Genomic DNA, 144179 nt, shown 5'->3' with positions numbered 1-144179 from the left:
CACACTCACACACACACAACACTTTGCAGAATCTCTGGAGGGTTCTAAATTCATGTCATTTTTTATACACACACACACACAGATCTTTCCAGAATCTCTAGAGGGATCTGACTTTGTGTCCTTTTTACACACACATACGCACCCTTGCACAATCTCTGGAGGTCTCCTTACTTCGTTTCCTTTTTACACACACACACATTCACACACACACATATGCAGAAGCTCTGGAGAGGGTTTGAATTCATGTTCTTTTTACACAAGCACACACAAATACACACACCCTTGCAGAATCTCTGGAGGGCTTCTGTTCGTGTCCTTACACACTCACACACTCATACCCTTGCAGATTCTCTGCAGGACTACTGACTTCATCTCATTTTACACACATATACACACACTCACACTCATACCCTTGCCGAATTTCTGGAGGGCTTCTGACTTCATGTCCTTTTTACACACACACACACACAGACACACACACATTCACACTCACACCTTTGCCAAATCTCTACAGGGCTTCTGATTTCAAGGTCTTTTTATATACACACATACATTCACACCATTACAGAATCTCTGGGTGGATTCTGATGTCGTGTTCTTTTTACACACACACACACACACACAAACACATACACACACCCTTGCAGAACATCTGGAGGGCTTCTGACTTCGTGTCCTTTTTACACACTCACTTAGACACATACACACAGGCATGGACCCTTGCAGAATCTCTGGAGGACTTTTGATTTCATGTCCTTTTTAGACACACACACACACACACACACACACCCTTGCAGAACATCTGGAGAGCTTCTGACTTCGTGTCCTTTTACACACACACACACACACACCCTTTAAGAACATCTGGAGGGCTTCATATTCGTGTACTTTTTACACACTCACACACACACATACACACATGCACACACCCTTGCAGAATGTCTGGAGGGCTTCTGATTTCGTGTCCTTTTTAGACACACACACATGCCTTGGCAGAACCTCTGGAGGATTTCAGAACTTTGTGCTTTTTAAATACTCTCACCAGCACACACTGTTGAAGAATATCTAGAGGGATTCTGACACTGTGTCCTTTTTACACACTCACACACACACACCCCTACAGAATTTCTAGCGCTTTACATTGTGTCTTTTTACACACAAACACACACACCCTTGCAGAATCACTAGAGGGCTTCTGATTTTGTTTCCTGTTTACAGACACACACACACGCACGCACACTCTTGAGAATATTTGGAGGGCTTCTGACCTCATGTCCTTTGTACACACACAAGCACACACACACTTGCAGAATATCTGCAGGTCTTCTGACTTCGTTATCCTTATTTATTTATTTATTTTTATTTCGTGTCTTTTTTCACACACACACACACACACAATCACACTCATACATTTGCAGAATCTCTGGAGGGCTTCTGAATTCATGTCCTTTTTTGACACACACACACACACACACACAAACACTCACACCTTTGAAGAATCTCTGGAGGGCTTCTTACTTCCTGCCATTTTGACACACACTCATACACTTGCAGAATCCCTTGAGAGCTTTTGACTTTGTGTCCTTTACACTCACACCACACACATCCTTGCAAATCTCTAGAAGGCTACTGATTTGGTTTCCTTTTTAAACAAACACACACACAATCTTGCAGAATCTCTGGTGGGCTTCTGACTTCGTGTCCTTTTTACACACACACACACTCACACTCATACACTTGCAGAATCTCTGGAGGGCTTCTGAATTCCTGTCCTTTTTACACACACACACACACCGTTGCAGAATATCTGGAGGGCTTCTGACCTCGTGTCCTTTGTACACACACACGCACACACACCCTTGCAGAATATCTGCAGGTCTTCTGACTTCTCCTTTTTACACATACACATACACACCATTGCAGAATCTCTAGAAGGCTTCTGATTTACTATCCTTTTTGCACACACACACACACACACTATCACGCACCCTTGCTGAATCTCTTGAGGGCTCCTGAATTCATGTCCTATTTTGACACACACACACAAACACTCATACCTTTGAAGAATCTCTGGAGGGCGTCTTACTTCGTGCCCTTTTGACACACACTCATACACTTGCAGAATCCCTTGAGAGCTTCTGACTTCGTGTCCTTTACACTCTCTCACACACACATCCTTGCAAATCTCTAGAAGGCTACTGATTTGGTTTCCTTTTTACACAAACACACACAATTTTGCAGAATCTCTGGAGGGCTTCTGACTTCGTGTCCTTTTTACACACACACACACACACACACACAAACACACACACACTCAGACCCCTGCAGAAACTCTAGAGGGCTTTTGACTCCGTGTCCTTCTTACACACACACACACACATTCACACTCATACCCTTCCAGATTCTCTGGAGAGCTTCTGATTTCATGTACATTATACACACTCACACACACACAGATCTTTCAAGAATCTCTAGAGGGCTTCTGACTTTGTGTCCTTTTTACACACACACACGCACCCTTGCACAATCTCTGGAGGTCCTCTTACTTCGTTTCCTTTTTACACACACACACACACACATTCACACACACACATGCAGAAGCTCTGGAGAGGGTTTGAATTCATGTCCTTTTTACACAATCACACACAAATACACACACCCTTGCAGAATCTCTGGAGGGCTTCTGTTCATGTCCTTCTTACACACTCACACACTCATACCCTTGCAGATTCTCTGCAGGACTACTGACTTCGTCTCATTTTACAAACACACACACTCACACTCATACCCTTGCCGAATCTGTGGAGGGCTTCTGAATTCCTGTCCTGTTTACACACACACACAAACACCGTTGCAGAATATCTGGAGGGCTTCTGACCTCGTGTCCTTTGTACACACACACGCACACACACCCTTGCAGAATATCTGCAGGTCTTCTGACTTCTCCTTTTTACACATACACATACACATCATTGCAGAATCTCTAGAAGGCTTCTGATTTACTATCCTTTTTGCACACACACACACACACACACACACACTATCACGCATCCTTGCTGAATCTCTTGAGGGCTCCTGAATTCATGTCCTATTTTGACACACACACACAAACACTCATACCTTTGAAGAATCTCTGGAGGGCGTCTTACTTCGTGCCCTTTTGACACACACTCATACACTTGCAGAATCCCTTGAGAGCTTCTGACTTCGTGTCCTTTACACTCTCTCACACACACATCCTTGCAAATCTCTAGAAGGCTACTGATTTGGTTTCCTTTTTACACAAACACACACAATTTTGCAGAATCTCTGGAGGGCTTCTGACTTCGTGTCCTTTTTACACACACACACACACACACACACAAACACACACACACTCAGACCCCTGCAGAAACTCTAGAGGGCTTTTGACTTCGTGTCCTTCTTACACACACACACACACACACATTCACACTCATACCCTTCCAGATTCTCTGGAGAGCTTCTGATTTCATGTACATTATACACACTCACACACACACACACACACACCGTTTCAGAATCTCTAGAGGGCTTCTGATTAGTGTCTTTTTTACACACACACATAAACACACTCACACTCAACACTTGCCGAAACTCTGGAGGGCTTCTGACTTCGTGTCCTTTTTACACACACACACACACACACACACTCACAATTGCAGAACATCAGGAGGGCTTCTGACTTCGTTTCCTTTTTACATACACACACACACACACACACCCTTGCAGAATCTCTAGAGGGCTTCTGACTTCATGTCCTTTTTACACACACACACACACACTCACATCCTTGCAGAATATCTGGAGGGCTTCTGACTTCTTGTCCTTTTTACACACATACACGCACCCTTGCACAATCTCTGTAGGTCTTCTTACTTTGTGTCCTTTTTACACACACCGACACACACACACATACACACACATTCACACACATACCCTTGCAGAATCTCTGGATGTCTTCTGACTTCGTGTCCTTTTTACACACTCACACACACACAACACTTTGCAGAATCTCTGGAGGGTTCTAAATTCATGTCATTTTTTATACACACACACACACACACACACAGATCTTTCCAGAATCTCTAGAGGGATCTGACTTTGTGTCCTTTTTACACACACATACGCACCCTTGCACAATCTCTGGAGGTCTTCTTACTTCGTTTCCTTTTTACACACACACACACACACATGCAGAAGTTCTGGAGAGGGTTTGAATTCATGTTCTTTTTACACAAGCACACACAAATACACACACCCTTGCAGAATCTCTGGAGGGCTTCTGTTCGTGTCCTTCTTACACACTCACACACTCATACCCTTGCAGATTCTCTGCAGGACTACTGACTTCATCTCATTTTACACACACATACACACACTCACACTCATACGCTTGCCGAATCTCTGGAGGGCTTCTGACTTCATGTCCTTTTTACACACACACACACACACACACAGACACACACACATTCACACTCACACCTTTGCCAAATCTCTACAGGGCTTCTGATTTCAAGGTCTTTTTATATACACACATACATTCACACAATTGCAGAATCTCTGGGTGGATTCTGATGTCGTGTTCTTTTTACACACACACACACACACACACACACAAACACATACACACACCCTTGCAGAACATCTGGAAGGCTTCTGACTTCGTTTCCTTTTTACACACTCACTTAGACACATACACACAGGCATGGACCCTTGCAGAATCTCTGGAGGACTTTTGATTTCATGTCCTTTTTAGACACACACACACACACACACACACCCTTGCAGAACATCTGGAGGGCTTCTGACTTCGTGTCCTTTTACACACACACACACACACACACACCCTTTAAGAACATCTAGATGGCTTCATATTCATGTACTTTTTACACACTCACACACACACATACACACATGCACACACCCTTGCAGAATGTCTGGAGGGCTTCTGATTTCGTGTCCTTTTTAGACACACACACATGCCTTGGCAGAACCTCTGGAGGATTTCCGACCATTGTGCTTTTTAAATACTCTCACCCGCACACACTGTTGAAGAATATCTAGAGGGATTCTGACTTTGTGTCCTTTTTACACACTCACACACACACCCCTACAGAATTTCTAGCGCTTTACATTGTGTCTTTTTACACACAAACACACACACCCTTGCAGAATCACTAGAGGGCTTCTGATTTTGTTTCCTGTTTACTGACACACACACACGCACGCACACTCTTGAGAATATTTGGAGGGCTTCGGACCTCATGTCCTTTGTACACACACAAGCACACACACACTTGCAGAATATCTGCAGGTCTTCTGACTTCGTTATCCTTATTTATTTATTTATTTTTATTTCGTGTCTTTTTCACACACACACACACACACACACAATCACACTCATACATTTGCAGAATCTCTGGAGGGCTTCTGAATTGATGTCCTTTTTTGACACACACACACAAACACTCACACCTTTGAAGACTCTCTGGATGGCTTCTTACTTCCTGCCATTTTGACACACACTCATACACTTGCAGAATCCCTTGAGAGCTTTTGACTTTGTGTGCTTTACACTCACACCACACACATCCTTGCAAATCTCTAGAAGCCTACTGATTTGGTTTCCTTTTTAAACAAACACACACACAATCTTGCAGAATCTCTGGTGGGCTTCTGACTTCGTGTCCTTTTTACACACACACACACACACTCACACTCATACACTTGCAGAATCTCTGGAGGGCTTCTGAATTCCTGTCCTTTTTACACACACACACATACACACACATACACACACAAACACCGTTGCAGAATATCTGGAGGGCTCCTGACCTCGTGTCCTTTGTACACACACACGCACACACACCCTTGCAGAATATCTGCAGGTCTTCTGACTTCTCCTTTTTATACATACACATACACACCATTGCAGAATCTCTAGAAGGCTTCTGATTTACTATCCTTTTTACACACACACACACACACACACACACACTATCATGCACCCTTGCTGAATCTCTTGAGATCTCCTGAATTCATGTCCTATTTTGACACACACACACAAACACTCATACCTTTGAAGAATCTCTGGAAGGCGATTACTTCGTGCCCTTTTGACACACACTCATACACTTGCAGAATCCCTTGAGAGCTTCTGACTTCGTGTCCTTTACACTCTCACACACACACATCCTTGCAAATCTCTAGAAGGCTACTGATTTGGTTTCCTTTTTACACAAACACACACAATTTTGCAGAATCTCTGGAGGGCTTCTGACTTCATGTCCTTTTTACACACACACACACACACAAACACACACACACTCAGACCCCTGCAGAAACTCTAGAGGGCTTTTGACTCCGTGTCCTTCTTACACACACACACACACATTCACACTCATACCTTCCAGATTCTCTGGAGAGCTTCTGATTTCATGTACATTATACACACTCACACACACACAGATCTTTCAAGAATCTCTAGAGGGCTTCTGACTTTGTGTCCTTTTTACACACACACACGCACCCTTGCACAATCTCTGGAGGTCCTCTTACTTCGTTTCCTTTTTACACACACACACACATTCACACACACACATGCAGAAGCTCTGGAGAGGGTTTGAATTCATGTCCTTTTTACACAATCACACACAAATACACACACCCTTGCAGAATCTCTGGAGGGCTTCTGTTCATGTCCTTCTTACACACTCACACACTCATACCCTTGCAGATTCTCTGCAGGACTACTGACTTCGTCTCATTTTACAAACACACACACTCACACTCATACCCTTGCCGAATCTGTGGAGGGCTTCTGAATTCCTGTCCTGTTTACACACACACACAAACACCGTTGCAGAATATCTGGAGGGCTTCTGACCTCGTGTCCTTTGTACACACACACGCACACACACCCTTGCAGAATATCTGCAGGTCTTCTGACTTCTCCTTTTTACACATACACATACACACCATTGCAGAATCTCTAGAAGGCTTCTGATTTACTATCCTTTTTGCACACACACACACACACACACACACTATCACGCACCCTTGCTGAATCTCTTGAGGGCTCCTGAATTCATGTCCTATTTTGACACACACACACAAACACTCATACCTTTGAAGAATCTCTGGAGGGCGTCTTACTTCGTGCCCTTTTGACACACACTCATACACTTGCAGAATCCCTTGAGAGCTTCTGACTTCGTGTCCTTTACACTCTCTCACACACACATCCTTGCAAATCTCTAGAAGGCTACTGATTTGGTTTCCTTTTTACACAAACACACACAATTTTGCAGAATCTCTGGAGGGCTTCTGACTTCGTGTCCTTTTTACACACACACACACACAAACACACACACACACTCAGACCCCTGCAGAAACTCTAGAGGGCTTTTGACTTCGTGTCCTTCTTACACACACACACACACATTCACACTCATACCCTTCCAGATTCTCTGGAGAGCTTCTGATTTCATGTACATTATACAAACTCACACACACACACACACACACACACCGTTTCAGAATCTCTAGAGGGCTTCTGATTAGTGCCTTTTTTACACACACACATAAACACACTCACACTCAACACTTGCCGAAACTCTGGAGGGCTTCTGACTTCGTGTCCTTTTTACACACACACACACACACACACACACACACTCACAATTGCAGAACATCAGGAGGGCTTCTGTCTTCGTTTCTTTTTTACACACACACACACACACACACACCCTTGCAGAATCTCTAGAGGGCTTCTGACTTCATGTCCTTTTTACACACACACACACACACACACACACTCACATCCTTGCAGAATATCTGGAGGGCTTCTGACTTCTTGTCCTTTTTACACACATACACGCACCCTTGCACAATCTCTGTAGGTCTTCTTACTTTGTGTCCTTTTTACACACACAGACACACACACACACACACACATTCACACACATACCCTTGCAGAATCTCTGGATGTCTTCTGACTTCGTGTCCTTTTTACACACTCACACACACACAACACTTTGCAGAATCTCTGGAGGGTTCTAAATTCATGTCATTTTTTATACACACACACACACACACACACAGATCTTTCCAGAATCTCTAGAGGGATCTGACTTTGTGTCCTTTTTACACACACATACGCACCCTTGCACAATCTCTGGAGGTCTTCTTACTTCGTTTCCTTTTTACACACACACACACACATGCAGAAGTTCTGGAGAGGGTTTGAATTCATGTTCTTTTTACACAAGCACACACAAATACACACACCCTTGCAGAATCTCTGGAGGGCTTCTGTTCGTGTCCTTCTTACACACTCACACACTCATACCCTTGCAGATTCTCTGCAGGACTACTGACTTCATCTCATTTTACACACACATACACACACTCACACTCATACGCTTGCCGAATCTCTGGAGGGCTTCTGACTTCATGTCCTTTTTACACACACACACACACACAGACACACACACATTCACACTCACACCTTTGCCAAATCTCTACAGGGCTTCTGATTTCAAGGTCTTTTTATATACACACATACATTCACACAATTGCAGAATCTCTGGGTGGATTCTGATGTCGTGTTCTTTTTACACACACACACACACACACAAACACATACACACACCCTTGCAGAACATCTGGAAGGCTTCTGACTTCGTTTCCTTTTTACACACTCACTTAGACACATACACACAGGCATGGACCCTTGCAGAATCTCTGGAGGACTTTTGATTTCATGTCCTTTTTAGACACACACACACACACACACACACACACACCCTTGCAGAACATCTGGAGGGCTTCTGACTTCGTGTCCTTTTACACACACACACACACACACACACACACACACACCCTTTAAGAACATCTAGAGGGCTTCATATTCATGTACTTTTTACACACTCACACACACACATACACACATGCACACACCCTTGCAGAATGTCTGGAGGGCTTCTGATTTCGTGTCCTTTTTAGACACACACACATGCCTTGGCAGAACCTCTGGAGGATTTCCGACCATTGTGCTTTTTAAATACTCTCACCCGCACACACTGTTGAAGAATATCTAGAGGGATTCTGACTTTGTGTCCTTTTTACACACTCACACACACACCCCTACAGAATTTCTAGCGCTTTACATTGTGTCTTTTTACACACAAACACACACACCCTTGCAGAATCACTAGAGGGCTTCTGATTTTGTTTCCTGTTTACAGACACACACACACGCACGCACACTCTTGAGAATATTTGGAGGGCTTCGGACCTCATGTCCTTTGTACACACACAAGCACACACACACTTGCAGAATATCTGCAGGTCTTCTGACTTCGTTATCCTTATTTATTTATTTATTTTTATTTCGTGTCTTTTTCACACACACACACACACAATCACACTCATACATTTGCAGAATCTCTGGAGGGCTTCTGAATTCATGTCCTTTTTTGACACACACACACACACACAAACACTCACACCTTTGAAGACTCTCTGGAGGGCTTCTTACTTCCTGCCATTTTGACACACACTCATACACTTGCAGAATCCCTTGAGAGCTTTTGACTTTGTGTGCTTTACACTCACACCACACACATCCTTGCAAATCTCTAGAAGCCTACTGATTTGGTTTCCTTTTTAAACAAACACACACACAATCTTGCAGAATCTCTGGTGGGCTTCTGACTTCGTGTCCTTTTTACACACACACACACACACTCACACTCATACACTTGCAGAATCTCTGGAGGGCTTCTGAATTCCTGTCCTTTTTACACACACACACATACACACACATACACACACAAACACCGTTGCAGAATATCTGGAGGGCTCCTGACCTCGTGTCCTTTGTACACACACACGCACACACACCCTTGCAGAATATCTGCAGGTCTTCTGACTTCTCCTTTTTATACATACACATACACACCATTGCAGAATCTCTAGAAGGCTTCTGATTTACTATCCTTTTTACACACACACACACACACACACTATCATGCACCCTTGCTGAATCTCTTGAGATCTCCTGAATTCATGTCCTATTTTGACACACACACACAAACACTCATACCTTTGAAGAATCTCTGGAAGGCGATTACTTCGTGCCCTTTTGACACACACTCATACACTTGCAGAATCCCTTGAGAGCTTCTGACTTCGTGTCCTTTACACTCTCACACACACACATCCTTGCAAATCTCTAGAAGGCTACTGATTTGGTTTCCTTTTTACACAAACACACACAATTTTGCAGAATCTCTGGAGGGCTTCTGACTTCGTGTCCTTTTTACACACACACACACACACACACACACTCAGACCCCTGCAGAAACTCTAGAGGGCTTTTGACTCCGTGTCCTTCTTACACACACACACACACACACATTCACACTCATACCCTTCCAGATTCTCTGGAGAGCTTCTGATTTCATGTACATTATACACACTCACACACACACAGATCTTTCAAGAATCTCTAGAGGGCTTCTGACTTTGTGTCCTTTTTACACACACACACGCACCCTTGCACAATCTCTGGAGGTCCTCTTACTTCGTTTCCTTTTTACATACACACACACACACATTCACACACACACATGCAGAAGCTCTGGAGAGGGTTTGAATTCATGTCCTTTTTACACAATCACACACAAATACACACACCCTTGCAGAATCTCTGGAGGGCTTCTGTTCATGTCCTTCTTACACACTCACACACTCATACCCTTGCAGATTCTCTGCAGGACTACTGACTTCGTCTCATTTTACAAACACACACACTCACACTCATACCCTTGCCGAATCTGTGGAGGGCTTCTGACTTCATGTCTTTTTTACACACACACACACACACACAGACACACACACATTCACACTCACACCTTTGCCAAATCTCTACAAGGCTTCTGATTTCAAGGTCTTTTTACATACACACATACATTCACACCATAGCAGAATCTCTGGATGGATGATGATGTCGTGTTCTTTTTACACACACACACACACACACACACAAACACATACACACACCCTTGCAGAACATCTGTAGGGCTTCTGACTTCGTGTCCTTTTTACACACTCACTTAGACACATACACACAGGCATGGACCCTTGCAGAATCTCTGGAGGACTTTTGATTTCATGTCCTTTTTAGACACTCACACACACACACACACACACCCTTGCAGAACATCTGGAGGGCTTCTGACTTCGTGTCCTTTTACACACACACACACACACACACCCTTTAAGAACATCTGGAGGGCTTCAAATTCGTGTACTTTTTACACACTCATACACACATGCACACACCCTTGCAGAATGCCTGGAGGGCTTCTGATTTCGTGTGGTTTTTAGACACACACACATGCCCTGGCAGAACCTCTGGAGGACTTCGACCTTTGTGCTTTTTAAATACTCTCACCCGCACACACTGTTGAAGAATATCTAGAGGGATTCTGACTTTGTGTCCTTTTTACACACTCACACAAACACCCTTACAGAATTTCTAGGCGCTTTACATTGTGTCTTTTTACACACAAACACACACACCCTTGCAGAATCACTAGAGGGCTTCTGATTTTGTTTCCTGTTTACACACACACGCACACACACACACGCACGCAAACTCTTGAGAATATCTGGAGGTCTTCTGACCTCATGCCCTTTGTACACACACAAGCACATACACACTTGCAGAATATCTGCAGGTCTTCTGACTTCGTTATCCTTATTTATTTATTTATTTTTTACTTCGTGTCCTTTTTCACACACACACACACACACACAATCACACTCATACATTTGCAGAATCTTTGGAGGGCTTCTGAATTCATGTCCTTTTTTGACACACACACACAAACACTCACACCTTTGAAGAATCTCTGGAGGGCTTCTTACTTCCTGCCATTTTGACACACACTCATACACTTGCAGAATCCCTTGAGAGCTTTTGACTTTGTGTCCTTCAAACTCACACCACACAAATCCTTGCAAATCTCTAGAAGGCTACTGATTTGGTTTCCTTTTTAAACAAACACACACACAATCTTGCAGAATCTCTGGTGGGCTTCTGACTTCGTGTCCTTTTTACACACACACACTCACACTCATACACTTACAGAATTTCTGGAGGGCTTCTGAATTCCTGTCCTTTTTACACACACACACACACACACATACACACACAAACACCGTTGTAGAATATCTGGAGGGCTTCTGACCTCGTGTCCTTTGTACACACACATGCACACACACCCTTGCAGAATATCTGCAGGTCTTCTGACTTCACCTTTTTACACATACACATACACACCATTGCAGAATCTCTAGAAGGCTTCTGATTTACTATCCTTTTTACACACACACACACACACACCAACACACACACTATCATGCACCCTTGCTGAATCTCTTGAGGGCTCCTGAATTCATGTCCTATTTTGACACACACACACACAAACACTCGTACCTTTGAAGAATCTCTGGAGGGCGTCTTACTTCGTGCCCTTTTGACACACACTCATACACTTGCAGAATCCCTTGAGAGTTTCTGACTTCGTGTCCTTTACACTCTCTCACACACACATCCTTGCAAATTTCTAGAAGGCTACTGATTTGGTTTCCTTTTTACACAAACACACACAATTTTGCAGAATCTCTGGAGGGCTTCTGACTTCGTGTCCATTTTACACACACACACACACACACAAACACACACACACTCAGACCCCTGCAGAAACTCTAGAGGGCTTTTGACTCCGTGTCCTTCTTACACACACACACACATACACACACATTCACACTCATACCCTTCCAGATTCTCTGGAGAGCTTCTGATTTCATGTACATTTTACACACTCACACACACACACACACACACCCCGTTTCAGAATCTCTAGAGGGCTTCTGATTAGTGTCTTTTTTACACACACACATAAACACACTCAACACTTGCCGAAACTCTGGAGGGCTTCTGACTTCGTGTCCTTTTTACACACTCACACAGACACATACACACAGGCATGGACCCTTGCAGAATCTCTGGAGGACTTCTAATTTCATGTCCTTTTTAGACAAACACACACACTCACACGCTTGCCGAATCTCTACAGGGCTTCTGATTTCAAGGTCTTTTTACATATACACATACATTCACACCACTGCAGAACATCTGGAGGGCTTCTGACTTCGTGTCCTTTTACACACACACACTTGCAGAACATCTGGAGGGCTTCTGACTTCGTGTCCTTTTACACACACACACACAACCTTTAAGAACATCTGGAGGGCTTCATATTCGTGTACTTTTTACACACTCATACACACACATACACACATGCACACACCCTTGCAGAATGTCTGGAGGGCTTCTGATTTCGTGTCCTTTTTAGGCACCCACACATGCCCTGGCAGAACCTCTGGAGGACTTCTGACCTTTGTGCTTTTTAAATACTCTCACCCGCACACACTGTTGAAGAATATCTAGAGGGATTCTGACTTTGTGTCCTTTTTACACACTCACACACACACACCCCTACAGAATTTCTAGCGCTTTACATTGTGTCTTTTTACACACAAACACACACACCCTTGCAGAATCACTAGAGGGCTTCTGATTTTGTTTCCTGTTTACAGACACACACACACGCACGCACACTCTTGAGAATATCTGGAGGGCTTCTGACCTTGTGCCCTTTGTACACACACAAGCACACACACACTTGCAGAATATCTGCAGTTCTTCTGACTTCTTTATCCTTATTTATTTATTTATTTTTTACTTCGTGTCCTTTTTCACACACACACACACACACAATAACACTCATACATTTGCAGAATCTCTGGAGGGCTTCTGAATTCATGTCCTTTTTTGATACACACACAAACACTCACACCTTTGAAGAATCTCTGGAGGGCTTCTTACTTCCTGCCATTTTGACACACACTCATACACTTGCAGAATCCCTTGAGAGCTTTTGACTTTGTGTGCTTTACACTCACACCACACACATCCTTGCAAATCTCTAGAAGGCTACTGATTTGGTTTCCTTTTTAAACAAACACACACACAATCTTGCAGAATCTCTGGTGGGCTTCTGACTTCGTGTCCTTTTTACACACACACACACACACTCACACTCATACACTTACAGAATCTCTGGAGGGCTTCTGAATTCCTGTCCTTTTTACACACACACACACACACACACACACACAAACACCGTTGCAGAATATCTGGAGGGCTTCTGACCTCGTGTCCTTTGTACACACACACGCACACACACCCTTGCAGAATATCTGCAGGTCTTCTGACTTCTCCTTTTTACACATACACATACACACCATTGCAGAATCTCTAGAAGGCTTCTGATTTACTATCCTTTTTACACACACACACACTATCACGCACCCTTTAATCTCTTGAGGGTTCCTGAATTCATGTCCTATTTTGACACACACACACAAACACTCATACCTTTGAAGAATCTCTGGAGGGCGTCTTACTTCGTGCCCTTTTGACACACACTCATACACTTGCAGAATCCCCTGAGAGCTTCTGACTTCGTGTCCTTTACACTCTCTCACACACACATCCTTGCAAATCTCTAGAAGGCTACTGATTTGGTTTCCTTTTTACACAAACACAATTTTGCAGAATCTCTGGAGGGCTTCTGACTTCGTGTCCTTTTTACACACACACACACACACACAAACACAAACACACACACACTCAGACCCCTGCAGAAACTCTAGAGGGCTTTTGACCTCGTGTCCTCCTTACACACACACACATACACACACATTCACACTCATACCCTTCCAGATTCTCTGGAGAACTTCTGATTTCATGTACATTATACACACTCACACACACACACACGGTTTCAGAATCTCTAGAGGGCTTCTGATTAGTGTCTTTTTTACACTCAAACATAAACACTCTCACACGCAACACTTGCCGAAACTCTGGAGGGCTTCTGACTTCGTGTCCTTTTTACACACACACACACACACACACACACACACACACTCACAATTACAGAACATCAGGAGGGCTTCTGACTTCGTTTCCTTTTTACAAACACACACACACACACACACACACACCTTTGCAGAATCTCTAGAGGGCTTCTGACTTCATGTCCTTTTTACACACACACACTCACAACCTTGCAGAATATCTGGAGGGCTTCTGACATTGTGTCCTTTTTACACACACACACACACACACACACACCCTTGCAGAATATCAACGGGGCTTCTGACTTTGTGTCCTTTTTACACACATACACGCACCCTTGCACAATCTCTGTAGGTCTTCTTACTTTGTGTCCTTTTTACACACACAGACACACACACACACACATTCACACACATACCCTTGCAGAATCTCTGGATGTCTTCTGACTTCGTGTCCTTTTTACACACTCACACACACACACAACACTTTGCAGAATCTCTGGAGGGTTCTAAATTCATGTCATTTTTTATGCACACAAACACAGACCTTTCCAGAATCTCTAGAGGGCTTCTGACTTTGTGTCCTTTTTACACACACACACGCACCCTTGTACAATATCTGGAGGTCTTCTTACTTCGTTTCCTTTTTACACACACACACACATTCACACACACACACATGCAGAAGCTCTGGAGAGGGTTTGAATTCATGTCCTTTTTACACAAGCACACACAAATACACACACCCTTGCCGAATCTCTGGAGGGCTTCTGACTTCATGTCCTTTTTACACACACACACAGACACACACACATTCACACTCACACCTTTGCCAAATCTCTACAGGGTTTCTGATTTCAAGGTCTTTTTACATACACACATACATTCACACCATTGCAGAATATCTGGATGGATTCTGATGTCGTGTTCTTTTTACACACACACAAACACATACACACACCCTTGCAGAACATCTGGAGGGCTTCTGACTTCGTGTCGTTTTTACACAATCACTTAGACACATAACACAGGCATGGACCCTTGCAGAATCTCTGGAGGACTTTTGATTTCATGTCCTTTTTAGACACAGAAACACACACACACACACACCCTTTCAGAACATCTGGACGGCTTCTGATTTCGCGTCCTTTTACACACACACACACAACCTTTAAGAACATCTGGAGGGCTTCATATTCGTGTACTTTTTACACACTCACACACACGCATACACACATGCACACACCCTTGCAGAATGTCTGGAGGGCTTCTGATTTCGTGTCTTTTTAGACATACACACATGCTCTGGCAGAACCTTTGGAGGACATCCGACCTTTGTGCTTTTTAAATACTCTCACCCGCACACACAGTTGAAGAATATCTAGAGGGATTCGGATTTTGTGTCCTTTTTACACACTCACACACACACACACCCTTACAGAATTTCTAGGCGCTTTACATTGTGTCTTTTTACACACAAACACACACACCCTTGCAGAATCACTAGAGGGCTTCTGATTTTGTTTCCTGTTTACACACACACACACGCACACACACTCTTGAGAATATCTGGAGGGCTTCTGACCTCTTGTCCTTTGTACACACACAAGCACACACACACTTGCAGAATATCTGCAGGTCTTCTGACTTCGTTATCCTTATTTATTTATTTATTTTTTACGTCGTGTCCTTTTTCACACACACAAACAATCACACTCATACATTTGCAGAATCTCTGCAGGGCTTCTGAATTCATGTCCTTTTTTGACACACACACACAAACACTCACACCTTTGAAGAATCTCTGGAGGGCTTCTTACTTCCTGCCATTTTGACACACACTCATACACTTGCAGAATCCCTTGAGAGCTTTTGACTTTGTGTGCTTTACACTCACACCACACACATCCTTGCAAATCTCTAGAAGGCTACTGATTTGGTTTCCTTTTTAAACAAACACACACACAATCTTGCAGAATCTCTGGTGGGCTTCTGACTTCGTGTCCTTTTTACACACACACACACACACTCACATTCATACACTTGCAGAATCTCTGGAGGGCTTCTGAATTCCTGTCCTTTTTACACACACACACACACACACACACACAAACACCGTTGCAGAATATCTGGAGGGCTTCTGACCTCGTGTCCTTTGTACACACACACGCACACACACCCTTGCAGAATATCTGCAGGTCTTCTGACTTCTCCTTTTTACACATACGCATACACACCATTGCAGAATTTCTAGAAGGCTTCTGATTTACTATCCTTTTTGCACACACACACACACACACTATCACGCACCCTTGCTGAATCTCTTGAGGGCTCCTGAATTCATGTCCTATTTTGACACACACACACAAACACTCATACCTTTGAAGAATCTCTGGAGGGCGTCTTACTTCGTGCCCTTTTGACACACACTCATACACTTGCAGAATCCCTTGAGAGCTTCTGACTTCGTGTCCTTTACACTCACACCCACACACATCCTTTCAAATCTCTAGAAGTCTACTGATTTGGTTTCCTTTTTACACACACACACACACACACACACACACACACACAATCTTGCAGAATCTCTGGAGGGCTTCTGAATTTGTGTCCTTTTTACACACACACACACTCACACTCATACCCCTGCAGAAACTCTAGAGGACTTTTGACTTTGTGTCCTTCTTACACACACAAACACATACACACACATTCACACTCATACCCTTCCAGATTATCTGGAGAGCTTCTGTTATCGTGTTCATTTTACACACTCACATACACACACACACACTCAGACCCCTGCAGAAACTCTAGAGGGCTTTTGACTTCGTGTCCTTCTTACAAGCACACACATACACACACATTCACACTCATAGCCTTCCATATACCCTGGAGAGTTCTGATTTTGTGTCCATTTTACACACTCACACACACAAACCATTTCAGAATCTCTAGAGGGCTTCTGATTAGTGTGCTTTTTACACACTCATAAGCACACTCACACCCAAAACTTGCCGGAACTCTGGAGGGCTTCTGAATTCGTGTCCTTTTTGCACACAAACACACACACACTCACACTCTTGCAGAATCTCTGGAGGGCTTCGGACGTCGTGTCATATTTACACACACACACACACACACAGACACACACCCTTGCATGATATTTGGAAGGCTTGTGACTTCGTGTCTTTTTACACACACACATGCACCTACCCTTGCAGATTATCTGGAGGGATTCTGACTTCGTGTCCTTTTTACACACACACATAAACACACTCACACTCATACACTTGCAGAATCTCTGGAGGGCTTCTGACTTCGTGTCCTTTTTAGACACACACACACACACGCACACTCTTGAGAATATGTGGAGGGCTTCTGACCTCATGTCCTTTGTACACACACAAGCACACACACACACTTGCAGAATATCTGCAGGTCTTCTGACTTCGTGTCCTTTTTTATTTATTTATTTTTTACTTCCTGTCCTTTTTCACACACACACACACACACACAATCACACTCATACACTTGCAGAATCTCTGGAGGGCTTCTGAATTCCTGTCCTTTTTACACACACACACACACACACCGTTGCAGAATATCTGGAGGGCTTCTGACCTCATGTCCTTTGTACACACACACGCACACACACCCTTGCAGAATATCTGCAGGTCTTCTGACTTCTCCTTTTTACACATACACATATACACCATTGCAGAATCTCTAGAAGGCTTCTGATTTACTATCCTTTTTACACACACACACACTATCACGCACCCTTGCTGAATCTCTTGAGGGCTCCTGAATTCATGTCCTATTTTGACACACACACACAAACACTCATACCTTTGAAGAATCTCTGGAGGGCGTCTTACTTCGTGCCCTTTTGACACACACTCATACACTTGCAGAATCCCTTGAGAGCTTCTGACTTGGTGTCCTTTACACTCACACCCACACACATCCTTTCAAATCTCTAGAAGGCTACTGATTTGGTTTCCTTTTTACACACACACACACACACACACACACACAAAATCTTGCAGAATCTCTGGAGGGCTTCTGAATTTGTGTCCTTTTTACACACACACACACACTCACACTCAGACCCCTGCAGAAACTCTAGAGGGCTTTTGACTTTGTGTCCTTCTTACACACACAAACACATACACACACATTCACACTCATACCCTTCCAGATTCTCTGGAGAGCTTCTGTTATCGTGTTCATTTTACACACTCACATACACACACACACACTCAGACCCCTGCAGAAACTCTAGAGGGCTTTTGACTTCGTGTCCTTCTTACAAACACACACATACACACACATTCACACTCATAGCCTTCCATATACCCTGGAGAGTTCTGATTTTGTGTCCATTTTACACACTCTCACACACAAACCATTTCAGAATCTCTAGAGGGCTTCTGATTAGTGTGCTTTTTACACACTCATAAGCACACTCACACCCAAAACTTGCCGGAACACTGGAGGGCTTCTGAATTCGTGTCCTTTTTGCACACAAACACACACACACACACTCACACTCTTGCAGAATCTCTGGAGGACTTCGGACGTCGTGTCATATTTACACACACACACACACACACAGACACACACCCTTGCATGATATTTGGAAGGCTTGTGACTTCGTGTCTTTTTACACACACACATGCACCTACCCTTGCAGATTATCTGGAGGGATTCTGACTTCGTGACCTTTTTACACACACACATAAACACACTCACACTCATACACTTGCAGAATCTCTGGAGGGCTTCTGACTTCCTGTCCTTTTTCTACACACACACACACACAATCACACTCATACACTTGGAGAATCTCTGGAAGGCTTTTGAATTCACGTCCTTTTTTGACACACAAACACTCACACCTTTGAAAATCTCTGGAGGGCTTCATACTTCCTGCCCTTTTGACACACACTCATACACTTGCAGAATCCCTTGAGAGCTTTTGACTTTGTGTCCTTTACACTCACACCACACACATCCTTGCAAATCTCTAGAAGCCTACTGATTTGGTTTCCTTTTTAAACAAACACACACACAATCTTGCAGAATCTCTGGTGGGCTTCTGACTTCGTGTCCTTTTTACACACACACACTCACACTCATACACTTTCAGAATCTCTGGAGGGCTTCTGAATTCCTGTCCTTTTTACACACACAAACACCGTTGCAGAATATCTGGAGGGCTTCTGACCTCGTGTCCTTTGTACACACACACGCACACACACCCTTGCAGAATATCTGCAGGTCTTCTGACTTCTCCTTTTTACACATACACATACACACCATTGCAGAATCTCTAGAAGGCTTCTGATTTACTATCCTTTTTACACACACACACACACACACACACACACTATCACGCACCCTTGCTGAATCTCTTGAGGGCTCCTGAATTCATGTCCTATTTTGACATACACACACAAACACTCATACCTTTGAAGAATCTCTGGAGGGCGTCTTACTTCGTGCCCTTTTGACACACACTCATACACTTGCAGAATCCCTTGAGAGCTTCTGACTTCGTGTCCTTTACACTCACACACACACACACACACACATCCTTGCAAATCTCTAGAAGTCTACTGATTTGGTTTCCTTTTTACACAAACACACACAATTTTGCAGAATCTCTGGAGGGCTTCTGACTTCGTGTCCATTTTACACACACACACACACACACAAACACACACACACTCAGACCCCTGCAGAAACTCTAGAGGGCTTTTGACTCCGTGTCCTTCTTACACACACACACACACACACACACACACACATTCACACTCATACCCTTCCAGATTCTCTGGAGAGCTTCTGATTTCATGTACATTTTACACACTCACACACACACACACACACACACCCCGTTTCAGAATCTCTAGAGGGCTTCTGATTAGTGTCTTTTTTACACACACACATAAACACACTCAACACTTGCCGAAACTCTGGAGGGCTTCTGACTTCGTGTCCTTTTTACACACTCACACAGACACATACACACAGGCATGGACCCTTGCAGAATCTCTGGAGGACTTCTAATTTCATGTCCTTTTTAGACAAACACACACACACACACTCACAAGCTTGCCGAATCTCTACAGGGCTTCTGATTTCAAGGTCTTTTTACATATACACATACATTCACACCACTGCAGGACATCTGGAGGGATTCTGACTTCGTGTCCTTTTACACACACACACACCCTTGCAGAACATTTGGAGTGCTTCAGACTTCATGTTCTTTTTACACACTCATACACACACATACACACACGCACACACCCTTGCAGAATGTCTAGAGGGCTTTTGATTACGTGTCCTTTTTAGACACACACACACACACACACAAACACACACATACCCTGGCTGAACCTCTGGAGGACTTCCGACCTTTGTCCTTTTTTAAACACTCTCACCCGCACACACTGTTGAATAATATCTAGAGGGCTTCTGACTTTGTGTCCTTTTTACACATTCACACACACACCCTTACAGAATCACTAGAGGGCTTCTGATTTTGTTTCCTTTTTACACACACACACACACACACACACTCACACTCATACACTTGCAGAAACTCTGGAGGGCTCCTGAATTCATATCCTATTTTGACACACACACACAAACACTCATACCTTTGAAGAATCTCTGGAGGGCTCTTACTTCGTGCCCTTTTGACACACACTCATACACTTGCAGAATCCCTTGAGAGCTTCTGACTTCGTGTCCTTTACACTCACACCCACACACATCCTTTCAAATCTCTAGAAGGCTACTGATTTGGTTTCCTTTTTACACACACACACACACACACACACAATCTTGCAGAATCTCTGGAGGGCTTCTGAATTTGTGTCCTTTTTACACACACACACACACACTCACACTCATACCCCTGCAGAAACTCTAGAGGGCTTTTGACTTTGTGTCCTTCTTACACACACAAACACATACACACACATTCACACTCATACCCTTCCAGATTATCTGGAGAGCTTCTGTTATCGTGTTCATTTTACACACTCACATACACACACACACACACTCAGACCCCTGCAGAAACTCTAGAGGGCTTTTGACTTCGTGTCCTTTTTACAAGCACACACATACACACACATTCACACTCATAGCCTTCCATATACCCTGGAGAGTTCTGATTTTGTGTCCATTTTACACACTCTCACACACAAACCATTTCAGAATCTCTAGAGGGCTTCTGATTAGTGTGCTTTTTACACACTCATAAGCACACTCACACCCAAAACTTGCCGGAACTCTGGAGGGCTTCTGAATTCGTGTCCTTTTTGCACACAAACACACACACACTCACACTCTTGCAGAATCTCTGGAGGGCTTCGGACGTCGTGTCATATTTACACACACACACACACACACACAGACACACACCCTTGCATGATATTTGGAAGGCTTGTGACTTCGTGTCTTTTTACACACACACATGCACCTACCCTTGCAGATTATCTGGAGGGATTCTGACTTCGTGTCCTTTTTACACACACACATAAACACACTCACACTCATACACTTGCAGAATCTCTGGAGGGCTTCTGACTTCGTGTCCTTTTTAGACACACACACACACACACGCACACTCTTGAGAATATGTGGAGGGCTTCTGACCTCATGTCCTTTGTACACACACAAGCACACACACACACTTGCAGAATATCTGCAGGTCTTCTGACTTCGTGTCCTTTTTTATTTATTTATTTTTTACTTCCTGTCCTTTTTCACACACACACACACACACAATCACACTCATACACTTGGAGAATCTCTGGAAGGCTTTTGAATTCACGTCCGTTTTGACACACACACACACACACAAACACTCACACCTTTGAAGAATCTCTGGAGGGCTTCATACTTCCTGCCCTTTTGACACACACTCATACACTTGCAGAATCCCTTGAGAGCTTTTGACTTTGTGTCCTTTACACTCACACCACACACATCCTTGCAAATCTCTAGAAGCCTACTGATTTGGTTTCCTTTTTAAACAAACACACACACAATCTTGCAGAATCTCTGGTGGGCTTCTGACTTCGTGTCCTTTTTACACACACACACTCACACTCATACACTTTCAGAATCTCTGGAGGGCTTCTGAATTCCTGTCCTTTACACACACACACACACACACACACACACACACACACCGTTGCAGAATATCTGGAGGGCTTCTGACCTCGTGTCCTTTGTACACACAAACGCACACACACCCTTGCAGAATATCTGCAGGTCTTCTGACTTCTCCTTTTTACACATACACATACACACCATTGCAGATTCTCTAGAAGGCTTCTGATTTACTATCCTTTTTACACACACACACACTATCACGCACCCTTGCTGAATCTCTTGAGGGCTCCTGAATTCATGTCCTATTTTGACACACACACACAAACACTCATACCTTTGAAGAATCTCTGGAGGGCGTCTTACTTCGTGCCCTTTTGACACACACTCATACACTTGCAGAATCCCTTGAGAGCTTCTGACTTCGTGTCCTTTACACTCACACCCACACACATCCTTTCAAATCTCTAGAAGTCTACTGATTTGGTTTCCTTTTTACACACACACACACACACAAAATCTTGCAGAATCTCTGGAGGGCTTCTGAATTTGTGTCCTTTTTACACACACACACACACACACTCACACTCATACCCCTGCAGAAACTCTAGAGGGCTTTTGACTTTGTGTCCTTCTTACACACACAAACACATACACACACATTCACACTCATACCCTTCCAGATTCTCTGGAGAGCTTCTGTTATCGTGTTCATTTTACACACTCACATACACACACACACACTCAGACCCCTGCAGAAACTCTAGAGGGCTTTTGACTTCGTGTCCTTCTTACAAACACACACATTCACACTCATAGCCTTCCATATACCCTGGAGAGTTCTGATTTTGTGTCCATTTTACACACTCGCACACACAAACCATTTCAGAATCTCTAGAGGGCTTCTGATTAGTGTGCTTTTTACACACTCATAAGCACACTCACACCCAAAACTTGCCGGAACTCTGGAGGGCTTCTGAATTCGTGTCCTTTTTGCACACAAACACACACACACTCACACTCTTGCAGAATCTCTGGAGGGCTTCGGACGTCGTGTCATATTTACACACACACACACACACAGACACACACCCTTGCATGATATTTGGAAGGCTTGTGACTTCATGTCTTTTTACACACACACATGCACCTACCCTTGCAGATTATCTGGAGGGATTCTGACTTCGTGTCCTTTTTACACACACACATAAACACACTCACACTCATACACTTGCAGAATCTCTGGAGGGCTTCTGACTTCGTGTCCTTTTTAAACACACACACACACACGCACACTCTTGAGAATATGTGGAGGGCTTCTGACCTCATGTCCTTTGTACACACACAAGCACACACACACACTTGCAGAATATCTACAGGTCTTCTGACTTCGTGTCCTTTTTTATTTATTTATTTTTTACTTCCTGTCCTTTTTCACACACACACACACACAATCACACTCATACACTTGGAGAATCTCTGGAAGGCTTTTGAATTCACATCCTTTTTTGACACACACACACACAAACACTCACACCTTTGAAGAATCTCTGGAGGGCTTCATACTTCCTGCCCTTTTGACACACACTCATACACTTGCAGAATCCCTTGAGAGCTTTTGACTTTGTGTCCTTTACACTCACACCACACACATCCTTGCAAATCTCTAGAAGCCTACTGATTTGGTTTCCTTTTTAAACAAACACACACACAATCTTGCAAAATCTCTGGTGGGCTTCTGACTTCGTGTCCTTTTTACACACACACACACACTCACACTCATACACTTTCAGAATCTCTGGAGGGCTTCTGAATTCCTGTCCTTTTTACACACACACACACACACACACACACACACACACACCGTTGCAGAATATCTGGAGGGCTTCTGACCTCGTATCCTTTGTACACACACACGCACACACACCCTTGCAGAATATCTGCAGGTCTTCTGACTTCTCCTTTTTACACATACACATACACACCATTGCAGAATCTCTAGAAGGCTTCTGATTTACTATCCTTTTTACACACACACACACACACACACACACACACACTATCACGCACCCTTGCTGAATCTCTTGAGGGCTCCTGAATTCATGTCCTATTTTGACATACACACACAAACACTCATACCTTTGAAGAATCTCTGGAGGGCGTCTTACTTCGTGCCCTTTTGACACACACTCATACACTTGCAGAATCCCTTGAGAGCTTCTGACTTCGTGTCCTTTACACTCACACACACACACACACACATCCTTGCAAATCTCTAGAAGTCTACTGATTTGGTTTCCTTTTTACACAAACACACACAATTTTGCAGAATCTCTGGAGGGCTTCTGACTTCGTGTCCATTTTACACACACACACACACACACACAAACACACACACACTCAGACCCCTGCAGAAACTCTAGAGGGCTTTTGACTCCGTGTCCTTCTTACACACACACACACACATACACACACATTCACACTCATACCCTTCCAGATTCTCTGGAGAACTTCTGATTTCATGTACATTTTACACACTCACACACACACACACACACACACACCGTTTCAGAATCTCTAGAGGGCTTCTGATTAGTGTCTTTTTTACACACACACATAAACACACTCAACACTTGCCGAAACTCTGGAGGGCTTCTGACTTCGTGTCCTTTTTACACACTCACACAGACACATACACACAGGCATGGACCCTTGCAGAATCTCTGGAGGACTTCTAATTTCATGTCCTTTTTAGACAAACACACACACACACACTCACAAGCTTGCCGAATCTCTACAGGGCTTCTGATTTCAAGGTCTTTTTACATATACACATACATTCACACCACTGCAGGACATCTGGAGGGATTCTGACTTCGTGTCCTTTTACACACACACACACCCTTGCAGAACATTTGGAGTGCTTCAGACTTCATGTTCTTTTTACACACTCATACACACACATACACACACGCACACACCCTTGCAGAATGTCTAGAGGGCTTTTGATTACGTGTCCTTTTTAGACACACACACACACACACACACACATACCCTGGCTGAACCTCTGGAGGACTTCCGACCTTTGTCCTTTTTTAAACACTCTCACCCGCACACACTGTTGAATAATATCTAGAGGGCTTCTGACTTTGTGTCCTTTTTACACATTCACACACACACCCTTACAGAATCACTAGAGGGCTTCTGATTTTGTTTCCTTTTTACACACACACACACACACACTCACACTCATACACTTGCAGAAACTCTGGAGGGCTCCTGAATTCATATCCTATTTTGACACACACACACAAACACTCATACCTTTGAAGAATCTCTGGAGGGCGTCTTACTTCGTGCCCTTTTGACACACACTCATACACTTGCAGAATCCCTTGAGAGCTTCTGACTTCGTGTCCTTTACACTCACACCCACACACATCCTTTCAAATGTCTAGAAGGCTACTGATTTGGTTTCCTTTTTACACACACACACACACACAATCTTGCAGAATCTCTGGAGGGCTTCTGAATTTGTGTCCTTTTTACACACACACACACACTCACACTCATACCCCTGCAGAAACTCTAGAGGGCTTTTGACTTTGTGTCCTTCTTACACACACAAACACATACACACACATTCACACTCATACCCTTCCAGATTATCTGGAGAGCTTCTGTTATCGTGTTCATTTTACACACTCACATACACACACACACACACTCAGACCCCTGCAGAAACTCTAGAGGGCTTTTGACTTCGTGTCCTTTTTACAAGCACACACATACACACACATTCACACTCATAGCCTTCCATATACCCTGGAGAGTTCTGATTTTGTGTCCATTTTACACACTCTCACACACAAACCATTTCAGAATCTCTAGAGGGCTTCTGATTAGTGTGCTTTTTACACACTCATAAGCACACTCACACCCAAAATTTGCCGGAACTCTGGAGGGCTTCTGAATTCGTGTCCTTTTTGCACACAAGCACACACACACTCACACTCTTGCAGAATCTCTGGAGGGCTTCGGACGTCGTGTCATATTTACACACACACACACACACACAGACACACACCCTTGCATGATATCTGGAAGGCTTGTGACTTCGTGTCTTTTTACACACACACATGCACCTACCCTTGCAGATTATCTGGAGGGCTTCTGACTTCGTGTCCTTTTTGGACACACACACACACACACACGCACACTCTTGAGAATATGTGGAGGGCTTCTGACCTCATGTCCTTTGTACACACACAAGCACACACACACACTTGCAGAATATCTGCAGGTCTTCTGACTTCGTGTCCTTTTTTATTTATTTATTTTTTACTTCCTGTCCTTTTTCACACACACACACACACACAATCACACTCATACACTTGGAGAATCTCTGGAAGGCTTTTGAATTCACGTCCTTTTTGACACACACACAAACACTCACACCTTTGAAGAATCTCTGGAGGGCTTCATACTTCCTGCCCTTTTGACACACACTCATACACTTGCAGAATCCCTTGAGAGCTTTTGACTTTGTGTCCTTTACACTCACACCACACACATCCTTGCAAATCTCTAGAAGCCTACTGATTTGGTTTCCTTTTTAAACAAACACACACACAATCTTGCAGAATCTCTGGTGGGCTTCTGACTTCGTGTCCTTTTTACACACACACACTCACACTCATACACTTTCAGAATCTCTGGAGGGCTTCTGAATTCCTGTCCTTTACACACATACACACACACACACACACACACACACACACACCGTTGCAGAATATCTGGAGGGCTTCTGACCTCGTGTCCTTTGTACACACAAACGCACACACACCCTTGCAGAATATCTGCAGGTCTTCTGACTTCTCCTTTTTACACATACACAGACACACCATTGCAGATTCTCTAGAAGGCTTCTGATTTACTATCCTTTTTACACACACACACACTATCACGCACCCTTGCAGAATCTCTTGAGGGCTCCTGAATTCATGTCCTATTTTGACACACACACACAAACACTCATAACTTTGAAGAATCTCTGGAGGGCGTCTTACTTCGTGCCCTTTTGACACACACTCATACACTTGCAGAATCCCTTGAGAGCTTCTGACTTCGTGTCCTTTACACTCACACCCACACACATCCTTTCAAATCTCTAGAAGGCTACTGATTTGGTTTCCTTTTTACACACACACACACACACAATTTTGCAGAATCTCTGGAGGGCTTCTGAATTTGTGTCCTTTTTACACACACACACACACTCACACTCATACCCCTGCAGAAACTCTAGAGGGCTTTTGACTTTGTGTCCTTCTTACACACACAAACACATACACACACATTCACACTCATACCCTTCCAGATTATCTGGAGAGCTTCTGTTATCGTGTTCATTTTACACACTCACATACACACACACACACACTCAGACCCCTGCAGAAACTCTAGAGGGCTTTTGACTTCGTGTCCTTCTTACAAACACACACATTCACACTCATAGCCTTCCATATACCCTGGAGAGTTCTGATTTTGTGTCCATTTTACACACTCGCACACACAAACCATTTCAGAATCTCTAGAGGGCTTCTGATTAGTGTGCTTTTTACACACTCATAAGCACACTCACACCCAAAACTTGCCGGAACTCTGGAGGGCTTCTGAATTCGTGTCCTTTTTGCACACAAACACACACACACTCACACTCTTGCAGAATCTCTGGAGGGCTTCGGACGTCGTGTCATATTTACACACACACACACACACACACAGACACACACCCTTGCATGATATTTGGAAGGCTTGTGACTTCATGTCTTTTTACACACACACATGCACCTACCCTTGCAGATTATCTGGAGGGATTCTGACTTCGTGTCCTTTTTACACACACACATAAACACACTCACACTCATACACTTGCAGAATCTCTGGAGGGCTTCTGACTTCGTGTCCTTTTTAAACACACACACACACACACACGCACACTCTTGAGAATATGTGGAGGGCTTCTGACCTCATGTCCTTTGTACACACACAAGCACACACACACACTTGCAGAATATCTACAGGTCTTCTGACTTCGTGTCCTTTTTTATTTATTTATTTTTTACTTCCTGTCCTTTTTCACACACACACACACACACACAATCACACTCATACACTTGGAGAATCTCTGGAAGGCTTTTGAATTCACGTCCTTTTTTGACACACACACACACAAACACTCACACCTTTGAAGAATCTCTGGAGGGCTTCATACTTCCTGCCCTTTTGACACACACTCATACACTTGCAGAATCCCTTGAGAGCTTTTGACTTTGTGTCCTTTACACTCACACCACACACATCCTTGCAAATCTCTAGAAGCCTACTGATTTGGTTTCCTTTTTAAACAAACACACACACAATCTTGCAAAATCTCTGGTGGGCTTCTGACTTCGTGTCCTTTTTACACACACACACACACTCACACTCATACACTTGCAGAATCTCTGGAGGGCTTCTGAATTCCTGTCCTTTTTACACACACACACACACACACACACACCGTTGCAGAATATCTGGAGGGCTTCTGACCTCGTGTCCTTTGTACACACACACGCACACACACCCTTGCAGAATATCTGCAGGTCTTCTGACTTCTCCTTTTTACACATACACATACACACCATTGCAGAATCTCTAGAAGGCTTCTGATTTACTATCCTTTTTACACACACACACACACACACACACACACACACACTATCACGCACCCTTGCTGAATCTCTTGAGGGCTCCTGAATTCATGTCCTATTTTGACATACACACACAAACACTCATACCTTTGAAGAATCTCTGGAGGGCGTCTTACTTCGTGCCCTTTTGACACACACTCATACACTTGCAGAATCCCTTGAGAGCTTCTGACTTCGTGTCCTTTACACTCACACACACACACACATCCTTGCAAATCTCTAGAAGTCTACTGATTTGGTTTCCTTTTTACACAAACACACACAATTTTGCAGAATCTCTGGAGGGCTTCTGACTTCGTGTCCATTTTACACACACACACACACACACACACACAAACACACACACACTCAGACCCCTGCAGAAACTCTAGAGGGCTTTTGACTCCGTGTCCTTCTTACACACACACACACACACACACACATTCACACTCATACCCTTCCAGATTCTCTGGAGAACTTCTGATTTCATGTACATTTTACACACTCACACACACACACACACACACACACACACCCCGTTTCAGAATCTCTAGAGGGCTTCTGATTAGTGTCTTTTTTACACACACACATAAACACACTCAACACTTGCCGAAACTCTGGAGGGCTTCTGACTTCGTGTCCTTTTTACACACTCACACAGACACATACACACAGGCATGGACCCTTGCAGAATCTCTGGAGGACTTCTAATTTCATGTCCTTTTTAGACAAACACACACACACACACTCACAAGCTTGCCGAATCTCTACAGGGCTTCTGATTTCAAGGTCTTTTTACATATACACATACATTCACACCACTGCAGGACATCTGGAGGGATTCTGACTTCGTGTCCTTTTACACACACACACACCCTTGCAGAACATTTGGAGTGCTTCAGACTTCATGTTCTTTTTACACACTCATACACACACATACACACACGCACACACCCTTGCAGAATGTCTAGAGGGCTTTTGATTACGTGTCCTTTTTAGACACACACACACACACACACACATACCCTGGCTGAACCTCTGGAGGACTTCCGACCTTTGTCCTTTTTTAAACACTCTCACCCGCACACACTGTTGAATAATATCTAGAGGGCTTCTGACTTTGTGTCCTTTTTACACATTCACACACACACCCTTACAGAATCACTAGAGGGCTTCTGATTTTGTTTCCTTTTTACACACACACACACACACACTCACACTCATACACTTGCAGAAACTCTGGAGGGCTCCTGAATTCATATCCTATTTTGACACACACACACAAACACTCATACCTTTGAAGAATCTCTGGAGGGCGTCTTACTTCGTGCCCTTTTGACACACACTCATACACTTGCAGAATCCCTTGAGAGCTTCTGACTTCGTGTCCTTTACACTCACACCCACACACATCCTTTCAAATGTCTAGAAGGCTACTGATTTGGTTTCCTTTTTACACACACACACACACACAATCTTGCAGAATCTCTGGAGGGCTTCTGAATTTGTGTCCTTTTTACACACACACACACACTCACACTCATACCCCTGCAGAAACTCTAGAGGGCTTTTGACTTTGTGTCCTTCTTACACACACAAACACATACACACACATTCACACTCATACCCTTCCAGATTATCTGGAGAGCTTCTGTTATCGTGTTCATTTTACACACTCACATACACACACACACACACTCAGACCCCTGCAGAAACTCTAGAGGGCTTTTGACTTCGTGTCCTTCTTACAAGCACACACATACACACACATTCACACTCATAGCCTTCCATATACCCTGGAGAGTTCTGATTTTGTGTCCATTTTACACACTCTCACACACAAACCATTTCAGAATCTCTAGAGGGCTTCTGATTAGTGTGCTTTTTACACACTCATAAGCACACTCACACCCAAAACTTGCCGGAACTCTGGAGGGCTTCTGAATTCGTGTCCCTTTTGCACACAAATACACACACACTCACACTCTTGCAGAATCTCTGGAGGGCTTCGGACGTCGTGTCATATTTACACACACACACACACACACAGACACACACCCTTGCATGATATTTGGAAGGCTTGTGACTTCGTGTCTTTTTACACACACACATGCACCTACCCTTGCAGATTATCTGGAGGGCTTCAGACTTCGTGTCCTTTTTAGACACACACACACACACACACACGCACACTCTTGAGAATATGTGGAGGGCTTCTGACCTCATGTCCTTTGTACACACACAAGCACACACACACACTTGCAGAATATCTGCAGGTCTTCTGACTTCGTGTCCTTTTTTATTTATTTATTTTTTACTTCCTGTCCTTTTTCACACACACACACACACAATCACACTCATACACTTGGAGAATCTCTGGAAGGCTTTTGAATTCACGTCCTTTTTGACACACACACACACACAAACACTCACACCTTTGAAGAATCTCTGGAGGGCTTCATACTTCCTGCCCTTTTGACACACACTCATACACTTGCAGAATCCCTTGAGAGCTTTTGACTTTGTGTCCTTTACACTCACACCACACACATCCTTGCAAATCTCTAGAAGCCTACTGATTTGGTTTCCTTTTTAAACAAACACACACACAATCTTGCAGAATCTCTGGTGGGCTTCTGACTTCGTGTCCTTTTTACACACACACACTCACACTCATACACTTTCAGAATCTCTGGAGGGCTTCTGAATTCCTGTCCTTTACACACATACACACACACACACACACACACACACACACACCGTTGCAGAATATCTGGAGGGCTTCTGACCTCGTGTCCTTTGTACACACAAACGCACACACACCCTTGCAGAATATCTGCAGGTCTTCTGACTTCTCCTTTTTACACATACACATACACACCATTGCAGATTCTCTAGAAGGCTTCTGATTTACTATCCTTTTTACACACACACACACTATCACGCACCCTTGCTGAATCTCTTGAGGGCTCCTGAATTCATATCCTATTTTGACACACACACACAAACACTCATACCTTTGAAGAATCTCTGGAGGGCGTCTTACTTCGTGCCCTTTTGACACACACTCATACACTTGCAGAATCCCTTGAGAGCTTCTGACTTCGTGTCCTTTACACTCACACCCACACACATCCTTTCAAATCTCTAGAAGGCTACTGATTTGGTTTCCTTTTTACACACACACACACACACAAAATCTTGCAGAATCTCTGGAGGGCTTCTGAATTTGTGTCCTTTTTACACACACACACACACTCACACTCATACCCCTGCAGAAACTCTAGAGGGCTTTTGACTTTGTGTCCTTCTTACACACACAAACACATACACACACATTCACACTCATACCCTTCCAGATTCTCTGGAGAGCTTCTGTTATCGTGTTCATTTTACACACTCACATACACACACACACACACTCAGACCCCTGCAGAAACTCTAGAGGGCTTTTGACTTCGTGTCCTTCTTACAAACACACACATTCACACTCATAGCCTTCCATATACCCTGGAGAGTTCTGATTTTGTGTCCATTTTACACACTCACACACACAAACCATTTCAGAATCTCTAGAGGGCTTCTGATTAGTGTGCTTTTTACACACTCATAAGCACACTCACACCCAAAACTTGCCGGAACTCTGGAGGGCTTCTGAATTCGTGTCCTTTTTGCACACAAACACACTCACACTCTTGCAGAATCTCTGGAGGACTTCGGACGTCGTGTCATATTTACACACACACACACACACACACAGACACACACCCTTGCATGATATTTGGAAGGCTTGTGACTTCGTGTCTTTTTACACACACACATGCACCTACCCTTGCAGATTATCTGGAGGGATTCTGACTTCGTGTCCTTTTTACATAAACACACTCACACTCATACACTTGCAGAATCTCTGGAGGGCTTCTGACTTCGTGTCCTTTTTAAACACACACACACACACACACACACTCTTGAGAATATGTGGAGGGCTTCTGACCTCATGTCCTTTGTACACACACAAGCACACACACACACTTGCAGAATATCTGCAGGTCTTCTGACTTCGTGTCCTTTTTTATTTATTTATTTTTTACTTCCTGTCCTTTTTCACACACACACACACACACACACAATCACACTCATACACTTGGAGAATCTCTGGAAGGCTTTTGAATTCACGTCCTTTTTGACACACACAGACACACAAACACTCACACCTTTGAAGAATCTCTGGAGGGCTTCATACTTCCTGCCCTTTTGACACACACTCATACACTTGCAGAATCCCTTGAGAGCTTTTGACTTTGTGTCCTTTACACTCACACCACACACATCCTTGCAAATCTCTAGAAGCCTACTGATTTGGTTTCCTTTTTAAACAAACACACACACAATCTTGCAGAATCTCTGGTGGGCTTCTGACTTCGTGTCCTTTTTACACACACACACTCACACTCATACACTTTCAGAATCTCTGGAGGGCTTCTGAATTCCTGTCCTTTTTACACACACACACACACACACACACAAACACCGTTGCAGAATATCTGGAGGGCTTCTGACCTCGTGTCCTTTGTACACACACACGCACACACACCCTTGCAGAATATCTGCAGGTCTTCTGACTTCTCCTTTTTACACATACACATACACACCATTGCAGAATCTCTAGAAGGCTTCTGATTTACTATCCTTTTTACACACACACACACACACACTATCACGCACCCTTGCTGAATCTCTTGAGGGCTCCTGAATTCATGTCCTATTTTGACACACACACACAAACACTCATACCTTTGAAGAATCTCTGGAGGGCGTCTTACTTCGTGCCCTTTTGACACACACTCATACACTTGCAGAATCCCTTGAGAGCTTCTGACTTCGTGTCTTTTACACTCTCACACACACACACACATCCTTGCAAATCTCTAGAAGTCTACTGATTTGGTTTCCTTTTTACACAAACACACACAATTTTGCAGAATCTCTGGAGGGCTTCTGACTTCGTGTCCATTTTACACACACACACACACACACACACACACATACCCTGGCTGAACCTCTGGAGGACTTCCGACCTTTGTCCTTTTTTAAACACTCTAACCCGCACACACTGTTGAATAATATCTAGAGGGCTTCTGACTTTGTGTCCTTTTTACACATTCACACACACACCCTTACAGAATCATTAGAGGGCTTCTGATTTTGTTTCCTTTTTACACACACACACACTCACACTCATCCACTTGCAGAAACTCTGGAGGGCTCCTGAATTCATATCCTATTTTGACACACACACACAAACACTCATACCTTTGAAGAATCTCTGGAGGGCGTCTTACTTCGTGCCCTTTTGACACACACTCATACACTTGCAGAATCCCTTGAGAGCTTCTGACTTCGTGTCCTTTACACTCTCACACACACACACACACATCCTTGCAAATCTCTAGAAGTCTACTGATTTGGTTTCCTTTTTACACAAACACACACAATTTTGCAGAATCTCTGGATGGCTTCTGACTTCGTGTCCATTTTACACACACACACACACACACAAACACACACACACTCAGACCCCTGCAGAAACTCTAGAGGGCTTTTGACTCCGTGTCCTTCTTACACACACACACACACACACACACATTCACACTCATACCCTTCCAGATTCTCTGGAGAGCTTCTGATTTCATGTACATTTTACACACTCTCACACACACACACACCCCGTTTCAGAATCTCTAGAGGGCTTCTGATTAGTGTCTTTTTTACACACACACATAAACACACTCAACACTTGCCGAAACTCTGGAGGGCTTCTGACTTTGTGTCCTTTTTACACACTCACACAGACACATACACACAGGCATGGACCCTTGCAGAATCTCTGGAGGACTTCTAATTTCATGTCCTTTTTAGACAAACAAACACACACACACACACTCACAAGCTTGCCGAATCTCTACAGGGCTTCTGATTTCAAGGTCTTTTTACATATACACATACATTCACACCACTGCAGGACATCTGGAGGGATTCTGACTTCGTGTCCTTTTACACACACACACACCCTTGCAGAACATTTGGAGTGCTTCAGACTTCATGTTCTTTTTACACACTCATACACACACATACACACACGCACACACCCTTGCAGAATGTCTAGAGGGCTTTTGATTACGTGTCCTTTTTAGACACACACACACACACACATACCCTGGCTGAACCTCTGGAGGACTTCCGACCTTTGTCCTTTTTTAAACACTCTCACCCGCACACACTGTTGAATAATATCTAGAGGGCTTCTGACTTTGTGTCCTTTTTACACATTCACACACACACCCTTACAGAATCACTAGAGGGCTTCTGATTTTGTTTCCTTTTTACACACACACACACACACACTCACACTCATACACTTGCAGAAACGCTGGAGGGCTCCTGAATTCATATCCTATTTTGACACACACACACAAACACTCATACCTTTGAAGAATCTCTGGAGAGCGTCTTACTTCGTGCCCTTTTGACACACACTCATATACTTGCAGAATCCCTTGAGAGCTTCTGACTTCGTGTCCTTTACACTCACACCCACACACATCCTTTCAAATCTCTAGAAGGCTACTGATTTGGTTTCCTTTTTACACACACACACACACACACACACAAAATCTTGCAGAATCTCTGGAGGGCTTCTGAATTTGTGTCCTTTTTACACACACACACACACACACACACACACTCACACTCATACCCCTGCAGAAACTCTAGAGGGCTTTTGACTTTGTGTCCTTCTTACACACACAAACACATACACACACATTCACACTCATACCCTTCCAGATTCTCTGGAGAGCTTCTGTTATCGTGTTCATTTTACACACTCACATACACACACACACACTCAGACCCCTGCAGAAACTCTAGAGGGCTTTTGACTTCGTGTCCTTCTTACAAGCACACACATACACACACATTCACACTCATAGCCTTCCATATACCCTGGAGAGTTCTGATTTTGTGTCCATTTTACACACTCACACACACAAACCATTTCAGAATCTCTAGAGGGCTTCTGATTAGTGTGCTTTTTACACACTCATAAGCACACTCACACCCAAAACTTGCCGGAACTCTGGAGGGCTTCTGAATTCGTGTCCTTTTTGCACACAAACACACACACACTCACATTCTTGCAGAATCTCTGGAGGGCTTCGGACGTCGTGTCATATTTACACACACACACACACACAGACACACACCCTTGCATGATATTTGGAAGGCTTGTGACTTCATGTCTTTTTACACACACACATGCACCTACCCTTGCAGATTATCTGGAGGGATTCTGACTTCGTGTCCTTTTTACACACACACATAAACACACTCACACTCATACACTTGCAGAATCTCTGGAGGGCTTCTGACTTCGTGTCCTTTTTAAACACACACACACACACACACGCACACTCTTGAGAATATGTGGAGGGCTTCTGACCTCATGTCCTTTGTACACACACAAGCACACACACACACTTGCAGAATATCTACAGGTCTTCTGACTTCGTGTCCTTTTTTATTTATTTATTTTTTACTTCCTGTCCTTTTTCACACACACACACACACACAATCACACTCATACACTTGGAGAATCTCTGGAAGGCTTTTGAATTCACGTCCTTTTTTGACACACACACACACAAACACTCACACCTTTGAAGAATCTCTGGAGGGCTTCATACTTCCTGCCCTTTTGACACACACTCATACACTTGCAGAATCCCTTGAGAGCTTTTGACTTTGTGTCCTTTACACTCACACCACACACATACTTGCAAATCTCTAGAAGCCTACTGATTTGGTTTCCTTTTTAAACAAACACACACACAATCTTGCAGAATCTCTGGTGGGCTTCTGACTTCGTGTCCTTTTTACACACACACACACACTCACACTCATACACTTGCAGAATCTCTGGAGGGCTTCTGAATTCCTGTCCTTTTTACACACACACACACACACACACACACACACACACACCGTTGCAGAATATCTGGAGGGCTTCTGACCTCGTGTCCTTTGTACACACACACGCACACACACCCTTGCAGAATATCTGCAGGTCTTCTGACTTCTCCTTTTTACACATACACATACACACCATTGCAGAATCTCTAGAAGGCTTCTGATTTACTATCCTTTTTACACACACACACACACACACTATCACGCACCCTTGCTGAATCTCTTGAGGGCTCCTGAATTCATGTCCTATTTTGACATACACACACAAACACTCATACCTTTGAAGAATCTCTGGAGGGCGTCTTACTTCGTGCCCTTTTGACACACACTCATACACTTGCAGAATCCCTTGAGAGCTTCTGACTTCGTGTCCTTTACACTCACACCCACACACATCCTTTCAAATCTCTAGAAGGCTACTGATTTGGTTTCCTTTTTACACAAACACACACAATTTTGCAGAATCTCTGGAGGGCTTCTGACTTCGTGTCCATTTTACACACACACACACACACACACACACATACCCTGGCTGAAACTCTGGAGGACTTCCGACCTTTGTCCTTTTTTAAACACTCTAACCCGCACACACTGTTGAATAATATCTAGAGGGCTTCTGACTTTGTGTCCTTTTTACACATTCACACACACACCCTTACAGAATCATTAGAGGGCTTCTGATTTTGTTTCCTTTTTACACACACACACACTCACACTCATCCACTTGCAGAAACTCTGGAGGGCTCCTGAATTCATATCCTATTTTGACACACACACACAAACACTCATACCTTTGAAGAATCTCTGGAGGGCGTCTTACTTCGTGCCCTTTTGACACACACTCATACACTTGCAGAATCCCTTGAGAGCTTCTGACTTCGTGTCCTTTACACTCTCACACACACACACACATCCTTGCAAATCTCTAGAAGTCTACTGATTTGGTTTCCTTTTTACACAAACACACACAATTTTGCAGAATCTCTGGATGGCTTCTGACTTCGTGTCCATTTTACACACACACACACACACACACACACAAACACACACACACTCAGACCCCTGCAGAAACTCTAGAGGGCTTTTGACTCCGTGTCCTTCTTACACACACACACACACACACACATTCACACTCATACCCTTCCAGATTCTCTGGAGAGCTTCTGATTTCATGTACATTTTACACACTCTCACACACACACACACCCCGTTTCAGAATCTCTAGAGGGCTTCTGATTAGTGTCTTTTTTACACACACACATAAACACACTCAACACTTGCCGAAACTCTGGAGGGCTTCTGACTTTGTGTCCTTTTTACACACTCACACAGACACATACACACAGGCATGGACCCTTGCAGAATCTCTGGAGGACTTCTAATTTCATGTCCTTTTTAGACAAACAAACACACACACACACACTCACAAGCTTGCCGAATCTCTACAGGGCTTCTGATTTCAAGGTCTTTTTACATATACACATACATTCACACCACTGCAGGACATCTGGAGGGATTCTGACTTCGTGTCCTTTTACACACACACACACCCTTGCAGAACATTTGGAGTGCTTCAGACTTCATGTTCTTTTTACACACTCATACACACACATACACACACGCACACACCCTTGCAGAATGTCTAGAGGGCTTTTGATTACGTGTCCTTTTTAGACACACACACACACACACATACCCTGGCTGAACCTCTGGAGGACTTCCGACCTTTGTCCTTTTTTAAACACTCTCACCCGCACACACTGTTGAATAATATCTAGAGGGCTTCTGACTTTGTGTCCTTTTTACACATTCACACACACACCCTTACAGAATCACTAGAGGGCTTCTGATTTTGTTTCCTTTTTACACACACACACACACACACTCACACTCATACACTTGCAGAAACTCTGGAGGGCTCCTGAATTCATATCCTATTTTGACACACACACACAAACACTCATACCTTTGAAGAATCTCTGGAGGGCGTCTTACTTCGTGCCCTTTTGACACACACTCATACACTTGCAGAATCCCTTGAGAGCTTCTGACTTCGTGTCCTTTACACTCACACCCACACACATCCTTTCAAATCTCTAGAAGGCTACTGATTTGGTTTCCTTTTTACACACACACACACACACAAAATCTTGCAGAATCTCTGGAGGGCTTCTGAATTTGTGTCCTTTTTACACACACACACACACTCACACTCATACCCCTGCAGAAACTCTAGAGGGCTTTTGACTTTGTGTCCTTCTTACACACACAAACACATACACACACATTCACACTCATACCCTTCCAGATTATCTGGAGAGCTTCTGTTATCGTGTTCATTTTACACACTCACATACACACACACACACACTCAGACCCCTGCAGAAACTCTAGAGGGCTTTTGACTTCGTGTCCTTCTTACAAGCACACACATACACACACATTCACACTCATAGCCTTCCATATACCCTGGAGAGTTCTGATTTTGTGTCCATTTTACACACTCTCACACACAAACCATTTCAGAATCTCTAGAGGGCTTCTGATTAGTGTGCTTTTTACACACTCATAAGCACACTCACACGCAAAACTTGCCGGAACTCTGGAGGGCTTCTGAATTCGTGTCCCTTTTGCACACAAATACACACACACTCACACTCTTGCAGAATCTCTGGAGGGCTTCGGACGTCGTGTCATATTTACACACACACACACACACACAGACACACACCCTTGCATGATATTTGGAAGGCTGGTGACTTCGTGTCTTTTTACACACACACATGCACCTACCCTTGCAGATTATCTGGAGGGCTTCAGACTTCGTGTCCTTTTTAGACACACACACACACACACGCACACTCTTGAGAATATGTGGAGGGCTTCTGACCTCATGTCCTTTGTACACACACAAGCACACACACACACTTGCAGAATATCTGCAGGTCTTCTGACTTCGTGTCCTTTTTTATTTATTTATTTTTTACTTCCTGTCCTTTTTCACACACACACACACACAATCACACTCATACACTTGGAGAATCTCTGGAAGGCTTTTGAATTCACGTCCTTTTTGACACACACACACACACAAACACTCACACCTTTGAAGAATCTCTGGAGGGCTTCATACTTCCTGCCCTTTTGACACACACTCATACACTTGCAGAATCCCTTGAGAGCTTTTGACTTTGTGTCCTTTACACTCACACCACACACATCCTTGCAAATCTCTAGAAGCCTACTGATTTGGTTTCCTTTTTAAACAAACACACACACAATCTTGCAGAATCTCTGGTGGGCTTCTGACTTCGTGTCCTTTTTACACACACACACTCACACTCATACACTTTCAGAATCTCTGGAGGGCTTCTGAATTCCTGTCCTTTACACACATACACACACACACACACACACACACACACCGTTGCAGAATATCTGGAGGGCTTCTGACCTCGTGTCCTTTGTACACACAAACGCACACACACCCTTGCAGAATATCTGCAGGTCTTCTGACTTCTCCTTTTTACACATACACATACACACCATTGCAGATTCTCTAGAAGGCTTCTGATTTACTATCCTTTTTACACACACACACACTATCACGCACCCTTGCTGAATCTCTTGAGGGCTCCTGAATTCATATCCTATTTTGACACACACACACAAACACTCATACCTTTGAAGAATCTCTGGAGGGCGTCTTACTTCGTGCCCTTTTGACACACACTCATACACTTGCAGAATCCCTTGAGAGCTTCTGACTTCGTGTCCTTTACACTCACACCCACACACATCCTTTCAAATCTCTAGAAGGCTACTGATTTGGTTTCCTTTTTACACACACACACACACACAAAATCTTGCAGAATCTCTGGAGGGCTTCTGAATTTGTGTCCTTTTTACACACACACACACACTCACACTCATACCCCTGCAGAAACTCTAGAGGGCTTTTGACTTTGTGTCCTTCTTACACACACAAACACATACACACACATTCACACTCATACCCTTCCAGATTCTCTGGAGAGCTTCTGTTATCGTGTTCATTTTACACACTCACATACACACACACACACACTCAGACCCCTGCAGAAACTCTAGAGGGCTTTTGACTTCGTGTCCTTCTTACAAACACACACATTCACACTCATAGCCTTCCATATACCCTGGAGAGTTCTGATTTTGTGTCCATTTTACACACTCACACACACAAACCATTTCAGAATCTCTAGAGGGCTTCTGATTAGTGTGCTTTTTACACACTCATAAGCACACTCACACCCAAAACTTGCCGGAACTCTGGAGGGCTTCTGATTTCGTGTCCTTTTTGCACACAAACACACTCACACTCTTGCAGAATCTCTGGAGGACTTCGGACGTCGTGTCATATTTACACACACACACACACACACACAGACACACACCCTTGCATGATATTTGGAAGGCTTGTGACTTCGTGTCTTTTTACACACACACATGCACCTACCCTTGCAGATTATCTGGAGGGATTCTGACTTCGTGTCCTTTTTACATAAACACACTCACACTCATACACTTGCAGAATCTCTGGAGGGCTTCTGACTTCGTGTCCTTTTTAAACACACACACACACACACACGCACACTCTTGAGAATATGTGGAGGGCTTCTGACCTCATGTCCTTTGTACACACACAAGCACACACACACACTTGCAGAATATCTGCAGGTCTTCTGACTTCGTGTCCTTTTTTATTTATTTATTTTTTACTTCCTGTCCTTTTTCACACACACACACACACACACACAATCACACTCATACACTTGGAGAATCTCTGGAAGGCTTTTGAATTCACGTCCTTTTTGACACACACAGACACACAAACACTCACACCTTTGAAGAATCTCTGGAGGGCTTCATACTTCCTGCCCTTTTGACACACACTCATACACTTGCAGAATCCCTTGAGAGCTTTTGACTTTGTGTCCTTTACACTCACACCACACACATCCTTGCAAATCTCTAGAAGCCTACTGATTTGGTTTCCTTTTTAAACAAACACACACACAATCTTGCAGAATCTCTGGTGGGCTTCTGACTTCGTGTCCTTTTTACACACACACACTCACACTCATACACTTTCAGAATCTCTGGAGGGCTTCTGAATTCCTGTCCTTTTTACACACACACACACACACACACACAAACACCGTTGCAGAATATCTGGAGGGCTTCTGACCTCGTGTCCTTTGTACACACACACGCACACACACCCTTGCAGAATATCTGCAGGTCTTCTGACTTCTCCTTTTTACACATACACATACACACCATTGCAGAATCTCTAGAAGGCTTCTGATTTACTATCCTTTTTACACACACACACACACACACACTATCACGCACCCTTGCTGAATCTCTTGAGGGCTCCTGAATTCATGTCCTATTTTGACACACACACACAAACACTCATACCTTTGAAGAATCTCTGGAGGGCGTCTTACTTCGTGCCCTTTTGACACACACTCATACACTTGCAGAATCCCTTGAGAGCTTCTGACTTCGTGTCTTTTACACTCTCACACACACACACACATCCTTGCAAATCTCTAGAAGTCTACTGATTTGGTTTCCTTTTTACACAAACACACACAATTTTGCAGAATCTCTGGAGGGCTTCTGACTTCGTGTCCATTTTACACACACACACACACACACACACACACATACCCTGGCTGAACCTCTGGAGGACTTCCGACCTTTGTCCTTTTTTAAACACTCTAACCCGCACACACTGTTGAATAATATCTAGAGGGCTTCTGACTTTGTGTCCTTTTTACACATTCACACACACACCCTTACAGAATCATTAGAGGGCTTCTGATTTTGTTTCCTTTTTACACACACACACACTCACACTCATCCACTTGCAGAAACTCTGGAGGGCTCCTGAATTCATATCCTATTTTGACACACACACACAAACACTCATACCTTTGAAGAATCTCTGGAGGGCGTCTTACTTCGTGCCCTTTTGACACACACTCATACACTTGCAGAATCCCTTGAGAGCTTCTGACTTCGTGTCCTTTACACTCTCACACACACACACACATCCTTGCAAATCTCTAGAAGTCTACTGATTTGGTTTCCTTTTTACACAAACACACACAATTTTGCAGAATCTCTGGATGGCTTCTGACTTCGTGTCCATTTTACACACACACACACACACACAAACACACACACACTCAGACCCCTGCAGAAACTCTAGAGGGCTTTTGACTCCGTGTCCTTCTTACACACACACACACACACACACACATTCACACTCATACCCTTCCAGATTCTCTGGAGAGCTTCTGATTTCATGTACATTTTACACACTCTCACACACACACACACCCCGTTTCAGAATCTCTAGAGGGCTTCTGATTAGTGTCTTTTTTACACACACACATAAACACACTCAACACTTGCCGAAACTCTGGAGGGCTTCTGACTTTGTGTCCTTTTTACACACTCACACAGACACATACACACAGGCATGGACCCTTGCAGAATCTCTGGAGGACTTCTAATTTCATGTCCTTTTTAGACAAACAAACACACACACACACACTCACAAGCTTGCCGAATCTCTACAGGGCTTCTGATTTCAAGGTCTTTTTACATATACACATACATTCACACCACTGCAGGACATCTGGAGGGATTCTGACTTCGTGTCCTTTTACACACACACACACCCTTGCAGAACATTTGGAGTGCTTCAGACTTCATGTTCTTTTTACACACTCATACACACACATACACACACGCACACACCCTTGCAGAATGTCTAGAGGGCTTTTGATTACGTGTCCTTTTTAGACACACACACACACACACATACCCTGGCTGAACCTCTGGAGGACTTCCGACCTTTGTCCTTTTTTAAACACTCTCACCCGCACACACTGTTGAATAATATCTAGAGGGCTTCTGACTTTGTGTCCTTTTTACACATTCACACACACACCCTTACAGAATCACTAGAGGGCTTCTGATTTTGTTTCCTTTTTACACACACACACACACACACTCACACTCATACACTTGCAGAAACTCTGGAGGGCTCCTGAATTCATATCCTATTTTGACACACACACACAAACACTCATACCTTTGAAGAATCTCTGGAGAGCGTCTTACTTCGTGCCCTTTTGACACACACTCATATACTTGCAGAATCCCTTGAGAGCTTCTGACTTCGTGTCCTTTACACTCACACCCACACACATCCTTTCAAATCTCTAGAAGGCTACTGATTTGGTTTCCTTTTTACACACACACACACACACACACAAAATCTTGCAGAATCTCTGGAGGGCTTCTGAATTTGTGTCCTTTTTACACACACACACACACACACACACTCACACTCATACCCCTGCAGAAACTCTAGAGGGCTTTTGACTTTGTGTCCTTCTTACACACACAAACACATACACACACATTCACACTCATACCCTTCCAGATTCTCTGGAGAGCTTCTGTTATCGTGTTCATTTTACACACTCACATACACACACACACACTCAGACCCCTGCAGAAACTCTAGAGGGCTTTTGACTTCGTGTCCTTCTTACAAGCACACACATACACACACATTCACACTCATAGCCTTCCATATACCCTGGAGAGTTCTGATTTTGTGTCCATTTTACACACTCACACACACAAACCATTTCAGAATCTCTAGAGGGCTTCTGATTAGTGTGCTTTTTACACACTCATAAGCACACTCACACCCAAAACTTGCCGGAACTCTGGAGGGCTTCTGAATTCGTGTCCTTTTTGCACACAAACACACACACACTCACATTCTTGCAGAATCTCTGGAGGGCTTCGGACGTCGTGTCATATTTACACACACACACACACACAGACACACACCCTTGCATGATATTTGGAAGGCTTGTGACTTCATGTCTTTTTACACACACACATGCACCTACCCTTGCAGATTATCTGGAGGGATTCTGACTTCGTGTCCTTTTTACACACACACATAAACACACTCACACTCATACACTTGCAGAATCTCTGGAGGGCTTCTGACTTCGTGTCCTTTTTAAACACACACACACACACACACGCACACTCTTGAGAATATGTGGAGGGCTTCTGACCTCATGTCCTTTGTACACACACAAGCACACACACACACTTGCAGAATATCTACAGGTCTTCTGACTTCGTGTCCTTTTTTATTTATTTATTTTTTACTTCCTGTCCTTTTTCACACACACACACACACACAATCACACTCATACACTTGGAGAATCTCTGGAAGGCTTTTGAATTCACGTCCTTTTTTGACACACACACACACAAACACTCACACCTTTGAAGAATCTCTGGAGGGCTTCATACTTCCTGCCCTTTTGACACACACTCATACACTTGCAGAATCCCTTGAGAGCTTTTGACTTTGTGTCCTTTACACTCACACCACACACATCCTTGCAAATCTCTAGAAGCCTACTGATTTGGTTTCCTTTTTAAACAAACACACACACAATCTTGCAGAATCTCTGGTGGGCTTCTGACTTCGTGTCCTTTTTACACACACACACACACTCACACTCATACACTTGCAGAATCTCTGGAGGGCTTCTGAATTCCTGTCCTTTTTACACACACACACACACACACACACACACCGTTGCAGAATATCTGGAGGGCTTCTGACCTCGTGTCCTTTGTACACACACACGCACACACACCCTTGCAGAATATCTGCAGGTCTTCTGACTTCTCCTTTTTACACATACACATACACACCATTGCAGAATCTCTAGAAGGCTTCTGATTTACTATCCTTTTTACACACACACACACACACACTATCACGCACCCTTGCTGAATCTCTTGAGGGCTCCTGAATTCATGTCCTATTTTGACATACACACACAAACACTCATACCTTTGAAGAATCTCTGGAGGGCGTCTTACTTCGTGCCCTTTTGACACACACTCATACACTTGCAGAATCCCTTGAGAGCTTCTGACTTCGTGTCCTTTACACTCTCACACACACACACACATCCTTGCAAATCTCTAGAAGTCTACTGATTTGGTTTCCTTTTTACACAAACACACACAATTTTGCAGAATCTCTGGAGGGCTTCTGACTTCGTGTCCATTTTACACACACACACACACACACACACACATACCCTGGCTGAAACTCTGGAGGACTTCCGACCTTTGTCCTTTTTTAAACACTCTAACCCGCACACACTGTTGAATAATATCTAGAGGGCTTCTGACTTTGTGTCCTTTTTACACATTCACACACACACCCTTACAGAATCATTAGAGGGCTTCTGATTTTGTTTCCTTTTTACACACACACACACTCACACTCATCCACTTGCAGAAACTCTGGAGGGCTCCTGAATTCATATCCTATTTTGACACACACACACAAACACTCATACCTTTGAAGAATCTCTGGAGGGCGTCTTACTTCGTGCCCTTTTGACACACACTCATACACTTGCAGAATCCCTTGAGAGCTTCTGACTTCGTGTCCTTTACACTCTCACACACACACACACATCCTTGCAAATCTCTAGAAGTCTACTGATTTGGTTTCCTTTTTACACAAACACACACAATTTTGCAGAATCTCTGGATGGCTTCTGACTTCGTGTCCATTTTACACACACACACACACACACACAAACACACACACACTCAGACCCCTGCAGAAACTCTAGAGGGCTTTTGACTCCGTGTCCTTCTTACACACACACACACACACACACACATTCACACTCATACCCTTCCAGATTCTCTGGAGAGCTTCTGATTTCATGTACATTTTACACACTCTCACACACACACACACCCCGTTTCAGAATCTCTAGAGGGCTTCTGATTAGTGTCTTTTTTACACACACACATAAACACACTCAACACTTGCCGAAACTCTGGAGGGCTTCTGACTTTGTGTCCTTTTTACACACTCACACAGACACATACACACAGGCATGGACCCTTGCAGAATCTCTGGAGGACTTCTAATTTCATGTCCTTTTTAGACAAACAAACACACACACACACACACTCACAAGCTTGCCGAATCTCTACAGGGCTTCTGATTTCAAGGTCTTTTTACATATACACATACATTCACACCACTGCAGGACATCTGGAGGGATTCTGACTTCGTGTCCTTTTACACACACACACACCCTTGCAGAACATTTGGAGTGCTTCAGACTTCATGTTCTTTTTACACACTCATACACACACATACACACACGCACACACCCTTGCAGAATGTCTAGAGGGCTTTTGATTACGTGTCCTTTTTAGACACACACACACACACACATACCCTGGCTGAACCTCTGGAGGACTTCCGACCTTTGTCCTTTTTTAAACACTCTCACCCGCACACACTGTTGAATAATATCTAGAGGGCTTCTGACTTTGTGTCCTTTTTACACATTCACACACACACCCTTACAGAATCACTAGAGGGCTTCTGATTTTGTTTCCTTTTTACACACACACACACACACACTCACACTCATACACTTGCAGAAACTCTGGAGGGCTCCTGAATTCATATCCTATTTTGACACACACACACAAACACTCATACCTTTGAAGAATCTCTGGAGAGCGTCTTACTTCGTGCCCTTTTGACACACACTCATATACTTGCAGAATCCCTTGAGAGCTTCTGACTTCGTGTCCTTTACACTCACACCCACACACATCCTTTCAAATCTCTAGAAGGCTACTGATTTGGTTTCCTTTTTACACACACACACACACACACACACACACAAAATCTTGCAGAATCTCTGGAGGGCTTCTGAATTTGTGTCCTTTTTACACACACACACACACACACACACACACTCACACTCATACCCCTGCAGAAACTCTAGAGGGCTTTTGACTTTGTGTCCTTCTTACACACACAAACACATACACACACATTCACACTCATACCCTTCCAGATTCTCTGGAGAGCTTCTGTTATCGTGTTCATTTTACACACTCACATACACACACACACACTCAGACCCCTGCAGAAACTCTAGAGGGCTTTTGACTTCGTGTCCTTCTTACAAGCACACACATACACACACATTCACACTCATAGCCTTCCATATACCCTGGAGAGTTCTGATTTTGTGTCCATTTTACACACTCACACACACAAACCATTTCAGAATCTCTAGAGGGCTTCTGATTAGTGTGCTTTTTACACACTCATAAGCACACTCACACCCAAAACTTGCCGGAACTCTGGAGGGCTTCTGAATTCGTGTCCTTTTTGCACACAAACACACACACACTCACACTCTTGCAGAATCTCTGGAGGGCTTCGGACGTCGTGTCATATTTACACACACACACACACAGACACACACCCTTGCATGATATTTGGAAGGCTTGTGACTTCATGTCTTTTTACACACACACATGCACCTACCCTTGCAGATTATCTGGAGGGATTCTGACTTCGTGTCCTTTTTACACACACACATAAACACACTCACACTCATACACTTGCAGAATCTCTGGAGGGCTTCTGACTTCGTGTCCTTTTTAAACACACACACACACACACACGCACACTCTTGAGAATATGTGGAGGGCTTCTGACCTCATGTCCTTTGTACACACACAAGCACACACACACACTTGCAGAATATCTACAGGTCTTCTGACTTCGTGTCCTTTTTTATTTATTTATTTTTTACTTCCTGTCCTTTTTCACACACACACACACACACAATCACACTCATACACTTGGAGAATCTCTGGAAGGCTTTTGAATTCACGTCCTTTTTTGACACACACACACACAAACACTCACACCTTTGAAGAATCTCTGGAGGGCTTCATACTTCCTGCCCTTTTGACACACACTCATACACTTGCAGAATCCCTTGAGAGCTTTTGACTTTGTGTCCTTTACACTCACACCACACACATCCTTGCAAATCTCTAGAAGCCTACTGATTTGGTTTCCTTTTTAAACAAACACACACACAATCTTGCAGAATCTCTGGTGGGCTTCTGACTTCGTGTCCTTTTTACACACACACACACACTCACACTCATACACTTGCAGAATCTCTGGAGGGCTTCTGAATTCCTGTCCTTTTTACACACACACACACACACACACACACACACCGTTGCAGAATATCTCGAGGGCTTCTGACCTCGTGTCCTTTGTACACACACACGCACACACACCCTTGCAGAATATCTGCAGGTCTTCTGACTTCTCCTTTTTACACATACACATACACACCATTGCAGAATCTCTAGAAGGCTTCTGATTTACTATCCTTTTTACACACACACACACACACACTATCACGCACCCTTGCTGAATCTCTTGAGGGCTCCTGAATTCATGTCCTATTTTGACATACACACACAAACACTCATACCTTTGAAGAATCTCTGGAGGGCGTCTTACTTCGTGCCCTTTTGACACACACTCATACACTTGCAGAATCCCTTGAGAGCTTCTGACTTCGTGTCCTTTACACTCACACACACACACACACATCCTTGCAAATCTCTAGAAGTCTACTGATTTGGTTTCCTTTTTACACAAACACACACAATTTTGCAGAATCTCTGGAGGGCTTCTGACTTCGTGTCCATTTTACACACACACACACACACACAAACACACACACACTCAGACCCCTGCAGAAACTCTAGAGGGCTTTTGACTCCGTGGCCTTCTTACACACACACACACACATACACACACATTCACACTCATACCCTTCCAGATTCTCTGGAGAACTTCTGATTTCATGTACATTTTACACACTCACACACACACACACACACCCCGTTTCAGAATCTCTAGAGGGCTTCTGATTAGTGTCTTTTTTACACACAAACATAAACACACTCAACACTTGCCGAAACTCTGGAGGGCTTCTGACTTCGTGTCCTTTTTACACACTCACACAGACACATACACACAGGCATGGACCCTTGCAGAATCTCTGGAGGACTTCTAATTTCATGTCGTTTTTAGACAAACACACACACACACACTCACAAGCTTGCCGAATCTCTACAGGGCTTCTGATTTCAAGGTCTTTTTACATATACACATACATTCACACCACTGCAGGACATCTGGAGGGATTCTGACTTCGTGTCCTTTTACACACACACACACCCTTGCAGAACATTTGGAGTGCTTCAGACTTCATGTTCTTTTTACACACTCATACACACACATACACACACGCACACACCCTTGCAGAATGTCTAGAGGGCTTTTGATTACGTGTCCTTTTTAGACACACACACACACACACACACACACATACCCTGGCTGAACCTCTGGAGGACTTCCGACCTTTGTCCTTTTTTAAACACTCTCACCCGCACACACTGTTGAATAATATCTAGAGGGCTTCTGACTTTGTGTCCTTTTTACACATTCACACACACACCCTTACAGAATCACTAGAGGGCTTCTGATTTTGTTTCCTTTTTACACACACACACACTCACACTCATACACTTGCAGAAACTCTGGAGGGCTCCTGAATTCATATCCTATTTTGACACACACACACAAACACTCATACCTTTGAAGAATCTCTGGAGGGCGTCTTACTTCGTGCCCTTTTGACACACACTCATACACTTGCAGAATCCCTTGAGAGCTTCTGACTTCGTGTCCTTTACACTCACACCCACACACATCCTTTCAAATGTCTAGAAGGCTACTGATTTGGTTTCCTTTTTACACACACACACACACAATCTTGCAGAATCTCTGGAGGGCTTCTGAATTTGTGTCCTTTTTACACACACACACACACTCACACTCATACCCCTGCAGAAACTCTAGAGGGCTTTTGACTTTGTGTCCTTCTTACACACACAAACACATACACACACATTCACACTCATACCCTTCCAGATTATCTGGAGAGCTTCTGTTATCGTGTTCATTTTACACACTCACATACACACACACACACTCAGACCCCTGCAGAAACTCTAGAGGGCTTTTGACTTCGTGTCCTTTTTACAAGCACACACATACACACACATTCACACTCATAGCCTTCCATATACCCTGGAGAGTTCTGATTTTGTGTCCATTTTACACACTCTCACACACAAACCATTTCAGAATCTCTAGAGGGCTTCTGATTAGTGTGCTTTTTACACACTCATAAGCACACTCACACCCAAAACTTGCCGGAACTCTGGAGGGCTTCTGAATTCGTGTCCTTTTTGCACACAAACACACACACACTCACACTCTTGCAGAATCTCTGGAGGGCTTCGGACGTCGTGTCATATTTACACACACACACACACACACACAGACACACACCCTTGCATGATATTTGGAAGGCTTGTGACTTCGTGTCTTTTTACACACACACATGCACCTACCCTTGCAGATTATCTGGAGGGATTCTGACTTCGTGTCCTTTTTACACACACACATAAACACACTCACACTCATACACTTGCAGAATCTCTGGAGGGCTTCTGACTTCGTGTCCTTTTTAGACACACACACACACACACACGCACACTCTTGAGAATATGTGGAGGGCTTCTGACCTCATGTCCTTTGTACACACACAAGCACACACACACACTTGCAGAATATCTGCAGGTCTTCTGACTTCGTGTCCTTTTTTATTTATTTATTTTTTACTTCCTCTCCTTTTTCACACACACACACACAATCACACTCATACACTTGGAGAATCTCTGGAAGGCTTTTGAATTCACGTCCTTTTTGACACACACACACACACAAACACTCACACCTTTGAAGAATCTCTGGAGGGCTTCATACTTCCTGCCCTTTTGACACACACTCATACACTTGCAGAATCCCTTGAGAGCTTTTGACTTTGTGTCCTTTACACTCACACCACACACATCCTTGCAAATCTCTAGAAGCCTACTGATTTGGTTTCCTTTTTAAACAAACACACACACAATCTTGCAGAATCTCTGGTGGGCTTCTGACTTCGTGTCCTTTTTACACACACACACTCACACTCATACACTTTCAGAATCTCTGGAGGGCTTCTGAATTCCTGTCCTTTACACACATACACACACACACACACACACACACACACACCGTTGCAGAATATCTGGAGGGCTTCTGACCTCGTGTCCTTTGTACACACAAACGCACACACACCCTTGCAGAATATCTGCAGGTCTTCTGACTTCTCCTTTTTACACATACACATACACACCATTGCAGAATCTCTAGAAGGCTTCTGATTTACTATCCTTTTTACACACACACACACACTATCACGCACCCTTGCTGAATCTCTTGAGGGCTCCTGAATTCATGTCCTATTTTGACACACACACACAAACACTCATACCTTTGAAGAATCTCTGGAGGGCGTCTTACTTCGTGCCCTTTTGACACACACTCATACACTTGCAGAATCCCTTGAGAGTTTCTGACTTCGTGTCCTTTACACTCACACACACACACACATCCTTGCAAATCTCTAGAAGTCTACTGATTTGGTTTCCTTTTTACACAAACACACACAATTTTGCAGAATCTCTGGAGGGCTTCTGACTTCGTGTCCATTTTACACACACACACACACACACACACACACACACACACACATACCCTGGCTGAACCTCTGGAGGACTTCCGACATTTGTCCTTTTTTAAACACTCTAACCCGCACACACTGTTGAATAATATCTAGAGGGCTTCTGACTTTGTGTCCTTTTTACACATTCACACACACACCCTTACAGAATCATTAGAGGGCTTCTGATTTTGTTTCCTTTTTACACACACACACACTCACACTCATCCACTTGCAGAAACTCTGGAGGGCTCCTGAATTCATATCCTATTTTGACACACACACACAAACACTCATACCTTTGAAGAATCTCTGGAGGGCGTCTTACTTCGTGCCCTTTTGACACACACTCATACACTTGCAGAATCCCTTGAGAGCTTCTGACTTCGTGTCCTTTACACTCTCTCACACCCACACACATCCTTGCAAATCTCTAGAAGTCTACTGATTTGGTTTCCTTTTTACACAAACACACACAATTTTGCAGAATCTCTGGAGGGCTTCTGACTTCGTGTCCATTTTACACACACACACACACACACAAACACACACACACTCAGTCCCCTGCAGAAACTCTAGAGGGCTTTTGAATCCGTGTCCTTCTTACACACACACACACACACACACACACACACATTCACACTCATACCCTTCCAGATTCTCTGGAGAGCTTCTGATTTCATGTACATTTTACACACTCACACACACACACACACCCCGTTTCAGAATCTCTAGAGGGCTTCTGATTAGTGTCTTTTTTACACACACACATAAACACACTCAACACTTGCCGAAACTCTGGAGGGCTTCTGACTTCGTGTCCTTTTTACACACTCACACAGACACATACACACAGGCATGGACCCTTGCAGAATCTCTGGAGGACTTCTAATTTCATGTCCTTTTTAGACAAACACACACACACACACTCACTAGCTTGCCGAATCTCTACAGGGCTTCTGATTTCAAGGTCTTTTTACATATACACATACATTCACACCACTGCAGGACATCTGGAGGGATTCTGACTTCGTGTCCTTTTACACACACACACACCCTTGCAGAACATTTGGAGTGCTTCAGACTTCATGTTCTTTTTACACACTCATACACACACATACACACACGCACACACCCTTGCAGAATGTCTAGAGGGCTTTTGATTACGTGTCCTTTTTAGACACACACACACACACACATACCCTGGTTGAACCTCTGGAGGACTTCCGACCTTTGTCCTTTTTTAAACACTCTCACCCGCACACACTGTTGAATAATATCTAGAGGGCTTCTGACTTTGTGTCCTTTTTACACTTTCACACACACACCCTTACAGAATCACTAGAGGGCTTCTGATTTTGTTTCCTTTTTACACACACACACACACACACACACACACTCACACTCATACACTTGCAGAAACTCTGGAGGGCTCCTGAATTCATATCCTATTTTGACACACACACACAAACACTCATACCTTTGAAGAATCTCTGGAGGGCGTCTTACTTCGTGCCCTTTTGACACACACTCATATACTTGCAGAATCCCTTGAGAGCTTCTGACTTCGTGTCCTTTACACTCACACCCACACACATCCTTTCAAATCTCTAGAAGGCTACTGATTTGGTTTCCTTTTTACACACACACACACACAAAATCTTGCAGAATCTCTGGAGGGCTTCTGAATTTGTGTCCTTTTTACACACACACACACACACTCACACTCATACCCCTGCAGAAACTCTAGAGGGCTTTTGACTTTGTGTCCTTCTTACACACACAAACACATACACACACATTCACACTCATACCCTTCCAGATTCTCTGGAGAGCTTCTTTTATCGTGTTCATTTTACACACTCACATACACACACACACACTCAGACCCCTGCAGAAACTCTAGAGGGCTTTTGACTTCGTGTCCTTCTTACAAACACACACATTCACACTCATAGCCTTCCATATACCCTGGAGAGTTCTGATTTTGTGTCCATTTTACACACTCGCACACACAAACCATTTCAGAATCTCTAGAGGGCTTCTGATTAGTGTGCTTTTTACACACTCATAAGCACACTCACACCCAAAACTTGCCGGAACTCTGGAGGGCTTCTGAATTCGTGTCCTTTTTGCACACAAACACACACACACTCACACTCTTGCAGAATCTCTGGAGGGCTTCGGACGTCGTGTCATATTTACACACACACACACACACACACAGACAAACACCCTTGCATGATATTTGGAAGGCTTGTGACTTCATGTCTTTTTACACACACACATGCACCTACCCTTGCAGATTATCTGGAGGGATTCTGACTTCGTGTCCTTTTTACACACACACATAAACACACTCACACTCATACACTTGCAGAATCTCTGGAGGGCTTCTGACTTCGTGTCTTTTTAAACACACACACACACACACACGCACACTCTTGAGAATATGTGGAGGGCTTCTGACCTCATGTCCTTTGTACACACACAAGCACACACACACACTTGCAGAATATCTACAGGTCTTCTGACTTCGTGTCCTTTTTTATTTATTTATTTTTTACTTCCTGTCCTTTTTCACACACACACACACACACACAATCACACTCATACACTTGGAGAATCTCTGGAAGGCTTTTGAATTCACGTCCTTTTTTGACACACACACACACAAACACTCACACCTTTGAAGAATCTCTGGAGGGCTTCATACTTCCTGCCCTTTTGACACACACTCATACACTTGCAGAATCCCTTGAGAGCTTTTGACTTTGTGTCCTTTACACTCACACCACACACATCCTTGCAAATCTCTAGAAGCCTACTGATTTGGTTTCCTTTTTAAACAAACACACACACAATCTTGCAAAATCTCTGGTGGGCTTCTGACTTCGTGTCCTTTTTACACACACACACACACTCACACTCATACACTTTCAGAATCTCTGGAGGGCTTCTGAATTCCTGTCCTTTTTACACACACACACACACACACACACACCGTTGCAGAATATCTGGAGGGCTTCTGACCTCGTGTCCTTTGTACACACACACGCACACACACCCTTGCAGAATATCTGCAGGTCTTCTGACTTCTCCTTTTTACACATACACATACACACCATTGCAGAATCTCTAGAAGGCTTCTGATTTACTATCCTTTTTACACACACACACACACACACACACACTATCACGCACCCTTGCTGAATCTCTTGAGGGCTCCTGAATTCATGTCCTATTTTGACATACACACACAAACACTCATACCTTTGAAGAATCTCTGGAGGGCGTCTTACTTCGTGCCCTTTTGACACACACTCATACACTTGCAGAATCCCTTGAGAGCTTCTGACTTCGTGTCCTTTACACTCACACACACACACACACACATCCTTGCAAATCTCTAGAAGTCTACTGATTTGGTTTCCTTTTTACACAAACACACACAATTTTGCAGAATCTCTGGAGGGCTTCTGACTTCGTGTCCATTTTACACACACACACACACACACACAAACACACACACACTCAGACCCCTGCAGAAACTCTAGAGGGCTTTTGACTCCGTGTCCTTCTTACACACACACACACACATACACACACATTCACACTCATACCCTTCCAGATTCTCTGGAGAACTTCTGATTTCATGTACATTTTACACACTCACACACACACACACACACACACACACACACACACACACCCCGTTTCAGAATCTCTAGAGGGCTTCTGATTAGTGTCTTTTTTACACACACACATAAACACACTCAACACTTGCCGAAACTCTGGAGGGCTTCTGACTTCGTGTCCTTTTTACACACTCACACAGACACATACACACAGGCATGGACCCTTGCAGAATCTCTGGAGGACTTCTAATTTCATGTCCTTTTTAGACAAACACACACACACACACACTCACAAGCTTGCCGAATCTCTACAGGGCTTCTGATTTCAAGGTCTTTTTACATATACACATACATTCACACCACTGCAGGACATCTGGAGGGATTCTGACTTCGTGTCCTTTTACACACACACACACCCTTGCAGAACATTTGGAGTGCTTCAGACTTCATGTTCTTTTTACACACTCATACACACACATACACACACGCACACACCCTTGCAGAATGTCTAGAGGGCTTTTGATTACGTGTCCTTTTTAGACACACACACACACACACATACCCTGGCTGAACCTCTGGAGGACTTCCGACCTTTGTCCTTTTTTAAACACTCTCACCCGCACACACTGTTGAATAATATCTAGAGGGCTTCTGACTTTGTGTCCTTTTTACACATTCACACACACACCCTTACAGAATCACTAGAGGGCTTCTGATTTTGTTTCCTTTTTACACACACACACACACACACTCACACTCATACACTTGCAGAAACTCTGGAGGGCTCCTGAATTCATATCCTATTTTGACACACACACACAAACACTCATACCTTTGAAGAATCTCTGGAGGGCGTCTTACTTCGTGCCCTTTTGACACACACTCATACACTTGCAGAATCCCTTGAGAGCTTCTGACTTCGTGTCCTTTACACTCACACCCACACACATCCTTTCAAATGTCTAGAAGGCTACTGATTTGGTTTCCTTTTTACACACACACACACACACACACAATCTTGCAGAATCTCTGGAGGGCTTCTGAATTTGTGTCCTTTTTACACACACACACACACTCACACTCATACCCCTGCAGAAACTCTAGAGGGCTTTTGACTTTGTGTCCTTCTTACACACACAAACACATACACACACATTCACACTCATACCCTTCCAGATTATCTGGAGAGCTTCTGTTATCGTGTTCATTTTACACACTCACATACACACACACACACACTCAGACCCCTGCAGAAACTCTAGAGGGCTTTTGACTTCGTGTCCTTCTTACAAGCACACACATACACACACATTCACACTCATAGCCTTCCATATACCCTGGAGAGTTCTGATTTTGTGTCCATTTTACACACTCTCACACACAAACCATTTCAGAATCTCTAGAGGGCTTCTGATTAGTGTGCTTTTTACACACTCATAAGCACACTCACACCCAAAACTTGCCGGAACTCTGGAGGGCTTCTGAATTCGTGTCCCTTTTGCACACAAATACACACACACTCACACTCTTGCAGAATCTCTGGAGGGCTTCGGACGTCGTGTCATATTTACACACACACACACACACACACAGACACACACCCTTGCATGATATTTGGAAGGCTTGTGACTTCGTGTCTTTTTACACACACACATGCACCTACCCTTGCAGATTATCTGGAGGGATTCTGACTTCGTGTCCTTTTTACACACACACATAAACACACTCACACTCATACACTTGCAGAATCTCTGGAGGGCTTCTGACTTCGTGTCCTTTTTAGACACACACACACACACGCACACTCTTGAGAATATGTGGAGGGCTTCTGACCTCATGTCCTTTGTACACACACAAGCACACACACACACTTGCAGAATATCTGCAGGTCTTCTGACTTCGTGTCCTTTTTTATTTATTTATTTTTTACTTCCTGTCCTTTTTCACACACACACACACACAATCACACTCATACACTTGGAGAATCTCTGGAAGGCTTTTGAATTCACGTCCTTTTTGACACACCCACACACACAAACACTCACACCTTTGAAGAATCTCTGGAGGGCTTCATACTTCCTGCCCTTTTGACACACACTCATACACTTGCAGAATCCCTTGAGAGCTTTTGACTTTGTGTCCTTTACACTCACACCACACACATCCTTGCAAATCTCTAGAAGCCTACTGATTTGGTTTCCTTTTTAAACAAACACACACACAATCTTGCAGAATCTCTGGTGGGCTTCTGACTTCGTGTCCTTTTTACACACACACACTCACACTCATACACTTTCAGAATCTCTGGAGGGCTTCTGAATTCCTGTCCTTTACACACATACACACACACACACACACACACACACCGTTGCAGAATATCTGGAGGGCTTCTGACCTCGTGTCCTTTGTACACACAAACGCACACACACCCTTGCAGAATATCTGCAGGTCTTCTGACTTCTCCTTTTTACACATACACATACACACCATTGCAGATTCTCTAGAAGGCTTCTGATTTACTATCCTTTTTACACACACACACACTATCACGCACCCTTGCTGAATCTCTTGAGGGCTCCTGAATTCATGTCCTATTTTGACACACACACACAAACACTCATACCTTTGAAGAATCTCTGGAGGGCGTCTTACTTCGTGCCCTTTTGACACACACTCATACACTTGCAGAATCCCTTGAGAGCTTCTGACTTCGTGTCCTTTACACTCACACCCACACACATCCTTTCAAATCTCTAGAAGGCTACTGATTTGGTTTCCTTTTTACACACACACACACACACACACAATCTTGCAGAATCTCTGGAGGGCTTCTGAATTTGTGTCCTTTTTACACACACACACACACTCACACTCATACCCCTGCAGAAACTCTAGAGGGCTTTTGACTTTGTGTCCTTCTTACACACACAAACACATACACACACATTCACACTCATACCCTTCCAGATTCTCTGGAGAGCTTCTGTTATCGTGTTCATTTTACACACTCACATACACACACACACACACTCAGACCCCTGCAGAAACTCTAGAGGGCTTTTGACTTCGTGTCCTTCTTACAAACACACACATTCACACTCATAGCCTTCCATATACCCTGGAGAGTTCTGATTTTGTGTCCATTTTACACACTCACACACACAAACCATTTCAGAATCTCTAGAGGGCTTCTGATTAGTGTGCTTTTTACACACTCATAAGCACACTCACACCCAAAACTTGCCGGAACTCTGGAGGGCTTCTGAATTCGTGTCCTTTTTGCACACAAACACACTCACACTCTTGCAGAATCTCTGGAGGACTTCGGACGTCGTGTCATATTTACACACACACACACACACACACAGACACACACCCTTGCATGATATTTGGAAGGCTTGTGACTTCGTGTCTTTTTACACACACACATGCACCTACCCTTGCAGATTATCTGGAGGGATTCTGACTTCGTGTCCTTTTTACATAAACACACTCACACTCATACACTTGCAGAATCTCTGGAGGGCTTCTGACTTCGTGTCCTTTTTAAACACACACACACACACACACACACTCTTGAGAATATGTGGAGGGCTTCTGACCTCATGTCCTTTGTACACACACAAGCACACACACACACTTGCAGAATATCTGCAGGTCTTCTGACTTCGTGTCCTTTTTTATTTATTTATTTTTTACTTCCTGTCCTTTTTCACACACACACACACACACACACACACACACACAATCACACTCATACACTTGGAGAATCTCTGGAAGGCTTTTGAATTCACGTCCTTTTTTGACACACACACACACAAACACTCACACCTTTGAAAATCTCTGGAGGGCTTCATACTTCCTGCCCTTTTGACACACACTCATACACTTGCAGAATCCCTTGAGAGCTTTTGACTTTGTGTCCTTTACACTCACACCACACACATCCTTGCAAATCTCTAGAAGCCTACTGATTTGGTTTCCTTTTTAAACAAACACACACACAATCTTGCAGAATCTCTGGTGGGCTTCTGACTTCGTGTCCTTTTTACACACACACACTCACACTCATACACTTTCAGAATCTCTGGAGGGCTTCTGAATTCCTGTCCTTTTTACACACACACACACACACACACACAAACACCGTTGCAGAATATCTGGAGGGCTTCTGACCTCGTGTCCTTTGTACACACACACGCACACACACCCTTGCAGAATATCTGCAGGTCTTCTGACTTCTCCTTTTTACACATACACATACACACCATTGCAGAATCTCTAGAAGGCTTCTGATTTACTATCCTTTTTACACACACACACACACACACACTATCACGCACCCTTGCTGAATCTCTTGAGGGCTCCTGAATTCATGTCCTATTTTGACACACACACACAAACACTCATACCTTTGAAGAATCTCTGGAGGGCGTCTTACTTCGTGCCCTTTTGACACACACTCATACACTTGCAGAATCCCTTGAGAGCTTCTGACTTCGTGTCTTTTACACTCTCACACACACACACACATCCTTGCAAATCTCTAGAAGTCTACTGATTTGGTTTCCTTTTTACACAAACACACACAATTTTGCAGAATCTCTGGAGGGCTTCTGACTTCGTGTCCATTTTACACACACACACACACACACACACACACATACCCTGGCTGAACCTCTGGAGGACTTCCGACCTTTGTCCTTTTTTAAACACTCTAACCCGCACACACTGTTGAATAATATCTAGAGGGCTTCTGACTTTGTGTCCTTTTTACACATTCACACACACACCCTTACAGAATCATTAGAGGGCTTCTGATTTTGTTTCCTTTTTACACACACACACACTCACACTCATCCACTTGCAGAAACTCTGGAGGGCTCCTGAATTCATATCCTATTTTGACACACACACACAAACACTCATACCTTTGAAGAATCTCTGGAGGGCGTCTTACTTCGTGCCCTTTTGACACACACTCATACACTTGCAGAATCCCTTGAGAGCTTCTGACTTCGTGTCCTTTACACTCTCTCACACCCACACACATCCTTGCAAATCTCTAGAAGTCTACTGATTTGGTTTCCTTTTTACACAAACACACACAATTTTGCAGAATCTCTGGAGGGCTTCTGACTTCGTGTCCATTTTACACACACACACACACACACACACACACAAACACACACACACTCAGACCCCTGCAGAAACTCTAGAGGGCTTTTGACTCCGTGGCCTTCTTACACACACACACACACACACACACACATTCACACTCATACCCTTCCAGATTCTCTGGAGAGCTTCTGATTTCATGTACATTTTACACACTCTCACACACACACACACCCCGTTTCAGAATCTCTAGAGGGCTTCTGATTAGTGTCTTTTTTACACACACACATAAACACACTCAACACTTGCCGAAACTCTGGAGGGCTTCTGACTTCGTGTCCTTTTTACACACTCACACAGACACATACACACAGGCATGGACCCTTGCAGAATCTCTGGAGGACTTCTAATTTCATGTCCTTTTTAGACAAACAAACACACACACACACACACACACTCACAAGCTTGCCGAATCTCTACAGGGCTTCTGATTTCAAGGTCTTTTTACATATACACATACATTCACACCACTGCAGGACATCTGGAGGGATTCTGACTTCGTGTCCTTTTACACACACACACACCCTTGCAGAACATTTGGAGTGCTTCAGACTTCATGTTCTTTTTACACACTCATACACACACATACACACACGCACACACCCTTGCAGAATGTCTAGAGGGCTTTTGATTACGTGTCCTTTTTAGACACACACACACACACACACATACCCTGGCTGAACCTCTGGAGGACTTCCGACCTTTGTCCTTTTTTAAACACTCTCACCCGCACACACTGTTGAATAATATCTAGAGGGCTTCTGACTTTGTGTCCTTTTTACACATTCACACACACACCCTTACAGAATCACTAGAGGGCTTCTGATTTTGTTTCCTTTTTACACACACACACACACACTCACACTCATACACTTGCAGAAACTCTGGAGGGCTCCTGAATTCATATCCTATTTTGACACACACACACAAACACTCATACCTTTGAAGAATCTCTGGAGAGCGTCTTACTTCGTGCCCTTTTGACACACACTCATATACTTGCAGAATCCCTTGAGAGCTTCTGACTTCGTGTCCTTTACACTCACACCCACACACATCCTTTCAAATCTCTAGAAGGCTACTGATTTGGTTTCCTTTTTACACACACACACACACACAAAATCTTGCAGAATCTCTGGAGGGCTTCTGAATTTGTGTCCTTTTTACACACACACACACACACACACACTCACACTCATACCCCTGCAGAAACTCTAGAGGGCTTTTGACTTTGTGTCCTTCTTACACACACAAACACATACACACACATTCACACTCATACCCTTCCAGATTCCCTGGAGAGCTTCTGTTATCGTGTTCATTTTACACACTCACATACACACACACACACTCAGACCCCTGCAGAAACTCTAGAGGGCTTTTGACTTCGTGTCCTTCTTACAAGCACACACATACACACACATTCACACTCATAGCCTTCCATATACCCTGGAGAGTTCTGATTTTGTGTCCATTTTACACACTCACACACACAAACCATTTCAGAATCTCTAGAGGGCTTCTGATTAGTGTGCTTTTTACACACTCATAAGCACACTCACACCCAAAACTTGCCGGAACTCTGGAGGGCTTCTGAATTCGTGTCCTTTTTGCACACAAACACACACACACTCACACTCTTGCAGAATCTCTGGAGGGCTTCGGACGTCGTGTCATATTTACACACACACACACACACACAGACACACACCCTTGCATGATATTTGGAAGGCTTGTGACTTCATGTCTTTTTACACACACACATGCACCTACCCTTGCAGATTATCTGGAGGGATTCTGACTTCGTGTCCTTTTTACACACACACATAAACACACTCACACTCATACACTTGCAGAATCTCTGGAGGGCTTCTGACTTCGTGTCCTTTTTAAACACACACACACACACACACGCACACTCTTGAGAATATGTGGAGGGCTTCTGACCTCATGTCCTTTGTACACACACAAGCACACACACACACTTGCAGAATATCTACAGGTCTTCTGACTTCGTGTCCTTTTTTATTTATTTATTTTTTACTTCCTGTCCTTTTTCACACACACACACACACACACAATCACACTCATACACTTGGAGAATCTCTGGAAGGCTTTTGAATTCACGTCCTTTTTTGACACACACACACACAAACACTCACACCTTTGAAGAATCTCTGGAGGGCTTCATACTTCCTGCCCTTTTGACACACACTCATACACTTGCAGAATCCCTTGAGAGCTTTTGACTTTGTGTCCTTTACACTCACACCACACACATCCTTGCAAATCTCTAGAAGCCTACTGATTTGGTTTCCTTTTTAAACAAACACACACACAATCTTGCAGAATCTCTGGTGGGCTTCTGACTTCGTGTCCTTTTTACACACACACACACACACTCACACTCATACACTTGCAGAATCTCTGGAGGGCTTCTGAATTCCTGTCCTTTTTACACACACACACACACACACACACACACCGTTGCAGAATATCTGGAGGGCTTCTGACCTCGTGTCCTTTGTACACACACACGCACACACACCCTTGCAGAATATCTGCAGGTCTTCTGACTTCTCCTTTTTACACATACACATACACACCATTGCAGAATCTCTAGAAGGCTTCTGATTTACTATCCTTTTTACACACACACACACACACACTATCACGCACCCTTGCTGAATCTCTTGAGGGCTCCTGAATTCATGTCCTATTTTGACATACACACACAAACACTCATACCTTTGAAGAATCTCTGGAGGGCGTCTTACTTCGTGCCCTTTTGACACACACTCATACACTTGCAGAATCCCTTGAGAGCTTCTGACTTCGTGTCCTTTACACTCACACACACACACACACATCCTTGCAAATCTCTAGAAGTCTACTGATTTGGTTTCCTTTTTACACAAACACACACAATTTTGCAGAATCTCTGGAGGGCTTCTGACTTCGTGTCCATTTTACACACACACACACACACACACACAAACACACACACACTCAGACCCCTGCAGAAACTCTAGAGGGCTTTTGACTCCGTGGCCTTCTTACACACACACACACACATACACACACATTCACACTCATACCCTTCCAGATTCTCTGGAGAACTTCTGATTTCATGTACATTTTACACACTCACACACACACACACACACCCCGTTTCAGAATCTCTAGAGGGCTTCTGATTAGTGTCTTTTTTACACACACACATAAACACACTCAACACTTGCCGAAACTCTGGAGGGCTTCTGACTTCGTGTCCTTTTTACACACTCACACAGACACATACACACAGGCATGGACCCTTGCAGAATCTCTGGAGGACTTCTAATTTCATGTCCTTTTTAGACAAACACACACACACACACTCACAAGCTTGCCGAATCTCTACAGGGCTTCTGATTTCAAGGTCTTTTTACATATACACATACATTCACACCACTGCAGGACATCTGGAGGGATTCTGACTTCGTGTCCTTTTACACACACACACACCCTTGCAGAACATTTGGAGTGCTTCAGACTTCATGTTCTTTTTACACACTCATACACACACATACACACACGCACACACCCTTGCAGAATGTCTAGAGGGCTTTTGATTACGTGTCCTTTTTAGACACACACACACACACACACACACACACACATACCCTGGCTGAACCTCTGGAGGACTTCCGACCTTTGTCCTTTTTTAAACACTCTCACCCGCACACACTGTTGAATAATATCTAGAGGGCTTCTGACTTTGTGTCCTTTTTACACATTCACACACACACCCTTACAGAATCACTAGAGGGCTTCTGATTTTGTTTCCTTTTTACACACACACACACACACACACTCACACTCATACACTTGCAGAAACTCTGGAGGGCTCCTGAATTCATATCCTATTTTGACACACACACACAAACACTCATACCTTTGAAGAATCTCTGGAGGGCGTCTTACTTCGTGCCCTTTTGACACACACTCATACACTTGCAGAATCCCTTGAGAGCTTCTGACTTCGTGTCCTTTACACTCACACCCACACACATCCTTTCAAATGTCTAGAAGGCTACCGATTTGGTTTCCTTTTTACACACACACACACACACAATCTTGCAGAATCTCTGGAGGGCTTCTGAATTTGTGTCCTTTTTACACACACACACACACTCACACTCATACCCCTGCAGAAACTCTAGAGGGCTTTTGACTTTGTGTCCTTCTTACACACACAAACACATACACACACATTCACACTCATACCCTTCCAGATTATCTGGAGAGCTTCTGTTATCGTGTTCATTTTACACACTCACATACACACACACACACTCAGACCCCTGCAGAAACTCTAGAGGGCTTTTGACTTCGTGTCCTTTTTACAAGCACACACATACACACACATTCACACTCATAGCCTTCCATATACCCTGGAGAGTTCTGATTTTGTGTCCATTTTACACACTCTCACACACAAACCATTTCAGAATCTCTAGAGGGCTTCTGATTAGTGTGCTTTTTACACACTCATAAGCACACTCACACCCAAAACTTGCCGGAACTCTGGAGGGCTTCTGAATTCGTGTCCTTTTTGCACACAAACACACACACACTCACACTCTTGCAGAATCTCTGGAGGGCTTCGGACGTCGTGTCATATTTACACACACACACACACACACAGACACACACCCTTGCATGATATTTGGAAGGCTTGTGACTTCGTGTCTTTTTACACACACACATGCACCTACCCTTGCAGATTATCTGGAGGGATTCTGACTTCGTGTCCTTTTTACACACACACATAAACACACTCACACTCATACACTTGCAGAATCTCTGGAGGGCTTCTGACTTCGTGTCCTTTTTAGACACACACACACACACACGCACACTCTTGAGAATATGTGGAGGGCTTCTGACCTCATGTCCTTTGTACACACACAAGCACACACACACACTTGCAGAATATCTGCAGGTCTTCTGACTTCGTGTCCTTTTTTATTTATTTATTTTTTACTTCCTCTCCTTTTTCACACACACACACACAATCACACTCATACACTTGGAGAATCTCTGGAAGGCTTTTGAATTCACGTCCTTTTTGACACACACACACACACAAACACTCACACCTTTGAAGAATCTCTGGAGGGCTTCATACTTCCTGCCCTTTTGACACACACTCATACACTTGCAGAATCCCTTGAGAGCTTTTGACTTTGTGTCCTTTACCCTCACACCACACACATCCTTGCAAATCTCTAGAAGCCTACTGATTTGGTTTCCTTTTTAAACAAACACACACACAATCTTGCAGAATCTCTGGTGGGCTTCTGACTTCGTGTCCTTTTTACACACACACACTCACACTCATACACTTTCAGAATCTCTGGAGGGCTTCTGAATTCCTGTCCTTTACACACATACACACACACACACACACACACACACACCGTTGCAGAATATCTGGAGGGCTTCTGACCTCGTGTCCTTTGTACACACAAACGCACACACACCCTTGCAGAATATCTGCAGGTCTTCTGACTTCTCCTTTTTACACATACACATACACACCATTGCAGAATCTCTAGAAGGCTTCTGATTTACTATCCTTTTTACACACACACACACACTATCACGCACCCTTGCTGAATCTCTTGAGGGCTCCTGAATTCATGTCCTATTTTGACACACACACACAAACACTCATACCTTTGAAGAATCTCTGGAGGGCGTCTTACTTCGTGCCCTTTTGACACACACTCATACACTTGCAGAATCCCTTGAGAGTTTCTGACTTCGTGTCCTTTACACTCTCACACACACACACACATCCTTGCAAATCTCTAGAAGTCTACTGATTTGGTTTCCTTTTTACACAAACACACACAATTTTGCAGAATCTCTGGAGGGCTTCTGACTTCGTGTCCATTTTACACACACACACACACACACACACACACACACATACCCTGGCTGAACCTCTGGAGGACTTCCGACCTTTGTCCTTTTTTAAACACTCTAACCCGCACACACTGTTGAATAATATCTAGAGGGCTTCTGACTTTGTGTCCTTTTTACACATTCACACACACACCCTTACAGAATCATTAGAGGGCTTCTGTTTTTGTTTCCTTTTTACACACACACACACTCACACTCATCCACTTGCAGAAACTCTGGAGGGCTCCTGAATTCATATCCTATTTTGACACACACACACAAACACTCATACCTTTGAAGAATCTCTGGAGGGCGTCTTACTTCGTGCCCTTTTGACACACACTCATACACTTGCAGAATCCCTTGAGAGCTTCTGACTTCGTGTCCTTTACACTCTCTCACACCCACACACATCCTTGCAAATCTCTAGAAGTCTACTGATTTGGTTTCCTTTTTACACAAACACACACAATTTTGCAGAATCTCTGGAGGGCTTCTGACTTCGTGTCCATTTTACACACACACACACACACACACACACACACAAACACACACACACTCAGACCCCTGCAGAAACTCTAGAGGGCTTTTGAATCCGTGTCCTTCTTACACACACACACACACACACACATTCACACTCATACCCTTCCAGATTCTCTGGAGAACTTCTGATTTCATGTACATTTTACACACTCACACACACACACACACACCCCGTTTCAGAATCTCTAGAGGGCTTCTGATTAGTGTCTTTTTTACACACACACATAAACACACTCAACACTTGCCGAAACTCTGGAGGGCTTCTGACTTCGTGTCCTTTTTACACACTCACACAGACACATACACACAGGCATGGACCCTTGCAGAATCTCTGGAGGACTTCTAATTTCATGTCCTTTTTAGACAAACACACACACACACACTCACAAGCTTGCCGAATCTCTACAGGGCTTCTGATTTCAAGGTCTTTTTACATATACACATACATTCACACCACTGCAGGACATCTGGAGGGATTCTGACTTCGTGTCCTTTTACACACACACACACCCTTGCAGAACATTTGGAGTGCTTCAGACTTCATGTTCTTTTTACACACTCATACACACACATACACACACGCACACACCCTTGCAGAATGTCTAGAGGGCTTTTGATTACGTGTCCTTTTTAGACACACACACACACACACACACACACACACATACCCTGGCTGAACCTCTGGAGGACTTCCGACCTTTGTCCTTTTTTAAACACTCTCACCCGCACACACTGTTGAATAATATCTAGAGGGCTTCTGACTTTGTGTCCTTTTTACACATTCACACACACACCCTTACAGAATCACTAGAGGGCTTCTGATTTTGTTTCCTTTTTACACACACACACACACACACACTCACACTCATACACTTGCAGAAACTCTGGAGGGCTCCTGAATTCATATCCTATTTTGACACACACACACAAACACTCATACCTTTGAAGAATCTCTGGAGGGCGTCTTACTTCGTGCCCTTTTGACACACACTCATACACTTGCAGAATCCCTTGAGAGCTTCTGACTTCGTGTCCTTTACACTCACACCCACACACATCCTTTCAAATGTCTAGAAGGCTACCGATTTGGTTTCCTTTTTACACACACACACACACACAATCTTGCAGAATCTCTGGAGGGCTTCTGAATTTGTGTCCTTTTTACACACACACACACACTCACACTCATACCCCTGCAGAAACTCTAGAGGGCTTTTGACTTTGTGTCCTTCTTACACACACAAACACATACACACACATTCACACTCATACCCTTCCAGATTATCTGGAGAGCTTCTGTTATCGTGTTCATTTTACACACTCACATACACACACACACACTCAGACCCCTGCAGAAACTCTAGAGGGCTTTTGACTTCGTGTCCTTTTTACAAGCACACACATACACACACATTCACACTCATAGCCTTCCATATACCCTGGAGAGTTCTGATTTTGTGTCCATTTTACACACTCTCACACACAAACCATTTCAGAATCTCTAGAGGGCTTCTGATTAGTGTGCTTTTTACACACTCATAAGCACACTCACACCCAAAACTTGCCGGAACTCTGGAGGGCTTCTGAATTCGTGTCCTTTTTGCACACAAACACACACACACTCACACTCTTGCAGAATCTCTGGAGGGCTTCGGACGTCGTGTCATATTTACACACACACACACACACACACAGACACACACCCTTGCATGATATTTGGAAGGCTTGTGACTTCGTGTCTTTTTACACACACACATGCACCTACCCTTGCAGATTATCTGGAGGGATTCTGACTTCGTGTCCTTTTTACACACACACATAAACACACTCACACTCATACACTTGCAGAATCTCTGGAGGGCTTCTGACTTCGTGTCCTTTTTAGACACACACACACACACACGCACACTCTTGAGAATATGTGGAGGGCTTCTGACCTCATGTCCTTTGTACACACACAAGCACACACACACACTTGCAGAATATCTGCAGGTCTTCTGACTTCGTGTCCTTTTTTATTTATTTATTTTTTACTTCCTCTCCTTTTTCACACACACACACACAATCACACTCATACACTTGGAGAATCTCTGGAAGGCTTTTGAATTCACGTCCTTTTTGACACACACACACACACAAACACTCACACCTTTGAAGAATCTCTGGAGGGCTTCATACTTCCTGCCCTTTTGACACACACTCATACACTTGCAGAATCCCTTGAGAGCTTTTGACTTTGTGTCCTTTACCCTCACACCACACACATCCTTGCAAATCTCTAGAAGCCTACTGATTTGGTTTCCTTTTTAAACAAACACACACACAATCTTGCAGAATCTCTGGTGGGCTTCTGACTTCGTGTCCTTTTTACACACACACACTCACACTCATACACTTTCAGAATCTCTGGAGGGCTTCTGAATTCCTGTCCTTTACACACATACACACACACACACACACACACACACACCGTTGCAGAATATCTGGAGGGCTTCTGACCTCGTGTCCTTTGTACACACAAACGCACACACACCCTTGCAGAATATCTGCAGGTCTTCTGACTTCTCCTTTTTACACATACACATACACACCATTGCAGAATCTCTAGAAGGCTTCTGATTTACTATCCTTTTTACACACACACACACACTATCACGCACCCTTGCTGAATCTCTTGAGGGCTCCTGAATTCATGTCCTATTTTGACACACACACACAAACACTCATACCTTTGAAGAATCTCTGGAGGGCGTCTTACTTCGTGCCCTTTTGACACACACTCATACACTTGCAGAATCCCTTGAGAGTTTCTGACTTCGTGTCCTTTACACTCTCACACACACACACACATCCTTGCAAATCTCTAGAAGTCTACTGATTTGGTTTCCTTTTTACACAAACACACACAATTTTGCAGAATCTCTGGAGGGCTTCTGACTTCGTGTCCATTTTACACACACACACACACACACACACACACACACATACCCTGGCTGAACCTCTGGAGGACTTCCGACCTTTGTCCTTTTTTAAACACTCTAACCCGCACACACTGTTGAATAATATCTAGAGGGCTTCTGACTTTGTGTCCTTTTTACACATTCACACACACACCCTTACAGAATCATTAGAGGGCTTCTGTTTTTGTTTCCTTTTTACACACACACACACTCACACTCATCCACTTGCAGAAACTCTGGAGGGCTCCTGAATTCATATCCTATTTTGACACACACACACAAACACTCATACCTTTGAAGAATCTCTGGAGGGCGTCTTACTTCGTGCCCTTTTGACACACACTCATACACTTGCAGAATCCCTTGAGAGCTTCTGACTTCGTGTCCTTTACACTCTCTCACACCCACACACATCCTTGCAAATCTCTAGAAGTCTACTGATTTGGTTTCCTTTTTACACAAACACACACAATTTTGCAGAATCTCTGGAGGGCTTCTGACTTCGTGTCCATTTTACACACACACACACACACACACACACACACAAACACACACACACTCAGACCCCTGCAGAAACTCTAGAGGGCTTTTGAATCCGTGTCCTTCTTACACACACACACACACACACACATTCACACTCATACCCTTCCAGATTCTCTGGAGAGCTTCTGATTTCATGTACATTTTACACACTCACACACACACACCCCGTTTCAGAATCTCTAGAGGGCTTCTGATTAGTGTCTTTTTTACACACACACATAAACACACTCAACACTTGCCGAAACTCTGGAGGGCTTCTGACTTCGTGTCCTTTTTACACACTCACACAGACACATACACACAGGCATGGACCCTTGCAGAATCTCTGGAGGACTTCTAATTTCATGTCCTTTTTAGACAAACACACACACACACACTCACAAGCTTGCCGAATCTCTACAGGGCTTCTGATTTCAAGGTCTTTTTACATATACACATACATTCACACCACTGCAGGACATCTGGAGGGATTCTGACTTCGTGTCCTTTTACACACACACACACCCTTGCAGAACATTTGGAGTGCTTCAGACTTCATGTTCTTTTTACACACTCATACACACACATACACACACGCACACACCCTTGCAGAATGTCTAGAGGGCTTTTGATTACGTGTCCTTTTTAGACACACACACACACACACACATACCCTGGTTGAACCTCTGGAGGACTTCCGACCTTTGTCCTTTTTTAAACACTCTCACCCGCACACACTGTTGAATAATATCTAGAGGGCTTCTGACTTTGTGTCCTTTTTACACTTTCACACACACACCCTTACAGAATCACTAGAGGGCTTCTGATTTTGTTTCCTTTTTACACACACACACACACACACACACTCACACTCATACACTTGCAGAAACTCTGGAGGGCTCCTGAATTCATATCCTATTTTGACACACACACACAAACACTCATACCTTTGAAGAATCTCTGGAGGGCGTCTTACTTCGTGCCCTTTTGACACACACTCATATACTTGCAGAATCCCTTGAGAGCTTCTGACTTCGTGTCCTTTACACTCACACCCACACACATCCTTTCAAATCTCTAGAAGGCTACTGATTTGGTTTCCTTTTTACACACACACACACACACAATCTTGCAGAATCTCTGGAGGGCTTCTGAATTTGTGTCCTTTTTACACACACACACACACACACACACACACACACTCACACTCATACCCCTGCAGAAACTCTAGAGGGCTTTTGACTTTGTGTCCTTCTTACACACACAAACACATACACACACATTCACACTCATACCCTTCCAGATTCTCTGGAGAGCTTCTGTTATCGTGTTCATTTTACACACTCACATACACACACACACACTCAGACCCCTGCAGAAACTCTAGAGGGCTTTTGACTTCGTGTCCTTCTTACAAGCACACACATACACACACATTCACACTCATAGCCTTCCATATACCCTGGAGACTTCTGATTTTGTGTCCATTTTACACACTCACACACACAAACCATTTCAGAATCTCTAGAGGGCTTCTGATTAGTGTGCTTTTTACACACTCATAAGCACACTCACACCCAAAACTTGCCGGAACTCTGGAGGGCTTCTGAATTCGTGTCCTTTTTGCACACAAACACACACACACTCACACTCTTGCAGAATCTCTGGAGGGCTTCGGACGTCGTGTCATATTTACACACACACACACACACAGACACACACCCTTGCATGATATTTGGAAGGCTTGTGACTTCATGTCTTTTTACACACACACATGCACCTACCCTTGCAGATTATCTGGAGGGATTCTGACTTCGTGTCCTTTTTACACACACACATAAACACACTCACACTCATACACTTGCAGAATCTCTGGAGGGCTTCTGACTTCGTGTCCTTTTTAAACACACACACACACACACACACGCACACTCTTGAGAATATGTGGAGGGCTTCTGACCTCATGTCCTTTGTACACACACAAGCACACACACACACTTGCAGAATATCTACAGGTCTTCTGACTTCATGTCCTTTTTTATTTATTTATTTTTTACTTCCTGTCCTTTTTCACACACACACACACACACAATCACACTCATACACTTGGAGAATCTCTGGAAGGCTTTTGAATTCACGTCCTTTTTTGACACACACACACACACAAACACTCACACCTTTGAAGAATCTCTGGAGGGCTTCATACTTCCTGCCCTTTTGACACACACTCATACACTTGCAGAATCCCTTGAGAGCTTTTGACTTTGTGTCCTTTACACTCACACCACACACATCCTTGCAAATCTCTAGAAGCCTACTGATTTGGTTTCCTTTTTAAACAAACACACACACAATCTTGCAGAATCTCTGGTGGGCTTCTGACTTCGTGTCCTTTTTACACACACACACACACACACTCACACTCATACACTTGCAGAATCTCTGGAGGGCTTCTGAATTCCTGTCCTTTTTACACACACAAACACACACACACACACACACACACCGTTGCAGAATATCTGCAGGGCTTCTGACCTCGTGTCCTTTGTACACACACACGCACACACACCCTTGCAGAATATCTGCAGGTCTTCTGACTTCTCCTTTTTACACATACACATACACACCATTGCAGAATCTCTAGAAGGCTTCTGATTTACTATCCTTTTTACACACACACACACACACACACACTATCACGCACCCTTGCTGAATCTCTTGAGGGCTCCTGAATTCATGTCCTATTTTGACACACACACACACAAACACTCATACCTTTGAAGAATCTCTGGAGGGCGTCTTACTTCGTGCCCTTTTGACACACACTCATACACTTGCAGAATCCCTTGAGAGCTTCTGACTTCGTGTCCTTTACACTCTCACACACACACACACACACACATCCTTGCAAATCTCTAGAAGTCTACTGATTTGGTTTCCTTTTTACACAAACACACACAATTTTGCAGAATCTCTGGAGGGCTTCTGACTTCGTGTCCATTTTACACACACACACACACACACACACACAAACACAGACACACTCAGACCCCTGCAGAAACTCTAGAGGGCTTTTGACTCCGTGTCCTTCTTACACACACACACACACATACACACACATTCACACTCATACCCTTCCAGATTCTCTGGAGAGCTTCTGATTTCATGTACATTTTACACACTCACACACACACACACACACACCGTTTCAGAATCTCTAGAGGGCTTCTGATTAGTGTCTTTTTTACACACACACATAAACACACTCAACACTTGCCGAAACTCTGGAGGGCTTCTGACTTCGTGTCCTTTTTACACACTCACACAGACACATTCACACAGGCATGGACCCTTGCAGAATCTCTGGAGGACTTCTAATTTCATGTCCTTTTTAGACAAACACACACACACACACACTCACAAGCTTGCCGAATCTCTACAGGGCTTCTGATTTCAAGGTCTTTTTACATATACACATACATTCACACCACTGCAGGACATCTGGAGGGATTCTGACTTCGTGTCCTTTTACACACACACACACCCTTGCAGAACATTTGGAGTGCTTCAGACTTCATGTTCTTTTTACACACTCATACACACACATACACACACGCACACACCCTTGCAGAATGTCTAGAGGGCTTTTGATTACGTGTCCTTTTTAGACACACACACACATACCCTGGCTGAACCTCTGGAGGACTTCCGACCTTTGTCCTTTTTTAAACACTCTCACCCGCACACACTGTTGAATAATATCTAGAGGGCTTCTGACTTTGTGTCCTTTTTACACATTCACACACACACCCTTACAGAATCACTAGAGGGCTTCTGATTTTGTTTCCTTTTTACACACACACACACACACACTCACACTCATACACTTGCAGAAACTCTGGAGGGCTCCTGAATTCATATCCTATTTTGACACACACACACAAACACTCATACCTTTGAAGAATCTCTGGAGGGCGTCTTACTTCGTGCCCTTTTGACACACACTCATATACTTGCAGAATCCCTTGAGAGCTTCTGACTTCGTGTCCTTTACACTCACACCCACACACATCCTTTCAAATCTCTAGAAGGCTACTGATTTGGTTTCCTTTTACACACACACACACACAATCTTGCAGAATCTCTGGAGGGCTTCTGAATTTGTGTCCTTTTTACACACACACACACACACACACTCACACTCATACCCCTGCAGAAACTCTAGAGGGCTTTTGACTTTGTGTCCTTCTTACACACACAAACACATACACACACATTCACACTCATACCCTTCCAGATTCTCTGGAGAGCTTCTGTTATCGTGTTCATTTTACACACTCACATACACACACACACACTCAGACCCCTGCAGAAACTCTAGAGGGCTTTTGACTTCGTGTCCTTCTTACAAGCACACACATACACACACATTCACACTCATAGCCTTCCATATACCCTGGAGAGTTCTGATTTTGTGTCCATTTTACACACTCACACACACAAACCATTTCAGAATCTCTAGAGGGCTTCTGATTAGTGTGCTTTTTACACACTCATAAGCACACTCACACCCAAAACTTGCCGGAACTCTGGAGGGCTTCTGAATTCGTGTCCTTTTTGCACACAAACACACACACACTCACACTCTTGCAGAATCTCTGGAGGGCTTCGGACGTCGTGTCATATTTACACACACACACACACACAGACACACACCCTTGCATGATATTTGGAAGGCTTGTGACTTCATGTCTTTTTACACACACACATGCACCTACCCTTGCAGATTATCTGGAGGGATTCTGACTTCGTGTCCTTTATACACACACACATAAACACACTCACACTCATACACTTGCAGAATCTCTGGAGGGCTTCTGACTTCGTGTCCTTTTTAAACACACACACACACACACACACACTCTTGAGAATATGTGGAGGGCTTCTGACCTCATGTCCTTTGTACACACACAAGCACACACACACACTTGCAGAATATCTACAGGTCTTCTGACTTCGTGTCCTTTTTTATTTATTTATTTTTTACTTCCTGTCCTTTTTCACACACACACACACACACAATCACACTCATACACTTGGAGAATCTCTGGAAGGCTTTTGAATTCACGTCCTTTTTTGACACACACACACACAAACACTCACACCTTTGAAGAATCTCTGGAGGGCTTCATACTTCCTGCCCTTTTGACACACACTCATACACTTGCAGAATCCCTTGAGAGCTTTTGACTTTGTGTCCTTTACACTCACACCACACACATCCTTGCAAATCTCTAGAAGCCTACTGATTTGGTTTCCTTTTTAAACAAACACACACACAATCTTGCAGAATCTCTGGTGGGCTTCTGACTTCGTGTCCTTTTTACACACACACACTCACACTCATACACTTGCAGAATCTCTGGAGGGCTTCTGAATTCCTGTCCTTTTTACACACACACACACACACACACACACCGTTGCAGAATATCTGGAGGGCTTCTGACCTCGTGTCCTTTGTACACACACACGCACACACACCCTTGCAGAATATCTGCAGGTCTTCTGACTTCTCCTTTTTACACATACACATACACACCATTGCAGAATCTCTAGAAGGCTTCTGATTTACTATCCTTTTTACACACACACACACACACACACACACACACACACTATCACGCACCCTTGCTGAATCTCTTGAGGGCTCCTGAATTCATGTCCTATTTTGACATACACACACAAACACTCATACCTTTGAAGAATCTCTGGAGGGCGTCTTACTTCGTGCCCTTTTGACACACACTCATACACTTGCAGAATCCCTTGAGAGCTTCTGACTTCGTGTCCTTTACACTCACACACACACACACACATCCTTGCAAATCTCTAGAAGTCTACTGATTTGGTTTCCTTTTTACACAAACACACACAATTTTGCAGAATCTCTGGAGGGCTTCTGACTTCGTGTCCATTTTACACACACACACACACACAAACACACACACACTCAGACCCCTGCAGAAACTCTAGAGGGCTTTTGACTCCGTGTCCTTCTTACACACACACACACACATACACACACATTCACACTCATACCCTTCCAGATTCTCTGGAGAACTTCTGATTTCATGTACATTTTACACACTCACACACACACACACACACACACACCCCGTTTCAGAATCTCTAGAGGGCTTCTGATTAGTGTCTTTTTTACACACACACATAAACACACTCAACACTTGCCGAAACTCTGGAGGGCTTCTGACTTCGTGTCCTTTTTACACACTCACACAGACACATACACACAGGCATGGACCCTTGCAGAATCTCTGGAGGACTTCTAATTTCATGTCCTTTTTAGACAAACACACACACACACACACTCACAAGCTTGCCGAATCTCTACAGGGCTTCTGATTTCAAGGTCTTTTTACATATACACATACATTCACACCACTGCAGGACATCTGGAGGGATTCTGACTTCGTGTCCTTTTACACACACACACACCCTTGCAGAACATTTGGAGTGCTTCAGACTTCATGTTCTTTTTACACACTCATACACACACATACACACACGCACACACCCTTGCAGAATGTCTAGAGGGCTTTTGATTACGTGTCCTTTTTAGACACACACACACACACACACACACATACCCTGGCTGAACCTCTGGAGGACTTCCGACCTTTGTCCTTTTTTAAACACTCTCACCCGCACACACTGTTGAATAATATCTAGAGGGCTTCTGACTTTGTGTCCTTTTTACACATTCACACACACACCCTTACAGAATCACTAGAGGGCTCCTGATTTTGTTTCCTTTTTACACACACACACACACACACACTCACACTCATACACTTGCAGAAACTCTGGAGGGCTCCTGAATTCATATCCTATTTTGACACACACACACAAACACTCATACCTTTGAAGAATCTCTGGAGGGCGTCTTACTTCGTGCCCTTTTGACACACACTCATACACTTGCAGAATCCCTTGAGAGCTTCTGACTTCGTGTCCTTTACACTCACACCCACACACATCCTTTCAAATGTCTAGAAGGCTACTGATTTGGTTTCCTTTTTACACACACACACACACACAATCTTGCAGAATCTCTGGAGGGCTTCTGAATTTGTGTCCTTTTTACACACACAAACACACACACACTCACACTCATACCCCTGCAGAAACTCTAGAGGGCTTTTGACTTTGTGTCCTTCTTACACACACAAACACATACACACACATTCACACTCATACCCTTCCAGATTATCTGGAGAGCTTCTGTTATCGTGTTCATTTTACACACTCACATACACACACACACACTCAGACCCCTGCAGAAACTCTAGAGGGCTTTTGACTTCGTGTCCTTTTTACAAGCACACACATACACACACATTCACACTCATAGCCTTCCATATACCCTGGAGAGTTCTGATTTTGTGTCCATTTTACACACTCTCACACACAAACCATTTCAGAATCTCTAGAGGGCTTCTGATTAGTGTGCTTTTTACACACTCATAAGCACACTCACACCCAAAACTTGCCGGAACTCTGGAGGGCTTCTGAATTCGTGTCCTTTTTGCACACAAACACACACACACTCACACTCTTGCAGAATCTCTGGAGGGCTTCGGACGTCGTGTCATATTTACACACACACACACACACACACAGACACACACCCTTGCATGATATTTGGAAGGCTTGTGACTTCGTGTCTTTTTACACACACACATGCACCTACCCTTGCAGATTATCTGGAGGGATTCTGACTTCGTGTCCTTTTTACACACACACATAAACACACTCACACTCATACACTTGCAGAATCTCTGGAGGGCTTCTGACTTCGTGTCCTTTTTAGACACACACACACACACACACGCACACTCTTGAGAATATGTGGAGGGCTTCTGACCTCATGTCCTTTGTACACACACAAGCACACACACACACTTGCAGAATATCTGCAGGTCTTCTGACTTCGTGTCCTTATTTATTTATTTATTTTTTACTTCCTGTCCTTTTTCACACACACACACACACAATCACACTCATACACTTGGAGAATCTCTGGAAGGCTTTTGAATTCACGTCCTTTTTGACACACACAGACACACAAACACTCACACCTTTGAAGAATCTCTGGAGGGCTTCATACTTCCTGCCCTTTTGACACACACTCATACACTTGCAGAATCCCTTGAGAGCTTTTGACTTTGTGTCCTTTACACTCACACCACACACATCCTTGCAAATCTCTAGAAGCCTACTGATTTGGTTTCCTTTTTAAACAAACACACACACAATATTGCAGAATCTCTGGTGGGCTTCTGACTTCGTGTCCTTTTTACACACACACACTCACACTCATACACTTTCAGAATCTCTGGAGGGCTTCTGAATTCCTGTCCTTTACACACATACACACACACACACACACACACACACACCGTTGCAGAATATCTGGAGGGCTTCTGACCTCGTGTCCTTTGTACACACAAACGCACACACACCCTTGCAGAATATCTGCAGGTCTTCTGACTTCTCCTTTTTACACATACACATACACACCATTGCAGATTCTCTAGAAGGCTTCTGATTTACTATCCTTTTTACACACACACACACTATCACGCACCCTTGCTGAATCTCTTGAGGGCTCCTGAATTCATGTCCTATTTTGACACACACACACAAACACTCATACCTTTGAAGAATCTCTGGAGGGCGTCTTACTTCGTGCCCTTTTGACACACACTCATACACTTGCAGAATCCCTTGAGAGCTTCTGACTTCGTGTCCTTTACACTCACACCCACACACATCCTTTCAAATCTCTAGAAGGCTACTGATTTGGTTTCCTTTTTACACACACACACACACACAAAATCTTGCAGAATCTCTGGAGGGCTTCTGAATTTGTGTCCTTTTTACACACACACACACACTCACACTCATACCCCTGCAGAAACTCTAGAGGGCTTTTGACTTTGTGTCCTTCTTACACACACAAACACATACACACACATTCACACTCATACCCTTCCAGATTCTCTGGAGAGCTTCTGTTATCGTGTTCATTTTACACACTCACATACACACACACACACTCAGACCCCTGCAGAAACTCTAGAGGGCTTTTGACTTCGTGTCCTTCTTACAAACACACACACTCACACTCATAGCCTTCCATATACCCTGGAGAGTTCTGATTTTGTGTCCATTTTACACACTCACACACACAAACCATTTCAGAATCTCTAGAGGGCTTCTGATTAGTGTGCTTTTTACACACTCATAAGCACACTCACACCCAAAACTTGCCGGAACTCTGGAGGGCTTCTGAATTCGTGTCCTTTTTGCACACAAACACACTCACACTCTTGCAGAATCTCTGGAGGACTTCGGACGTCGTGTCATATTTACACACACACACACACACACACACAGACACACACCCTTGCATGATATTTGGAAGGCTTGTGACTTCGTGTCTTTTTACACACACACATGCACCTACCCTTGCAGATTATCTGGAGGGATTCTGACTTCGTGTCCTTTTTACATAAACACACTCACACTCATACACTTGCAGAATCTCTGGAGGGCTTCTGACTTCGTGTCCTTTTGAAACACACACACACACACACACACACACACTCTTGAGAATATGTGGAGGGCTTCTGACCTCATGTCCTTTGTACACACACAAGCACACACACACACTTGCAGAATATCTGCAGGTCTTCTGACTTCGTGTCCTTTTTTATTTATTTATTTTTTACTTCCTGTCCTTTTTCACACACACACACACACACACACACAATCACACTCATACACTTGGAGAATCTCTGGAAGGCTTTTGAATTCACGTCCTTTTTTGACACACACACACACAAACACTCACACCTTTGAAAATCTCTGGAGGGCTTCATACTTCCTGCCCTTTTGACACACACTCATACACTTGCAGAATCCCTTGAGAGCTTTTGACTTTGTGTCCTTTACACTCACACCACACACATCCTTGCAAATCTCTAGAAGCCTACTGATTTGGTTTCCTTTTTAAACAAACACACACACAATCTTGCAGAATCTCTGGTGGGCTTCTGACTTCGTGTCCTTTTTACACACACACACTCACACTCATACACTTGCAGAATCTCTGGAGGGCTTCTGAATTCCTGTCCTTTTTACAGACACACACACACACACACACACAAACACCGTTGCAGAATATCTGGAGGGCTTCTGACCTCGTGTCCTTTGTACACACACACGCACACACACCCTTGCAGAATATCTGCAGGTCTTCTGACTTCTCCTTTTTACACATACACATACACACCATTGCAGAATCTCTAGAAGGCTTCTGATTTACTATCCTTTTTACACACACACACACACACACTATCACGCACCCTTGCTGAATCTCTTGAGGGCTCCTGAATTCATGTCCTATTTTGACACACACACACAAACACTCATACCTTTGAAGAATCTCTGGAGGGCGTCTTACTTCGTGCCCTTTTGACACACACTCATACACTTGCAGAATCCCTTGAGAGCTTCTGACTTCGTGTCCTTTACACTCTCACACACACACACACATCCTTGCAAATCTCTAGAAGTCTACTGATTTGGTTTCCTTTTTACACAAACACACACAATTTTGCAGAATCTCTGGAGGGCTTCTGACTTCGTGTCCATTTTACACACACACACACACACACACATACCCTGGCTGAACCTCTGGAGGACTTCCGACCTTTGTCCTTTTTTAAACACTCTAACCCGCACACACTGTTGAATAATATCTAGAGGGCTTCTGACTTTGTGTCCTTTTTACACATTCACACACACACCCTTACAGAATCATTAGAGGGCTTCTGATTTTGTTTCCTTTTTACACACACACACACTCACACTCATCCACTTGCAGAAACTCTGGAGGTCTCCTGAATTCATATCCTATTTTGACACACACACACAAACACTCATACCTTTGAAGAATCTCTGGAGGGCGTCTTACTTCGTGCCCTTTTGACACACACTCATACACTTGCAGAATCCCTTGAGAGCTTCTGACTTCGTGTCCTTTACACTCTCACACACACACACACATCCTTGCAAATCTCTAGAAGTCTACTGATTTGGTTTCCTTTTTACACAAACACACACAATTTTGCAGAATCTCTGGAGGGCTTCTGACTTCGTGTCCATTTTACACACACACACACACACACACACACAAACACACACACACTCAGACCCCTGCAGAAACTCTAGAGGGCTTTTGACTCCGTGTCCTTCTTACACACACACACACACACACACATTCACACTCATACCCTTCCAGATTCTCTGGAGAGCTTCTGATTTCATGTACATTTTACACACTCACACACACACACACACCCCGTTTCAGAATCTCTAGAGGGCTTCTGATTAGTGTCTTTTTTACACACACACATAAACACACTCAACACTTGCCGAAACTCTGGAGGGCTTCTGACTTCGTGTCCTTTTTACACACTCACACAGACACATACACACAGGCATGGACCCTTGCAGAATCTCTGGAGGACTTCTAATTTCATGTCCTTTTTAGACAAACACACACACACACACTCACAAGCTTGCCGAATCTCTACAGGGCTTCTGATTTCAAGGTCTTTTTACATATACACATACATTCACACCACTGCAGGACATCTGGAGGGATTCTGACTTCGTGTCCTTTTACACACACACACACCCTTGCAGAACATTTGGAGTGCTTCAGACTTCATGTTCTTTTTACACACTCATACACACACATACACACACGCACACACCCTTGCAGAATGTCTAGAGGGCTTTTGATTACGTGTCCTTTTTAGACACACACACACACACACACATACCCTGGCTGAACCTCTGGAGGACTTCCGACCTTTGTCCTTTTTTAAACACTCTCACCCGCACACACTGTTGAATAATATCTAGAGGGCTTCTGACTTTGTGTCCTTTTTACACATTCACACACACACCCTTACAGAATCACTAGAGGGCTTCTGATTTTGTTTCCTTTTTACACACACACACACACACACTCACACTCATACACTTGCAGAAACTCTGGAGGGCTCCTGAATTCATATCCTATTTTGACACACACACACAAACACTCATACCTTTGAAGAATCTCTGGAGGGCGTCTTACTTCGTGCCCTTTTGACACACACTCATACACTTGCAGAATCCCTTGAGAGCTTCTGACTTCGTGTCCTTTACACTCACACCCACACACATCCTTTCAAATGTCTAGAAGGCTACTGATTTGGTTTCTTTTTACACACACACACACACACAATCTTGCAGAATCTCTGGAGGGCTTCTGAATTTGTGTCCTTTTTACACACACACACACACACACACACTCACACTCATACCCCTGCAGAAACTCTAGAGGGCTTTTGACTTTGTGTCCTTCTTACACACACAAACACATACACACACATTCACACTCATACCCTTCCAGATTCTCTGGAGAGCTTCTGTTATCGTGTTCATTTTACACACTCACATACACACACACACACTCAGACCCCTGCAGAAACTCTAGAGGGCTTTTGACTTCGTGTCCTTCTTACAAGCACACACATACACACACATTCACACTCATAGCCTTCCATATACCCTGGAGAGTTCTGATTTTGTGTCCATTTTACACACTCACACACACAAACCATTTCAGAATCTCTAGAGGGCTTCTGATTAGTGTGCTTTTTACACACTCATAAGCACACTCACACCCAAAACTTGCCGGAACTCTGGAGGGCTTCTGAATTCGTGTCCTTTTTGCACACAAACACACACACACTCACACTCTTGCAGAATCTCTGGAGGGCTTCGGACGTCGTGTCATATTTACACACACACACACACACAGACACACACCCTTGCATGATATTTGGAAGGCTTGTGACTTCATGTCTTTTTACACACACACATGCACCTACCCTTGCAGATTATCTGGAGGGATTCTGACTTCGTGTCCTTTTTACACACACACATAAACACACTCACACTCATACACTTGCAGAATCTCTGGAGGGCTTCTGACTTCGTGTCCTTTTTAATCACACACACACACACACACACGCACACTCTTGAGAATATGTGGAGGGCTTCTGACCTCATGTCCTTTGTACACACACAAGCACACACACACACTTGCAGAATATCTACAGGTCTTCTGACTTCGTGTCCTTTTTTATTTATTTATTTTTTACTTCCTGTCCTTTTTCACACACACACACACACAATCACACTCATACACTTGGAGAATCTCTGGAAGGCTTTTGAATTCACGTCCTTTTTTGACACACACACACACAAACACTCACACCTTTGAAGAATCCCTGGAGGGCTTCATACTTCCTGCCCTTTTGACACACACTCATACACTTGCAGAATCCCTTGAGAGCTTTTGACTTTGTGTCCTTTACACTCACACCACACACATCCTTGCAAATCTCTAGAAGCCTACTGATTTGGTTTCCTTTTTAAACAAACACACACACAATCTTGCAGAATCTCTGGTGGGCTTCTGACTTCGTGTCCTTTTTACACACACACACACACTCACACTCATACACTTGCAGAATCTCTGGAGGGCTTCTGAATTCCTGTCCTTTTTACACACACACACACACACACACACACACACCGTTGCAGAATATCTGGAGGGCTTCTGACCTCGTGTCCTTTGTACACACACACGCACACACACCCTTGCAGAATATCTGCAGGTCTTCTGACTTCTCCTTTTTACACATACACATACACACCATTGCAGAATCTCTAGAAGGCTTCTGATTTACTATCCTTTTTACACACACACACACACACACACACACTATCACGCACCCTTGCTGATTCTCTTGAGGGCTCCTGAATTCATGTCCTATTTTGACACACACACACAAACACTCATACCTTTGAAGAATCTCTGGAGGGCGTCTTACTTCGTGCCCTTTTGACACACACTCATACACTTGCAGAATCCCTTGAGAGCTTCTGACTTCGTGTCCTTTACACTCTCACACACACACACACACATCCTTGCAAATCTCTAGAAGTCTACTGATTTGGTTTCCTTTTTACACAAACACACACAATTTTGCAGAATCTCTGGAGGGCTTCTGACTTCGTGTCCATTTTACACACACACACACACACACACACACACACACAAACACAGACACACTCAGACCCCTGCAGAAACTCTAGAGGGCTTTTGACTCCGTGTCCTTCTTACACACACACACACACATACACACACATTCACACTCATACCCTTCCAGATTCTCTGGAGAGCTTCTGATTTCATGTACATTTTACACACTCACACACACACACACACACACCCCGTTTCAGAATCTCTAGAGGGCTTCTGATTAGTGTCTTTTTTACACACACACATAAACACACTCAACACTTGCCGAAACTCTGGAGGGCTTCTGACTTCGTGTCCTTTTTACACACTCACACAGACACATACACACAGGCATGGACCCTTGCAGAATCTCTGGAGGACTTCTAATTTCATGTCCTTTTTAGACAAACACACACACACACACTCACAAGCTTGCCGAATCTCTACAGGGCTTCTGATTTCAAGGTCTTTTTACATATACACATACATTCACACCACTGCAGGACATCTGGAGGGATTCTGACTTCGTGTCCTTTTACACACACACACACCCTTGCAGAACATTTGGAGTGCTTCAGACTTCATGTTCTTTTTACACACTCATACACACACATACACACACGCACACACCCTTGCAGAATGTCTAGAGGGCTTTTGATTACGTGTCCTTTTTAGACACACACACACACACACACATACCCTGGCTGAACCTCTGGAGGACTTCCGACCTTTGTCCTTTTTTAAACACTCTCACCCGCACACACTGTTGAATAATATCTAGAGGGCTTCTGACTTTGTGTCCTTTATACACATTCACACACACACCCTTACAGAATCACTAGAGGGCTTCTGATTTTGTTTCCTTTTTACACACACACACACACACACTCACACTCATACACTTGCAGAAACTCTGGAGGGCTCCTGAATTCATATCCTATTTTGACACACACACACAAACACTCATACCTTTGAAGAATCTCTGGAGGGCGTCTTACTTCGTGCCCTTTTGACACACACTCATATACTTGCAGAATCCCTTGAGAGCTTCTGACTTCGTGTCCTTTACACTCACACCCACACACATCCTTTCAAATCTCTAGAAGGCTACTGATTTGGTTTCCTTTTACACACACACACACACACACAATCTTGCAGAATCTCTGGAGGGCTTCTGAATTTGTGTCCTTTTTACACACACACACACACACACACAGTCACACTCATACCCCTGCAGAAACTCTAGAGGGCTTTTGACTTTGTGTCCTTCTTACACACACAAACACATACACACACATTCACACTCATACCCTTCCAGATTCTCTGGAGAGCTTCTGTTATCGTGTTCATTTTACACACTCACATACACACACACACACACACTCAGACCCCTGCAGAAACTCTAGAGGGCTTTTGACTTCGTGTCCTTTTTACAAGCACACACATACACACACATTCACACTCATAGCCTTCCATATACCCTGGAGAGTTCTGATTTTGTGTCCATTTTACACACTCTCACACACAAACCATTTCAGAATCTCTAGAGGGCTTCTGATTAGTGTGCTTTTTACACACTCATAAGCACACTCACACCCAAAACTTGCCGGAACTCTGGAGGGCTTCTGAATTCGTGTCCTTTTTGCACACAAACACACACACACTCACACTCTTGCAGAATCTCTGGAGGGCTTCGGACGTCGTGTCATATTTACACACACACACACACACAGACACACACCCTTGCATGATATTTGGAAGGCTTGTGACTTCGTGTCTTTTTACACACACACATGCACCTACCCTTGCAGATTATCTGGAGGGATTCTGACTTCGTGTCCTTTTTACACACACACATAAACACACTCACACTCATACACTTGCAGAATCTCTGGAGGGCTTCTGACTTCGTGTCCTTTTTAAACACACACACACACACACACGCACACTCTTGAGAATATGTGGAGGGCTTCTGACCTCATGTCCTTTGTACACACACAAGTACACACACACACTTGCAGAATATCTACAGGTCTTCTGACTTCGTGTCCTTTTTTATTTATTTATTTTTTACTTCCTGTCCTTTTTCACACACACACACACACAATCACACTCATACACTTGGAGAATCTCTGGAAGGCTTTTGAATTCACGTCCTTTTTTGACACACACACACACACAAACACTCACACCTTTGAAGAATCTCTGGAGGGCTTCATACTTCCTGCCCTTTTGACACACACTCATACACTTGCAGAATCCCTTGAGAGCTTTTGACTTTGTGTCCTTTACACTCACACCACACACATCCTTGCAAATCTCTAGAAGCCTACTGATTTGGTTTCCTTTTTAAACAAACACACACACAATCTTGCAGAATCTCTGGTGGGCTTCTGACTTCGTGTCCTTTTTACACACACACACACACTCACACTCATACACTTGCAGAATCTCTGGAGGGCTTCTGAATTCCTGTCCTTTTTACACACACACACACACACACACACACACACACACACCGTTGCAGAATATCTGGAGGGCTTCTGACCTCGTGTCCTTTGTACACACACACGCACACACACCCTTGCAGAATATCTGCAGGTCTTCTGACTTCTCCTTTTTACACATACACATACACACCATTGCAGAATCTCTAGAAGGCTTCTGATTTACTATCCTTTTTACACACACACACACACACACACACACTATCACGCACCCTTGCTGAATCTCTTGAGGGCTCCTGAATTCATGTCCTATTTTGACACACACACACAAACACTCATACCTTTGAAGAATCTCTGGAGGGCGTCTTACTTCGTGCCTTTTTGACACACACTCATACACTTGCAGAATCCCTTGAGAGCTTCTGACTTCGTGTCCTTTACACTCTCACACACACACACACACACACATCCTTGCAAATCTCTAGAAGTCTACTGATTTGGTTTCCTTTTTACACAAACACACACAATTTTGCAGAATCTCTGGAGGGCTTCTGACTTCGTGTCCATTTTACACACACACACACACACACACAAACACACACACACTCAGACCCCTGCAGAAACTCTAGAGGGCTTTTGACTCCGTGTCCTTCTTACACACACACACACATACACACACATTCACACTCATACCCTTCCAGATTCTCTGGAGAGCTTCTGATTTCATGTACATTTTACACACTCACACACACACACACACCCCGTTTCAGAATCTCTAGAGGGCTTCTGATTAGTGTCTTTTTTACACACACACATAAACACACTCAACACTTGCCGAAACTCTGGAGGGCTTCTGACTTCGTGTCCTTTTTACACACTCACACAGACACATACACACAGGCATGGACCCTTGCAGAATCTCTGGAGGACTTCTAATTTCATGTCCTTTTTAGACAAACACACACACACACACTCACAAGCTTGCCGAATCTCTACAGGGCTTCTGATTTCAAGGTCTTTTTACATATACACATACATTCACACCACTGCAGGACATCTGGAGGGATTCTGACTTCGTGTCCTTTTACACACACACACACCCTTGCAGAACATTTGGAGTGCTTCAGACTTCATGTTCTTTTTACACACTCATACACACACATACACACACACACACACCCTTGCAGAATGTCTAGAGGGCTTTTGATTACGTGTCCTTTTTAGACACACACACACACACACACACACATACCCTGGCTGAACCTCTGGAGGACTTCCGACCTTTGTCCTTTTTTAAACACTCTCACCCGCACACACTGTTGAATAATATCTAGAGGGCTTCTGACTTTGTGTCCTTTTTACACATTCACACACACACCCTTACAGAATCACTAGAGGGCTTCTGATTTTGTTTCCTTTTTACACACACACACACACACACACACTCACACTCATACACTTGCAGAAACTCTGGAGGGCTCCTGAATTCATATCCTATTTTGACACACACACACAAACACTCATACCTTTGAAGAATCTCTGGAGGGCGTCTTACTTCGTGCCCTTTTGACACACACTCATACACTTGCAGAATCCCTTGAGAGCTTCTGACTTCGTGTCCTTTACACTCACACCCACACACATCCTTTCAAATGTCTAGAAGGCTACTGATTTGGTTTCCTTTTTACACACACACACACACACACACACAATCTTGCAGAATCTCTGGAGGGCTTCTGAATTTGTGTCCTTTTTACACACACACACACACACTCACACTCATACCCCTGCAGAAACTCTAGAGGGCTTTTGACTTTGTGTCCTTCTTACACACACAAACACATACACACACATTCACACTCATACCCTTCCAGATTATCTGGAGAGCTTCTGTTATCGTGTTCATTTTACACACTCACATACACACACACACACTCAGACCCCTGCAGAAACTCTAGAGGGCTTTTGACTTCGTGTCCTTTTTACAAGCACACACATACACACACATTCACACTCATAGCCTTCCATATACCCTGGAGAGTTCTGATTTTGTGTCCATTTTACACACTCTCACACACAAACCATTTCAGAATCTCTAGAGGGCTTCTGATTAGTGTGCTTTTTACACACTCATAAGCACACTCACACCCAAAACTTGCCGGAACTCTGGGGGGCTTCTGAATTCGTGTCCTTTTTGCACACAAACACACACACACACTCACACTCTTGCAGAATCTCTGGAGGGCTTCGGACGTCGTGTCATATTTACACACACACACACACAGACACACACCCTTGCATGATATTTGGAAGGCTTGTGACTTCGTGTCTTTTTACACACACACATGCACCTACCCTTGCAGATTATCTGGAGGGATTCTGACTTCGTGTCCTTTTTACACACACACATAAACACACTCACACTCATACACTTGCAGAATCTCTGGAGGGCTTCTGACTTCGTGTCCTTTTTAGACACACACACACACACACGCACACTCTTGAGAATATGTGGAGGGCTTCTGACCTCATGTCCTTTGTACACACACAAGCACACACACACACTTGCAGAATATCTGCAGGTCTTCTGACTTCGTGTCCTTTTTTATTTATTTATTTTTTACTTCCTGTCCTTTTTCACACACACACACACAATCACACTCATACACTTGGAGAATCTCTGGAAGGCTTTTGAATTCACGTCCTTTTTTGACACACACACACACAAACACTCACACCTTTGAAGAATCTCTGGAGGGCTTCATACTTCCTGCCCTTTTGACACACACTCATACACTTGCAGAATCCCTTGAGAGCTTTTGACTTTGTGTCCTTTACACTCACACCACACACATCCTTGCTAATCTCTAGAAGCCTACTGATTTGGTTTCCTTTTTAAACAAACACACACACAATCTTGCAGAATCTCTGGTGGGCTTCTGACTTCGTGTCCTTTTTACACACACACACTCACACTCATACACTTGCAGAATCTCTGGAGGGCTTCTGAATTCCTGTCCTTTTTACACACACACACACACACACACACACACACACACACACACACCGTTGCAGAATATCTGGAGGGCTTCTGACCTCGTGTCCTTTGTACACACACACGCACACACACCCTTGCAGAATATCTGCAGGTCTTCTGACTTCTCCTTTTTACACATACACATACACACCATTGCAGAATCTCTAGAAGGCTTCTGATTTACTATCCTTTTTACACACACACACACACACACACACTATCACGCACCCTTGCTGAATCTCTTGAGGGCTCCTGAATTCATGTCCTATTTTGACACACACACACAAACACTCATACCTTTGAAGAATCTCTGGAGGGCGTCTTACTTCGTGCCTTTTTGACACACACTCATACACTTGCAGAATCCCTTGAGAGCTTCTGACTTCGTGTCCTTTACACTCTCTCACACACACACACACACACACACATCCTTGCAAATCTCTAGAAGTCTACTGATTTGGTTTCCTTTTTACACAAACACACACAATTTTGCAGAATCTCTGGAGGGCTTCTGACTTCGTGTCCATTTTACACACACACACACAAACACACACACACTCAGACCCCTGCAGAAACTCTAGAGGGCTTTTGACTCCGTGTCCTTCTTACACACACACACACATACACACACATTCACACTCATACCCTTCCAGATTCTCTGGAGAGCTTCTGATTTCATGTACATTTTACACACTCACACACACACACACACACCCCGTTTCAGAATCTCTAGAGGGCTTCTGATTAGTGTCTTTTTTACACACACACATAAACACACTCAACACTTGCCGAAACTCTGGAGGGCTTCTGACTTCGTGTCCTTTTTACACACTCACACAGACACATACACACAGGCATGGACCCTTGCAGAATCTCTGGAGGACTTCTAATTTCATGTCCTTTTTAGACAAACACACACACACACACTCACAAGCTTGCCGAATCTCTACAGGGCTTCTGATTTCAAGGTCTTTTTACATATACACATACATTCACACCACTGCAGGACATCTGGAGGGATTCTGACTTCGTGTCCTTTTACACACACACACCCTTGCAGAACATTTGGAGTGCTTCAGACTTCATGTTCTTTTTACACACTCATACACACACATACACACACGCACACACCCTTGCAGAATGTCTAGAGGGCTTTTGATTACGTGTCCTTTTTAGACACACACACACACACACACACATACCCTGGCTGAACCTCTGGAGGACTTCCGACCTTTGTCCTTTTTTAAACACTCTCACCCGCACACACTGTTGAATAATATCTAGAGGGCTTCTGACTTTGTGTCCTTTTTACACATTCACACACACACCCTTACAGAATCACTAGAGGGCTTCTGATTTTGTTTCCTTTTTACACACACACACACACACACACACTCACACTCATACACTTGCAGAAACTCTGGAGGGCTCCTGAATTCATATCCTATTTTGACACACACACACAAACACTCATACCTTTGAAGAATCTCTGGAGGGCGTCTTACTTCGTGCCCTTTTGACACACACTCATACACTTGCAGAATCCCTTGAGAGCTTCTGACTTCGTGTCCTTTACACTCACACCCACACACATCCTTTCAAATGTCTAGAAGGCTACTGATTTGGTTTCCTTTTTACACACACACACACACACACAATCTTGCAGAATCTCTGGAGGGCTTCTGAATTTGTGTCCTTTTTACACACACACACACACACTCACACTCATACCCCTGCAGAAACTCTAGAGGGCTTTTGACTTTGTGTCCTTCTTACACACACAAACACATACACACACATTCACACTCATACCCTTCCAGATTATCTGGAGAGCTTCTGTTATCGTGTTCATTTTACACACTCACATACACACACACACACTCAGACCCCTGCAGAAACTCTAGAGGGCTTTTGACTTCGTGTCCTTTTTACAAGCACACACATACACACACATTCACACTCATAGCCTTCCATATACCCTGGAGAGTTCTGATTTTGTGTCCATTTTACACACTCACACACACAAACCATTTCAGAATCTCTAGAGGGCTTCTGATTAGTGTGCTTTTTACACACTCATAAGCACACTCACACCCAAAACTTGCCGGAACTCTGGGGGGCTTCTGAATTCGTGTCCTTTTTGCACACAAACACACACACACACTCACACTCTTGCAGAATCTCTGGAGGGCTTCGGACGTCGTGTCATATTTACACACACACACACACACAGACACACACCCTTGCATGATATTTGGAAGGCTTGTGACTTCGTGTCTTTTTACACACACACATGCACCTACCCTTGCAGATTATCTGGAGGGATTCTGACTTCGTGTCCTTTTTACACACACACATAAACACACTCACACTCATACACTTGCAGAATCTCTGGAGGGCTTCTGACTTCGTGTCCTTTTTAGACACACACACACACACACGCACACTCTTGAGAATATGTGGAGGGCTTCTGACCTCATGTCCTTTGTACACACACAAGCACACACACACACTTGCAGAATATCTGCAGGTCTTCTGACTTCGTGTCCTTTTTTATTTATTTATTTTTTACTTCCTGTCCTTTTTCACACACACAATCACACTCATACACTTGGAGAATCTCTGGAAGGCTTTTGAATTCACGTCCTTTTTTGACACACACACACACAAACACTCACACCTTTGAAGAATCTCTGGAGGGCTTCATACTTCCTGCCCTTTTGACACACACTCATACACTTGCAGAATCCCTTGAGAGCTTTTGACTTTGTGTCCTTTACACTCACACCACACACATCCTTGCAAATCTCTAGAAGCCTACTGATTTGGTTTCCTTTTTAAACAAACACACACACAATCTTGCAGAATCTCTGGTGGGCTTCTGACTTCGTGTCCTTTTTACACACACACACTCACACTCATACACTTGCAGAATCTCTGGAGGGCTTCTGAATTCCTGTCCTTTTTACACACACACACACACACACACACACACACACACACACACACACCGTTGCAGAATATCTGGAGGGCTTCTGACCTCGTGTCCTTTGTACACACACACGCACACACACCCTTGCAGAATATCTGCAGGTCTTCTGACTTCTCCTTTTTACACATACACATACACACCATTGCAGAATCTCTAGAAGGCTTCTGATTTACTATCCTTTTTACAAACACACACACACACACACTATCACGCACCCTTGCTGAATCTCTTGAGGGCTCCTGAATTCATGTCCTATTTTGACACACACACACAAACACTCATACCTTTGAAGAATCTCTGGAGGGCGTCTTACTTCGTGCCCTTTTGACACACACTCATACACTTGCAGAATCCCTTGAGAGCTTCTGACTTCGTGTCCTTTACACACTCACACACACACACACACACATCCTTGCAAATCTCTAGAAGTCTACTGATTTGGTTTCCTTTTTACACAAACACACACAATTTTGCAGAATCTCTGGAGGGCTTCTGACTTCGTGTCCATTTTACACACACACACACACACACACACACACAAACACAGACACACTCAGACCCCTGCAGAAACTCTAGAGGGCTTTTGACTCCGTGTCCTTCTTACACACACACACACACATACACACACATTCACACTCATACCCTTCCAGATTCTCTGGAGAGCTTCTGATTTCATGTACATTTTACACACTCACACACACACACACACACCCCGTTTCAGAATCTCTAGAGGGCTTCTGATTAGTGTCTTTTTTACACACACACATAAACACACTCAACACTTGCCGAAACTCTGGAGGGCTTCTGACTTCGTGTCCTTTTTACACACTCACACAGACACATACACACAGGCATGGACCCTTGCAGAATCTCTGGAGGACTTCTAATTTCATGTCCTTTTTAGACAAACACACACACACACACTCACAAGCTTGCCGAATCTCTACAGGGCTTCTGATTTCAAGGTCTTTTTACATATACACATACATTCACACCACTGCAGGACATCTGGAGGGATTCTGACTTCGTGTCCTTTTACACACACACACACCCTTGCAGAACATTTGGAGTGCTTCAGACTTCATGTTCTTTTTACACACTCATACACACACATACACACACGCACACACCTTTGCACAATGTCTAGAGGGCTTTTGATTACGTGTCCTTTTTAGACACACACACACACACACACACACACATACCCTGGCTGAACCTCTGGAGGACTTCCGACCTTTGTCCTTTTTTAAACACTCTCACCCGCACACACTGTTGAATAATATCTAGAGGGCTTCTGACTTTGTGTCCTTTTTACACATTCACACACACACCCTTACAGAATCACTAGAGGGCTTCTGATTTTGTTTCCTTTTTACACACACACACACACACACTCACACTCATACACTTGCAGAAACTCTGGAGGGCTCCTGAATTCATATCCTATTTTGACACACACACACAAACACTCATACCTTTGAAGAATCTCTGGAGGGCGTCTTACTTCGTGCCCTTTTGACACACACTCATACACTTGCAGAATCCCTTGAGAGCTTCTGACTTCGTGTCCTTTACACTCACACCCACACACATCCTTTCAAATGTCTAGAAGGCTACTGATTTGGTTTCCTTTTTACACACACACACACACACAATCTTGCAGAATCTCTGGAGGGCTTCTGAATTTGTGTCCTTTTTACACACACACACACTCACTCACACTCATACCCCTGCAGAAACTCTAGAGGGCTTTTGACTTTGTGTCCTTCTTACACACACAAACACATACACACACATTCACACTCATACCCTTCCAGATTATCTGGAGAGCTTCTGTTATCGTGTTCATTTTACACACTCACATACACACACACACACTCAGACCCCTGCAGAAACTCTAGAGGGCTTTTGACTTCGTGTCCTTTTTACAAGCACACACATACACACACATTCACACTCATAGCCTTCCATATACCCTGGAGAGTTCTGATTTTGTGTCCATTTTACACACTCACACACACAAACCATTTCAGAATCTCTAGAGGGCTTCTGATTAGTGTGCTTTTTACACACTCATAAGCACACTCACACCCAAAACTTGCCGGAACTCTGGATGGCTTCTGAATTCGTGTCCTTTTTGCACACAAACACACACACACTCACACTCTTGCAGAATCTCTGGAGGGCTTCGGACGTCGTGTCATATTTACACACACACACACACACACACACACCCTTGCATGATATTTGGAAGGCTTGTGACTTCGTGTCTTTTTACACACACACATGCACCTACCCTTGCAGATTATCTGGAGGGATTCTGACTTCGTGTCCTTTTTACACACACACATAAACACACTCACACTCATACACTTGCAGAATCTCTGGAGGGCTTCTGACTTCGTGTCCTTTTTAGACACACACACACACACACACGCACACTCTTGAGAATATGTGGAGGGCTTCTGACCTCATGTCCTTTGTACACACACAAGCACACACACACACTTGCAGAATATCTGCAGGTCTTCTGACTTCGTGTCCTTTTTTATTTATTTATTTTTTACTTCCTGTCCTTTTTCACACACACACACACAATCACACTCATACACTTGGAGAATCTCTGGAAGGCTTTTGAATTCACGTCCTTTTTTGACACACACACACACAAACACTCACACCTTTGAAGAATCTCTGGAGGGCTTCATACTTCCTGCCCTTTTGACACACACTCATACACTTGCAGAATCCCTTGAGAGCTTTTGACTTTGTGTCCTTTACACTCACACCACACACGTCCTTGCTAATCTCTAGAAGCCTACTGATTTGGTTTCCTTTTTAAACAAACACACACACAATCTTGCAGAATCTCTGGTGGGCTTCTGACTTCGTGTCCTTTTTACACACACACACTCACACTCATACACTTGCAGAATCTCTGGAGGGCTTCTGAATTCCTGTCCTTTTTACACACACACACACACACACACACACACACACACACACACACACCGTTGCAGAATATCTGGAGGGCTTCTGACCTCGTGTCCTTTGTACACACACACGCACACACACCCTTGCAGAATATCTGCAGGTCTTCTGACTTCTCCTTTTTACACATACACATACACACCATTGCAGAATCTCTAGAAGGCTTCTGATTTACTATCCTTTTTACACACACACACACACACACACACACACACTATCACGCACCCTTGCTGAATCTCTTGAGGGCTCCTGAATTCATGTCCTATTTTGACACACACACACAAACACTCATACCTTTGAAGAATCTCTGGAGGGCGTCTTACTTCGTGCCCTTTTGACACACACTCATACACTTGCAGAATCCCTTGAGAGCTTCTGACTTCGTGTCTTTTACACTCTCACACACACACACACATCCTTGCAAATCTCTAGAAGTCTACTGATTTGGTTTCCTTTTTACACAAACACACACAATTTTGCAGAATCTCTGGAGGGCTTCTGACTTCGTGTCCATTTTACACACACACACACACACACACACACACATACCCTGGCTGAACCTCTGGAGGACTTCCGACCTTTGTCCTTTTTTAAACACTCTAACCCGCACACACTGTTGAATAATATCTAGAGGGCTTCTGACTTTGTGTCCTTTTTACACATTCACACACACACCCTTAAAGAATCACTAGAGGGCTTCTGATTTTGTTTCCTTTTTACACACACACACACTCACACTCATCCACTTGCAGAAACTCTGGAGGGCTCCTGAATTCATATCCTATTTTGACACACACACACAAACACTCATACCTTTGAAGAATCTCTGGAGGGCGTCTTACTTCGTGCCCTTTTGACACACACTCATACACTTGCAGAATCCCTTGAGAGCTTCTGACTTCGTGTCCTTTACACTCACACCCACACACATCCTTTCAAATGTCTAGAAGGCTACTGATTTGGTTTCCTTTTTACACACACACACACACACAATCTTGCAGAATCTCTGGAGGGCTTCTGAATTTGTGTCCTTTTTACACACACACACACTCACTCACACTCATACCCCTGCAGAAACTCTAGAGGGCTTTTGACTTTGTGTCCTTCTTACACACACAAACACATACACACACATTCACACTCATACCCTTCCAGATTATCTGGAGAGCTTCTGTTATCGTGTTCATTTTACACACTCACATACACACACACACACTCAGACCCCTGCAGAAACTCTAGAGGGCTTTTGACTTCGTGTCCTTTTTACAAGCACACACATACACACACATTCACACTCATAGCCTTCCATATACCCTGGAGAGTTCTGATTTTGTGTCCATTTTACACACTCACACACACAAACCATTTCAGAATCTCTAGAGGGCTTCTGATTAGTGTGCTTTTTACACACTCATAAGCACACTCACACCCAAAACTTGCCGGAACTCTGGATGGCTTCTGAATTCGTGTCCTTTTTGCACACAAACACACACACACTCACACTCTTGCAGAATCTCTGGAGGGCTTCGGACGTCGTGTCATATTTACACACACACACACACACACACACACACACACCCTTGCATGATATTTGGAAGGCTTGTGACTTCGTGTCTTTTTACACACACACATGCACCTACCCTTGCAGATTATCTGGAGGGATTCTGACTTCGTGTCCTTTTTACACACACACATAAACACACTCACACTCATACACTTGCAGAATCTCTGGAGGGCTTCTGACTTCGTGTCCTTTTTAGACACACACACACACACACGCACACTCTTGAGAATATGTGGAGGGCTTCTGACCTCATGTCCTTTGTACACACACAAGCACACACACACACTTGCAGAATATCTGCAGGTCTTCTGACTTCGTGTCCTTTTTTATTTATTTATTTTTTACTTCCTGTCCTTTTTCACACACACACACACAATCACACTCATACACTTGGAGAATCTCTGGAAGGCTTTTGAATTCACGTCCTTTTTTGACACACACACACACAAACACTCACACCTTTGAAGAATCTCTGGAGGGCTTCATACTTCCTGCCCTTTTGACACACACTCATACACTTGCAGAATCCCTTGAGAGCTTTTGACTTTGTGTCCTTTACACTCACACCACACACATCCTTGCTAATCTCTAGAAGCCTACTGATTTGGTTTCCTTTTTAAACAAACACACACACAATCTTGCAGAATCTCTGGTGGGCTTCTGACTTCGTGTCCTTTTTACACACACACACTCACACTCATACACTTGCAGAATCTCTGGAGGGCTTCTGAATTCCTGTCCTTTTTACACACACACACACACACACACACACACACACACCGTTGCAGAATATCTGGAGGGCTTCTGACCTCGTGTCCTTTGTACACACACACGCACACACACCCTTGCAGAATATCTGCAGGTCTTCTGACTTCTCCTTTTTACACATACACATACACACCATTGCAGAATCTCTAGAAGGCTTCTGATTTACTATCCTTTTTACACACACACACACACACACACACACTATCACGCACCCTTGCTGAATCTCTTGAGGGCTCCTGAATTCATGTCCTATTTTGACACACACACACAAACACTCATACCTTTGAAGAATCTCTGGAGGGCGTCTTACTTCGTGCCCTTTTGACACACACTCATACACTTGCAGAATCCCTTGAGAGCTTCTGACTTCGTGTCTTTTACACTCTCTCACACACACACACATCCTTGCAAATCTCTAGAAGTCTACTGATTTGGTTTCCTTTTTACACAAACACACACAATTTTGCAGAATCTCTGGAGGGCTTCTGACTTCGTGTCCATTTTACACACACACACACACACACACACACACATACCCTGGCTGAACCTCTGGAGGACTTCCGACCTTTGTCCTTTTTTAAACACTCTAACCCGCACACACTGTTGAATAATATCTAGAGGGCTTCTGACTTTGTGTCCTTTTTACACATTCACACACACACCCTTACAGAATCATTAGAGGGCTTCTGATTTTGTTTCCTTTTTACACACACACACACTCACACTCATCCACTTGCAGAAACTCTGGAGGGCTCCTGAATTCATATCCTATTTTGACACACACACACAAACACTCATACCTTTGAAGAATCTCTGGAGGGCGTCTTACTTCGTGCCCTTTTGACACACACTCATACACTTGCAGAATCCCTTGAGAGCTTCTGACTTCGTGTCCTTTACACTCTCACACACACACACACATCCTTGCAAATCTCTAGAAGTCTACTGATTTGGTTTCCTTTTTACACAAACACACACAATTTTGCAGAATCTCTGGATGGCTTCTGACTTCGTGTCCATTTTACACACACACACACACACACACAAACACACACACACTCAGACCCTTGCAGAAACTCTAGAGGGCTTTTGACTCCGTGTCCTTCTTACACACACACACACACACACACACACATTCACACTAATACCCTTCCAGATTCTCTGGAGAGCTTCTGATTTCATGTACATTTTACACACTCTCACACACACACACACCCCGTTTCAGAATCTCTAGAGGGCTTCTGATTAGTGTCTTTTTTACACACACACATAAACACACTCAACACTTGCCGAAACTCTGGAGGGCTTCTGACTTCGTGTCCTTTTTACACACTCACACAGACACATACACACAGGCATGGACCCTTGCAGAATCTCTGGAGGACTTCTAATTTCATGTCCTTTTTAGACAAACACACACACACACACTCACAAGCTTGCCGAATCTCTACAGGGCTTCTGATTTCAAGGTCTTTTTACATATACACATACATTCACACCACTGCAGGACATCTGGAGGGATTCTGACTTCGTGTCCTTTTACACACACACACACCCTTGCAGAACATTTGGAGTGCTTCAGACTTCATGTTCTTTTTACACACTCATACACACACATACACACACGCACACACCCTTGCAGAATGTCTAGAGGGCTTTTGATTACGTGTCCTTTTTAGACACACACACACACACACACATACCCTGGCTGAACCTCTGGAGGACTTCCGACCTTTGTCCTTTTTTAAACACTCTCACCCGCACACACTGTTGAATAATATCTAGAGGGCTTCTGACTTTGTGTCCTTTTTACACATTCACACACACACCCTTACAGAATCACTAGAGGGCTTCTGATTTTGTTTCCTTTTTACACACACACACACACACACTCACACTCATACACTTGCAGAAACTCTGGAGGGCTCCTGAATTCATATCCTATTTTGACACACACACACAAACACTCATACCTTTGAAGAATCTCTGGAGAGCGTCTTACTTCGTGCCCTTTTGACACACACTCATATACTTGCAGAATCCCTTGAGAGCTTCTGACTTCGTGTCCTTTACACTCACACCCACACACATCCTTTCAAATCTCTAGAAGGCTACTGATTTGGTTTCCTTTTTACACACACACACATACACACACAAAATCTTGCAGAATCTCTGGAGGGCTTCTGAATTTGTGTCCTTTTTACACACACACACACACACACACTCACACTCATACCCCTGCAGAAACTCTAGAGGGCTTTTGACTTTGTGTCCTTCTTACACACACAAACACATACACACACATTCACACTCATACCCTTCCAGATTATCTGGAGAGCTTCTGTTATCGTGTTCATTTTACACACTCACATACACACACACACACTCAGACCCCTGCAGAAACTCTAGAGGGCTTTTGACTTCGTGTCCTTCTTACAAGCACACACATACACACACATTCACACTCATAGCCTTCCATATACCCTGGAGAGTTCTGATTTTGTGTCCATTTTACACACTCACACACACAAACCATTTCAGAATCTCTAGAGGGCTTCTGATTAGTGTGCTTTTTACACACTCATAAGCACACTCACACCCAAAACTTGCCGGAACTCTGGAGGGCTTCTGAATTCGTGTCCTTTTTGCACACAAACACACACACACTCACACTCTTGCAGAATCTCTGGAGGGCTTCGGACGTCGTGTCATATTTACACACACACACACACACAGACACACACCCTTGCATGATATTTGGAAGGCTTGTGACTTCATGTCTTTTTACACACACACATGCACCTACCCTTGCAGATTATCTGGAGGGATTCTGACTTCGTGTCCTTTTTACACACACACATAAACACACTCACACTCATACACTTGCAGAATCTCTGGAGGGCTTCTGACTTCGTGTCCTTTTAAAACACACACACACACACACACGCACACTCTTGAGAATATGTGGAGGGCTTCTGACCTCATGTCCTTTGTACACACACAAGCACACACACACACTTGCAGAATATCTACAGGTCTTCTGACTTCGTGTCCTTTTTTATTTATTTATTTTTTACTTCCTGTCCTTTTTCACACACACACACACACACAATCACACTCATACACTTGGAGAATCTCTGGAAGGCTTTTGAATTCACGTCCTTTTTTGACACACACACACACAAACACTCACACCTTTGAAGAATCTCTGGAGGGCTTCATACTTCCTGCCCTTTTGACACACACTCATACACTTGCAGAATCCCTTGAGAGCTTTTGACTTTGTGTCCTTTACACTCACACCACACACATCCTTGCAAATCTCTAGAAGCCTACTGATTTGGTTTCCTTTTTAAACAAACACACACACAATCTTGCAGAATCTCTGGTGGGCTTCTGACTTCGTGTCCTTTTTACACACACACACACACTCACACTCATACACTCTCAGAATCTCTGGAGGGCTTCTGAATTCCTGTCCTTTTTACACACACACACACACACACACACACACCGTTGCAGAATATCTGGAGGGCTTCTGACCTCGTGTCCTTTGTACACACACACGCACACACACCCTTGCAGAATATCTGCAGGTCTTCTGACTTCTCCTTTTTACACATACACATACACACCATTGCAGAATCTCTAGAAGGCTTCTGATTTACTATCCTTTTTACACACACACACACACACACACACTATCACGCACCCTTGCTGAATCTCTTGAGGGCTCCTGAATTCATGTCCTATTTTGACATACACACACAAACACTCATACCTTTGAAGAATCTCTGGAGGGCGTCTTACTTCGTGCCCTTTTGACACACACTCATACACTTGCAGAATCCCTTGAGAGCTTCTGACTTCGTGTCCTTTACACTCACACACACACACACACATCCTTGCAAATCTCTAGAAGTCTACTGATTTGGTTTCCTTTTTACACAAACACACACAATTTTGCAGAATCTCTGGAGGGCTTCTGACTTCGTGTCCATTTTACACACACACACACACACACAAACACACACACACTCAGACCCCTGCAGAAACTCTAGAGGGCTTTTGACTCCGTGGCCTTCTTACACACACACACACACATACACACACATTCACACTCATACCCTTCCAGATTCTCTGGAGAACTTCTGATTTCATGTACATTTTACACACTCACACACACACACACACACACACCCCGTTTCAGAATCTCTAGAGGGCTTCTGATTAGTGTCTTTTTTACACACACACATAAACACACTCAACACTTGCCGAAACTCTGGAGGGCTTCTGACTTCGTGTCCTTTTTACACACTCACACAGACACATACACACAGGCATGGACCCTTGCAGAATCTCTGGAGGACTTCTAATTTCATGTCCTTTTTAGACAAACACACACACACACACTCACAAGCTTGCCGAATCTCTACAGGGCTTCTGATTTCAAGGTCTTTTTACATATACACATACATTCACACCACTGCAGGACATCTGGAGGGATTCTGACTTCGTGTCCTTTTACACACACACACACCCTTGCAGAACATTTGGAGTGCTTCAGACTTCATGTTCTTTTTACACACTCATACACACACATACACACACGCACACACCCTTGCAGAATGTCTAGAGGGCTTTTGATTACGTGTCCTTTTTAGACACACACACACACACACACACACATACCCTGGCTGAACCTCTGGAGGACTTCCGACCTTTGTCCTTTTTTAAACACTCTCACCCGCACACACTGTTGAATAATATCTAGAGGGCTTCTGACTTTGTGTCCTTTTTACACATTCACACACACACCCTTACAGAATCACTAGAGGGCTTCTGATTTTGTTTCCTTTTTACACACACACACACACACTCATACACTTGCAGAAACTCTTGAGGGCTCCTGAATTCATGTCCTATTTTGACACACACACACAAACACTCATACCTTTGAAGAATCTCTGGAGGGCGTCTTACTTCGTGCCCTTTTGACACACACTCATACACTTGCAGAATCCCTTGAGAGCTTCTGACTTCGTGTCCTTTACACTCACACCCACACACATCCTTTCAAATGTCTAGAAGGCTACTGATTTGGTTTCCTTTTTACACACACACACACACACAATCTTGCAGAATCTCTGGAGGGCTTCTGAATTTGTGTCCTTTTTACACACACACACACACACACTCACACTCATACCCCTGCAGAAACTCTAGAGGGCTTTTGACTTTGTGTCCTTCTTACACACACAAACACATACACACACATTCACACTCATACCCTTCCAGATTATCTGGAGAGCTTCTGTTATCGTGTTCATTTTACACACTCACATACACACACACACACTCAGACCCCTGCAGAAACTCTAGAGGGCTTTTGACTTCGTGTCCTTTTTACAAGCACACACATACACACACATTCACACTCATAGCCTTCCATATACCCTGGAGAGTTCTGATTTTGTGTCCATTTTACACACTCACACACACAAACCATTTCAGAATCTCTAGAGGGCTTCTGATTAGTGTGCTTTTTACACACTCATAAGCACACTCACACCCAAAACTTGCCGGAACTCTGGAGGGCTTCTGAATTCGTGTCCTTTTTGCACACAAACACACACACACTCACACTCTTGCAGAATCTCTGGAGGGCTTCGGACGTCGTGTCATATTTACACACACACACACACACACACACCCTTGCATGATATTTGGAAGGCTTGTGACTTCGTGTCTTTTTACACACACACATGCACCTACCCTTGCAGATTATCTGGAGGGATTCTGACTTCGTGTCCTTTTTACACACACACATAAACACACTCACACTCATACACTTGCAGAATCTCTGGAGGGCTTCTGACTTCGTGTCCTTTTTAGACACACACACACACACACACGCACACTCTTGAGAATATGTGGAGGGCTTCTGACCTCATGTCCTTTGTACACACACAAGCACACACACACACTTGCAGAATATCTGCAGGTCTTCTGACTTCGTGTCCTTTTTTATTTATTTATTTTTTACTTCCTCTCCTTTTTCACACACACACACACAATCACACTCATACACTTGGAGAATCTCTGGAAGGCTTTTGAATTCACGTCCTTTTTGACACACACACACACACAAACACTCACACCTTTGAAGAATCTCTGGAGGGCTTCATACTTCCTGCCCTTTTGACACACACTCATACACTTGCAGAATCCCTTGAGAGCTTTTGACTTTGTGTCCTTTACACTCACACCACACACATCCTTGCAAATCTCTAGAAGCCTACTGATTTGGTTTCCTTTTTAAACAAACACACACACAATCTTGCAGAATCTCTGGTGGGCTTCTGACTTCGTGTCCTTTTTACACACACACACTCACACTCATACACTTTCAGAATCTCTGGAGGGCTTCTGAATTCCTGTCCTTTACACACATACACACACACACACACACACACACACACACACACACACCGTTGCAGAATATCTGGAGGGCTTCTGACCTCGTGTCCTTTGTACACACAAACGCACACACACCCTTGCAGAATATCTGCAGGTCTTCTGACTTCTCCTTTTTACACATACACATACACACCATTGCAGAATCTCTAGAAGGCTTCTGATTTACTATCCTTTTTACACACACACACACACACACTATCACGCACCCTTGCTGAATCTCTTGAGGGCTCCTGAATTCATGTCCTATTTTGACACACACACACAAACACTCATACCTTTGAAGAATCTCTGGAGGGCGTCTTACTTCGTGCCCTTTTGACACACACTCATACACTTGCAGAATCCCTTGAGAGTTTCTGACTTCGTGTCCTTTACACTCTCACACACACATCCTTGCAAATCTCTAGAAGTCTACTGATTTGGTTTCCTTTTTACACAAACACACACAATTTTGCAGAATCTCTGGAGGGCTTCTGACTTCGTGTCCATTTTACACACACACACACACACACACACACACATACCCTGGCTGAACCTCTGGAGGACTTCCGACCTTTGTCCTTTTTTAAACACTCTAACCCGCACACACTGTTGAATAATATCTAGAGGGCTTCTGACTTTGTGTCCTTTTTACACATTCACACACACACCCTTACAGAATCATTAGAGGGCTTCTGATTTTGTTTCCTTTTTACACACACACACACTCACACTCATCCACTTGCAGAAACTCTGGAGGGCTCCTGAATTCATATCCTATTTTGACACACACACACAAACACTCATACCTTTGAAGAATCTCTGGAGGGCGTCTTACTTCGTGCCCTTTTGACACACACTCATACACTTGCAGAATCCCTTGAGAGCTTCTGACTTCGTGTCCTTTACACTCACACACACACACACACATCCTTGCAAATCTCTAGAAGTCTACTGATTTGGTTTCCTTTTTACACAAACACACACAATTTTGCAGAATCTCTGGAGGGCTTCTGACTTCGTGTCCATTTTACACACACACACACACACAAACACACACACACTCAGACCCCTGCAGAAACTCTAGAGGGCTTTTGACTCCGTGGCCTTCTTACACACACACACACACATACACACACATTCACACTCATACCCTTCCAGATTCTCTGGAGAACTTCTGATTTCATGTACATTTTACACACTCACACACACACACACACACACACCCCGTTTCAGAATCTCTAGAGGGCTTCTGATTAGTGTCTTTTTTACACACACACATAAACACACTCAACACTTGCCGAAACTCTGGAGGGCTTCTGACTTCGTGTCCTTTTTACACACTCACACAGACACATACACACAGGCATGGACCCTTGCAGAATCTCTGGAGGACTTCTAATTTCATGTCCTTTTTAGACAAACACACACACACACACTCACAAGCTTGCCGAATCTCTACAGGGCTTCTGATTTCAAGGTCTTTTTACATATACACATACATTCACACCACTGCAGGACATCTGGAGGGATTCTGACTTCGTGTCCTTTTACACACACACACACCCTTGCAGAACATTTGGAGTGCTTCAGACTTCATGTTCTTTTTACACACTCATACACACACATACACACACGCACACACCCTTGCAGAATGTCTAGAGGGCTTTTGATTACGTGTCCTTTTTAGACACACACACACACACACACACATACCCTGGCTGAACCTCTGGAGGACTTCCGACCTTTGTCCTTTTTTAAACACTCTCACCCGCACACACTGTTGAATAATATCTAGAGGGCTTCTGACTTTGTGTCCTTTTTACACATTCACACACACACCCTTACAGAATCACTAGAGGGCTCCTGATTTTGTTTCCTTTTTACACACACACACACACACACTCATACACTTGCAGAAACTCTTGAGGGCTCCTGAATTCATGTCCTATTTTGACACACACACACAAACACTCATACCTTTGAAGAATCTCTGGAGGGCGTCTTACTTCGTGCCCTTTTGACACACACTCATACACTTGCAGAATCCCTTGAGAGCTTCTGACTTCGTGTCCTTTACACTCACACCCACACACATCCTTTCAAATGTCTAGAAGGCTACTGATTTGGTTTCCTTTTTACACACACACACACACAATCTTGCAGAATCTCTGGAGGGCTTCTGAATTTGTGTCCTTTTTACACACACACACACACTCACACTCATACCCCTGCAGAAACTCTAGAGGGCTTTTGACTTTGTGTCCTTCTTACACACACAAACACATACACACACATTCACACTCATACCCTTCCAGATTATCTGGAGAGCTTCTGTTATCGTGTTCATTTTACACACTCACATACACACACACACACTCAGACCCCTGCAGAAACTCTAGAGGGCTTTTGACTTCGTGTCCTTTTTACAAGCACACACATACACACACATTCACACTCATAGCCTTCCATATACCCTGGAGAGTTCTGATTTTGTGTCCATTTTACACACTCACACACACAAACCATTTCAGAATCTCTAGAGGGCTTCTGATTAGTGTGCTTTTTACACACTCATAAGCACACTCACACCCAAAACTTGCCGGAACTCTGGAGGGCTTCTGAATTCGTGTCCTTTTTGCACACAAACACACACACACTCACACTCTTGCAGAATCTCTGGAGGGCTTCGGACGTCGTGTCATATTTACACACACACACACACACACACACACACACACCCTTGCATGATATTTGGAAGGCTTGTGACTTCGTGTCTTTTTACACACACACATGCACCTACCCTTGCAGATTATCTGGAGGGATTCTGACTTCGTGTCCTTTTTACACACACACATAAACACACTCAAACTCATACACTTGCAGAATCTCTGGAGGGCTTCTGACTTCGTGTCCTTTTTAGACACACACACACACACACGCACACTCTTGAGAATATGTGGAGGGCTTCTGACCTCATGTCCTTTGTACACACACAAGCACACACACACACTTGCAAAATATCTGCAGGTCTTCTGACTTCGTGTCCTTTTTTATTTATTTATTTTTTACTTCCTGTCCTTTTTCACACACACACACACAATCACACTCATACACTTGGAGAATCTCTGGAAGGCTTTTGAATTCACGTCCTTTTTTGACACACACACACACAAACACTCACACCTTTGAAGAATCTCTGGAGGGCTTCATACTTCCTGCCCTTTTGACACACACTCATACACTTGCAGAATCCCTTGAGAGCTTTTGACTTTGTGTCCTTTACACTCACACCACACACATCCTTGCTAATCTCTAGAAGCCTACTGATTTGGTTTCCTTTTTAAACAAACACACACACAATCTTGCAGAATCTCTGGTGGGCTTCTGACTTCGTGTCCTTTTTACACACACACACTCACACTCATACACTTGCAGAATCTCTGGAGGGCTTCTGAATTCCTGTCCTTTTTACACACACACACACACACACACACACACACACACACCGTTGCAGAATATCTGGAGGGCTTCTGACCTCGTGTCCTTTGTACACACACACGCACACACACCCTTGCAGAATATCTGCAGGTCTTCTGACTTCTCCTTTTTACACATACACATACACACCATTGCAGAATCTCTAGAAGGCTTCTGATTTACTATCCTTTTTACACACACACACACACACACACACACACACACTATCACGCACCCTTGCTGAATCTCTTGAGGGCTCCTGAATTCATGTCCTATTTTGACACACACACACAAACACTCATACCTTTGAAGAATCTCTGGAGGGCGTCTTACTTCGTGCCCTTTTGACACACACTCATACACTTGCAGAATCCCTTGAGAGCTTCTGACTTCGTGTCTTTTACACTCTCACACACACACACACATCCTTGCAAATCTCTAGAAGTCTACTGATTTGGTTTCCTTTTTACACAAACACACACAATTTTGCAGAATCTCTGGAGGGCTTCTGACTTCGTGTCCATTTTACACACACACACACACACACACACACACATACCCTGGCTGAACCTCTGGAGGACTTCCGACCTTTGTCCTTTTTTAAACACTCTAACCCGCACACACTGTTGAATAATATCTAGAGGGCTTCTGACTTTGTGTCCTTTTTACACATTCACACACACACCCTTACAGAATCATTAGAGGGCTTCTGATTTTGTTTCCTTTTTACACACACACACACTCACACTCATCCACTTGCAGAAACTCTGGAGGGCTCCTGAATTCATATCCTATTTTGACACACACACACAAACACTCATACCTTTGAAGAATCTCTGGAGGGCGTCTTACTTCGTGCCCTTTTGACACACACTCATACACTTGCAGAATCCCTTGAGAGCTTCTGACTTCGTGTCCTTTACACTCACACCCACACACATCCTTTCAAATGTCTAGAAGGCTACTGATTTGGTTTCCTTTTTACACACACACACACACACAATCTTGCAGAATCTCTGGAGGGCTTCTGAATTTGTGTCCTTTTTACACACACACACACTCACTCACACTCATACCCCTGCAGAAACTCTAGAGGGCTTTTGACTTTGTGTCCTTCTTACACACACAAACACATACACACACATTCACACTCATACCCTTCCAGATTATCTGGAGAGCTTCTGTTATCGTGTTCATTTTACACACTCACATACACACACACACACTCAGACCCCTGCAGAAACTCTAGAGGGCTTTTGACTTCGTGTCCTTTTTACAAGCACACACATACACACACATTCACACTCATAGCCTTCCATATACCCTGGAGAGTTCTGATTTTGTGTCCATTTTACACACTCACACACACAAACCATTTCAGAATCTCTAGAGGGCTTCTGATTAGTGTGCTTTTTACACACTCATAAGCACACTCACACCCAAAACTTGCCGGAACTCTGGATGGCTTCTGAATTCGTGTCCTTTTTGCACACAAACACACACACACTCACACTCTTGCAGAATCTCTGGAGGGCTTCGGACGTCGTGTCATATTTACACACACACACACACACACACACACACACACACACCCTTGCATGATATTTGGAAGGCTTGTGACTTCGTGTCTTTTTACACACACACATGCACCTACCCTTGCAGATTATCTGGAGGGATTCTGACTTCGTGTCCTTTTTACACACACACATAAACACACTCACACTCATACACTTGCAGAATCTCTGGAGGGCTTCTGACTTCGTGTCCTTTTTAGACACACACACACACACACGCACACTCTTGAGAATATGTGGAGGGCTTCTGACCTCATGTCCTTTGTACACACACAAGCACACACACACACTTGCAGAATATCTGCAGGTCTTCTGACTTCGTGTCCTTTTTTATTTATTTATTTTTTACTTCCTGTCCTTTTTCACACACACACACACAATCACACTCATACACTTGGAGAATCTCTGGAAGGCTTTTGAATTCACGTCCTTTTTTGACACACACACACACAAACACTCACACCTTTGAAGAATCTCTGGAGGGCTTCATACTTCCTGCCCTTTTGACACACACTCATACACTTGCAGAATCCCTTGAGAGCTTTTGACTTTGTGTCCTTTACACTCACACCACACACATCCTTGCTAATCTCTAGAAGCCTACTGATTTGGTTTCCTTTTTAAACAAACACACACACAATCTTGCAGAATCTCTGGTGGGCTTCTGACTTCGTGTCCTTTTTACACACACACACTCACACTCATACACTTGCAGAATCTCTGGAGGGCTTCTGAATTCCTGTCCTTTTTACACACACACACACACACACACACACACACACACACACACACACCGTTGCAGAATATCTGGAGGGCTTCTGACCTCGTGTCCTTTGTACACACACACGCACACACACCCTTGCAGAATATCTGCAGGTCTTCTGACTTCTCCTTTTTACACATACACATACACACCATTGCAGAATCTCTAGAAGGCTTCTGATTTACTATCCTTTTTACACACACACACACACACACACACACACTATCACGCACCCTTGCTGAATCTCTTGAGGGCTCCTGAATTCATGTCCTATTTTGACACACACACACAAACACTCATACCTTTGAAGAATCTCTGGAGGGCGTCTTACTTCGTGCCCTTTTGACACACACTCATACACTTGCAGAATCCCTTGAGAGCTTCTGACTTCGTGTCTTTTACACTCTCACACACACACACACATCCTTGCAAATCTCTAGAAGTCTACTGATTTGGTTTCCTTTTTACACAAACACACACAATTTTGCAGAATCTCTGGAGGGCTTCTGACTTCGTGTCCATTTTACACACACACACACACACACACACACACATACCCTGGCTGAATCTCTGGAGGACTTCCGACCTTTGTCCTTTTTTAAACACTCTAACCCGCACACACTGTTGAATAATATCTAGAGGGCTTCTGACTTTGTGTCCTTTTTACACATTCACACACACACCCTTACAGAATCATTAGAGGGCTTCTGATTTTGTTTCCTTTTTACACACACACACACTCACACTCATCCACTTGCAGAAACTCTGGAGGGCTCCTGAATTCATATCCTATTTTGACACACACACACAAACACTCATACCTTTGAAGAATCTCTGGAGGGCGTCTTACTTCGTGCCCTTTTGACACACACTCATACACTTGCAGAATCCCTTGAGAGCTTCTGACTTCGTGTCCTTTACACTCTCACACACACACACACATCCTTGCAAATCTCTAGAAGTCTACTGATTTGGTTTCCTTTTTACACAAACACACACAATTTTGCAGAATCTCTGGATGGCTTCTGACTTCGTGTCCATTTTACACACACACACACACACACACACAAACACACACACACTCAGACCCCTGCAGAAACTCTAGAGGGCTTTTGACTCCGTGTCCTTCTTACACACACACACACACACACACACACACATTCACACTAATACCCTTCCAGATTCTCTGGAGAGCTTCTGATTTCATGTACATTTTACACACTCTCACACACACACACACACACACCCCGTTTCAGAATCTCTAGAGGGCTTCTGATTAGTGTCTTTTTTACACACACACATAAACACACTCAACACTTGCCGAAACTCTGGAGGGCTTCTGACTTCGTGTCCTTTTTACACACTCACACAGACACATACACACAGGCATGGACCCTTGCAGAATCTCTGGAGGACTTCTAATTTCATGTCCTTTTTAGACAAACACACACACACACACTCACAAGCTTGCCGAATCTCTACAGGGCTTCTGATTTCAAGGTCTTTTTACATATACACATACATTCACACCACTGCAGGACATCTGGAGGGATTCTGACTTCGTGTCCTTTTACACACACACACACCCTTGCAGAACATTTGGAGTGCTTCAGACTTCATGTTCTTTTTACACACTCATACACACACATACACACACGCACACACCCTTGCAGAATGTCTAGAGGGCTTTTGATTACGTGTCCTTTTTAGACACACACACACACACACATACCCTGGCTGAACCTCTGGAGGACTTCCGACCTTTGTCCTTTTTTAAACACTCTCACCCGCACACACTGTTGAATAATATCTAGAGGGCTTCTGACTTTGTGTCCTTTTTACACATTCACACACACACCCTTACAGAATCACTAGAGGGCTTCTGATTTTGTTTCCTTTTTACACACACACACACACACACTCACACTCATACACTTGCAGAAACTCTGGAGGGCTCCTGAATTCATATCCTATTTTGACACACACACACAAACACTCATACCTTTGAAGAATCTCTGGAGAGCGTCTTACTTCGTGCCCTTTTGACACACACTCATATACTTGCAGAATCCCTTGAGAGCTTCTGACTTCGTGTCCTTTACACTCACACCCACACACATCCTTTCAAATCTCTAGAAGGCTACTGATTTGGTTTCCTTTTTACACACACACACATACACACACAAAATCTTGCAGAATCTCTGGAGGGCTTCTGAATTTGTGTCCTTTTTACACACACACACACACACACACACACACTCACACTCATACCCCTGCAGAAACTCTAGAGGGCTTTTGACTTTGTGTCCTTCTTACACACACAAACACATACACACACATTCACACTCATACCCTTCCAGATTCTCTGGAGAGCTTCTGTTATCGTGTTCATTTTACACACTCACATACACACACACACACTCAGACCCCTGCAGAAACTCTAGAGGGCTTTTGACTTCGTGTCCTTCTTACAAGCACACACATACACACACATTCACACTCATAGCCTTCCATATACCCTGGAGAGTTCTGATTTTGTGTCCATTTTACACACTCACACACACAAACCATTTCAGAATCTCTAGAGGGCTTCTGATTAGTGTGCTTTTTACACACTCATAAGCACACTCACACCCAAAACTTGCCGGAACTCTGGAGGGCTTCTGAATTCGTGTCCTTTTTGCACACAAACACACACACACTCACACTCTTGCAGAATCTCTGGAGGGCTTCGGACGTCGTGTCATATTTACACACACACACACACACAGACACACACCCTTGCATGATATTTGGAAGGCTTGTGACTTCATGTCTTTTTACACACACACATGCACCTACCCTTGCAGATTATCTGGAGGGATTCTGACTTCGTGTCCTTTTTACACACACACATAAACACACTCACACTCATACACTTGCAGAATCTCTGGAGGGCTTCTGACTTCGTGTCCTTTTAAAACACACACACACACACACGCACACTCTTGAGAATATGTGGAGGGCTTCTGACCTCATGTCCTTTGTACACACACAAGCACACACACACACTTGCAGAATATCTACAGGTCTTCTGACTTCGTGTCCTTTTTTATTTATTTATTTTTTACTTCCTGTCCTTTTTCACACACACACACACACACAATCACACTCATACACTTGGAGAATCTCTGGAAGGCTTTTGAATTCACGTCCTTTTTTGACACACACACACACAAACACTCACACCTTTGAAGAATCTCTGGAGGGCTTCATACTTCCTGCCCTTTTGACACACACTCATACACTTGCAGAATCCCTTGAGAGCTTTTGACTTTGTGTCCTTTACACTCACACCACACACATCCTTGCAAATCTCTAGAAGCCTACTGATTTGGTTTCCTTTTTAAACAAACACACACACAATCTTGCAGAATCTCTGGTGGGCTTCTGACTTCGTGTCCTTTTTACACACACACACACACTCACACTCATACACTCTCAGAATCTCTGGAGGGCTTCTGAATTCCTGTCCTTTTTACACACACACACACACACACACACACACACCGTTGCAGAATATCTGGAGGGCTTCTGACCTCGTGTCCTTTGTACACACACACGCACACACACCCTTGCAGAATATCTGCAGGTCTTCTGACTTCTCCTTTTTACACATACACATACACACCATTGCAGAATCTCTAGAAGGCTTCTGATTTACTATCCTTTTTACACACACACACACACACACTATCACGCACCCTTGCTGAATCTCTTGAGGGCTCCTGAATTCATGTCCTATTTTGACATGCACACACAAACACTCATACCTTTGAAGAATCTCTGGAGGGCGTCTTACTTCGTGCCCTTTTGACACACACTCATACACTTGCAGAATCCCTTGAGAGCTTCTGACTTCGTGTCCTTTACACTCACACACACACACACACATCCTTGCAAATCTCTAGAAGTCTACTGATTTGGTTTCCTTTTTACACAAACACACACAATTTTGCAGAATCTCTGGAGGGCTTCTGACTTCGTGTCCATTTTACACACACACACACACACACAAACACACACACACTCAGACCCCTGCAGAAACTCTAGAGGGCTTTTGACTCCGTGGCCTTCTTACACACACACACACACATACACACACATTCACACTCATACCCTTCCAGATTCTCTGGAGAACTTCTGATTTCATGTACATTTTACACACTCACACACACACACACACACACACACACACACCCCGTTTCAGAATCTCTAGAGGGCTTCTGATTAGTGTCTTTTTTACACACACACATAAACACACTCAACACTTGCCGAAACTCTGGAGGGCTTCTGACTTCGTGTCCTTTTTACACACTCACACAGACACATACACACAGGCATGGACCCTTGCAGAATCTCTGGAGGACTTCTAATTTCATGTCCTTTTTAGACAAACACACACACACACACTCACAAGCTTGCCGAATCTCTACAGGGCTTCTGATTTCAAGGTCTTTTTACATATACACATACATTCACACCACTGCAGGACATCTGGAGGGATTCTGACTTCGTGTCCTTTTACACACACACACACCCTTGCAGAACATTTGGAGTGCTTCAGACTTCATGTTCTTTTTACACACTCATACACACACATACACACACGCACACACCCTTGCAGAATGTCTAGAGGGCTTTTGATTACGTGTCCTTTTTAGACACACACACACACACACACACACATACCCTGGCTGAACCTCTGGAGGACTTCCGACCTTTGTCCTTTTTTAAACACTCTCACCCGCACACACTGTTGAATAATATCTAGAGGGCTTCTGACTTTGTGTCCTTTTTACACATTCACACACACACCCTTACAGAATCACTAGAGGGCTTCTGATTTTGTTTCCTTTTTACACACACACACACACACACTCATACACTTGCAGAAACTCTTGAGGGCTCCTGAATTCATGTCCTATTTTGACACACACACACAAACACTCATACCTTTGAAGAATCTCTGGAGGGCGTCTTACTTCGTGCCCTTTTGACACACACTCATACACTTGCAGAATCCCTTGAGAGCTTCTGACTTCGTGTCCTTTACACTCACACCCACACACATCCTTTCAAATGTCTAGAAGGCTACTGATTTGGTTTCCTTTTTACACACACACACACACACACAATCTTGCAGAATCTCTGGAGGGCTTCTGAATTTGTGTCCTTTTTACACACACACACACACACACTCACACTCATACCCCTGCAGAAACTCTAGAGGGCTTTTGACTTTGTGTCCTTCTTACACACACAAACACATACACACACATTCACACTCATACCCTTCCAGATTATCTGGAGAGCTTCTGTTATCGTGTTCATTTTACACACTCACATACACACACACACACTCAGACCCCTGCAGAAACTCTAGAGGGCTTTTGACTTCGTGTCCTTTTTACAAGCACACACATACACACACATTCACACTCATAGCCTTCCATATACCCTGGAGAGTTCTGATTTTGTGTCCATTTTACACACTCACACACACAAACCATTTCAGAATCTCTAGAGGGCTTCTGATTAGTGTGCTTTTTACACACTCATAAGCACACTCACACCCAAAACTTGCCGGAACTCTGGAGGGCTTCTGAATTCGTGTCCTTTTTGCACACAAACACACACACACTCACACTCTTGCAGAATCTCTGGAGGGCTTCGGACGTCGTGTCATATTTACACACACACACACACACACACACACACCCTTGCATGATATTTGGAAGGCTTGTGACTTCGTGTCTTTTTACACACACACATGCACCTACCCTTGCAGATTATCTGGAGGGATTCTGACTTCGTGTCCTTTTTACACACACACATAAACACACTCACACTCATACACTTGCAGAATCTCTGGAGGGCTTCTGACTTCGTGTCCTTTTTAGACACACACACACACACACGCACACTCTTGAGAATATGTGGAGGGCTTCTGACCTCATGTCCTTTGTACACACACAAGCACACACACACACTTGCAGAATATCTGCAGGTCTTCTGACTTCGTGTCCTTTTTTATTTATTTATTTTTTACTTCCTCTCCTTTTTCACACACACACACACACAATCACACTCATACACTTGGAGAATCTCTGGAAGGCTTTTGAATTCACGTCCTTTTTGACACACACACACACACAAACACTCACACCTTTGAAGAATCTCTGGAGGGCTTCATACTTCCTGCCCTTTTGACACACACTCATACACTTGCAGAATCCCTTGAGAGCTTTTGACTTTGTGTCCTTTACACTCACACCACACACATCCTTGCAAATCTCTAGAAGCCTACTGATTTGGTTTCCTTTTTAAACAAACACACACACAATCTTGCAGAATCTCTGGTGGGCTTCTGACTTCGTGTCCTTTTTACACACACACACTCACACTCATACACTTTCAGAATCTCTGGAGGGCTTCTGAATTCCTGTCCTTTACACACATACACACACACACACACACACACACACACACACCGTTGCAGAATATCTGGAGGGCTTCTGACCTCGTGTCCTTTGTACACACAAACGCACACACACCCTTGCAGAATATCTGCAGGTCTTCTGACTTCTCCTTTTTACACATACACATACACACCATTGCAGAATCTCTAGAAGGCTTCTGATTTACTATCCTTTTTACACACACACACACACACACTATCACGCACCCTTGCTGAATCTCTTGAGGGCTCCTGAATTCATGTCCTATTTTGACACACACACACAAACACTCATACCTTTGAAGAATCTCTGGAGGGCGTCTTACTTCGTGCCCTTTTGACACACACTCATACACTTGCAGAATCCCTTGAGAGTTTCTGACTTCGTGTCCTTTACACTCTCACACACACACACACATCCTTGCAAATCTCTAGAAGTCTACTGATTTGGTTTCCTTTTTACACAAACACACACAATTTTGCAGAATCTCTGGAGGGCTTCTGACTTCGTGTCCATTTTACACACACACACACACACACACACACACACATACCCTGGCTGAACCTCTGGAGGACTTCCGACCTTTGTCCTTTTTTAAACACTCTAACCCGCACACACTGTTGAATAATATCTAGAGGGCTTCTGACTTTGTGTCCTTTTTACACATTCACACACACACCCTTACAGAATCATTAGAGGGCTTCTGATTTTGTTTCCTTTTTACACACACACACACTCACACTCATCCACTTGCAGAAACTCTGGAGGGCTCCTGAATTCATATCCTATTTTGACACACACACACAAACACTCATACCTTTGAAGAATCTCTGGAGGGCGTCTTACTTCGTGCCCTTTTGACACACACTCATACACTTGCAGAATCCCTTGAGAGCTTCTGACTTCGTGTCCTTTACACTCACACACACACACACACATCCTTGCAAATCTCTAGAAGTCTACTGATTTGGTTTCCTTTTTACACAAACACACACAATTTTGCAGAATCTCTGGAGGGCTTCTGACTTCGTGTCCATTTTACACACACACACACACACAAACACACACACACTCAGACCCCTGCAGAAACTCTAGAGGGCTTTTGACTCCGTGGCCTTCTTACACACACACACACACATACACACACATTCACACTCATACCCTTCCAGATTCTCTGGAGAACTTCTGATTTCATGTACATTTTACACACTCACACACACACACACACACACCCCGTTTCAGAATCTCTAGAGGGCTTCTGATTAGTGTCTTTTTTACACACACACATAAACACACTCAACACTTGCCGAAACTCTGGAGGGCTTCTGACTTCGTGTCCTTTTTACACACTCACACAGACACATACACACAGGCATGGACCCTTGCAGAATCTCTGGAGGACTTCTAATTTCATGTCCTTTTTAGACAAACACACACACACACACTCACAAGCTTGCCGAATCTCTACAGGGCTTCTGATTTCAAGGTCTTTTTACATATACACATACATTCACACCACTGCAGGACATCTGGAGGGATTCTGACTTCGTGTCCTTTTACACACACACACACCCTTGCAGAACATTTGGAGTGCTTCAGACTTCATGTTCTTTTTACACACTCATACACACACATACACACACGCACACACCCTTGCAGAATGTCTAGAGGGCTTTTGATTACGTGTCCTTTTTAGACACACACACACACACACACACATACCCTGGCTGAACCTCTGGAGGACTTCCGACCTTTGTCCTTTTTTAAACACTCTCACCCGCACACACTGTTGAATAATATCTAGAGGGCTTCTGACTTTGTGTCCTTTTTACACATTCACACACACACCCTTACAGAATCACTAGAGGGCTTCTGATTTTGTTTCCTTTTTACACACACACACACACACACTCATACACTTGCAGAAACTCTTGAGGGCTCCTGAATTCATGTCCTATTTTGACACACACACACAAACACTCATACCTTTGAAGAATCTCTGGAGGGCGTCTTACTTCGTGCCCTTTTGACACACACTCATACACTTGCAGAATCCCTTGAGAGCTTCTGACTTCGTGTCCTTTACACTCACACCCACACACATCCTTTCAAATGTCTAGAAGGCTACTGATTTGGTTTCCTTTTTACACACACACACACACAATCTTGCAGAATCTCTGGAGGGCTTCTGAATTTGTGTCCTTTTTACACACACACACACACTCACACTCATACCCCTGCAGAAACTCTAGAGGGCTTTTGACTTTGTGTCCTTCTTACACACACAAACACATACACACACATTCACACTCATACCCTTCCAGATTATCTGGAGAGCTTCTGTTATCGTGTTCATTTTACACACTCACATACACACACACACACTCAGACCCCTGCAGAAACTCTAGAGGGCTTTTGACTTCGTGTCCTTTTTACAAGCACACACATACACACACATTCACACTCATAGCCTTCCATATACCCTGGAGAGTTCTGATTTTGTGTCCATTTTACACACTCACACACACAAACCATTTCAGAATCTCTAGAGGGCTTCTGATTAGTGTGCTTTTTACACACTCATAAGCACACTCACACCCAAAACTTGCCGGAACTCTGGAGGGCTTCTGAATTCGTGTCCTTTTTGCACACAAACACACACACACTCACACTCTTGCAGAATCTCTGGAGGGCTTCGGACGTCGTGTCATATTTACACACACACACACACACACACACACACCCTTGCATGATATTTGGAAGGCTTGTGACTTCGTGTCTTTTTACACACACACATGCACCTACCCTTGCAGATTATCTGGAGGGATTCTGACTTCGTGTCCTTTTTACACACACACATAAACACACTCAAACTCATACACTTGCAGAATCTCTGGAGGGCTTCTGACTTCGTGTCCTTTTTAGACACACACACACACACACGCACACTCTTGAGAATATGTGGAGGGCTTCTGACCTCATGTCCTTTGTACACACACAAGCACACACACACACTTGCAGAATATCTGCAGGTCTTCTGACTTCGTGTCCTTTTTTATTTATTTATTTTTTACTTCCTCTCCTTTTTCACACACACACACACACAATCACACTCATACACTTGGAGAATCTCTGGAAGGCTTTTGAATTCACGTCCTTTTTGACACACACACACACACAAACACTCACACCTTTGAAGAATCTCTGGAGGGCTTCATACTTCCTGCCCTTTTGACACACACTCATACACTTGCAGAATCCCTTGAGAGCTTTTGACTTTGTGTCCTTTACACTCACACCACACACATCCTTGCAAATCTCTAGAAGCCTACTGATTTGGTTTCCTTTTTAAACAAACACACACACAATCTTGCAGAATCTCTGGTGGGCTTCTGACTTCGTGTCCTTTTTACACACACACACTCACACTCATACACTTTCAGAATCTCTGGAGGGCTTCTGAATTCCTGTCCTTTACACACATACACACACACACACACACACACACACACACACACACACCGTTGCAGAATATCTGGAGGGCTTCTGACCTCGTGTCCTTTGTACACACAAACGCACACACACCCTTGCAGAATATCTGCAGGTCTTCTGACTTCTCCTTTTTACACATACACATACACACCATTGCAGAATCTCTAGAAGGCTTCTGATTTACTATCCTTTTTACACACACACACACACACACACTATCACGCACCCTTGCTGAATCTCTTGAGGGCTCCTGAATTCATGTCCTATTTTGACACACACACACAAACACTCATACCTTTGAAGAATCTCTGGAGGGCGTCTTACTTCGTGCCCTTTTGACACACACTCATACACTTGCAGAATCCCTTGAGAGTTTCTGACTTCGTGTCCTTTACACTCTCACACACACACACACATCCTTGCAAATCTCTAGAAGTCTACTGATTTGGTTTCCTTTTTACACAAACACACACAATTTTGCAGAATCTCTGGAGGGCTTCTGACTTCGTGTCCATTTTACACACACACACACACACACACACACATACCCTGGCTGAACCTCTGGAGGACTTCCGACCTTTGTCCTTTTTTAAACACTCTAACCCGCACACACTGTTGAATAATATCTAGAGGGCTTCTGACTTTGTGTCCTTTTTACACATTCACACACACACCCTTACAGAATCATTAGAGGGCTTCTGATTTTGTTTCCTTTTTACACACACACACACTCACACTCATCCACTTGCAGAAACTCTGGAGGGCTCCTGAATTCATATCCTATTTTGACACACACACACAAACACTCATACCTTTGAAGAATCTCTGGAGGGCGTCTTACTTCGTGCCCTTTTGACACACACTCATACACTTGCAGAATCCCTTGAGAGCTTCTGACTTCGTGTCCTTTACACTCTCTCACACCCACACACATCCTTGCAAATCTCTAGAAGTCTACTGATTTGGTTTCCTTTTTACACAAACACACACAATTTTGCAGAATCTCTGGAGGGCTTCTGACTTCGTGTCCATTTTACACACACACACACACACAAACACACACACACTCAGACCCCTGCAGAAACTCTAGAGGGCTTTTGAATCCGTGTCCTTCTTACACACACACACACACACACACACACATTCACACTCATACCCTTCCAGATTCTCTGGAGAGCTTCTGATTTCATGTACATTTTACACACTCACACACACACACACACCCCGTTTCAGAATCTCTAGAGGGCTTCTGATTAGTGTCTTTTTTACACACACACATAAACACACTCAACACTTGCCGAAACTCTGGAGGGCTTCTGACTTCGTGTCCTTTTTACACACTCACACAGACACATACACACAGGCATGGACCCTTGCAGAATCTCTGGAGGACTTCTAATTTCATGTCCTTTTTAGACAAACACACACACACACACTCACAAGCTTGCCGAATCTCTACAGGGCTTCTGATTTCAAGGTCTTTTTACATATACACATACATTCACACCACTGCAGGACATCTGGAGGGATTCTGACTTCGTGTCCTTTTACACACACACACACCCTTGCAGAACATTTGGAGTGCTTCAGACTTCATGTTCTTTTTACACACTCATACACACACATACACACACGCACACACCCTTGCAGAATGTCTAGAGGGCTTTTGATTACGTGTCCTTTTTAGACACACACACACACACACACATACCCTGGTTGAACCTCTGGAGGACTTCCGACCTTTGTCCTTTTTTAAACACTCTCACCCGCACACACTGTTGAATAATATCTAGAGGGCTTCTGACTTTGTGTCCTTTTTACACTTTCACACACACACCCTTACAGAATCACTAGAGGGCTTCTGATTTTGTTTCCTTTTTACACACACACACACACACACACTCACACTCATACACTTGCAGAAACTCTGGAGGGCTCCTGAATTCATATCCTATTTTGACACACACACACAAACACTCATACCTTTGAAGAATCTCTGGAGGGCGTCTTACTTCGTGCCCTTTTGACACACACTCATATACTTGCAGAATCCCTTGAGAGCTTCTGACTTCGTGTCCTTTACACTCACACCCACACACATCCTTTCAAATCTCTAGAAGGCTACTGATTTGGTTTCCTTTTTACACACACACACACACACAATCTTGCAGAATCTCTGGAGGGCTTCTGAATTTGTGTCCTTTTTACACACACACACACACACACACACACACACTCACACTCATACCCCTGCAGAAACTCTAGAGGGCTTTTGACTTTGTGTCCTTCTTACACACACAAACACATACACACACATTCACACTCATACCCTTCCAGATTCTCTGGAGAGCTTCTGTTATCGTGTTCATTTTACACACTCACATACACACACACACACTCAGACCCCTGCAGAAACTCTAGAGGGCTTTTGACTTCGTGTCCTTCTTACAAGCACACACATACACACACATTCACACTCATAGCCTTCCATATACCCTGGAGAGTTCTGATTTTGTGTCCATTTTACACACTCACACACACAAACCATTTCAGAATCTCTAGAGGGCTTCTGATTAGTGTGCTTTTTACACACTCATAAGCACACTCACACCCAAAACTTGCCGGAACTCTGGAGGGCTTCTGAATTCGTGTCCTTTTTGCACACAAACACACACACACTCACACTCTTGCAGAATCTCTGGAGGGCTTCGGACGTCGTGTCATATTTACACACACACACACACACACAGACACACACCCTTGCATGATATTTGGAAGGCTTGTGACTTCATGTCTTTTTACACACACACATGCACCTACCCTTGCAGATTATCTGGAGGGATTCTGACTTCGTGTCCTTTTTACACACACACATAAACACACTCACACTCATACACTTGCAGAATCTCTGGAGGGCTTCTGACTTCGTGTCCTTTTTAAACACACACACACACACACACGCACACTCTTGAGAATATGTGGAGGGCTTCTGACCTCATGTCCTTTGTACACACACAAGCACACACACACACTTGCAGAATATCTACAGGTCTTCTGACTTCGTGTCCTTTTTTATTTATTTATTTTTTACTTCCTGTCCTTTTTCACACACACACACACACACAATCACACTCATACACTTGGAGAATCTCTGGAAGGCTTTTGAATTCACGTCCTTTTTTGACACACACACACACACACAAACACTCACACCTTTGAAGAATCTCTGGAGGGCTTCATACTTCCTGCCCTTTTGACACACACTCATACACTTGCAGAATCCCTTGAGAGCTTTTGACTTTGTGTCCTTTACACTCACACCACACACATCCTTGCAAATCTCTAGAAGCCTACTGATTTGGTTTCCTTTTTAAACAAACACACACACAATCTTGCAGAATCTCTGGTGGGCTTCTGACTTCGTGTCCTTTTTACACACACACACACACTCACACTCATACACTTGCAGAATCTCTGGAGGGCTTCTGAATTCCTGTCCTTTTTACACACACAAACACACACACACAGACACACCGTTGCAGAATATCTGGAGGGCTTCTGACCTCGTGTCCTTTGTACACACACACGCACACACACCCTTGCAGAATATCTGCAGGTCTTCTGACTTCTCCTTTTTACACATACACATACACACCATTGCAGAATCTCTAGAAGGCTTCTGATTTACTATCGTTTTTACACACACACACACACACACACACTATCACGCACCCTTGCTGAATCTCTTGAGGGCTCCTGAATTCATGTCCTATTTTGACACACACACACACAAACACTCATACCTTTGAAGAATCTCTGGAGGGCGTCTTACTTCGTGCCCTTTTGACACACACTCATACACTTGCAGAATCCCTTGAGAGCTTCTGACTTCGTGTCCTTTACACTCTCTCACACACACACACACACATCCTTGCAAATCTCTAGAAGTCTACTGATTTGGTTTCCTTTTTACACAAACACACACAATTTTGCAGAATCTCTGGAGGGCTTCTGACTTCGTGTCCATTTTACACACACACACACACACACACAAACACAGACACACTCAGACCCCTGCAGAAACTCTAGAGGGCTTTTGACTCCGTGTCCTTCTTACACACACACACACACATACACACACATTCACACTCATACCCTTCCAGATTCTCTGGAGAGCTTCTGATTTCATGTACATTTTACACACTCACACACACACACACACACCCCGTTTCAGAATCTCTAGAGGGCTTCTGATTAGTGTCTTTTTTACACACACACATAAACACACTCAACACTTGCCGAAACTCTGGAGGGCTTCTGACTTCGTGTCCTTTTTACACACTCACACAGACACATACACACAGGCATGGACCCTTGCAGAATCTCTGGAGGACTTCTAATTTCATGTCCTTTTTAGACAAACACACACACACACACTCACAAGCTTGCCGAATCTCTACAGGGCTTCTGATTTCAAGGTCTTTTTACATATACACATACATTCACACCACTGCAGGACATCTGGAGGGATTCTGACTTCGTGTCCTTTTACACACACACACACCCTTGCAGAACATTTGGAGTGCTTCAGACTTCATGTTCTTTTTACACACTCATACACACGCATACACACACGCACACACCCTTGCAGAATGTCTAGAGGGCTTTTGATTACGTGTCCTTTTTAGACACACACACACATACCCTGGCTGAACCTCTGGAGGACTTCCGACCTTTGTCCTTTTTTAAACACTCTCACCCGCACACACTGTTGAATAATATCTAGAGGGCTTCTGACTTTGTGTCCTTTTTACACATTCACACACACACCCTTACAGAATCACTAGAGGGCTTCTGATTTTGTTTCCTTTTTACACACACACACACACACACTCACACTCATACACTTGCAGAAACTCTGGAGGGCTCCTGAATTCATATCCTATTTTGACACACACACACAAACACTCATACCTTTGAAGAATCTCTGGAGGGCGTCTTACTTCGTGCCCTTTTGACACACACTCATATACTTGCAGAATCCCTTGAGAGCTTCTGACTTCGTGTCCTTTACACTCACACCCACACACATCCTTTCAAATCTCTAGAAGGCTACTGATTTGGTTTCCTTTTACACACACACACACACACAATCTTGCAGAATCTCTGGAGGGCTTCTGAATTTGTGTCCTTTTTACACACACACACACACACACTCACACTCATACCCCTGCAGAAACTCTAGAGGGCTTTTGACTTTGTGTCCTTCTTACACACACAAACACATACACACACATTCACACTCATACCCTTCCAGATTCTCTGGAGAGCTTCTGTTATCGTGTTCATTTTACACACTCACATACACACACACACACTCAGAACCCTGCAGAAACTCTAGAGGGCTTTTGACTTCGTGTCCTTCTTACAAACACACACATACACACACATTCACACTCATAGCCTTCCATATACCCTGGAGAGTTCTGATTTTGTGTCCATTTTACACACTCACACACACAAACCATTTCAGAATCTCTAGAGGGCTTCTGATTAGTGTGCTTTTTACACACTCATAAGCACACTCACACCCAAAACTTGCCGGAACTCTGGAGGGCTTCTGAATTCGTGTCCTTTTTGCACACAAACACACTCACACTCTTGCAGAATCTCTGGAGGACTTCGGACGTCGTGTCATATTTACACACACACACACAGACACACACCCTTGCATGATATTTGGAAGGCTTGTGACTTCGTGTCTTTTTACACACACACATGCACCTACCCTTGCAGATTATCTGGAGGGATTCTGACTTCGTGTCCTTTTTACATAAACACACTCACACTCATACACTTGCAGAATCTCTGGAGGGCTTCTGACTTCGTGTCCTTTTTAAACACACACACACACACACACGCACACTCTTGAGAATATGTGGAGGGCTTCTGACCTCATGTCCTTTGTACACACACAAGTACACACACACACTTGCAGAATATCTACAGGTCTTCTGACTTCGTGTCCTTTTTTATTTATTTATTTTTTACTTCCTGTCCTTTTTCACACACACACACACACACACAATCACACTCATACACTTGGAGAATCTCTGGAAGGCTTTTGAATTCACGTCCTTTTTTGACACACACACACACACACAAACACTCACACCTTTGAAGAATCTCTGGAGGGCTTCATACTTCCTGCCCTTTTGACACACACTCATACACTTGCAGACTCCCTTGAGAGCTTTTGACTTTGTGTCCTTTACACTCACACCACACACATCCTTGCAAATCTCTAGAAGCCTACTGATTTGGTTTCCTTTTTAAACAAACACACACACAATCTTGCAGAATCTCTGGTGGGCTTCTGACTTCGTGTCCTTTTTACACACACACACTCACACTCATACACTTGCAGAATCTCTGGAGGGCTTCTGAATTCCTGTCCTTTTTACACACACACACACACACACACACACACACACCGTAGCAGAATATCTGGAGGGCTTCTGACCTCGTGTCCTTTGTACACACACACGCACACACACCCTTGCAGAATATCTGCAGGTCTTCTGACTTCTCCTTTTTACACATACACATACACACCATTGCAGAATCTCTAGAAGGCTTCTGATTTACTATCCTTTTTACACACACACACACACACACACACACTATCACGCACCCTTGCTGAATCTCTTGAGGGCTCCTGAATTCATGTCCTATTTTGACACACACACACAAACACTCATACCTTTGAAGAATCTCTGGAGGGCGTCTTACTTCGTGCCCTTTTGACACACACTCATACACTTGCAGAATCCCTTGAGAGCTTCTGACTTCGTGTCCTTTACACTCTCACACACACACACACACACATCCTTGCAAATCTCTAGAAGTCTACTGATTTGGTTTCCTTTTTACACAAACACACACAATTTTGCAGAATCTCTGGAGGGCTTCTGACTTCGTGTCCATTTTACACACACACACACACACACACAAACACACACACACTCAGACCCCTGCAGAAACTCTAGAGGGCTTTTGACTCCGTGTCCTTCTTACACACACACACACACACATACACACACATTCACACTCATACCCTTCCAGATTCTCTGGAGAACTTCTGATTTCATGTACATTTTACACACTCACACACACACACACACCCCGTTTCAGAATCTCTAGAGGGCTTCTGATTAGTGTCTTTTTTACACACACACATAAACACACTCAACACTTGCCGAAACTCTGGAGGGCTTCTGACTTCGTGTCCTTTTTACACACTCACACAGACACATACACACAGGCATGGACCCTTGCAGAATCTCTGGAGGACTTCTAATTTCATGTCCTTTTTAGACAAACACACACACACACACTCACAAGCTTGCCGAATCTCTACAGGGCTTCTGATTTCAAGGTCTTTTTACATATACACATACATTCACACCACTGCAGGACATCTGGAGGGATTCTGACTTCGTGTCCTTTTACACACACACACACCCTTGCAGAACATTTGGAGTGCTTCAGACTTCATGTTCTTTTTACACACTCATACACACACATACACACACGCACACACCCTTGCAGAATGTCTAGAGGGCTTTTGATTACGTGTCCTTTTTAGACACACACACACACACACACACACACACATACCCTGGCTGAACCTCTGGAGGACTTCCGACCTTTGTCCTTTTTTAAACACTCTCACCCGCACACACTGTTGAATAATATCTAGAGGGCTTCTGACTTTGTGTCCTTTTTACACATTCACACACACACCCTTACAGAATCACTAGAGGGCTTCTGATTTTGTTTCCTTTTTACACACACACACACACACACACACTCACACTCATACACTTGCAGAAACTCTGGAGGGCTCCTGAATTCATATCCTATTTTGACACACACACACAAACACTCATACCTTTGAAGAATCTCTGGAGGGCGTCTTACTTCGTGCCCTTTTGACACACACTCATACACTTGCAGAATCCCTTGAGAGCTTCTGACTTCGTGTCCTTTACACTCACACCCACACACATCCTTTCAAATGTCTAGAAGGCTACTGATTTGGTTTCCTTTTTACACACACACACACACACACAATCTTGCAGAATCTCTGGAGGGCTTCTGAATTTGTGTCCTTTTTACACACACACACACACACTCACACTCATACCCCTGCAGAAACTCTAGAGGGCTTTTGACTTTGTGTCCTTCTTACACACACAAACACATACACACACATTCACACTCATACCCTTCCAGATTATCTGGAGAGCTTCTGTTATCGTGTTCATTTTACACACTCACATACACACACACACACTCAGACCCCTGCAGAAACTCTAGAGGGCTTTTGACTTCGTGTCCTTTTTACAAGCACACACATACACACACATTCACACTCATAGCCTTCCATATACCCTGGAGAGTTCTGATTTTGTGTCCATTTTACACACTCACACACACAAACCATTTCAGAATCTCTAGAGGGCTTCTGATTAGTGTGCTTTTTACACACTCATAAGCACACTCACACCCAAAACTTGCCGGAACTCTGGGGGGCTTCTGAATTCGTGTCCTTTTTGCACACAAACACACACACACACTCACACTCTTGCAGAATCTCTGGAGGGCTTCGGACGTCGTGTCATATTTACACACACACACACACACAGACACACACCCTTGCATGATATTTGGAAGGCTTGTGACTTCGTGTCTTTTACACACACACATGCACCTACCCTTGCAGATTATCTGGAGGGATTCTGACTTCGTGTCCTTTTTACACACACACATAAACACACTCACACTCATACACTTGCAGAATCTCTGGAGGGCTTCTGACTTCGTGTCCTTTTTAGACACACACACACACACACACGCACACTCTTGAGAATATGTGGAGGGCTTCTGACCTCATGTCCTTTGTACACACACAAGCACACACACACACTTGCAGAATATCTACAGGTCTTCTGACTTCGTGTCCTTTTTTATTTATTTATTTTTTACTTCCTGTCCTTTTTCACACACACAATCACACTCATACACTTGGAGAATCTCTGGAAGGCTTTTGAATTCACGTCCTTTTTTGACACACACACACACACACAAACACTCACACCTTTGAAGAATCTCTGGAGGGCTTCATACTTCCTGCCCTTTTGACACACACTCATACACTTGCAGAATCCCTTGAGAGCTTTTGACTTTGTGTCCTTTACACTCACACCACACACATCCTTGCAAATCTCTAGAAGCCTACTGATTTGGTTTCCTTTTTAAACAAACACACACACAATCTTGCAGAATCTCTGGTGGGCTTCTGACTTCGTGTCCTTTTTACACACACACACTCACACTCATACACTTGCAGAATCTCTGGAGGGCTTCTGAATTCCTGTCCTTTTTACACACACACACACACACACACACACACACACCGTAGCAGAATATCTGGAGGGCTTCTGACCTCGTGTCCTTTGTACACACACACGCACACACACCCTTGCAGAATATCTGCAGGTCTTCTGACTTCTCCTTTTTACACATACACATACACACCATTGCAGAATCTCTAGAAGGCTTCTGATTTACTATCCTTTTTACACACACACACACACACACACACACTATCACGCACCCTTGCTGAATCTCTTGAGGGCTCCTGAATTCATGTCCTATTTTGACACACACACACAAACACTCATACCTTTGAAGAATCTCTGGAGGGCGTCTTACTTCGTGCCCTTTTGACACACACTCATACACTTGCAGAATCCCTTGAGAGCTTCTGACTTCGTGTCCTTTACACTCTCACACACACACACACATCCTTGCAAATCTCTAGAAGTCTACTGATTTGGTTTCCTTTTTACACAAACACACACAATTTTGCAGAATCTCTGGAGGGCTTCTGATTTCGTGTCCATTTTACACACACACACACACAAACACACACACACTCAGACCCCTGCAGAAACTCTAGAGGGCTTTTGACTCCGTGTCCTTCTTACACACACACACACACACACACACATTCACACTCATACCCTTCCAGATTCTCTGGAGAGCTTCTGATTTCATGTACATTTTACACACTCACACACACACACACACACACACACCCCGTTTCAGAATCTCTAGAGGGCTTCTGATTAGTGTCTTTTTTACACACACACATAAACACACTCAACACTTGCCGAAACTCTGGAGGGCTTCTGACTTCGTGTCCTTTTTACACACTCACACAGACACATACACACAGGCATGGACCCTTGCAGAATCTCTGGAGGACTTCTAATTTCATGTCCTTTTTAGACAAACACACACACACACACTCACAAGCTTGCCGAATCTCTACAGGGCTTCTGATTTCAAGGTCTTTTTACATATACACATACATTCACACCACTGCAGGACATCTGGAGGGATTCTGACTTCGTGTCCTTTTACACACACACACACCCTTGCAGAACATTTGGAGTGCTTCAGACTTCATGTTCTTTTTACACACTCATACACACACATACACACACGCACACACCCTTGCAGAATGTCTAGAGGGCTTTTGATTACGTGTCCTTTTTAGACACACACACACACACACACACACACATACCCTGGCTGAACCTCTGGAGGACTTCCGACCTTTGTCCTTTTTTAAACACTCTCACCCGCACACACTGTTGAATAATATCTAGAGGGCTTCTGACTTTGTGTCCTTTTTACACATTCACACACACACCCTTACAGAATCACTAGAGGGCTTCTGATTTTGTTTCCTTTTTACACACACACACACACACACTCACACTCATACACTTGCAGAAACTCTGGAGGGCTCCTGAATTCATATCCTATTTTGACACACACACACAAACACTCATACCTTTGAAGAATCTCTGGAGGGCGTCTTACTTCGTGCCCTTTTGACACACACTCATACACTTGCAGAATCCCTTGAGAGCTTCTGACTTCGTGTCCTTTACACTCACACCCACACACATCCTTTCAAATGTCTAGAAGGCTACTGATTTGGTTTCCTTTTTACACACACACACACACAATCTTGCAGAATCTCTGGAGGGCTTCTGAATTTGTGTCCTTTTTACACACACACACACACACACTCACACTCATACCCCTGCAGAAACTCTAGAGGGCTTTTGACTTTGTGTCCTTCTTACACACACAAACACATACACACACATTCACACTCATACCCTTCCAGATTATCTGGAGAGCTTCTGTTATCGTGTTCATTTTACACACTCACATACACACACACACACTCAGACCCCTGCAGAAACTCTAGAGGGCTTTTGACTTCGTGTCCTTTTTACAAGCACACACATACACACACATTCACACTCATAGCCTTCCATATACCCTGGAGAGTTCTGATTTTGTGTCCATTTTACACACTCACACACACAAACCATTTCAGAATCTCTAGAGGGCTTCTGATTAGTGTGCTTTTTACACACTCATAAGCACACTCACACCCAAAACTTGCCGGAACTCTGGATGGCTTCTGAATTCGTGTCCTTTTTGCACACAAACACACACACACTCACACTCTTGCAGAATCTCTGGAGGGCTTCGGACGTCGTGTCATATTTACACACACACACACACACAGACACACACCCTTGCATGATATTTGGAAGGCTTGTGACTTCGTGTCTTTTTACACACACACATGCACCTACCCTTGCAGATTATCTGGAGGGATTCTGACTTCGTGTCCTTTTTACACACACACATAAACACACTCACACTCATACACTTGCAGAATCTCTGGAGGGCTTCTGACTTCGTGTCCTTTTTAGACACACACACACACACATGCACACTCTTGAGAATATGTGGAGGGCTTCTGACCTCATGTCCTTTGTACACACACAAGCACACACACACACTTGCAGAATATCTGCAGGTCTTCTGACTTCGTGTCCTTTTTTATTTATTTATTTTTTACTTCCTGTCCTTTTTCACACACACACACACAATCACACTCATACACTTGGAGAATCTCTGGAAGGCTTTTGAATTCACGTCCTTTTTTGACACACACACACACAAACACTCACACCTTTGAAGAATCTCTGGAGGGCTTCATACTTCCTGCCCTTTTGACACACACTCATACACTTGCAGAATCCCTTGAGAGCTTTTGACTTTGTGTCCTTTACACTCACACCACACACATCCTTGCTAATCTCTAGAAGCCTACTGATTTGGTTTCCTTTTTAAACAAACACACACACAATCTTGCAGAATCTCTGGTGGGCTTGTGACTTCGTGTCCTTTTTACACACACACACTCACACTCATACACTTGCAGAATCTCTGGAGGGCTTCTGAATTCCTGTCCTTTTTACACACACACACACACACACACACACACACACACCGTTGCAGAATATCTGGAGGGCTTCTGACCTCGTGTCCTTTTTACACACACACGCACACACACCCTTGCAGAATATCTGCAGGTCTTCTGACTTCTCCTTTTTACACATACACATACACACCATTGCAGAATCTCTAGAAGGCTTCTGATTTACTATCCTTTTTACACACACACACACACACACACACACTATCACGCACCCTTGCTGAATCTCTTGAGGGCTCCTGAATTCATGTCCTATTTTGACACACACACACAAACACTCATACCTTTGAAGAATCTCTGGAGGGCGTCTTACTTCGTGCCTTTTTGACACACACTCATACACTTGCAGAATCCCTTGAGAGCTTCTGACTTCGTGTCCTTTACACTCTCACACACACACACACACACACATCCTTGCAAATCTCTAGAAGTCTACTGATTTGGTTTCCTTTTTACACAAACACACACAATTTTGCAGAATCTCTGGAGGGCTTCTGACTTCGTGTCCATTTTACACACACACACACAAACACACACACACTCAGACCCCTGCAGAAACTCTAGAGGGCTTTTGACTCCGTGTCCTTCTTACACACACACACATACACACACATACACACATTCACACTCATACCCTTCCAGATTCTCTGGAGAGCTTCTGATTTCATGTACATTTTACACACTCACACACACACACACCCCGTTTCAGAATCTCTAGAGGGCTTCTGATTTGTGTCTTTTTTACACACACACATAAACACACTCAACACTTGCCGAAACTCTGGAGGGCTTTTGACTTCGTGTCCTTTTTACACACTCACACAGACACATACACACAGGCATGGACCCTTGCAGAATCTCTGGAGGACTTCTAATTTCATGTCCTTTTTAGACAAACACACACACACACACTCACAAGCTTGCCGAATCTCTACAGGGCTTCTGATTTCAAGGTCTTTTTACATATACACATACATTCACACCACTGCAGAACATCTGGAGGGATTCTGACTTCGTGTCCTTTTACACACACACACACCCTTGCAGAACATTTGGAGTGCTTCAGACTTCATGTTCTTTTTACACACTCATACACACACATACACACACGCACACACCCTTGCAGAATGTCTAGAGGGCTTTTGATTACGTGTCCTTTTTAGACACACACACACACACACACACACACACACACATACCCTGGCTGAACCTCTGGAGGACTTCCGACCTTTGTCCTTTTTTAAACACTCTCACCCGCACACACTGTTGAATAATATCTAGAGGGCTTCTGACTTTGTGTCCTTTTTACACATTCACACACACACCCTTACAGAATCACTAGAGGGCTTCTGATTTTGTTTCCTTTTTACACACACACACACACACACACACACTCACACTCATACACTTGCAGAAACTCTGGAGGGCTCCTGAATTCATATCCTATTTTGACACACACACACAAACACTCATACCTTTGAAGATTCTCTGGAGGGCGTCTTACTTCGTGCCCTTTTGACACACACTCATACACTTGCAGAATCCCTTGAGAGCTTCTGACTTCGTGTCCTTTACACTCACACCCACACACATCCTTTCAAATCTCTAGAAGGCTACTGATTTGGTTTCCTTTTTACACACACACACAATCTTGCAGAATCTCTGGAGGGCTTCTGAATTTGTGTCCTTTTTACACACACACACACACACTCACACTCATACCCCTGCAGAAACTCTAGAGGGCTTTTGACTTTGTGTCCTTCTTACACACACAAACACATACACACACATTCACACTCATACCCTTCCAGATTCTCTGGAGAGCTTCTGTTATCGTGTTCATTTTACACACTCACAAACACACACACACACTCAGAACCCTGCAGAAACTCTAGAGGGCTTTTGACTTCGTGTCCTTCTTACAAACACACACATACACACACATTCACACTCATAGCCTTCCATATACCCTGGAGAGTTCTGATTTTGTGTCCATTTTACACACTCACACACACAAACCATTTCAGAATCTCTAGAGGGCTTCTGATTAGTGTGCTTTTTACACACTCATAAGCACACTCACACCCAAAACTTGCCGGAACTCTGGAGGGCTTCTGAATTCGTGTCCTTTTTGCACACAAACACACACACACTCACACTCTTGCAGAATCTCTGGAGGGCTTCGGACGTCGTGTCATATTTACACACACACACACACACAGACACACACCCTTGCATGATATTTGGAAGGCTTGTGACTTCGTGTCTTTTTACACACACACATGCACCTACCCTTGCAGATTATCTGGAGGGATTCTGACTTCGTGTCCTTTTTACACACACACATAAAAACACTCACACTCATACACTTGCAGAATCTCTGGAGGGCTTCTGACTTCGTGTCCTTTTTAGACACACACACACACACACGCACACTCTTGAGAATATGTGGAGGGCTTCTGACCTCATGTCCTTTGTACACACACAAGCACACACACGAATATCTGCAGGTCTTCTGACTTCGTGTCCTTTTTTATTTATTTATTTTTTACTTCCTGTCCTTTTTCACACACACACACACACAATCACACTCATACACTTGGAGAATCGCTGGAAGGCTTTTGAATTCACGTCCTTTTTTGACACACACACACACACAAACACTCACACCTTTGAAGAATCTCTGGAGGGCTTCATACTTCCTGCCCTTTTGACACACACTCATACACTTGCAGAATCCCTTGAGAGCTTTTGACTTTGTGTCCTTTACACTCACACCACACACATCCTTGCAAATCTCTAGAAGCCTACTGATTTGGTTTCCTTTTTAAACAAACACACACACAATCTTGCAGAATCTCTGGTGGGCTTCTGACTTCGTGTCCTTTTTACACACACACACTCACACTCATACACTTTCAGAATCTCTGGAGGGCTTCTGAATTCCTGTCCTTTTTACACACACACACACACACACACACTATCACGCACCCTTGCTGAATCTCTTGAGGGCTCCTGAATTCATGTCCTATTTTGACACACACACACAAACACTCATACCTTTGAAGAATCTCTGGAGGGCGTCTTACTTCGTGCCCTTTTGACACACACTCATACACTTGCAGAATCCCTTGAGAGCTTCTGACTTCGTGTCCTTTACACTCTCACACACACACACACATCCTTGCAAATCTCTAGAAGTCTACTGATTTGGTTTCCTTTTTACACAAACACACACAATTTTGCAGAATCTCTGGAGGGCTTCTGATTTCGTGTCCATTTTACACACACACACACACACACACACACAAACACACACACACTCAGACCCCTGCAGAAACTCTAGAGGGCTTTTGACTCCGTGTCCTTCTTACACACACACACACACACACACATTCACACTCATACCCTTCCAGATTCTCTGGAGAGCTTCTGATTTCATGTACATTTTACACACTCACACACACACACACACACCCCGTTTCAGAATCTCTAGAGGGCTTCTGATTAGTGTCTTTTTTACACACACACATAAACACACTCAACACTTGCCGAAACTCTGGAGGGCTTCTGACTTCGTGTCCTTTTTACACACTCACACAGACACATACACACAGGCATGGACCCTTGCAGAATCTCTGGAGGACTTCTAATTTCATGTCCTTTTTAGACAAACACACACACACACACTCACAAGCTTGCCGAATCTCTACAGGGCTTCTGATTTCAAGGTCTTTTTACATATACACATACATTCACACCACTGCAGGACATCTGGAGGGATTCTGACTTCGTGTCCTTTTACACACACACACACCCTTGCAGAACATTTGGAGTGCTTCAGACTTCATGTTCTTTTTACACACTCATACACACACATACACACACGCACACACCCTTGCAGAATGTCTAGAGGGCGTTTGATTACGTGTCCTTTTTAGACACACACACACACACACACACACACATACCCTGGCTGAACCTCTGGAGGACTTCCGACCTTTGTCCTTTTTTAAACACTCTCACCCGCACACACTGTTGAATAATATCTAGAGGGCTTCTGACTTTGTGTCCTTTTTACACATTCACACACACACCCTTACAGAATCACTAGAGGGCTTCTGATTTTGTTTCCTTTTTACACACACACACACACACACTCACACTCATACACTTGCAGAAACTCTGGAGGGCTCCTGAATTCATATCCTATTTTGACACACACACACAAACACTCATACCTTTGAAGAATCTCTGGAGGGCGTCTTACTTCGTGCCCTTTTGACACACACTCATACACTTGCAGAATCCCTTGAGAGCTTCTGACTTCGTGTCCTTTACACTCACACCCACACACATCCATTCAAATGTCTAGAAGGCTACTGATTTGGTTTCCTTTTTACACACACACACACACAATCTTGCAGAATCTCTGGAGGGCTTCTGAATTTGTGTCCTTTTTACACACACACACACACACTCACACTCATACCCCTGCAGAAACTCTAGAGGGCTTTTGACTTTGTGTCCTTCTTACACACACAAACACATACACACACATTCACACTCATACCCTTCCAGATTATCTGGAGAGCTTCTGTTATCGTGTTCATTTTACACACTCACATACACACACACACACTCAGACCCCTGCAGAAACTCTAGAGGGCTTTTGACTTCGTGTCCTTTTTACAAGCACACACATACACACACATTCACACTCATAGCCTTCCATATACCCTGGAGAGTTCTGATTTTGTGTCCATTTTACACACTCACACACACAAACCATTTCAGAATCTCTAGAGGGCTTCTGATTAGTGTGCTTTTTACACACTCATAAGCACACTCACACCCAAAACTTGCCGGAACTCTGGATGGCTTCTGAATTCGTGTCCTTTTTGCACACAAACACACACACACTCACACTCTTGCAGAATCTCTGGAGGGCTTCGGACGTCGTGTCATATTTACACACACACACACACACAGACACACACCCTTGCATGATATTTGGAAGGCTTGTGACTTCGTGTCTTTTTACACACACACATGCACCTACCCTTGCAGATTATCTGGAGGGATTCTGACTTCGTGTCCTTTTTACACACACACATAAACACACTCACACTCATACACTTGCAGAATCTCTGGAGGGCTTCTGACTTCGTGTCCTTTTTAGACACACACACACACACACGCACACTCTTGAGAATATGTGGAGGGCTTCTGACCTCATGTCCTTTGTACACACACAAGCACACACACACACTTGCAGAATATCTGCAGGTCTTCTGACTTCGTGTCCTTTTTTATTTATTTATTTTTTACTTCCTGTCCTTTTTCACACACACACACACAATCACACTCATACACTTGGAGAATCTCTGGAAGGCTTTTGAATTCACGTCCTTTTTTGACACACACACACACAAACACTCACACCTTTGAAGAATCTCTGGAGGGCTTCATACTTCCTGCCCTTTTGACACACACTCATACACTTGCAGAATCCCTTGAGAGCTTTTGACTTTGTGTCCTTTACACTCACACCACACACATCCTTGCTAATCTCTAGAAGCCTACTGATTTGGTTTCCTTTTTAAACAAACACACACACAATCTTGCAGAATCTCTGGTGGGCTTCTGACTTCGTGTCCTTTTTACACACACACACTCACACTCATACACTTGCAGAATCTCTGGAGGGCTTCTGAATTCCTGTCCTTTTTACACACACACACACACACACACACACACACACCGTTGCAGAATATCTGGAGGGCTTCTGACCTCGTGTCCTTTGTACACACACACGCACACACACCCTTGCAGAATATCTGCAGGTCTTCTGACTTCTCCTTTTTACACATACACATACACACCATTGCAGAATCTCTAGAAGGCTTCTGATTTACTATCCTTTTTACACACACACACACACACACACACACTATCACGCACCCTTGCTGAATCTCTTGAGGGCTCCTGAATTCATGTCCTATTTTGACACACACACACAAACACTCATACCTTTGAAGAATCTCTGGAGGGCGTCTTACTTCGTGCCTTTTTGACACACACTCATACACTTGCAGAATCCCTTGAGAGCTTCTGACTTCGTGTCCTTTACACTCTCACACACACACACACACACACATCCTTGCAAATCTCTAGAAGTCTACTGATTTGGTTTCCTTTTTACACAAACACACACAATTTTGCAGAATCTCTGGAGGGCTTCTGACTTCGTGTCCATTTTACACACACACACACAAACACACACACACTCAGACCCCTGCAGAAACTCTAGAGGGCTTTTGACTCCGTGTCCTTCTTACACACACACACATACACACACATACACACATTCACACTCATACCCTTCCAGATTCTCTGGAGAGCTTCTGATTTCATGTACATTTTACACACTCACACACACACACACCCCGTTTCAGAATCTCTAGAGGGCTTCTGATTTGTGTCTTTTTTACACACACACATAAACACACTCAACACTTGCCGAAACTCTGGAGGGCTTTTGACTTCGTGTCCTTTTTACACACTCACACAGACACATACACACAGGCATGGACCCTTGCAGAATCTCTGGAGGACTTCTAATTTCATGTCCTTTTTAGACAAACACACACACACACACTCACAAGCTTGCCGAATCTCTACAGGGCTTCTGATTTCAAGGTCTTTTTACATATACACATACATTCACACCACTGCAGAACATCTGGAGGGATTCTGACTTCGTGTCCTTTTACACACACACACACCCTTGCAGAACATTTGGAGTGCTTCAGACTTCATGTTCTTTTTACACACTCATACACACACATACACACACGCACACACCCTTGCAGAATGTCTAGAGGGCTTTAGATTACGTGTCCTTTTTAGACACACACACACACACACACACACACACACACATACCCTGGCTGAACCTCTGGAGGACTTCCGACCTTTGTCCTTTTTTAAACACTCTCACCCGCACACACTGTTGAATAATATCTAGAGGGCTTCTGACTTTGTGTCCTTTTTACACATTCACACACACACCCTTACAGAATCACTAGAGGGCTTCTGATTTTGTTTCCTTTTTACACACACACACACACACACACACACTCACACTCATACACTTGCAGAAACTCTGGAGGGCTCCTGAATTCATATCCTATTTTGACACACACACACAAACACTCATACCTTTGAAGAATCTCTGGAGGGCGTCTTACTTCGTGCCCTTTTGACACACACTCATACACTTGCAGAATCCCTTGAGAGCTTCTGACTTCGTGTCCTTTACACTCACACCCACACACATCCTTTCAAATCTCTAGAAGGCTACTGATTTGGTTTCCTTTTTACACACACACACACAATCTTGCAGAATCTCTGGAGGGCTTCTGAATTTGTGTCCTTTTTACACACACACACACACACACTCACACTCATACCCCTGCAGAAACTCTAGAGGGCTTTTGACTTTGTGTCCTTCTTACACACACAAACACATACACACACATTCACACTCATACCCTTCCAGATTCTCTGGAGAGCTTCTGTTATCGTGTTCATTTTACACACTCACATACACACACACACACTCAGAACCCTGCAGAAACTCTAGAGGGCTTTTGACTTCGTGTCCTTCTTACAAACACACACATACACACACATTCACACTCATAGCCTTCCATATACCCTGGAGAGTTCTGATTTTGTGTCCATTTTACACACTCACACACACAAACCATTTCAGAATCTCTAGAGGGCTTCTGATTAGTGTGCTTTTTACACACTCATAAGCACACTCACACCCAAAACTTGCCGGAACTCTGGAGGGCTTCTGAATTCGTGTCCTTTTTGCACACAAACACACACACACTCACACTCTTGCAGAATCTCTGGAGGGCTTCGGACGTCGTGTCATATTTACACACACACACACACAGACACACACCCTTGCATGATATTTGGAAGGCTTGTGACTTCGTGTCTTTTTACACACACACATGCATCTACCCTTGCAGATTATCTGGAGGGATTCTGACTTCGTGTCCTTTTTACACACACACATAAACACACTCACACTCATACACTTGCAGAATCTCTGGAGGGCTTCTGACTTCGTGTCCTTTTTAGACACACACACACACACACGCACACTCTTGAGAATATGTGGAGGGCTTCTGACCTCATGTCCTTTGTACACACACAAGCACACACACGAATATCTGCAGGTCTTCTGACTTCGTGTCCTTTTTTATTTATTTATTTTTTACTTCCTGTCCTTTTTCACACACACACACACACAATCACACTCATACACTTGGAGAATCGCTGGAAGGCTTTTGAATTCACGTCCTTTTTTGACACACACACACACACAAACACTCACACCTTTGAAGAATCTCTGGAGGGCTTCATACTTCCTGCCCTTTTGACACACACTCATACACTTGCAGAATCCCTTGAGAGCTTTTGACTTTGTGTCCTTTACACTCACACCACACACATCCTTGCAAATCTCTAGAAGCCTACTGATTTGGTTTCCTTTTTAAACAAACACACACACAATCTTGCAGAATCTCTGGTGGGCTTCTGACTTCGTGTCCTTTTTACACACACACACTCACACTCATACACTTTCAGAATCTCTGGAGGGCTTCTGAATTCCTGTCCTTTTTACACACACACACACACACACACACAAACACACACACAAACACCGTTGCTGAATATCTGGAGGGCTTCTGACCTCGTGTCCTTTGTACACACACACGCACACACACCCTTGCAGAATATCGGCAGGTCTTCTGACTTCTCCTTTTTACACATACACATACACACCATTGCAGAATCTCTAGAAGGCTTCTGATTTACTATCCTTTTTACACACACACACACACACACACACTATCACGCACCCTTGCTGAATCTCTTGAGGGCTCCTGAATTCATGTCCTATTTTGACACACACACACAAACACTCATACCTTTGAAGAATCTCTGGAGGGCGTCTTACTTCGTGCCCTTTTG

Source organism: Tenrec ecaudatus, chromosome 7 (genome assembly GCF_050624435.1).
Source record: "Tenrec ecaudatus isolate mTenEca1 chromosome 7, mTenEca1.hap1, whole genome shotgun sequence".
Lineage (NCBI taxonomy): Eukaryota > Metazoa > Chordata > Mammalia > Afrosoricida > Tenrecidae > Tenrec > Tenrec ecaudatus.
The sequence above is the reverse complement of the archived record's forward strand: the minus strand, read 5'-3'. Positions refer to the sequence as shown.